Source organism: Oryzias latipes, chromosome 3 (assembly GCF_002234675.1).
Source record: "Oryzias latipes chromosome 3, ASM223467v1".
NCBI lineage: Eukaryota > Metazoa > Chordata > Actinopteri > Beloniformes > Adrianichthyidae > Oryzias > Oryzias latipes.
Window position 1 is genome coordinate 22,096,456 of NC_019861.2, and position 143,504 is coordinate 22,239,959.

Below are 143,504 nucleotides of genomic sequence, written 5' to 3' on the forward strand. Positions count from 1 at the left end.
TGTCATAATCAGCATGTGGGAAAAGATGAACAATTGGCAGAACAGCTCATTTTAAAAGGCCATGTGATCATGATTTTAATCCTCATAAATGTGATTTTTCCTCTTAAAGACTTGAAAACAATTTAGCCTGTATCTTTAAGTAACAACTGAAGATGTATTTTTTTTATATGAAATATCTTTTCAATTTGTTTTTGGAACCAAAGTTGAAGATAAGTTACCTGGCATGTGATGTTTTTGCTCTATTTATTCTTTCAAATGTAAACGCTAGAGGGCGGAAGATTGCTCAGATGTTTTTCGACATTTAATCAAAGAAGACGAGCAAACCAATAGTATAAAGCATTTAGGTAGGAAAATGAAGTTGAAATTATTGGACATGTATAATAGAATCTGGTGTGAAGGTAAATTGCCGACAAATTGGAAAGAGGCTGTTGTTATTCCTATATTAAAACCTGGGAAAGATCCGAGCAGCCCAGAAAATTACAGCCCCAGCCCTCACATCACATGTTGGTAAAATAATGGAAAAAATGATAAATGAGAGATTGTATTATTACCTGGAGAGAAAAAATTTGTTGTCCCAATATCAGAACGGTTTTAGGAAAGGTCGAGGGACAATGGACCCTGTCGTCTGCCTAGAAGCAGACATCAGGAAAGCCCAAGTAGATAAAGCATATTTGGTGGCAGTATTTTTTTTATATAAAAAGGCTTATGATATGGTCTGGAAAGAGGGTTCATTGATAAAATTAGGTAGGTTAGGACTTCATGGAAGAATTTATAATTGGATTAAGGGGTTTTTTATTTGATAAATATGTTCAAGTTAGAATAGGAAAGTCTTTTTCTAATAGATACGTCGTGGATAATGTAACCCCACAAGGAAGTGTGATTAGCCCTGTGTTGTTTTCAATTATGATTAATGATATCTTTAGTTCCATTGGATGCGAATTTGGGAAAGCATTGTGTGCAGATGATGGAGCCTTGTGGAAGAGGGGACGGAATATTCGTTATGTGGAGAGAAAGACACAAGACGCTATTACGGAGGTGGAAAACTGGTCATACAATTGGGGATTCAAATTTTCAGTGGCTAAAACAAAATGCATGGTTTTTACTAGAAAACGTGAAACTGTTTTGAACTTAAAACTATATGGAAAAGTAATGGAGCAAGTACATAGTTTTAGGCATCTGGGAGTTATATTTGATAAAAAGTTGAAATGGAAAGAGAATATTGATAGTAGGGAGATGTAACAAAGTCATAAATAAAATGAGATGCTTGAAAGGCACTGGGTGGGGAGCTAGTGCACAGGCTTTAAAACAAAAATATGTTACAATGATTAGGTCAGTCACAGCTTATGGAATTATTGTTTACAATACAGCTTGCAAAACGTAGTTACATAAGATAGAGGTCATCCAAAATCAGGCGTTGAGAATATGTACTGGGGCTATGAGGTCAACTCCTGCTGTGTCATTACAAGTTGAAATGGGGGACCTACCATTGAATCTCAGAATTAAACAACTGCTGCTTAATTATTGGGTGTAAATACAGGGTTGTGTAGATGTAGAACATATGGTTAAGAGAGGTATTGCTCCTTGTTGGGAAAGTGGTAGTGGGACAAACAAAAGTGTTGCTTGGAAATTAGCTAGATTAACCAGAGAAACAAACATTCATGGTAAAACCCTAGTTAAGACGTTTTTGTACCCAGCCACTCCTTTCTGGGTTTTTCCAACCGTACAAGTGGATTTGTATCTCCACAGGAAGATGGAGGGTAGCAAAGGGAAGAGAAACTGGGATGAAATAACAACAGACTGGTTAGACACAGTCCATGCTTTATTTATTCCCATATATACAGACGGATCTAAAGACCTAGGCACAATGAGAACTGGTTTTTGTTTCTGTATCCCTACATTGGGAAAATATGTTGGAATTAAGACGTCAAAGGAACTTTCAGTTTTTGCAGTTGAAATGTTGGCAATATCATATAGTTTAGACTGGTTTGAACACAATAAAATTGGAGATGGTATAATTTGTTCAGACTCTTCAGACTCTTTGTCACCTTTGATGTCTCTAAAGTCTTATTCTTCTGATAGCAGATCAGATAAATTGTATGAAATTGGAAAAGGTTGGGAAAATTGAAAATAAGCATCAGATTTATGTGGGTACCAGCACATGGGGGGTGGAGGGAAATGAAATGGCTGATTTTCTGGCAAAAAGGGCGTTGAAATGGGGTATAGAGATGAAATTTCCCCTTTCCCGCACTCACACAAACCAGTTGGGTGTCTCCCTATCAGATGCAATGTATTATTTAAACCAGTGTGTCCCATTCTCAACCGTGAAATTATGCCGAGATCTCTGGCGTTTACCCTGACATTCATACCTCTCCCTACTTTTTCTTGAATGCTAAATTTAGGGGTGTTTTTTTTGTTTTGTTTTTTGTCAGGTAGTCCCCACTCTGACCCACACTCCAACACAGTAGGTGGCGGTAATGCACCTTCACGTTGGTGCCTCCCGCCAACAAAACCACAAGAAGAAGAAGAAGAAACCAATAGTATTCATCAGGTTATGGGTGTGCTATATGTCAGAAGAAAACTCGATCAAACAGTGAAAAATTGTGTGACCCATTTACTGTGAACTATGTCCACCCGGGCTCTGCGGAGACTGAAAGGAAAACAGAGGGGTCAGGAGGCCTTGGACCTCGGAGAACTAACTTTGGGTGAAAGCCCAGAGGAGCAGGCTGATGAAGCCGAGGAAGAGCACTTTAACCCTGCTGACGCGTCTCCCTCTTCAGACAACACAGGCAGCACCCGAAAGGGAAAGAAAAACAAAGCTCAGAAAAACTTCACAAACATCTATGAACTGGTAAGGTTCCGAATATTTGACTAAACACGACCCTTTCTTTGACACGGTGACGCGCATTTCTTCCTGACAGCTGCTTGCACCGTCTACATTTAGCTAACATGCTAACACAAGCTAACCAAATAATGCTAGCTTCTTCTTCTTTACCATCTGATTGAACCAATGGAGGTTTAGTTAAAAACGTTAACCTTAATTAACCTCGTTCTAAAATCGCTTACATTTATAAATATATATGTTGTTGCCGAATAAAACGTAGATTTTTACTGTTGTCAGACTGAGGAAATTGTGTCAAATCTGGGTAACCTACTTACTACACACATTACATGGATAATAGGATTATTGTCTCATAATTATTACCTTAAATATTCTAATACATTTTTAAAATGAAGTAATATTTAAGTGTTCAAATTAATTCTAAAAGACACTTATTTTGCATTTCTAAGCCTAAGAAAGTGCTTAACCAAAACAAAACTGCAATGCTCCCTTTTTATTTGTGTCTTGTACACATACCTATTTTGAATACTATATAATAAATAATTTTCTATGATTACTGTCACATTTTGTTCGTTTAATATTAGGTAGTTGCTGATCTTTTAGCTCTTCTGGTGCTGTTTATGTGCTTAAATAATTATTTTTTTTCAAAAAATGTTTTACATTTATTCTATAAAAATTTTTTTTTTTATAGATTGGTGATCCAGACTATGAAGGGGAGAAAGTTTCTGCTGATGAAGAGGCTGACAAACCAGACAAAAATGTAACAGGTGGCACTGGAATAAATGATAAACAAACCGAGAACCAGGTTCAAATGTGTGACGGAGTGTCCTCTAAGGTAAAATAAAAAGACCCACAACGTCTTTCGGTAATGTTCGGAGCCCGTGACCTGACATGGGTAAAAAAAATAATTAATTAGCTCCCACGAAATAATAATTGTGATAAGTCATTCATAAACACTGATGTCAGCGATACTTGGAATTACAGCATATACCTTCATAATTCTGTCTGTGTTTATCTCATGACAATGCATGGAAGACACGGAGGATGTTTAGAGGTTGGATTTATTTATTTTAAAAAGCTCTACAAAAGCATCGGTAATCACGTCTCCATGTCTGGGTTCATTCACAGTCTCTACCGGTACGCACTCCACCCTGCCGCATAAGCCGTTTTTCTACACTACTTCTGTGTCTCTGTGACCCACATTAATTCAAGAGGGGAAAAGTAAAAACAAGAGTCAAACTAGGGGATCTATTTATTATTGTCTCGATGAATATAAGAAAACTATCCTACGATTTTAGGAGCCCCAAGCTTGCTGCTTCCCCATACCGCAGTACCTGTCTGTCTGTCTGCGCGAGGTGATCCCTATAGTCAATAGAAACATCAATGATGCAGTGGCAAAATATGTCTTATTATTGCTGTAAACCAGTCATCTTATTTACAATAATGATGTAACCTTAGGCATTTCAGTTTATTTACGGTTGAAAATACGGGGTGTTTAAAAAGTCACAATTATTTTGTGGGAACGAATTAGTATTTTTTTTACCCATGTCAGGTCATGCGCTCAGTAGTAACGTTTTTCTGTCTTCACAAACAGTTTTTTGGGAAGTTGGATTGTTTCATTAATTCTTTCTGTAATAGTCTGCAGACCGAGTTAAAAAGAAGAAGAAAAAGAAGAAGACAAAAGTTGCATCAAAAGATGGAGAAGTAAATGGGTTCCATTTATTTTTTTCTTCCCAAATGGCTGTAAAACTATTAACATTTTGTCACCAGACTCAGTTTTACTCAAAGTTTAATTATTTATTATCATTACACATAATAACTGCATTTAGGTCATATGCTGAGCCTCATAGCTTCTTTTTGCAAGCAAACAACTACGTTCTAAACTTTTAGGAAGCTTCCTCGGATAACATTGATTTACTTCTGGAGAACTTGGAGCAGTCCAATGGCGTGAGCTTACAAAATGAAGATTGCGGCGGTTTTGATCGAAGATCAATGCTACATGTGGAGCACAGGTAAGGTCACCGTTTCCACTGAGACGAAAATGAGACTTTTGCTGAATTGGGAAAATAGTCACATTCTCAGAAATATTGAATTGCACTAACGGAGAAATGTATTGCATAGAATTTAGGTTGTCTTGTTTTTAACCCCCATCTGCAAATTCAGCAGCATAATTATCATTTTAGTAATACCTAAAGCCTCCTACCACACGTTTTTCACAGGTTATGTTTATTGATAAACAAACATATTTAATGAGGACTTGGAACTAGAAGTAACCCAGTCAGTAAAGGTGGTTTGATGTCTTCTTAACCTCTTAAACTTAAACTTAAAACTCCTTATCCATTATCCCTCAGTCAATTAAGTCCTCATTTAAATTCTATTTAACTGTATCGTTTCATTATTTATGTATTATTTTTATCTGAATATTGTGTGAAAGACTCACAAAAGCCAAACCTCTACCCAAGAAAAAAGATAGAACTTTTATTCAATTATGGTTATTACAACAACAGTCTACTTACATTCTCTGTAAATAAATAACTTAAACATGAGGGAAATGGAATAAATGTAAGTCACCTTTAGGTTTGATGAAGCAGGAACAGGAATATCCTTCTAAATTTTAAATGCATTTGCCGAATACATTTCTGTTATCTTCTTTTCTACTTGTTGAAATATTTCCAACCACACGGAGAGCTAAAGTAGCTATTTTCTCCAGAAAACAGAGGAAAAGTGGTTCATTACATGTGTTTGATCAGTAGCCAGAATGGTACGCAATTAAAATCTAAATCTGAATGTGATATTTCTGTGTCCAGAAATCTGAACCCAGAGACTGAGCTGAAGAGATATTTTGGGGCTCGAGCCGTCTTAGGGGATCTAAGGTGAGTGGAGAAAAAAAATATGTATACATATAAAACATTTTGAATTTTGAAAACTAATATCAAATATTTTTGTCATTTTTCTCCAAAGACCTCGACAGAGAAACAGGCACTTTCACCGTAGTACGTGGATGACCAGTCCAAAGGACAGCTGGCCTCGTTTCGCTCGCCCAGGTCTGTTTTTTAGGATATAAATACTGTTAAAAAAGCTGATTTCTTGTCAGTTTTATTCAATCATTCTTGGACATTAAAATGCTACATAAACTAATAAATATATAAAATATAAAAATAATATGCGTCAACCTGAACCAACATTTTTAAAACTGCTGTTTTTTGACTAATGTTGCCGTAAAACACAACTTCAGCTAATAGTTGATAAGCGTCTCATAATAAACGATTTTGTGTACCGTATTTTCCGGACTATAAGTCGCCCTTTTTTTTCATAGTTTGGCAAGGGGTGCGACTTATACTCCGCAGCGACTTATATTAGAAATAAATCGAAACTACCTTGCCTTTGTCCCTTATGGGCAAGGTAGCCACGGTTAAAATGAAAATCTTACCCAAAGTTAATTATCTCTTCTCAATGATTCCCACACAACCGCCATTAAAATGGTTCAAAACATTAGACTCATCCATATCAAGCTTTCTATGGAACAATAAACCTGCAAGAGTTAGTCTAAAAACTTTAAAATCTGCAAAAAGCTGTGGAGGATTAGAATTACCTAACTTCCACAATTACTTTCTTGCAAATAGATTACAATACATCTTAAAATGGTTAAAAAATAATCCAGAAACCAACTCATGGTTAGACTTGGAACAGGCGTTATGTGGAAAGATCAACCTGTCAGATCTTCCATTTATTAGTCAAATAGTTAAAAGACAGGATTGTTTCAAAAGTATTAATATAAATGCCACTTTAACAGCCTGGTGGGAATTTCTCAAAATATCAAAATCATCAATTCAACCGTGCAAAATGACACCCATCTGGAACAACCCAGACATCCTCATAAACAAAAAAATTATCCACTTCCCAGCTTGGCAAGCAGGGGGCATAAAACAACTAGAGCACATAATTATTAATAGAAGATTCATAACTCCCCAGGAACTTCAAGACAAACACGGAATATATAACTTCTTGGAATATCAGCAACTTAAATCAATTATTACTAAAAAGTTTAAATACAGAGACAACGATTTAAAGCTACCAGATGTAGTTACCACTCTGATCAATTTCTCAATGAATAAAACTCTCTCCAAAATATACAAACTTTTATGTAATTTAGATAACAATATTTCACTTCCGACAACAAAATGGGATGCGGATTTGAGCATCAGCACAGATGAAAGTTTTTGGTCAGAACTTTGTCTAAACACCTTTAAAATGACAAAAAATCCAAATCTGCAGCTAATCCATTTCAAAACTCTTCACAGAATTTACTACACTGGACAGAGGATGTTCAAGATGGGTCTCAGTAACTCAGACATTTGTCAGCACTGTGACAGTAATCTACCCGACAATTACATGCATGCACTATGGTTCTGCACGCCTGTCCAGGCTCTCTGGCAGCAGGTATGTGCCGATCTATCAGTCTGGCTTAAGGTTTCAATCACAGCTTCACCGTCACTTTGTGTGCTTGGTGACATGAGTGCCATCGATGTAGAAGGAGGATTAGGCTCTATCATTTTCATAACTCTTTGCATTGCTAAAAAAACTATTTTAATAAATTGGAAAAGCAAAAAAAATATAAATATAAGTCAACACAGAAATCTGCTGCTTGATCATATCAGCTTGGAAAAAATGTCAGCCCAAAGTTCAAGTAACTTTGAAAGAATTCGGTCTCTCTGGTCTCCCATAGCTAACTCCGTGACTTAGGGGGTGGGGGGGGCATGGTCGTCGCTGCTCCTTGCCCTTCTGCCGTGGGCCGGGGTGGGGGTCGGGGCCTCCGGTGCCTGGCCGGGGGTGGTGGGGGCTCCGTTGGTCGGGGGGTCGGGTCCGGCGCCTGGGTGGGGCGGCCTGGGGCGCTGCGTGGTCCTCTGGGCTTGGGTGTGGGGGTGCGTGGTGGGGGGGGTGGTGGTCTGGCTTGGCTTGGGGGGGTGGTCCCTTTGCCTGTGCTGGGGGGGGTTGGCGGGGGGCGCTGCTCCGGGGGGGGGGGCCCAGCGGCGCCGGATGGGCTTCCCGTCTACGCCTGGGGCTGGGATCGGCCCTTCCCTGGCTCTGGGGCGGGACGGGACAACCCTCTTGGGGCCCCCGGTCGCTCTGGGTGTCATCCGCTTCGGCTGCGGGGTCTGGGGGTGGGGTGGGGTGGGGGTCTTGTCGGCCCTGTCCTGTGGGGGGGCATTCTGGGGGAGGGAGGGGGGGCACTATTGGTACGGGGCAGGGGGGGTTGACGGGTCGGGGTCTCCGCTGAGGCCATCGGCGGTTTCCCCGGCCGGTTGGCTGCCTCGGTCCCGTCGAGGCCTGACCAGAGCTCTTCTAGGGCCGGCGTTTGGGGGTGGGGGCCTGGGCTTGCTCCGGGGGGGGCCGGCGCTTTCTGGCTCCCCTCTCTCTGTGTGGGGGTGGTGGTGCTGGGCCTGGGGTGTCTGCGCCTCCGGGGGTGGGGCCCCGGGGCTGGGTGGGCCTGGCCCCCTTGCTGGGGGGGGGGCGGGGGACGGCTGTTTGACCACCGGGGGACAGTCTATCATCTGTCCCCAACTTACCCCCTTCCTCATATAACCTCATAATAGGGTGAGGGGGTGGGGGGCTTAGCCTGCGATGAGCCTTGGGGGGGGGGTTTACTAGGCAGTGACCCCCCTCCTGTGGTTGCCGTATGGAGTGGGCCCCCCCTCTTTCGGTTTTATTTGCACCTTAGACATGTAGGGCCCTTGGTAGGGGGGGTGCTTGGACATCACTGCCAGCAAGCAGCGGATGTCCTCCTAGCACCCTACCCGCCAATTTTAACCGCACCTTAGACATTTAGGGCCCCTTGGTGGGGAGGGTGAGGGGACGTCACTGTGAGTAATCAGGAGACGTCCCCTTAGTGCCCTACCCGCCAATTTTAACCGCACTCCCCTTAGTACACACACCCCTCCCCCCTCAATATATACATCCCAACATAAACACACACACATGCACACACACACTCTCTCAAACACACATACACGCACACACATTTTGCAAGGAAGGTGGGACCTAGGACCATCTGTCCCCTGCCTCTTCCCTGGTGGGGGGTACGGGCCCCTTTGCAACGGCGGCTGTGTCCCCGGGGTGCCGGCTTCCTGGGCCCGGCGGTGCTCTCTCCGCGCGGTGGGGGGGTTCACATTACATCTGAGCCGGGGGTGTTCGTGTCCCTGGGGGGTGGGTTCTGGTCCTTGCTCCTGAGTGCTGGGCCCCGCCAAATTTCCAACTGTGGCCGAGCCTGGTCGGGCCATATTTACAACACCCCTTGTGGGCCCTCTTTTTTCCCCGGGGTTCCCCCCTTCTGGGCGGGGGCGGCGGGCCCCTGCCTCGCTCCTCCCTGGACCAACCGTGGGCCGGGCGGATGGCTGAATGGAGTGCGGAGTGGGTCTCCCTTGGGGGGTCCTGGCTCGTACCTGGGGTTGGGGCGGGGGGATGCCCGGAACTCCTGGGTGGTGGTGGGGTGCTCGTCTGGGGCTGTGGGCGTCCTTCTCCGGTGGGGCCCTGCGTTGGGTTCTCCCGGCGCGGCGGGGGGGCTAATCTCCTGGTTGGGCTGGGGCGGCGCCCTCTTTCCCTCCGTGCCTCCCTGCTCTCTGGCTCTGGGGGCCTTGCGGCGGCCCTGCTGGCCCTGGCCTGGGTGGCGGGCTTGGTCGCCCGGGCGGCCGTTGTTCCCTGCCGGTTCCCGTGTGGCGTTGGGGGGATTCCGGCTGCCGCTGCTGGTGCGGTGGGGGTCTTGGGGTGGGGATGGCTGGGCACTCTCCATCCTTCTTTTCACGTTCCACCATCCATTTTAGAAGAACATAAACACTCACCTGAGCACAGGTGTTAGCTCAACAGACTGAATGACTGAAATATTTCACACTAGTTGGTTTTAAGGCATAAGTATGCGTGTGAACACTATCTGTTTTGTGTACATGTCGACAGGTGGACATTTTTGCAACTAACAGGTGTGTTTATAACATTTGAGTGTGTGTGTGGACAGGCTCCGCCCTTTTTTTTTGTTTTTTTTTTACATTTGAACCTTACCATAATGATTAACAACCAGTAAACTTGCTGCTTTATGCTGCTTCATGGTCTTATCCCCCTTCCCCTCCTATTATCACCCCCTACCCCCCCTCTAACGTCCCTCTCTCTTCTTCCCCTCTTTCCTTTTCCGTCCGGTCCAACACCAAAGATTTTCAGACATGTTTGAAATTAATAAAGTTTGGCCTCAATTACAAAAGGGGTTTATTCAGACATACCTTTGGTTTGTCTGAAGATTAATAACCCCTCTTGTTAAAGTAAAATATGTCCAACCCAAGAGGCCCTCAGCTCTCATCTGTCTGCCTAGCTGTTGGACAGGACAAGTTAAAAAAAAAAAAAAAAAAAAAAAAAAAGAAAGAAAGAAATAAATCGAAATAAATACATTGTTAACCCTCCTGTTATATGTTCATTTGTGAGGAACAGAGATGATGTTCCTGGGTCAATTTAATGTATGAGGTATGTTAAGTGTTAGGAGTATGTTAAGTGACTCAGAGAATCAACAAACTTTTTTTTTACAGTAAGATCTTGAAGGCTAACAACATAATATTCTATTTTCCAATGATTTCATAGATTCAGAAATGCAATAAAAGTGAAAACTGTTTCTACAAATACAGGATGAAAACAGAGTATTAGTTGGCCGATGATGCTTCATGAAAAGAATAAATAAATAAGTTTGAGAAAAAATTACTGTGAAATTATTAGATAAACAGTCTGCTTTGATTGTGTCATATAAGGTTGTGAAAGTTAAAATGCGACTTATAGTCCAGTGCGACTTATCTGTGTTTTTTTCTACTTTATAATGCCTTTTTGGGCTGGTGCGACTTATACTCCGGTGCGACTTATAGTCCGGAAAATACGGTAATTTCATGACATGTTAGATTGCTACATATCCAGTAAGAGTTTTTAATTCTACTTGTATTCAGGAAAATAATAATTACTAAATCAAGAAATAATTATATTCCTTGATTTAGACACCTGGAATAGTTTGAACTGGTATGCACAATATAGTTGTATTGATTTTTTTTTTCCAAAATTGTTCATTTATGTGTTAAACTTTAGCTTTTAAAAAGATTGACAAACTGTTACACAGCAGTCTCATGTCCATATCTGTGGACTTTTCATGCATTAGTAAATGAAATGGTGAGTGAACAGAAACAAAATGATGTTAAAAGTACCGGTACACAGAAACCAGTCTGACACATAATCACTGAATAGGATCAACAAACGAATTGGAGCAGACAACCACTCAACCTTTGAAAACATGCAGGCAGTGCTTCTGCTGACACAACCAGGATTTAGTTTGTTTTCAGAAACTGGTCAGAGACTTTAGATTGTTGAAGAGAAGATTCTCTTTCCCAGAAAGGGCAATTTGGGCAAAAGAGGTTTCTTGTTTCTCCTGTAAGAAACAAAACTTTATCAGAAGGAGATCTATGAGATAGAAATGCCATGGTTTGATAAAATTGGTCTGTAAATATTAGTTTATGATGGCGTAAAAGTTTGAAAGTCCTACTCCGATCATCTTTTGATCTATTTTAAAAGCAGTGGTCTTTTAATTATGATTATGTTGTTTTTGGCCAAATCAAACAAACGTGTCGTTTTCCAGGACATAGTTTCTACAGAGCAGCAGGAGTTCAGTAGAAATTCACCTCTGAGTTGTTTGCGTGGAGTAAGCTTGTCCCCTTCCCATCATCCATTTGTTTACGTGCTCTCCTGCTAGCTTACAGCCACTCACAACCCCAACCTAACATTATGGGTGCAACAAAAGTGGCAAGCAATATCAGGACTATCCAGCCGTACAGTTTTGAACCAGACGCCATCTCAGACGGGGAAAACAAAGTTGTTAATGGATCTATTCGTCTGCAAGTGGATGTATTGGAATGGAGCGGAGCAGAGAGCTTGTGGCTTGCGGTTGTCTATTCTGTAACGTCACACTCACAAGCTTTTTCCAACTGCATTTTTACGTCTGCTCCTGATTCACAACGATTTGTATAAAGAAATACTCAGAAATGGCATTTCAAGATAAATTTTCCAAATATATGTCCTACATCATGAGAAAAACGCCAAAATCACATTTTGATGATCTGTGCAGATAACGCACTGCTCCAGAAAGATGACGTGTTTCCATATTTAAAACTTGGTGTTCTTTATTGATCATCATCTTGAAACAAGGTATTACAGGCTGTATAGAATTTGCAACCTGCAAAAACAGACTTTTAATAGAAAACATTGTTGTTGGAAATTATGTTTTAGTTAAAATCAGGTACAGCAGGTTTGTATATTTGGTTATGAAAACATCTGTAAAACTACTATATGTTGTAAACTTTATTTGATCATTAGTTAACTTAACCCAATGATTCTTCAGGAATTTCAATGACCTTACTAGAGACCAAAGATGGCATTCAGTACTTCACCTTTGAGCACAGTCGGGACTACCAACATGTGCAGTTCAAGTTCCTGGATGCTGTTGAGTCAATGGATCCCAACAACATTGTGGTAAAGAAAATACCTTTCTATCTGTATAAATGAAAATCCAAGTTCTGTTTTAAATAATATTCAGATCTTTTCTGGATGCCAAATCAAGCTTATGAAATAAAAATGATGACCTGACCTGACCTTTTGTCCTGTAGCTTACGTGCATTGGGGATTTTTTTTCATGTTTTGTTTAAAGTTGTGATCCATACAGCAGGTTTTCAGCTCCATCTGCTGTCCACAGCTGGAGAGGCATTGCTGTTTTTCTTCAGATAATTCATTCTAATAATCCCTCTTCAGTGATAGAAAATTCATCTTTAAAGTCATGCTCAACCCATGCGCCAATATTATCATGATCAGAAGCATCAGTAAGCGGTGACGTTTCTGCTGACAAAGATCAGGTCACCAGCTTTACCCTAAAGGCCGGACTGAGTCTTTTATGTTTACATCACATCACATGTTCAAGCAGTAATGCAAAACAACAATGCAAATGTTCGTTGCTAATGCTCCTTCAAGTACTGCTATTTCTTTTTGTATTACATACAAATTATCAGCACACACTGCTGATTAATTTAAGTAGAAGCTGGAACTTTGATTTTTGCAAGTTTGCAGTTAGATCCCCACATTGTAGATTCTTCAAACAAAAGTTCAAATATTTGTCCTTTTTTACTCCAGGCTCTGCTTCAGCTAAACCCCTACCACATCGACTCCCTGCTGCAGCTCTCCGATGTTTGCCGAATACAGGAGGACCAGGAGATGGCAAGGGACCTAATTGGTGAGAATCTGGTGCTATTTGCACATTACAAAGCTGCAAAGCTGTGTTCAAAATCCAATAATGCAGCGTTAATGTCAGCTCTTTGAACAGTTTCGAAAAAAGATTTTCTAAGAATTCCCCACACTTATCTTCAGTCTTTTAAAAAGCAAATGACTCTTATAGCTGGAAGAAATAGTTTTTTTATTTTTAAGCTAGCTTTAGGCTTTTATTAAATAACCCCTAAAAAAAGATGACAGTTTCACCTTGATGTTGTCACGCTTTGCAAAGTTTGAACACAATCTCACTTGTTGTTGTGTGTACCCAGCCTTCCTAGTGTTTCCAGTCTCTGTAGCTTAACATTGGTCCTTCCGTTTAAAGTCTTTTTTTATAGAAAACCGATTTTGGCATGGTTTTGAAATGATGCAGTCCTGTCCTGTCAAAAGAAAGCCTGTTTTTTTCATTGCTAGAAGGACTGGTCAAGTACTCTACATTCAATGTTTTTGTCAGAGCATGTGTGTGTCTGTGTTGGCCTAATTTTTAGGACACATGTATTCAACTAAAATATTTTTTATTTATAGAGTGGTGGGGATGTCTGGGACATGCCACAAAGATTTACTGAACAGTAATGGGAAATCATTGTCACATTGAATCCTGACGGGTAACAGACATCTGGGCAAAAAGCAAGGATGAGCGCATTTGTTTTTCAAAGTAAAACTGTGGCTGTGTCCACATTTTCTCCGTGCGTCTTAACTACTAAGAAAATGACAAACTGTGGGACTATCTAGGATTTAAGAAAAAACTCGGACACCGTGCTTACTACTTTATTTTTTAACAGCAAATATCACGTCACCGATTTCCTGAAGTAAAAAGTATAAACATTTTATGAAAACTTGGACGTTTTTGACAAAATACATTAAAATACATTTTATTTTCAAACACAATGCATTGTCGTCTATATTCACAAATTTAGTGAGCATTGATGCACACTGGTTTTCCCGAAGACTTGTGGGTAATTTCTAGGGAACTCGATTTTTAGAATTGTAGATTCATGAAGCCCTACAAATTGGCAAACACACTATCTAGTGCACTATGTAGTGAGTAGTGAAGGAATTCAGACACAACCCATGAGTTTGTCCTTCTGAAGACTGTTGCTTTTGGATTTTTAGCGTTTGATGCATCTCAATGCAGCAGGTTTTGGTCAAATAAGTATGTAAATGAACAGAATGACCGGATTTTAGTTTTGTTTCCTCTTTGATTGCATAGAACCCATATAATAACTGAAGGAAATATTGATTAGTGAAACTAACTCTCCTGTCAGTGCTACATGTGGAAAATCCCATGTTTGACATGCTGTAGGGTAGAGCTGCACGATATGAGGAAAAATCGCGATATGCAATATTAATGATCAGTACTGAAATGACAATATAATTTGCGGTAGAAAAAACAAATAGCAAAACAACCATAAACATAATTTCCATTTCATTGCAAAGAATCAACATCCCTTAAATTACACTGTCTATGACCCTCGTCTTCATAGAAGGCCAACATCTAACATCAAAGAGCTCCATCCGATTGGTCAAATGCATGGAAGGATTTATTTGATTCGTAGAATACTTCAAGATTGTTTTAGCACATTTAAGGTTACCATTTAGTGCAATTTTCACCGTGCATATTGCACAGCTTGATATCGCGATAATGATAAATTTGCGATTTGTTGTGCTGTAGGGCTATCACAACAAAGCTAAATGTATCTGTGATCTTTTCTGACTGGATAGTCATATTAGCACCTTTGAGTGTTTGTCAACTGGATTTTATTGACTTCAATTTGCTTTTCACTCTATTTTAACTGAAAGGCTCGTGCTATTTTATTTTGCACGTTGTGATTAAACAAGCCAGCTGTTGTTTTAATGTCAGAGTTCATCTTTTTTTTTGTTTTTGCACAAAGCTACTTTTATCATCACAGGCTCTGTTCTTAACAGGATATCTAAAATAGTCCAGACCAGAGGGATCATAAAATAAAGAGCATCTGTCGTCTTCTACTGGGTAATTTAATGACCTGCCATAAGCAAAGCTTTACTGTTTTTCATGCACTTTAGAGTTTAAAGGGTTCGTTTTAAATAAAACTACAGCAGAAGAACTGTTCTATACCTGCTTACTTTACCTGATCATGTTAAATGAATTAATCACAAAATGGAGAGTTGAAGATAAAGAAATGATCTCTTAAGATGCTTTTAAATTAATTTGGAATAATAGGAAGTCAGGGGGTTTAGGCTGTATTTTCTGTGCCTTACATCATGGGGTCACAGGCATGCACATCGAGTCAGGAGGAAATTGCACATGCGTGCACCAGCAGATAGTTTCAGACCCAGAAGTGGTGGAAAACAGCCCAGAAAGTGGTAGCAGACATGCCACTCTACTCATTTGAGGAATAAAAGGTGGATTCTGTCATAATTGGTTGATATTAAGAGGATAACGAAACAAAAACAAGCCAACTCAGATCTAAAGTAGGCTAACTGGTAGCCAACTGTTTCTGCAGTAAGAAAAATCAAATCAAATAACAGTCAGTAGGATCAGAATACCCAACTTTCTTTCGTTTTCTGAATTTTTTTTCTTCTTCTCTTTTTAAATATCGCTACGGTTGTTTACCAGTTACCCTACTTTAGCTCTGATTTTATTTTTTGGCCATTTTCTTCACCCACTATCCCCCCCTTTCGGGGTCGTGCCTGTCCTGGCTACTGTTACACCTGGACAGGTCCAGGGGCTGGAGCGAGCTGCACCGGGAATAAGCGAAGAGAAGGTTTCCCGCCACGCTTCACTGTTGCCCGGTGGCAGCAGGAAAGCAGGGATCCCTCCGCTGCCTGCTCAGGATTTTCTGTTGTTTTGTTTCATCATCATGTTCTTATTATCATCTTTTTTTTTTTTGGACAAACATGGACTTATTTTTATCACACCTAATAAGAGGACGATGCTGAAATTGACTTCCTAATCACAGCTACCGATTCGCGAGGGCACTAAAGGAACATTTCACTGCTAGGACCGGGTCCTGTTCAAAACCTCAGGACCTGGACTGCTCAAACCCGGATTAAATTCTGACTTGGATAGTAAAGTGTTTAATGTATTCTTTACTATCCAAATCATAATTTAATCCTGGTTTGAGCAGTCCAGGTCCAGCGGTTTTTCAATAGGGATCAGAAGCTGTGAATAGGAAGCCAACTCCAGCGTCGTATAAGACGGATGTCTGCTGCTCTTTTTTCCCACCACATCCGGGTCCGGTGCATTGTTTGTTCAATCAGCTGTTCTCGCCTGGCAACAAAAAAAATAGACAGGACATCTTTGTTATACAGTGTAATCTGTTTACTTCTTTTTTTTGCTTTTTCAACAGAGCTACGGTATCAAGATAATTTCCCTTTCAGGGGATCAATAATTTCTGAAAAGTTTAATTCTGTTTTAGTTTAATAAATGAGACTCAAAGCGCATGCTCACTCAGTTGAAAGCTTCAGAACTCGATGTCTATGCCTGTGAGCCAGTTTGTTAACGGGGGAAATTACGTATTTAAGACAACCAAGAGTCTTATTCAAAACAAAGACAAATTGTTTTAAAAAACAATTTGTCAAATATAAAACTAAACCCTGTATTTATTCATATTTTCATTTTTTAAAAGTGCATAAAGTATTAATTTTTGCACAATTATTTATGTTTATAATGACTAATATCTCACCCCATATTATATCAGTTTACATTTTGATATGTGTGTGTTTTTATCATTTGGTCGGCATGCTAAAGTTGTCTTGTAATTCTCCTTGGTCGAAACACTTATGTAAAGAGATTTTATACTTCATTTAAAATGGTCCTAGTTAAAAAGAGCTACTAATAAAACTTTGTAAAAGCTCTTTTATGTAATATTTTGTGGAAATCAAATTAAAGACCTCTTTATTTATTCCTTCTTTTTCTAGAAAGGGCCTTGTTCAGCTTTGAGTGTGCTTTTCATCCGTTGTTCAGCCTGACGTCAGGCAGCAGTCGGCTGGATTATTTGAGACCAGAAAACAGGTCAGTGCCGTTTTTTTTACCCGCAGTTGCAATAATTTCACATCCCCAGTCGGACAGACGATGGTTTTCATCTGAAATTACATTTTATCATCACACAAAAATTTTGTTTTCTTTTTTTAATCCATAAAAAATGAATTCTTGTTTACAGAGCATTTTTTCTGGCTCTTTATAAGCACATGATGTTCCTGGAGAAAAGAGGATGTCCACGGACTGCTCTGGAGTACTGCAAATTCATTTTAAGGTACCAAGCCACAAGTCTCACAGTGACTCACTGTAGAGATGAATTCAAAAGCACGCAGTCAATTTGTAGGAATTTGAAAACATCCCAATCAGCTTTGATATCATTTGTGACTTTTTTGTGTTTCAAAGGCAGATATATTGACATTTGTTAGTCGATTTAAAGCATTCAGATCAAACTAAATTCACTCTGACGTTTTAAAGTTAAGTGAAGTTTTGTCAAGCCAATAAAAAGTAAACAGTGAGCTTCTTTGCTAGATTTGATTAGGAGCTTATGAAAAGGATCAAAGTTTTAAGAAAAAAAAAGCTTTGATGTAAAAGACTAGTTGGGTTGTAAGAAATAATTTCAGCAAGTTTCTAATTATTCTCTTCATTAATGAAGGTTGTAATGGCAAATGCTGAGATGATCGTTATCCACTCTGAAAGAGCTAGTGCCGATAAGGCTGAAAGAAATGAAATTTAAGGGAATAACTTGTTAATACAACCATGTTCTTGGCATTAATATGCACTGGGTAACTCTAAACATCAAGTTAGTGTAAAGTGTTCCCTCGCTATGTCACAGTTCACCTTTCGCAGTCTCACTGGCTATAAACAGCACTGTGTTCTGTGTCCTAATTGGCTATAGGTCACTGTCAATCAACGTCCTCCAAGCCACGTCTGCTGTACTGAATATGCTCAGCTCGCCAAATCTATATAAATCTTTTATTAATGTTTTTGTTCTATAATACTGGACTATAAAGGTTTAAACAAGTTCATGCCTGTCCGGGAAAAGTATAAAGTGTGTAATGAGGAGTTTTACAGCCTTAAAGTGTACATAATTCTACTTTGCAGATTTCACCACTTTGATCTTTATTTTTAGACAGTAACCCCCGCCATAAATGAGGGAACATTGTACACCAGAAACATATTCAAGATAGTTTTAGATGTGTTGACATTCAGATTTGAGGGTTTTTGTTTCAGCCGTCTTCATTTACAGATACTGACCCCACAGCTCTTCTCATTACAATGCGACAGGAATAGAAAACACATCATCTACTTTATCATTTCAAACCAGTTTTGCTATAAATATGCCTCCTTTGTTTTTACTTTTTTTAGTAAAGGTCAATAACTTTTTGGGAAGCAGTTTACCTTATTATTATTAATTTTTTTTAAAGTTTTTCCTCAAAAAGGAGCATGAGCATTTTAAATTAAATTGAATTTCAAGGAAGACATATTTCTGGCCTTGAGCTTACAATCCTCGTTTTTGTTTTTTTTCTGTCACAGCTTAGACCCAGACTCCGATCCACTCTGCATGCTCCTGGTCATTGATTTCCTGGCATTGCGTTCCAGAGAGTACAAGTATCTCCTTCAGATATATCAGGAATGGGAGGTAATGTGTGTGGGCATGGGCAACTTGTGCACACTTGTGTGCCTCTTCATAACTTTTGAATCTAAGTGGCTGTTTTTCTCACTGCATTTTTTTCCCCAGGAGCACAGAAATCTATCTCAGCTGCCAAACTTTGCATTCTCCACTGCACTTTGTCATTTCCATCTGAGTCAGCAGGAGGATGTGGATGCTGATGAACGAGCAAAACTAAGACAAGAAGCCAACCAGATTCTGCAGAATGCACTTATCATGTTTCCTGGAGGTTGGACCTTTACAATATAACCACTTCTGTCACTACAACAGGAATTGTTTTACTCTATGGTTATTCTCCATCTTCTATCATTCTGGACGTGTCTGTGCAGTGTTGATGCCTTTGCTGGATCTGTGTACGGTGCAGGCAGACACCGCAGTGACCTCTCATAGCTTTTTTGGCATAAAGAATCAGATAGGGTATGTATGCTGTCTTTGTTGTCTGAAGTCTTCCAAAATCCAGCATTCTTTCCATGAGTTTTAACCATCAATTTGACATGCATAGGCAGCCATGACAAATCGATTATAGAACTGCTACTGATGTTTCTCTAGCATTTTATTTTTAGCTTATATTTTGATTTTCTGTAATGTTTTTGTTCCCCTGGTTCTCGCTCATGCCCTTCCTTCTCCTTGCCTCCAGGCAGCTGCCTGCCCTGGCCGAGCTGACGGCTCTATACGTGGGAAGGACGTACAATCTGTGGAGGGAGGCACCAGTCATGCTTTGGTTGGAGGAGTCGGTGAAGGAGGTGCTGCGCAGAGTGGATGCCAAAGACCCTCTTGTGGAAGACTGCCAAAACAAGTAAAGCTAGCTAGCTGCCCTGCAGCCAAATTATTCGCAAGGAATTTAGAAAAACGGTATTTTTAGTGTTTGTCAGTGTTTGGAGCCATTCTTTACCTTCCTCCCTGTGTTGTAGGAGAAAGCAGAGGTACCAGAGTGCTCCCAGAAATATCCATCGCCATGTCCTCCTGTCTGAGATCAAAGAAGCAACGTCAAGTCTTCCCTTAGTAAGAAAATCATTTCAGTTTTGTGAAAACAATGTCATTATTCCTTATTTGGTCATGTACAGAAACTGCTGCTGGATTGTTTGGAGGGAGCCCCGTCTGCAAACTGAAAGCCAAATTCCAGATAATGGAGAACGTTGGAGAGGATGTCTCAAGAAGACAGTTCTCCAAGAAGACTGTTTCTTCAACCTGTTGCTTGTTTTTTTTAAATTTGCTGTTAATGTTTGCAGGATGAAAAGACGATCGTTCTGTCCTGACATCTCAGAACAAACTGCTTTCAGCCAGAAGGCTCAGCATACGTGCCCTTAACTGTCAGTAGGGATGCAACGGATCACAAAACCCAGGGTTTGGATCGTGTTACGGTTCTAGAGTCATGGTTCGGATCATTTTTTCGGATCAGTAAAAATGAAAAAAACAACACAAAAAAAAATAAACAATAAAAGCCTACAATTAATTTTTTGAAAAGCTTCAAAACATATAATTGATAAACCTATATAAAGTACTTCAACACTTATATATACACACAAACACAAATCACATCATTGAGGCCTATTTCAAAAAACAAAACCTTATTGACATATTTGAACACAAGAAATTCTATTTATAAAAAATAATCAGGATGCCCGTACCAACACAGTTGATTTAAATGATGCACATGCGAGGGGGGGGGGTGAACCCCTGTAGACGTGTGTGCCGAGCCGTAGCTAAGATCATCCGTCATCCGTTGCACCTCTAACTGTCGGGGCTGTTTGGACTAATGTCAACAAAATGCACTGGAACTTAGATATGTAGAAGCAAATGACGTTCAGCAATGAGTCCAAATTCTGCTAACGGTAACTACTTTGTAGGATCCATGTGTGCAGAAGATGCTGAGAATGATGTGCTGAATGTTTCACCAAAACCTTTGGTGGGTAGAGGCAGTGAGATGATGGGTTTGAGCATCCTCCTCACTGATAGAACAAGGCGTTTTATCATTGAAGGAAATCCCAAAGTAGGAAAGATCAAGCTGCAGCAATCCCAAAGATCTGCAGTCTAGTCTTCAAGATGACACTTCTAGAATTTGGGAATAAAGAGGATGGAATGAACTGCCAGCAGATTATGATTGATTGATTGTGTCTCATTTTTCCAAATTGACTCCTGTATTCCACCAAAGAGGAGTTTAGCAGAATAAGCTGTTTGGTACAGAAGACTTGGCACATTTGTTGTGGGCGCTAATCCCAAACTCAGCTCTGCTGCTCACCCCACTTATGGCTCGAAGGCCCAAAGCATTTTACAGTCAAAGTCATTCACACATTCACACACACATTCACACACTCCGCTGCCAAACACTGGTGCCAACCTTCCACCAGAGGCAGAGTGGGGTTCAGTGTCTTACCCAAAGACACTTTGACACCTGGGCGGGTCAGGCGGGAATCGAACCTGCAACCTTCCAATCAGAGGTCGACCGCCTCACTACTGCACCATGCCACAAATGCATGTCATGGAGTTACAAACAGGCTTTGATAAAACCAAGAAATGATCCACCGGCACTCATACATTTGTGTCCTTTTTGTTGCCATTTTTATTTTAAGAAACTAGTATCTGTAGTAAACAGAAGTGTAAATAACTGAGAACATCACAGCAAACATAAAGAAGCCAAACCTTCTTTAGACCGTCCCTGTTGTGACTCCTCCAAACCAAACCCTAATATGGTTTTCAGAGATTCTTGGAGGCAAATTGGGCTTTCATGATCGTAACAAACCCCTTTTTTTTTCTTTTACAGAGTTCTTTGTTTTGCTTTTTCTGACACTTTTATTGTTTCCTTTTTGGTTATGGAGGGATGCTCTCCCTGCTGTGCAGTTTCTTGCTCTTTTAAACGTGATAGAGTGCATGCCCCTAGAATCTAATTCTTTATAATTTAAAAATCTAATTTTACTCGACCAAAAAATTTCTGTATATCTAATTTGGGAAGAAAGTAATGCCAGAATAGAAAATAGATTTAATCTTCCATGATTTTAACTACATCTGACCTTTTTTCTGAGTCTGCAAACTCTGCACTCAAAACTCAACCTAGGATTGCCTTTGGCTTATTCTGTTTTCCTCCAACATTGCTTTCGCTTAAGATTTGTGTTACCTAGAAGCAGAAAACATCTGACTGCCATCCGATACATGTTGAAAGTGTGGTGTCTTAATCCTTGCTCTCTTGAACTGGTTATTAACCCTACAGTGTTTGTTGTCTGCAGGAGGTAACCACTCAGCCTGTGATGGGTTTTGATCCTCTGCCTCCACTGGACTCTGTAATGTCCTATGCTCGACCAGAGAGGTTCATAACATTTAGTTCTTCTTCTATGAATGGATAGCTTTTACAACCTCGACCGCTTTAAGCTAAAAGTGAATTCTGGTTGTTTTCCAACAGGCAGAATGCTGGAGCGTCCAATGAGAGCACGCTGTCGTTGTTTTTCCGATCTTTGCTTCCAAACTTCAACCTTCAGGTTTGTGTCTTTTGTGGATCTGTCGGGGATTGTCGCCGCTCACCTCATGGCATGAGCACTACAGGATTTCTCTGACCTTTAATTGTGATTGATTAGGATGAATCAGATCTGGAATTTTTAGTAGTATTTAACATTACATATAACATTCACATTTAGTTTTGTTAAAAAAATAAAAACAATATGACTCTGCTCCATGAATTCAGAAAAAGTTTATACACAGCAGCTCTGCAGCACATCTCAGGTTTTAGTTGCACATTTGTCCGTTTTTTAATGAGGAGTTGACTGGGTGGAGAAATTAATCTGAAGATGGTTAGGAACAACAGGAAGCTCTAATTAAGAGCTCATGCTGTGCATGTGGCATCGCCATGTGACGCGTACACAGTCACCTGAATGATGCTGCTGTGTGCGAAGAGCTCAGTCGCTGTATTTATCTAGAACTACTTTTGTTTTAAAGAGTGTGAAGTAATTGGGTTAAAAAAAAAATCTCCTCTTGCTTGTTTTTGACTCTCTTGTTGCATTTGAAAGGGACCATGTTTGATTTAGCTCCCAGCTTTATGCACAAATGGAGTCTTTGATAAGAAATGTTGCAACTGACACGAAGAGAGAAGATTTTAGTTATTTTGTTTAAGTGTCTGTGTGTCAGCACTTTGAGAACTTAATATTAAGTGAGTTGATCAGAAAATATGTCTGCATTCACAAAATGCAGACATATTTGTAGCCATTTGCTGTGAATGGCATCAGTAAGTTCATATCGTGGGTAGCCCAACCCCCCCTCCCCCTCTCCTCCTTTCTCGGGGCGGTGTGAGGCTTTGACACGTTTTCATTTAATGCTATTTTATAAGTCTGAAAAGGCATGTGGTGCGCCAAAAATGAGTTTTCGAGTGATTCCCAAAAGCCACACAGACGAGCCATTTATGTCACAGCGCCCTGTGGGCTTCGCTGAAGCATCTGAGCTGCCAAAAGCTTTGGGAAAACACTTTAACACGCATGGCTGACTGATGGAACATTTCCTCTAAAGAATTAGAAGTACCCCGGAGGGGGGGGACATCTGAAAATTATCTAAGAAGGCATATGACTTTTTGCAGTTAAATCTGTCCTCCGTTTCCTAGTGTGTCAGTGATGCACAGAACAATCAGAACATTCACGAGCTCCCAGGCTGTTTGGTTTTTCTGTCTCTCTGACAGTGTGAAAGCTTTCTCACTGAAAATCTGCAACCACTGTCAGCTGTGTGTACAGCAAAGAGAGTGTGTACGGCATTTTTCTGGCTTTCTTTGGATTTCCAGAAGGAAAATAAACCAATTTATTTATGTCAACTCAGTAGATTTAATAACATTTCAGAAATTCAACCCAAGAGCTCTGAGTTCTAAACCTCTCTGTGTCCACTTTTTAACATTAGAAGACCCACTCTAAAGAAAAATGTGTTTTGACATGTTCTTGCTGCATTTCTTTCAGAAGATTAAGCCCCAAATTGCATTTCTTAGTATTTCTTTATTCAAATTGTTGTGAATTAGGAGCAGATGAAAAAAATGTTTGGAAAGGAGCTTATGTGTGACGGGAAAAAAAATGCTGCTCGGGTGACAACCTCTGCTCTGCTCGCACCAGCAGTTCCGCCCACAATGCAGAGGTGAATTTCTAATGAACTCTTGCCGCTCTGCAGAAACTATGTCCTAGAAAATTACCGTACACAATTCTTTTAGATTTGGGGCAAAAGTGGCATAATTATAATTAAAATAGCACTGGGGGACACTTTTGAAATAGATCAAATGTATGTAAAGGAATACTCAAAGCATTGCTGTCTTTCAAAAGCATAATGATTGTGTGGGCTGTTGTTAAAACGGTGCTTAGGCTTTCGGAAACAGGATTCCGATGTAGGTGTGAGGTGAAGAAGTCGTCCCTGGTAGACTTTAGCTCTGGACAGGAATCAGCTCCGCCTCCCGGCTCTGGAGAGGATGACCGATAATCCAGAATAGATTTCCACAGATTCAGAGAGCTTCAATTGTTTTTGTTCCATAGCAGCAGGTCTGCGTTAAGCAACGTTTTGGACACTTTATTTAACCCTTCAGGTCACCGCACACAGTCACGTCTGAAATTATTCATAGCCCTGGCAAATTTTGGATGTAGGACTTTTTTTATCAGAAGTAAATATTTTTTTTTTGTTTTTTTTTAAATAAACCGTCTTGTACATTATTTCCTTTTGGAAGATGCCTCTCCTTTCCAGGATTTTGAAAGGACATCATTTCCAGGATTCTGAATAATTTTGGGCCTTGTTGTATGTCACATGACAAAAACCATAAGTTGAAATAGAACTGAGCTGCTACAGAAAGAACAGAGGAGTGTGTCTAGTTAAAGGTCATTGGGTGATGTTATGTGTTGTGCCAAAATATTAGTTTATTATGAAAGTTTACCACTGCGTTAGAGATTTAGGAGGAACACTTGGATTTAAGATGGTCAGATTTCCTGTTAAAAATAAAAAGGAAAAGGAAAATCCCGGATTAAATAAGTGCTGTTTTCTCTGGATGTTCACTATCAGAGATCTGAAGGTTAAAGCACTAAAAGAAAAAATGAGTGAGACTTTTCCCCAACAAACTAAGATGTATCAATAAAGGAAGAAAAGCTGATGGATGTACATGCGAGGTATATATTCAGAAGAGCTTAATGTGGATTTGTTAGACATGTCTAATGTACAGCATGTTTCCATCTGGATCATCTATCCTTCTGATCACATTATCCGCTGATGGAGAGGAAAAGATATGGATAAAAGCAATACAGTTAAGGCTAAGAAAGCTCTGCTGTCAAGCTGATCTTTTTCAAGCTGCACACGAGGAAGTACAAAGTTATAAGAGAGAATGTCAAATAAATGTGACAGTCAGTTTCTTCTTGTTAGATGACATTGATAAAATATGGGAACACAATCAGGAACTTAAAGAAATCATGTACAATGTAAGAAAACGAAGCCATGCTTACAGTCGTAGAACAGCTTTTATGAATTCCACTGAGAAACAAATGTGATTAAGTCTGAGAAATGAAGTTAGGGAGCCGTTTTAATCCTTTTACATCAGATCTTTATAAATAATCTTGTGTTTTTTTTATTTTCCAGGGGGGACCCAGGCTGGAGGATGAGATGGAGGTGGCTCGAGCTGGTCAGGAGCTCAACCAGGAGGTGAACCGTCTGATGGTGGCGATGAGAGACATGCTCGCCAACATAAGGTTTCAGGAGCCGCCGAGAGAGGACAATCCATACAGAGATGAAGAGGAATGGGACTAAAACGGGAGGGAGGCCGTCACTGTTGAGATGGATAGACTTGACATGAGAAGGGAAAACACTGAAAGCCAGATCATTTAAGGTCCGTTTAGGTGGTTCTGAATGTGGGGAGCTTCAAGAACATTCGGCTTCTTTTGACCTCTCTTATTTCCCATTCTAACAGTTTGTACCACAATGGAAGCATCTGTTGGGAAGCATTGTAACGAATTGTTTCCTCCTTGTGACTGATAAAGGCCCATCGCTCCTATCACTTAAAACCCATTTAGATTTGAGATTGGGACTCGGAAGCACAATAAATTCATGCTGAACACAGTTGTTGCTTTATCTAAATAAGAAAATAGATGCTGAATAGGCAATAAATTGTTCTATTTGAGTGTCTTTTGCTGCTGCTTCAACCATCTAGGTATAACAACAGAAACGATGGGAAATCATTTAAGACCAGTTATTTTCTATATAACCAAATAAATGTACACTTGGGTGGTTTTTCACAAAATATCAGAAAGTTTCAAGTCGGGAGAAAATGAATGATAAATTTCAACATATTTTAAATGAAGTGCATTATAGAAATGGAGAGATTTTGTTGTAAAGAAACTATCTTTGTTTTTTCTCTTTCTTTGGCTTTTCCAGAATTCCTTATAGTATTGGAGGAAATAAATGTTTTCCTTCTTTGTTGCCACAAACTTTAGGCATAGGTAAAGTCGGTCTAAAATACTCAGATTTGAGTGTTTACAAAGTCAAAAGGTGGAACTCTTAGAAGACTTGGTTCATCATCAAAAACACTAAATCCTGCTTTTTACAGATCAGTTTGGAGTTTTTTCCATCCTATTACTGCTTCTCTGTTTCTTCATATTTTTCTGCTTTCTGATATATATTTTTTTTCATTAAATTGATCAATACACAAAATGACCCGTTTTTCCCCATGACCCCTATAATTTATATTGAATTATATATTTTTAGCAGTATGTGCAATATGTTGCAGAATTAGATAATTTCATAGGCAGCGCTTTACTCTGACAAAGGTTTTCTTACAGTATATTTTTGTAGCTGATCATTTGCTGCCTTTTGAGATGTTTATCATTAGAGTCATATCCCATGTATCTGACAGCAAGCAGAGGAGCGTTACAAAACAGGATCTGATTTGCCTGCCAGAAGATTCTTATTTCATGCCTATTGTTCTGTTTATCCTGTCCTGTAAAGTTGCAGAATAGCCTTTAAAATCCAGGGATTTTCCTCCCTTTGCTAAGTCTCAACCTTTATAACATTCACCTCTAGTTGATTCAAAATCAGGAATCAAAGCAACGTTATATTACAGCCTTTCATTAGTTTAGAAGAAAACCAAGAAGTCCTGTGAGAAAAGACAAGTTCTCCTTTCAACACATGAAGCTAAAGTACTCGCTTTCCAAACAGAAAGTGTGGCCGCTTCCACAAAAGCAGATTCCACTGTAAACGTGATGCCAAACTGGAAAGATGATGATCTGAGAGAGGCAGCTGCTGTTTTATATGTCAGGGCTTACCATCCACTGCAAGTTTAAAGAAAAGGTTTCAGCTCTCAGAAATATTGCAATTAAAAACCAGTGTGGATGACCTAGTAAACGCTTCACAACTGCAGTGTGTGTCATTTTCAGGTTGACCTTCATATTGGAGAAGCATGTCAGGCCCCTTAATGCCTCTATTGGTGTTTTCCATCTTTGGGATCGTGACGGTAAAGTTCTGGAGGAATTTCATTTGCTAGGGCGATTTTTCTTTTTAGTCTCATTTTTCTCAGAGCCTCCGGAAATGGATATATTTTAGCGCCTGAGTTAGTCATGCAGTCTTTGAACCATCAGCCTGCACTTCAGCAATCATCATTCAGAAATATGACCAAAAAAATGAAAATGGCATCGGTTTTCATTCACATTACTAACCTCAGTCTGAGTAAAGGTCTGTGGTGGAGCTTAAGACAGATTCATAAACTGTCTGTAAATCTCAATGAACTAATGTAATAACACATTTAATCTCTACTAAATGATGAGACTGATGAGGCGGAGGACATAATAGCTGCAAACGGAGCAACCAAATGTCATTAGTTTATGTGCCACACTCATCTGCACACTGGCTTTGATTTGGTTAAATACTGATCAATAAAAGCCATTATTCATAAGAGGCTTAGTTAACCTGTTTTTTGGACCTGGCGTGGGCAGTCCATGCCCTTCAGTTTTTTATTTTATGTTAAAGCAAAAGAGAATGTTGTATTTGTTATGATTCATATTCCCCATAATTCAGTCCAAACCTCAATTTTTGGGATCACAGTTTTTTGTTTTTATTTATAATTTCTGAATTAAAAAAGAATATAAATTTAGAAAAATCATTTTATTATTTAACAATAAGCACATAGCTATGATAAAAAAAAATAGACCTTTCAGTTGACTCTGACTAACCGTAGTTTGCTATAATAAAACAATAAATATTAAATAGTTCTTAAATTTAGCACAACTGTTTGACAGTTTTAATGTAAACATACTGGTATGCAGGAAAAATGCCTCACAATTTAGTTCAATGGTGTAAATTCTGGTTTCAAAAAACCCAACAAAGTATTAGAAAAGCAATCAACACTGAAAGATTCTCAGTCAAATAGAGGACATAAACTCTGGAAATACCACACACCCTTAGTACATTCTGAAGCTGCCATACACTAACTTTGTTCCTCTGAACCACATGATGTGCGATGACTGCTTGGTGGCCAAATGAAGTCGTTGTTCCAGTTCACCTGGAGCTAAAGCTGAGGTTGAAGAGCTTTTCATGTGATCTGTCTGCTGTATGGAAGGTCTTTCACATTCAGACTGAGCCGTGTGTCGACTGAAACCATGCAGAAGTTTTACAACGCTGTGCTGACACTCATGACTTCTTAAGTAAACACATTTCTACCAGAACAGAAAATGGGTTTTTGAATTAAAGAACTTAGCACAAAAAAAAGGCCTGGAGGCAAAGATTTCCCCCCTTTTTTTTATGATTAATTATATGGTTGTTGGGATGCAGCTTTGCAAGATTAATTAAGGAAATAATAGATGCGTCCAAATGTTTTTTAATGATACCCAATGCAAGTTTTCTATACCCAATGTTAAGTTTTCATACCCCCACCCAAATTTGATCATATAAAAAAGGAACTCTTGACACTGAAAATGCAGACTGTAAATCTAAGTCAGTAAATGTGCTTGTTAAAGAAAAAATGAACAATTATTCCCTCTTTGTTCATACTAAACGTTAACACTGTGACTCATACTTTTAACAGGCTTCTTTTAAATCAAAGCTTTTGAGCAACATGTATAGAATAGAATCCCATTTGTGTTCTTGCTGGTAGAATGAGTTTGTTTTTAAAATTAAAACTAAACATTTCCGAAAATATTAAATTGATGCCGTTTAATATGTATTTTTGTTTCATATGGAACATGACAGGACAACATGTCATCTCATGGATCAGGGCTTAAATTAAAAGCAACCTGTAAGAAGCAACAATACAAACTACTTTAGCTGATGTGAGTCCAAAAATGCAGGAAAGGTTAAGAAGCCAAGCTGTTGACACAGACAGAAAGGTGAGTCCAATATTCTGAAATGATGCAAACCACTGGTTTGACTTTGGTGAATGCTTTTTTGTTGTTTATTTTTTATTCCTTTCATGAAGAATATCATATTACATTAAATTAACATATTCAGCACCCTACTTAAGTCCACACATTTGTAAACCCAATAGTACAACATTGAACACATTTTAGGTCAAATTTCAACAGAAGTCCATTTGAAATTCATGTACCCACAGTTCTGTATCACTTCAAGTGAAAACTGTTGAGACTTTGCAGACTTTTTGAACACGCTAAAATTTATATATCTGATAAGTGAAGACTTCTGAAGATTTCTGAATGATACATTTTTGCCCAATTGAAATCTTTTCTTTTTTTCTTTTAGGTTCTCAAACACCTTTTTACACTTTTGACTCTGGTGGGCCCTTCTAACAACAGTAACTATAATCGTTGTTATAGAATTTTTAATTTTTTAGAAACATAAAAACATTAGAGCGTCATGCTGCTGGGTGTTTAATGCAGCCATTCCAGGACTTGTGCTATGTTGCAGATGAGGTTTGTCAAGGACCAACATTGTGCCATGTGCAGTGCGAACAGAAAGTGGATAACTAATAATAATTTACCAAAGCTGTGTTAATTACTCTCTTGTGATACTGTGCCATAAACCGCTGCCCCACATTTCCAACTACAATTGAGCAAACCCATACACCACCATGACCATTAGGAAAGTAGATGAGATCCACGTGCTGCTAATCAGATCCTGCGTTTGACTAATTGATCATCACTGGCAGCGTGGCTCCAGTCTAAGTTTTGGAACAAATGACAAAATCTTCCCCTTTTGTATAGTAAAGGCCAAAGTTAAAATGTTTGGCTGCAATCCACATTGGAAAGTAAACATAACCTTAAATCAACTGTCTAAATCATTTAGCCAAATGCTTGAAGAGCAGTGCACATTCAAATCTTTGCAAACATCATGGAAGGGAAACAGAAGTTTAAGCCACTACTAATGTCTTAAGAGATGCCTGTTGTCCTCCCTTAGCAGAAAGTAGTCTATTTAAGTGTACTACCAGTATACTTGGTCTATGTTTACTTACTATCTATATGTTGTACACATAAAATGTTCCAATTTAGTCTGAAGAAGTGTTCAGTTAGTACTCTACCTCCACTACACAAACGTAGTCTAGTTAGTATTTGCTATATATCTACTCAAGTACACTTTATAAATTAATACTTCAAGTGTATAACTTTTTACTAAGGGATGATGCAAAAGACTTTTTATTATGAAGTACTTGTAATCTTTAGTATTGAGTCTTACAGCATCTACATTGTTTTTACCATTGATAAACTGGACTACTATGTGATAATCTTTTGCTTTGCTAAGTTTTTTGCTTTGACAAACAAAAGTATTATTTAGCTGTGAATTTATTTGCTATATCACTAAAACATCATATAGCCTGTTTTACTTTTTATGTCAGTTTTTCACGGTTCACTACACTTAAATGTAGGTGTTTCTCTCTAAAAACATAGCGCTTATTATGTTGAAACTGTAATTAAATTCTAGAGGGATTGTATTTTATGAAGACCACTGGGTTTATGAAGTCCACTAAGTTAAAAGCTCGAACATTATTTTCTGCTTGGTGTACCTAGCTTTAGGCTAGATGTTTATTTTTAACGTTTTTCATATTTGTATGACTAGAGTGTCAAAAACAATAACAACATTGACAGTGGAGCTTGACCCCAATGGCCTCTGTAATCTGTTGATGAGGTTCAGGCTGTAGGGTAGTGCAGATGTAAACAACAGAAGGCCTATCTTCTTTACAGGATGTCAAAGGAACAAAACTTTAACCTAAATTAGTGTTACACAAGTGTTTGTTGAAAATCGGTTATTGGCGTTCGCATTTTGTGTATGTATGTGTTTCTGTCTGAATGCAGGTCTGTGAATGGATACGTAACTTTGTTAAGATTTGTTCACATCACATAGACATGACTCATCTGTGATATTATGATGCATAAGAGAGGCAAAACTGGAGCCACATGGGGTTCTTTTATCCTTCCATTTTTATTCTTTGGCTTTGAAGAAAGAAATCTAGCTGATTGAATGGCTAATGGGTTTGTAGTTTTGGGTAATTTGTTTTGGTTTATTAAGTTTTGTGGTGGTTTATCATTACAGTAAGTTTAAAGTAGTCTTATTGCATTATATTTACATGATAGAAAATTAAATTATCCACCAATAGTGTCACGTTCATTTAGCCTAGTAAAAGGAGGAAAAGCATAAAGGTGCACCAAAATCATAATGATAAAAAAAAGCCATGTCTGACTTGGCTTTCTTGTAGTTTTAATTTAGGCATGATGTATTTTAATTTGAAAGAAGCTTGTAAATGTTACTATCAAAAGTAAAAATATAACACAACTGATAAATTACTGCAAATCTATCAAATCTACATTTTAAAAATGAATGGCTAAAGGGACCAGCAAACCTAAAGACTATTTTTCTAAATGGTGAAGTGGAATTTGTGGGTTTAACTGGGTTTTGGTCAATAAGAAACAGGAATTTTACCAGTTTTTAAAGTTTTAGTCTTTTGCCTTTTTTGTAGAAAACAAAGCATGGATGTGTTTTCTTTTTTTTTCTCCTGCAGTTCTCTCAAAGTCAGTCACTGTGTTTTCTGGTATTTTCTAAAGTAAAAAAACAATGAACCATGAAATAACGCAGTTGATCCTCTGAATATAAATTGTTCTCACAGTTTTTGACATCAGTTGTTTGAATTAAAACCATTAAAAATATTGTCTCAATGTTTTTTGAAGGAAAGTAAAAGGAAAGTACTAAACTATTCGGAACCTCACCATTTCATATTTTTGTGGCTAGAATAGAATAGAATGACATAATCCCAGTAGGTAAATCTATCAGGAAACAAAATTGTGACTATTGGATTAAGGTTTAACTTCTGGACATGAGAAAAAAGTGAAAACAGCAAAAAGATTTGAAATTGATTGTTGCCAGCTAGAATGACATTTCAGTGTTAACTTTAGATTCATTTTAATCTTTAAAAAAACGTTTTGGGTCTGATCAAATCTGTTGTTAAGTGGATTCCTGCTTATCTAAATGTCCCTTTATTTTTTGGATAGCGTTTAATGTGTATTTCCCAACCAAACCATATTGGAGATTGTGTGTTTGCTCTTTTCTGTTTGTTGACAGAATTGCTCAACAACCTGTAAAGTGAAATCTATCAACTTGGTGAATGAGAGAAAGCAAAGCATGTTGTTGAAGTCACGTTAGATCCCTGTGGAGAACAGCGTCCTCATCTGAGGTCGGAACCAGCTGACGTCAGCTTCAGAGGAGGGATTGACTGAAGTCCCTCAGCATCTGTGTTCACATCCTAACATGTCACAGAGTCTGCAGCTGCAGAGACAGCAGTCCCCTCCTCTCTGCCTGCTTCCAGGTGCTCACACAGCCGCAGTGATCTGACTGATGGGGAACCGCTCTGTTCCCACGGAGCTGCGCTGCTGAAACCAGAGCGCACAGACGCCATCTGGAAGCATGGAGCGACTTTCTTGCGTTTCTTCCACCAACTGACTGCATGGATGAAGTGAAGAGGATTTCTCCACGTGGCCACAGACTCTTTCTGGATCTTGGACGGTCTGTGCCTCTGAGAAGCTACTGATGCTGATCAACTTCTCCAAACTTTTCGAAACCTCGCAGCAGCTGAAGCTCCGGCGGTCAACCTGAAACTTATTTTACTGCCTTAAACGCTCGTGGAAATGGCCAACAGCTCGTTCCACTACCCCTCTATCCTCCATATGGAGTTTACTCCTGTTGTTGACATTGCAGAATACAACGAGACAAACTCAACGGCTGGGGAGCGCAATCTGCTGGGCTGCTTTCAGATCCGCATCCCACAGGAGCTGTTCCTGACTCTGGGACTCATCAGCCTGGTGGAAAACATCCTGGTCATTCTGGCAATAATCAGGAACCGCAACCTGCACTCACCAATGTACTACTTCATCTGCTGCCTCGCCGTGTCCGACATGCTGGTGAGCGTCAGCAACGTGGTGGAAACCATAGTCATGCTCCTGACTGACCACGGCCTGCTGGACGTGCACCCCGGCATGCTGCGGCACCTGGACAACGTCATCGACGTGATGATCTGCAGCTCCGTGGTGTCATCGCTGTCTTTCCTGTGCACCATCGCCGCGGATCGCTACATCACCATCTTTTACGCGCTGCGCTACCACAGCATCATGACCAGCCAGCGCGCCGTCATCATCATCGTCCTGGTGTGGCTGGCCAGCCTCATCTCCAGCATCCTCTTCATCGTGCACGACACCGACCACGCTGTCATCGTGTGCCTCATCACCTTCTTCTTCACCACGCTGGTGTTCAACGCCGTACTCTACCTGCACATGTTCATCCTGGCGCACGTCCACTCCCGGCGCATCACGGCTTTCCACAAGAGCAGGCGCCCGTCCACGAGCATGAAGGGAGCGATCACGCTCACCATCCTGCTCGGGGTTTTCATTATATGTTGGGGCCCTTTCTTCCTACACCTCATCCTCACCCTGGCCTGCCCCACTAGCCCCTTCTGCAACTGTTTCTTCCGAAACTTTAACCTTTTCCTCATTCTGATCATCTGTAACTCGCTCATCGACCCGCTCATTTACGCGTACCGCAGCCAGGAGCTGCGGAAAACCCTGCAGGAGATGCTCATGTGTTCCTTCTGCTTCAGCGTGTGACTGAAAGTAATGCTAGAACTTTTTGGGCCTAAACCGAACCGGGATTGGGTCACATCACTGTGCTTGAACTTGATACAACAGTTTTTCCTCATAAGAACTCCTTAAATGACATTCGGAGAAATGCGTCAGTTTCACTGTAACGTTTTGTGTATTTGTGTGTTATCTTTATCTGTATGCTGTTTTTTTAATAGTAAAAGACTTTTAAAAAGTTTCTGACCTGATTCTAATATTAGGCAAATTATATTTGCTTTAGCTCCAATTTCTTACATATTTTTCACTTTTTCTATAAAAATTGTAGATTACCTGCCTCAACTTTAAGAGCACACCTTCTAAAAACGAAACAAAAAGAAATGTACATCTGTTTATTTCTTTACGTTACGTCCGGCAGCAAAATAATTTAAAATTAACAAAATACATTTGATGTTTTAGTTCTAAGTAAGAGGTGGACGGGCGCACCATTAGTCATAAATAATAAGGGCGTATTTAAAAAGATTTTTAATTGTTGAAGAAAACTGTTGAAATTGTAAAAGAAAAATACAAATAAAGAACTAAATTTCTGTTTTTAAAACAAGAATCCAGAAATATTTTTGACCCATGTTTGTTACTTATCTAAACAGACGAAAAGAAAGAAGAAAAAAAGAAGAAGGGGGGGATAAATTTCCAGTTTTTACTGCATGCTTTTAGTAAGTTTTTTGCAAAATATTTTGCTCCACCTTAATTCAAAGCACCAAATGTGTGATATAAAAACTAAGACAGAAAAAGTGTGATCTTTGTTAGATCTTGAATCAGATTGTTTCTGTGGAGATTAAAAAAATAGATACAAAACCGATTTTAAAAAAGTGAGAAGATTCTCTTTGTTATCTCATATTTGTAAATATTGTCAATAAAATACAGTGCACTACACATGACATTTGCTGCTGAATTAGGAATCTGAACTTTTATTATCAGGTTAACCTATAAACATGTATTTTCTGTCTTACTATTTAAAACCTACAGTTTTCACTTTGTTTTATTTCCAGTAACCTCATGTTTATGTATTTTATCTTTATTGAATTCTTATTATACAAATTCTTCATTGTTTTCATAAGAATGACGATAAACAGCCTTTGATTTAGGCCTAATGAGATTATGGTTATTTGAACATGACATCTTTCCGGGGCTTATGGACAGAAAGAAATACATTTTAGTCTAAATGTACGTTTGGATTACTGGACTTTTCTGCAGCGTTTTTTTTTTTTTATCTGTTATGCCCAAATAAAAAAGGTCAGGGTCTTTTTTTTTTTGATGAGGCTTAAAAAGAGGATTGTTCCTTTCCCTTTGGAAAAAACAGCCAGAATAGTTTCAGCGCACTGCTTTTTAGACTGGTTATCTGATAGTGAAACACATGTGGAAAATTCATCATCACATTCCTGCTGAAAAGACTAAACAGGTTGATTTCAGCCGTTAAAGTTTGTTTGATCTTGTTACCTATCAATATTTATTTAGAACACATGAAAGACATCAAATCACAAATAGCTAAAATAAAATAAAATTAAAAAATGATGTTTCTTGATAGTGGATTGATAACAGCAGGAAGTTTTACCTTTACATCTTATTTCTAAGTTAAATTAGATCCATGTGAGGCTTTTTTTGGGTTATTTTTTTCTTGTATATTCTTCAGTGCATGTTATTACATTGATAATATAACTTCTTAATTTTTAAAGAAACTCTACGTACACATTTTTCTTAAACATACCTCAGAGTGTTGTAAATATTGAGATACTTTGATCTTTGGGTTTTAAATTTTTGTTTGATTACAATTGACTTGTTTTCAGGGTGTGTTTAGCCTTTTATGAAGTGAACCAACTTAATAAAGAACAAATATAGTTATATTTTTAAGTCTTCTATAAGTCAATCTTTGGTTGAGTTTGATAGTAGCCAATAGGTGTGTTCTTCAAGCTGAAGCTTTTACTCTTTCTGCAAAGGAGTTACAAAAACAAACAAAAAATGTTTGCAGTTCTCCTGATATGCCTGCTGCTATGAAAAAAAAAAGAATTTGTAATGTTTTCAGTCACAAAATTGCTATCTTAAAGAAGCATGCTATTTGTGTACATAGGATTTCAATGAAATGTGAAGGTCTGTAAATGATCCTTACAGCTGTGGTACGTTGTGTTTGTGTATTATACATTACTCAGTTGAAAACCGAAGACTTTTTATTTCACTAACAGCTTTGGCACCTTTCTTCCCCCCTATGAAACACACACACGCACACACACACCCGCACATATGTACACACAAAAGGCATCAACTTTTGTCAGCTTTGGTGATGTGTCAGCAATATATTGTAGGTCAATTGTGCAATGTAAGACCTTTTTTTATGCTATAGGCAACACTATTTGCAAGCGCCTGCATTGCTCATGACCTGAAACCCCTGCAGGAAAATCGCAGCAAAGCAGCATAATTATCAATGCATAAATCTCCAATGTCATTTTACTTTAAAAAAATGCAAGCATAAGCTGCATTTATAGAAAAGGTTTGTTTGTTTAATTTGTAAAAGCCTATTTTTGACTAAATTTCCACACCGAAGACTTTGTTAATGTGCACAAAGCAATAAATGTAGTTTAAGGTCACAGAGTTCTTGAGGAACACAAACCAGCCATCACAAGGTGGGACACACTCAGAACATTTATTCATGTTAGCTCAGGCAGGCGCAAATAACAGCACACTCAATTAGTTAGAAATTAGTTGAGCTGGTGTTAACTTTTTGGTCTGACGCAGACCCACACATTTACAGTAATAAAATAAAGTAAAATAAATTCAATTAAACAAAAATGCTTTCGCCTAGATTCAAACCAGGAACATTTGGTGACGTCCTCCCAAAACTGCCATCATACTGCGATTGCTGTTGAAAATAACTGACCACAAACAACTACAATAGATGTACTAATTTCTACTGTAGCATGGAGGCCCGAAGTCCTGGCTGGGTCTCTGGAGTTTGCACATTCTCCTAGTGCATGCTCAGGTTTTCTCTGGGCACTCCAGCTTTCTCCCACAGGAGATTCTAAATTGCTCCTTTGGTGTGAATTTGAGTGTGTGTGGGGTTGTCTGTCACTGTGTGGCTCTACTACGGACTGAAAATCTTTTCAGGGTGTACCCCACCTTTGCTCAACGGTAGCTGGGATAGGCTTCAGCGACCCTAAACCTCTAGATGGGATTGCGCTAGTTTAGAAAATGGATGGAAAATAAACACAGGATTAGGAGTGTGATATTTTTACAATTAGATCATTTAAAATAATTTAATACATTGTTTGGAGTGGATAGGTATGAACAAAAACAATGAAATATAAATATTATGGAACAATATTTCCCTTGATTTTAATCATTCTCATAACTGTAGACTGCTCAATGCAAGTATTTTTCATAATTTTTTCAATGGGTCATGTACATACACAACATATATATTTCAGTATTCCATTTTTTACAGTAATATGTGCCAATAACCCGAAAAACCTGAAGAAATTCAAAAAGGTCTGAGCTGGTAAAACCTCGTTAAATAGTCAGGGAATGTGATTTTACAGAACAACTTTCATTGCTGCCTTTTCATCTAGAAACAATGCAGATGCTACACTGCAATTTTAATGATGTTATGTATAAAGCCAGTCTCATGCTTCCTTAAACAAAAGATCTCTTTATGAAAGTCGTCATCTCTTTCAAAACATGTTTTTTTTCTCTGCATCACACCTAATTGTGTGTTTGCACCCTTTGCAGCTCTAACAGGCGCCCATTTTCTGCATAATGCTTCCTTTGAATCTGTATCTGCCAACACTCTTATCTTGTCTTAGTTACAATTTATTTAAGGCTATTTCAGGAGAGTTAAGTTGTAATGATTTTGTTAAAAGAGTTGTATTTCCATGGGCTGTTGCTCTTTTTTTATAGTGCTCCATGTAATGCTTTAAACTCCAGTGTGATTCCCGCATGATTGCAGTTTAGAAATCAAACAACCAATCTGTTGTAAGTGTTTGTGTTGAAACTACATTTTCTCTGCACAGCTGCGATCTCTGAATAATGTCAAAAAACAGCTATCTTCCTTTTTTGTTACTCAGTTACTGATTAAGATTTTCACACTAAAACGTCCGTCTGTTCATATCAGCTGGTGAAAAGAGAGTTCTCCATCTGCGTCCTGCTGACAGGACTGGCCAAACTATCTGCAAAAGCAAATTTGTGCAAACAAATGTTAATCTAAAAGATACACACACATGTTTATATACCTAGAGAAGAAACATATGCCACAGTCCAAAACAGCGGACAAATCAAGCAGAGCTTTAAGTGCAACACATTGTCCAGACAGAAAAATGCGCATTTATTTTAAAATCTCAAATTTTCTCTCATCTGCAGAGCAGACATAGTGATTCCTCTTGTTTTAGAAACGCTATTATTGTGATTGTTTTAAAGGAAAATCCCCCAAATTTCATTAGAGGAAGTTAAATGTATTTTCAAAATAAAACGATGAAAAGAAACCATTGGAACCTAAATAAATTACTATAATTTAAGATACCACAAGGAAAAAGAAGCAATACATAAAATGATACACCTTAGTTTTATTTTTTGTCGTGAGTTATATTTGTATATACTGTCATTAAATAAATAGATATGAAAGCATTTTTATTTTGAAACTCAACAGGATGCCATTTTTTTCAGTGGCGATTTGACGCTTTGTTATGATGACAGGGACTGAATTGTACTAGAGGACTGACTGTCCGAGTCAAGTGTGTTAGTGGACCATAAAATACATCTAACAACTGCTAGTTCCTATATGGTTAAATGGTGAAAATCGGGGTAAGCTTCAAACGAGACTGCCACGTTGAATTAGCCATAATAAAACAACACACTGGGTTATTGCTGGCTAACGCAAGCTAGCCCGCTAGCATTAGCTAGTTGTTGACATCTTTGTCAGATATGAATGTGTCCTTTCATACCGCTGGCAATGACAGCAAATGTTTGCTATGTTCCACATGATCATTACCTGTTCGCCAAGTGTCATCTGGGTAAATCGATGAGTCAACAGCAGCGCTGTGTTCCTTAATTGATGAGAAGACGTTTCCTATTAGCGCTTAGTTTTTCAAAATTAACATTTTTAACTCTTTAGGTTAAGGCTATGTCTCTTGTCCTAGTCTTCACGATAAGATAAACTATTGTTTAAAAAAACAACTTAGCATAATATTGTACATATTCTGTTATAACTTCTTCAGGACCAGGGCTTTTTCTGCTCCAGGTCAGGTGTTGGATTTGCAAATCGCATTTCTGTCACTAGTTCTTAACATGAATCATATCTAGATAGTGAACTAAAAGTCTCATTTCAGGTATTGGAAATGATCCAAAAGTCCCTTAGTTTATTTTTTCTGTTGCATGGACAGCTACATCTGCTTCTAAAAGTCCTAATAATAAAGGATTTAGGTCAATTGTTACTGAACATTCCTTCGATTCTGAAGAATATTGCATTCAAAGTTGCACTTTTCTTCTAAATTGCTTCTGTTTTAAAAAATATGTTTTTATGACTAATAAGAGATTCCTTTTTTTTTTTTGTAAAAATTAGTAGTCTTACTTGAATGGAAAAATAGCTCTTTTAAATCAAATAAATGTGTTACCCAGCCTTCACGAGAAAGGCAGAAGAAGTGAATTCTCCCACCTTGTCTTCCTCAGATGTAGCCAATGAAATGGAGTACGATGAGAAACTTGCTCTATTTCGCCAAGCTCGCCTCAATCCGTTTGATCGAGGAGAGGATGAAGATCGTCCCCAAGAAGGCAAGACGCCTCTACAACATGGTAAAATTCACTAAAGCATCAACACATTTGGAAATAAAAGCAACTTCTTGACTAAAGTATTTTTATTTTAAAGCATTTTATATATGAAATAATAAAATGTTTGAGAATCGTGGGATAGTTAAACACATACATGTCGTTTTAACATTTTGATGCTCACTGTAGTGTAAATGTTTAGTAAACCATAGTTATCTCTCTCTCTCTCTCTATATATATATATATATATATATATAGAGCATACATATAATTGCTTCTCAATAACATGAATTATTTATTTTTTTGCTGTAGCTTGTTTATGTTTAAGTTCCTTATTTTACTCAATTATTCTTGTATACAATTGAAGTGATTTAAACTTGCATGATATAGGAGAGAAACTATGATGTCATAAACCATCTCAGGGGACTGGCATTGACCGTCCTAAGGTTTACTGAACAGGAAAGGAGAAACGCTGTGGATGAAACAAAGTACACCAGCAGCACTGCATAAGCAGCACTTCCTTTGTTTTAGCACTTTGAGGATCTCTTGGGCGTCTAATGAAAATCAACATTTCACAGCAGGGCAAACACACTGTTAGCTGTGCCAACTCTGCTGTGTTATTCTGGCTTCTGCTCTTCATTTTTATCTTCCTGTTAAAATGTTTTCTCCAGAAGGGATCGCAGGTAAAAACTGTATCTATGTGTCCTTTAACGGTTAGGTTATTTGATATTTTTAGTTTTTCTCAGAACTTAAGTTTGAAGCATTTTTAAGCTGCGGTTTGACTATCAGATGTTAAACATTGTGTTGATTTTTTTATTTCCTACTCAGCTTTAAACTTTCTTACTTTTTATTATTTTTGTTTTATAACCTTTCTTTTTAATTTTCATAATCTCATTTAATAAGTGGATGTTTTAGAGAAGGAATCCAGTTCTAGAAGTGGAGCAACAGTATTTTTCTAGTTTACAGAAAGACATACGAGTGAGTGTGTTAAGAAATACTTTTTTCTATTGTTTGCCATGAAGTCAGCTGGTTACAAACATTATAGAGTGTGACTTGAAGTTTAAAGAATTTTGCACATCTATGTTTGGGCTTATTGAGGACGTGTAAACCTTTTATAGACATTTATATGACATAATCAAGGGTTAGAACAGAAACCTTTATAAACTTTATTCCTCTTATGTATAAATTTGAGATGCCTGATAGAATCTTAAATACAACACAAATGGAGTCTTGTTGTTTCAAACAACTACTTGGAAGGCGAAGCCTTAAGCTTTTCTAAAATTGCTGAACTGCTGATACAGAATCATTATCCACATTAAAGCCATAAGATGAGCTGGAGATTCTGAGCAGCAACAAACAATAATCTGCATCTGTTATAAAGAAAAGGAGGAAAACGAGCAAAATACTAAAACTGATGTCTGGGGGTGGGAGCATCATGCTATGGGGTCACTGTACCTTCGAATCCGGCTGCTGGTGACCTGAGATTATATAAACGTCTTGTTCTGAAAACAAGAATGCAGATTTTCTGTTCAAAATTTGCTCTTTAAAATTGTTACACTTTTCAAAACTAAAAGTAAACCTGCAAACGTCGGGTTGAAACTGTAACTCTTTAAACTGCAAACATTTAAAGAGTTACTAACTTTGAACATAGTCTTAACTATAAAAGCTTTATTGCCACTTCAAAGTTCATTCAGCCAGCTGACTGACAGTCCTTAGCTGGTCTTTGCAATATCAAGTGTCTTGGTGCTTTACTCTTCTTAGGATCTTACATTTCAAAGCTGTTTTGACTGTTTTCTGTCGTTTTACCTTTGTGGAAAAAGCTGTGACTTCATTGCTCATACCGTACCTTTTTATTTTCTTTTGATAGCAACGAGACCTGAGCTGTTTAATGTGACCAGGACTCCCAGCTCAGATCGAACGATGGATCTCGGTCTAGCTGAGGATCACTTCTCAAGGCCTGTGGTAGGTGAAGCATGTCTGTCTATTTGGTTATGTTGGCCCAAATACGTCTGTTTTTTTCTGAAGCAGAATTTCTGTGTTTCTGCTAAACGTTGTGTCGCAGGGTTCTTTCGTTGCATCAGACATCGAGCAGCTGAAACTGGCCATAGAGGAGTGTAAGAAGCTGATCCTGGAGCTGCCGGAGCATTCAGAGCGACAGAAGGACACTGTGGTCAAACTGATTCACCTGCGCCTCAAACTGCAGGAACTCAAGGTGAACATTTCAGGACAAGACGTTGGTCTTACATGTGTGGCAGACTAACTTTTACTTGATGAAATGAGAACCTAAAACTTTGTTTAAGATGTGTGATATTGTCTCTATATTGCTTTATCATACATTTAACGTTTTATTAGAGAACAGAGTAGAATTGACAGAGCCAAGAAAAGATGGCAGTTTAAGCTGAAATCTCCTTCCTATCCCAAAAGTCGTTCACCTGACTGTTACAGGTTTGAGTGTTTTAAAACTCACTGCATTGTATATTGTTGGACTAGAATGCTTTCCAATGTCCTCTTTATATATTTTTTAACGTATAAAGTAAAATAAAAAAACATGCAGGAAAGATGGAAAGTGGCGAAGCTCTTTTTCAAATCGTATTTTTTCATCTGCTCCTGGTTCACAGTGATTTTAATAAAGAAATACTCAGAAATGCAATTTTAAGCTTAATTTTCTTAATATATGTTCTCCATTAACAGAAAAATGCAACAAGGACATGTTAGAAACACTAAAAAGATAGATTTTCATTGAAATGGTTCTTTAAATTCTATTGAAAGGTCTTTAAGAGAGATGGAAGTACAAAATAAAGATTCATCTGTCATAATCTGGGGTTTTTTCATGGCAGGTGTGTGGATCAATAATCACAATGGTTTGATCACAAACAATACAGTAACCCCCTAGGAAAGAACTACTTGTTTATTTACTGAAAGTTAATGTGAACTTCGCTATATTATGTTATTAGAGCTGTGATGATGTGGGATTTTTGATCACCGCGATGATGAACCAGCGGTTAACCACAGCCCCCCCCAAACACAAAATCCCCCCGGCGGCCTGAATACAATTACAACGCAGTATTCTTTATTAACAAATAACAGTAACAACTAACTACTACCTATCCAACTAATGAATTAACTATATAGGTGTTTTAGTATGACTGTGTATGAGTGTCAGCGCGCTGCGTGTGTAGGAGGAAGGAGTGCGCACAAGTGTGTTGGGGTGCGTGTTGATTCTTCTGCAGCGGACCGCTCTGGAGCTGCACGCGAGTTTCACCTGTGCTCTCTGGTACAGACATCTTCTCAGAATATTATATATTGTCCAGTAATAAACGAGACTGCAGACACTTTGTCACCTTTCCGGTAGCCATGAAGCCTGACGCCCATGAAGAACGCGGGGCAGGAGGCTTCGCCTTAATTTATACAGACACGTAACATTGCGCTGCACAAAATAGTTCCCAAACAAAACATGTAGTGATATTCATCGAAATCTAACAGTGCGCGTTCGTGTTTGGTGTTACGGAGTGAAGGAGAACAGTGATAAAAGGTTGCCCCCAGAAACCCTTGAGGTCTGAACACAGGACTGGCAGAAGAATTTAATTATCAGCAAAGATGAATGTGTTTAATGTGTTTATTATAGTTCCAATCACGCACCATATGCAGAACTTAAAAAAAACCCAACAACTTTAAAATAAAAAAAGATGCAGTGATGCGGTTATCATCACACCCCTATGTAAAAACAGCAAAAGTAAATGCAGTTATGAAGCCTTTTTGATTTTCTTTAAAATGCAGACTGCACATTTTATTGAGTTGGTTCTATGTTATTACAGAACTTTTTCAAGATCTTCTTTAACATAAAGCTCTTTTCTTTTGCTTCCTTGACTTTCAAGGATCCTGAAGAAGATGAACCTAATCTGAGAATCCTGCTGGAGCACCGGTTCTCCAAAGAGAAGAGCAAAAGTGTGAAACAGACCTGTGACAAATGTAGCACCATCATCTGGGGTCTGATCCAGACATGGTATACGTGCACAGGTTGGTCAAATGCTCAGATATCAGTGCTGCATCTCACAGTTTGACTCTAAAGGTGCGTCAACACCGGACGCGATTTGCGGGGCAAATTTGCGCCATCCGCCTATCCTTCGGCCGCGCTGCAAATTCTCTGCTCGCCGCCTGTCAAGAAATGTATTCCTTAGCTTGACGCAGTGTGGGAGGAGCTTCCAGCCAATGTTTTTGGGCTGAACGATGGATGGACCAGTGTCTGTGTTTATCTCATTTACAATACATGGAAGACACGGAATGATGTTGAAAGATCAGACTTATTGACCTCTAATTGAACTCTACAAAAACATCGGTAATCAAATCTCCATGTCTGGGTTCATGAGATCATGATTCTCCCAATACCGGGAGCTTCACTCCCGCTCTGAGAGCTGTGTCTGTATGACAGCTGCTTCTGCTGTATTTCTGTGTCTCTGTGACCCACTTTGAAGGCTCACTGTGCGACAGACTGGCGACACGTCCAGGGTGTATCCCGCCTTCGCCCAACAGTGGCCGAGACGCTCTCCGGCAACCCTGCGGCCCCAGCGGGTTAACAAAGTAGATGGAAGTTAGGTTAGTTAGGTTGATCTGAAAACGTCGCGTGCCCAAAGCTGAGTCTCCCTGATTGATAGATGTGAAACGGCGATCTAGCCAAAATTCAAATATTTGAACTCTGGCCTCATCCCCCAAATCGCACCGCGCTGCTCAAATCCTGCTCTTGCCAGACCTTCACGCCGCGCCCGCCGCTCAGATCGCTCCACAGGACCTCAGATTGCATCTGTACCATTGACTTAACATTGAAACTGCCTCTGCTGCGAGAATGCAGCATAAGTGATCTTACAGTTTTTGCTCCTGAATGAAGTCATGGTCGGTGCACACATGGAAGCCGGGACCCTTTAAAAACGTCGTTAACATTAGGACATGTCATTTAACACGGTTCACTCATTTACACAAATTTAATTTTCTCTCACAGTTTGGAATGCGGCCAAAACTTTAACCCTTTTATCGCATTCAACCTTTCAGCTGCAGCCAGGTGCAAAGGAAATTCAGCTCCAAAGGGAGATCACCCATGAATGACAGGTTTTATATGAGGATCTCTCACTGAATCAAAGGACAAGTAAACGGCAAGTTGATGTTCAGATGAGAGAGGGCTCCCACCTCTACCGATGATCGTGTTTAAAAAACACTTTGGCTTATGTGACTCCTAAAAATCTTTCCTAAATAATAAAAAAGGGACTGAGGGGCAATACAGAATCAGCAGGAAGCAAGTAGTCAGAAGAAAGTTGTAACTATAGTAACGAAACGGCCAATACATGATTAGGTCAGAGCTAAAGATAAAATAGGTCAAAGTAAACGATATTAGGATTATTAATTTGAAGTCTGGCTTGCTTTTTAGATTGTCCTTTTTTTTTCAACTTTTCATGCAATTGTCTTTCAAATTTTAGGATGCTATTACCGTTGCCACAGCAAGTGTATGAACCTGATAACAAAACCCTGTGTCAGGTCAAAGGTCAGCCACCAGTCTGAATATGAACTCAGCATCTGTCCAGAAATAGGACTGGATCGCCAAGACTACCGCTGTGCAGAATGTCGCTCGCCTGTTTCACTGAGTGAGTATTTTAGGAAGTTCAGCCATTAAGGGGGGAGATTTTTCATTTTCAAAATGAGTCAGACTTAACAGTTCTCACTCAGAAGCAGAATTTTACACAATTTGTACCATTTTACATTTTATTTTAATAAAACAGACTTTCTGTGGAGAGTTAAGCGAAATCAGTGATTATAGATTTTAAAAGTGAATTTACATCATTTAGAGTCCAACACAGAGTTTAGACATTAAATATTATCCATTGAGGCCATTTTATGAACAAAATGAAAGTTTTGACTGACGTCTGATCCGCTATAATAATCTTCCATTTCAATATCAGGGGGTGTACCAAGCGAAGCCCGACAATGTGACTACACAGGGCAGTACTACTGCAGCACCTGCCACTGGAACGACACAGCTGTCATCCCAGCTCGTGTCATCCACAACTGGGAGTTTGAACCACGCAAGGTAAACATCACAGCAACAGCTTGTTTTGACTTTTGATTAAGATCAGTGCATATTTCCTGGGTTCCTGCATGGTCTTAAAGAGTCTACAATTAACAAATATACAAACCATTCCTTGAATAAGTCCAACAAAGACATTACATTTGGTTCTGTGGGTCTTAGATCATGTTGTTCTAAACCCGTTTGATGTATTGTCTGAGTGTTTTTGTTAAATGTCAAGCCAGATAGAAACCTATGTTGGCTTATTCAGTTCCACATATTCCAACGCTATGATTTGTCTAGAAAGAAGGAACCAACTATGACATGAAATATGTGACCAGAACTTCCTGCTGTTGATCAGCTCAGAAAAGTTCAATTTCTGTTTGTTTTGCACCAGTGGAAGTGTTTACATTTGGTTATTTAAAGACCCAGTCAGATGAAAATAGCGTTTTTTAAATGTTCTTGTAGCATTTTTCTCATGATGGAGGACATATATAAACAGAAACTGTTATCTAGAGAGCAACACAGGTTTTTGGATTTTGCCTAAAAACGGCATAATCCTGATAAAAAGATCACTTTTAAATAAGTGTGTAACAAAAACCTTTAGAAACCCTGATCTTTGGTAGCTTATGCTGTAGAGGAAAGCCCCTTTTTTGTGTTCATGTACTCAAACTAGTGCTGACTTTTGAACTAGAAGTTTCTCATCGTAAAACGTTTTGCAGTAAAATTGCCCAAATCAAAGCTAATTTTTTTAGTTCTACTTTTTAAAATGTATTTTTTAAAACCTCCAGCAATATAGAAATCTGTTTTTTATTGGAATAACCTTGGATATATTAACCATTGTGATTTTCTGGCACATCTTGTTTTCAGGTTTGTCGCTCCTCGATGCGATACCTGACACTGATGATATCGCGGCCTGTGCTCAAGCTGAAGGAAATCAACCCGCTGCTATTTAACTTTGTGGAGGAGCTGGTTGAGATTAGAGTGAGAATCGTTCATATTTTGCAAGTTTCCAAAAACTTGTTAACATTTTATGTAAATAAGAAAAAATCCTAATAGAGACGTGTGACAGAGTTTCTGTGATGTTCTTTACAGAAACTTCGTCAAGATATTCTTTTGATGAAACCCTATTTTATAACTTGCAAAGAGGCGATGGAGGCTCGGCTGCTGCTGCAGGTCAGGAAACCTTTGGATTGTCTACTTATGTTCATGGTCACTGACACAAGAAAACGTTCCAAGAGTCAAAAGCTCCACCTTGTGGTGGCCTTAGGAAGTGATGTAGTTCCTGATGCTATAACCCAGCTTGGTGGGCTGGATTCATCTGACTCAGAGGCCCCTTGGGGGTTGGTTTCCTAAATCAAGTCAGTTTGCAGCTGATTCCTGACAGCCTTTCTGTTCTTAAAATGACATCTCACAGGGGATTTGGCTGTTCAGCAGTAAAATCTTCTTCCAGTTACTTGACCGGCCTTCTGTTTACCCCCATAATATTTTCAACAGTACATTAGATATGTAGGGCTCTTTGCTAGAAGGTTTAAGTAACAGCACACCCGTGTCACCAAGTAGGAGGTGTTTATTTAACTCTTCACACACCAAAATGTAACTTCACCTATTATAAAACAGATAGATAACTTTTCATGTCTGTTGTGCACTGCGGTACCACACAATTACAGTGAAGCACCTGTGTTTTCAGCCATGTTCTACCTGTTTAACACTATGGAGAAATCCATTTACAAATCTGTATTGTCATGCAAACATACTTACAACTACTGACATTATAATCATAACACACAGTTGTGCCTCATGATTATGGTCGAGGTTGTTTAAAAAAAAAGAAATTACCCCAGAGATTGGAAACTCAATCCACACAACTCCCAGCTGTGTTGGAGCTAAAGCAAAACATTAAAAACATCTCTTTAGGATTATCCCTCTTAAAGTCAATCAGAATAACTAGCCAAAATATATAGAATAGAATAGAACAGAATAGAATAGAATAGAATAGAACAGAACAGAACAAAATAGAATAGAATAGAATAGAATAGAATAGAATAGAATAGAATAGAATAGAATAGAATAGAATAGAATAGAATAGAATAGAATAGAATAGAATAAATGAATTTTGAATAGTTGTGTTTTTCGGCTCAATATCTGTAGAATTGATTATAAAAAGAAACAGTTAAAAGTTAAATAAAAAGGAAAAAAATTATCAGGATCGAATTTATGATCTTCAACAGTACAGTGGATTTAGTGTGATATTCAGTTTAAACTACTGACTGTAAGCAAGAGCCAAAAACACAATATTATGTTGTTTCCTAGTTTTGTTGACCCTTTGGAATCCACAATAGAGGTTCTACTATGACAAATCCACTACTAAATATTTTACATTATGTAAATCTATTATAGAATGCAATTTTCTGTACTTATGAAATATTAAATAAAATCCTTTTTTGTTTTTTGTCATCAGAAAACTGTTACTTTTTTATTAAAATCTGTTCTTTTGGTGTGTTAAAAGAATGCTGAAGTGTTTATATTTTGCATTTGTTCTTTCTAGCTTCAGGATCGTCAGCACTTTGTTGAGAACGACGACATGTACTCACTGCAGGATCTAATTGACATCTCTACTGGCAGACTAAGCTGTTCCCTCACTGAGATCCACACCACGTTCGCTAAACACATCAAACTGGACTGTGAGGTGAGATATCTTTAGACAATTGCCCAAAGCAAAGAAAATATGATTTTTGCCCTAAAACGTTTCCTCTGTTTCCTCGTTTTCCTCTACTACAAATGTGTGTGCAGCGCTGTCAGGCCAAAGGATTTGTTTGTGAGCTCTGTAAAGAGGGAGACATCCTGTTCCCTTTTGACAGTCACACCTCAGTTTGTCATGACTGCTCTGCAGTCTTCCACAGGTTTGTTGACCATAAATAATCTCGTTGTTCAATTACATCTAAACATGTTTAGTTTAATCGATTACTATTTAATTTTTGCTCTTCTAACAAATGTTTTTCTAAGCTTTTCCTTTGCAAGATGCTGTTAATAGAGAATTGATAACATTGCCTAAACCTTAATCGTTTTTGTATCATTACAGAGATTGCTACTATGACAATTCCACTACTTGTCCAAAATGCACCCGATTCACTGAACGCAAACAAGATGACATCCCAGAGGAGAAAAAGGCATAATTTTATGTTGCACTTTGCCTCATGAAATAATCAGATTATCCAAACCAGATTCTCATGTTCACTTTTACATTTTACTTTTTTTTTTACTTGTCTGTAGTATGAAGGTACGCGTGGATGTTTGCATTTTGACAATAATGTTTTAATTTCATATTGATTGGATAAAAAACTGAATGTCTCTGCACTTTCTGTGTGAGTGTGTGTGTCCAGTTGTGGAGAGTGACAAACTCAAGAGAAATTCCACACCATAGGTTTTGATCTTGCATGCACAAGTTGCATATTAACTCTTATGATCATATGTATTAATCCGGAAAGCCAACTGTATTAAACCTTGAATTGTAATAACGTAGCAGTTTTTCATATCCAGTCATCCGTTTATAGGTATGTTATGAATGATATGTTGTTGTTTTTTCTGTTGTTCATTTATTTACTGCCTGTTACCCAGTAGGTGCTGAGATAATCTCCCCTGACATTAAACTAGAAATATGAGACAATTAAGTTCTGATTAGATTGACAAGAAATTAATTTGTTCAAGTATGCCATAAGCTTCCAAATTATGGTTAAACTTCAGCAAGTAATGCCAACAAACAGTAAGATTGTGTGTTTTCTTTAAGGTAAAGTTGATTCAGGTTTGTTTACTTTTTAAAAAGTTCCTGTTTTCAAAACTGTGAATTTATTTTTGCCTGATAGCTCGATCTTTTCATTCAGCTTTGTTAAATGCAGTGCTGCAAATAGCTGTTGGTCTTGCATGATGCAAGGTGTTGTATTTAGAGCTGCCATCTGACCGGCTTGAAATGTTGTATATGCTTTATAAACTAGCTATAACACATTTTGTGTGCCTTGTCTTGGAATCTCTATAAATGTATATATAAGAAAAAATTTATAAATGTGGCCCATTATGGCTTTTTTGTTTTTCTGCAGCTTTATTGTAATCTTTACTAATCAATGTGCAAAATTGTTATCAAGTTATTGCATGAATAAAGCAAATAAATCAACAGAGCATCAGTGAAATGTTAAAAATGAAGCACCTTTAAAGCTTTTATCTTGATTTTTTTTTAACTTTATTACAAACTATGTACAAGACAGTAGATAAAGAAAACACTACAAATGCTGCACAACTGGAACGTCAACAATCAACATGTTTAGTCCAGAGGCTTACATTATCTAATGAAACACTATAGAAGAAATTTTTTTAGAATTATCCAGTTACTTTTAGCCTTCATATTTTGTTGTGTACTATTGTTTGATAATAGAATTTTAAGTCCAGATGGAACAAATTAAAACAAGGTTGTGAATTTGACCATTTACAGATGTGAATGTGAAATTTCTCCCAAATAATAAACAATTGAATAGCAAAAAATACATGTTTGGAAAACCAAGTAATTGAAATTACAACATGGCATAAAAAATATTGATTCAGATGTTTCCATTCTATTGGGGGTGATAAATTCTTCCAAATCTGACCTTTGGTCTCCCTACTTATTTGGCAAAAACACAAGACATCTTTAACTGGACAAATTTGATGTAATTTTTTTTTTGTAACTGCATGTATTTTTTTTTAAAAGCAGCTAAAAACCTATCGTTTTAAAATGGCTTTTTTTTTAATTCTTTTTTATATTCTGTGATTTTTATTGTTTTTTACTGTGAAGCACTTTCTAATTTTTATCTTGAAAGGTGCTTTACAAATAAAGTTTATTATTATTATTATTTTATTATTAACTGTATTTAAAAATTGTAGAATTAGCCTTTACCTAAACTGTTATTTTAATGAGGAGCATATTTCAAGCAAATATGACGTCACTCTTTTAGTTGTCTTCACGGAGCCTTGCCGTTTAACCAATCACTGCAGGCTTCAGCTCGTCCTATCAGAGACGGTTATAAACTTGATTCTAGATAAACTGATCCCAAGTCAGTGTCCATCAGCACCGGTACAGAAGTCCTCATTAAAGTCGCAGGGATGGTTCTGTTCTTATGTAACACTATTTGTTCTCTTCGGAACCGACTGTCAACAGGTTGGACTTCAATGCAAGACTTTTCTTCAATTTCGTCCCTGTTTCCCCGTTGCTGTGCGCTACATCTGGTAAAACTGTTTGTCTGTTGTATTTTTTTTAAATAAATGAATTTTTATGAAATAAAAAAATGTAAAGTATTCGGCTTGGTCACAAGTGTTGGATCTTTGTGTAAATGGGATGTGTAGAAGGTCAGGGCTGCATGTGGATGTGTCGTGGGAACCGTGCGGCGGTGCAGAGAGCATCCCCGCACATCACGCAAACAAACAGCAGCTCTGTCTGTTTGTGTTTCATTCCTCAGTTGTTTGTTCTCTCCTGGGACGCAAAGATGATAATATCGTTTATGAGCGGATTTCCTGAGTTGCAAAATGCCGATTTTGACTGGGATATATTTTTTAATTTATTCCCTGGATTCCTGGAGGGGGAACAATCTTAAAACGTATTTATTTATACTTTTTTTAATCTTAGGAACTTTATTTTTTATTTATTTAAGCAAAGCCAATCATCATAGGGGTTATTCTTTGGAACAGGTAACCATGAGATCTCCATGATACTTCAAATTTCTGCTTAATAACTGAAATAATTTTAGGCGTTTACATATATATGCCTGCTGGCTTCTTCATCATCTTCATCATCTTCGTCTGTTTCAGAGTATATCCCTTATCCAAAGGAGAAGCGGACGACTGCATCCACAGAGTTTCTCATTTTTACGAGGGTATAGCTCAAATAAGCCACCCAAAGGTACATTGACATTGCATCTCTGCATGTTTGCAGTTTGAAGCATTAATTTCCAAGTAATGAAACTTTTAAAGAAGCGTTATTTAGCTTTCGTTTGTGTTGTAGTTAAACTTTTAATCTCATGCTTTTTGATTTCTTGTTACTGTTCAGATCAAAGCGACAGAAATGATCCACATAGAGACAGGCATGACAATGAAAAGGACCAAAGACGACAAAGAAGAACAAAGGAAGGATCACAGTGGTGGAAACAGTTTCAGGTGGGAATTTAGATTCAGGATTTTAGAATTATTAAACTTTTTTTTTTGTTTTTTTGCAAAAAACAAGGAAAACATTTTTTTTTTCATCCCTTAAATACACCAGTATACCAGCATTTATAGATAATTTTAACCCTGAACCTTCATCTGCCTTCATAAAACCAAGGCCAGGACTAAAAATTTACCCAAAAAATCCATCAAAAAATGTCAATCTATTCTACTTCAACTCCCAAAAACATAAAGGTTTTTGGCTAATTAGCTAAGCAATTTATTATTGTTCACTATGTTATGAAAAAAATTAGCTTGAAGAGCTGATATCTTTAAAGGCTGAAATTTAATCTCAACGTGTTCTTTTTTTTAAATAAATGAATATTTGCACTGGTACACTCTTTAAAGACCCACACCAATGAAAATTATGTTTTTTGTGTTTTCAAAATGTTCATGTGGCATTTTTTTCACATGATGGAGGATATTTATTGAGAAAATTTAAATTAAAATTGCATTTCTAAATATTTTTTATTTAAAAAAATACCGCTTCATCCTAAAAATAATTTTGGTTAAAAAACTTGTCACAGGGAAATAGAACGGCATGCCACAGCGCTGCATTGGTAATGTTTGGTTGAAATTGTGAGAGGCTGTAAGCTAGCGGTAGAGGGTGCAAACACAAAAATTATGTGAATTGGGGACAGGCTTTCTCTGCGCAAAACTCAGAGCCAAAATTCTATGCAGAAACTATGTCCTTTAAAACAACACAGGTTTTTGCTTTCAAAAAAGATCAAAAGATGATTGGAATGGGGCATTAAAAAAATTATATCATCATTAGTTTCTCTTTATTGTTCAAAAATGTGAATATTTCCTATGCAATAACATTCAATTGTTACTAGTTAGTAAGACACTGGTGTAGAAGCTGTTTCAAAGAGCTGCAGTCATGTTTAAAACATCAATACTTCTTCATTCAGTCCATCATTTCCTGACACCTGTAGTAACTGAGTCTGAAGCTCTTTTTTATGAGCGAAATTCTTTTTCTCTTGCATTGTTAGTTTTGTCATTACTTTCTTCTACTATGATTTATTTGACCCACCAGGAAGATTTTCCATTGGACAGAAGAGCGTTTCAGAACCTTGCAGTTGGTGCAGCAGGCATGGCCACAGCTTTTGTCTACTTCCACTTCAGAGAAACTGGAGTCCAGGTCTCCTGGAAAGATTTTGTTGACCGATACCTGAGCAGGGGCTTGGTGAGAGACATGGAACATTTCATTTTCACATTTGTCAGTGTCTCCACACAATATGTTCTTGTAATCTCTGCTCAGGTGGGACGCATGGAAGTTGTCAATAAGGAGTATGTGAAAGCATTTCCAGCCGACGGAGTGAACTCATCAGAGGTGGTAAGTAATGAAGTTTTGTTGTTTAAAATGTTATATAAATGATGCTGTATGTTAAACACTACATGATGTGTTCCAGAATTACTTGTGGTTCAACATAGGCAGTGTGACTTCATTTGAGCATAACCTGGAGTTAGCTCAGCAGGAAATGGGTCAGAGCTCCATGGACAAAATTCCTGTCCTCTACACCAATGAAAGTGACGGGTAAGAGTAGTACTGGACTGTTACAAATTTGACATCTGTTCCACTCCACACTAATTCCCACCCTCTTTGCTTCTTCCAGGACAATCTTTTTCAGTATTCTCCCCGTCTTACTCCTGGTTGGCCTTTTCCTTGTTTCCATGCGGCAGGGCCCTGTGGTTGGAGCGTGTAGCAGCAGAGTTAAAGGAAACTCTCTCACTGTGAGTGAATCCAAAGCCAGAACAGTTAAAGATAACATCTGTGTCCGTTTTGAGGATGTTGCAGGCTGTGAAGATGCCAAACTAGAGATCATGGAGTTGGTCAACTTTCTAAAGCACCCACATCAGTACAGAGACCTGGGAGCCAAGACCCCTAAGGTACAACACAAAACAGCTCTTTTTGTGAATGTGTGATGACTGCACAATAGCCTTGTCAGTTTGTCAAACACTGTTTTCACATTTTTTGGATAGACGTGATTGTGATCTTGTGATTTCAGGGCGCACTGTTAACAGGTCCACCTGGAACTGGAAAGACTCTGCTGGCAAAGGCCACTGCCGGAGAGGTTGACGTTCCCTTCATCTCAGTCAACGGCTCTGAGTTCCAGGAAGTGTTTGTGGGCGTGGGCCCAGCGAGGGTTGGTACTGGGGTGAACAATACTGAATCTGACGTGATGACGGCAATAGCTGCTAATGACGCTCATAACTTTGGTTGTATCAGATAAGGGATTTATTCGTCAAAGCTCACAGCATGGCCCCCTGCATCCTTTTCATTGATGAGATTGATGCAGTCGGCAGAAAGAGGGGCTCTGGGAACTACATGAACCAGAGTGAACAGGAAAACACTCTGAATCAGTTGCTTGTAGAAATGGATGGTGGGTAGAACTTTATCACGTCTTTTGGGCTGTTTCTGTTCTCCTGATGCAAAAGTCTTTGTGATGCATCTGTCATAACAGGGTTCAATAGTAGCACCAATGTCGTGGTGTTAGCCAGCACAAATCGAGCCGACATTCTGGATCCAGCTTTGATGAGACCTGGACGCTTTGACCGACACATATATTTGGGTAAAGCAGGAACTTTTCTTTTCTTTTTTAAATCTTGTTTAATCCATTTGAAATGGTGGACCTTTCCTTTTAAATGATGCATTTTTGAGCTTTTTTGTTTTGCTTCTAAACCTTCTGTAATTTACACTCACTGGCCACTTTATGAGGTAGACCTTGCTACTTGGACTCCCCTTTGCCATCAGAACTCCCTTATCCTTTGTGTCACATATTCAACAAGGTAATGGAAACACTCCTCAGAGAGTGTGGATCATATTGACATGATAGCAACACACCGTTGATGCAGATTTGTCGACTGCACATCCATGATGCCAATCTCCCGTATCACCACATCCCAAAGGTGATCTATTGGGTTGAGATCTGGTGACTGTGGAGGCCGATGCCAAATTCTTACCCTACCAACCGAATGTTGCTGCAGAAATGCTGACTCACCAGACCATCCAGGCAACGTTTTTCCAGTCTTGTATTGTCCAATGCTGGTGAACCTGTGTGAATTGCAGTCCCAGTTTCCTGTTCTCAGCCAACAGGAACGGACCTGGTGGGGTCATCTGCTGCTGTAGCCCATCTGCATAAAGGTTGGACGTGTTGTGCGTTCAGAGATGCTTTTCTCCAGACCTCGACTTTAACCAGTGGTTAATTGAGTTACTGTAACCTTTTTTATTAGCTGTAACCAGTCTGGCCATTCTCCTCTGACCTCTGGCACCAACAACACATTTGTGCCCACAGAACTGCAGCTCACTGGATATTTTTTCTTTTTTGGACCATTCTCTATAAATCCCAGAGATGGTTGTGGGTGAAAATCCCAGTAGATCAGCAGATTCTGAAATATTCAGATCAGCCCATCTGAAATTTGTGTTAATCAGCAGTTGGACTGATTGATTGATTAATGGTAGTACTGGAGTACAAACCATGCTACCCATGCCTTTAATTGCTTTCCTTTTTATTGTTATATTTTTTGCCTGCTCTGCTTGCCTTTCATCTCATTAAAAACATGCTTTGTCTTCTGTGTTCTTTGATCTTTGAAACGACTGATCTTTTTACTGTCTGCTACATCCTAATTTGCTTGATGCAACAGTGCAGACTTGGCTGGGCTGCCAGTGTTGCTCTGACAAAGAAAACTGAATCATAATGAGCCAAGAGTTTTGTTTTTTTTTGTTTAAAAAAATAAATAAAACTAGGTTAGATAACTGGAGGCTGGGGATGACAGACATCGATTTTTTGTGTTCCCTTTCATTTACACTGTCTGATTTCTCTGCATTGTTTTAACATGTTTCATTGCTAACAATGGAAATTAATATAAACTCTTATTGCTCAAAAAACAAAGATCACTACTTTAATGAGTACTTATTGGTACTGGTATATTATTAAAACAGTTTTGCAAAACTCTTGCAGACGATTTTTTTGCAGAACAGTTGCATGCCAGTTGGAGTGCATGCTTACTAAAACCCACAATTGTTTGTTTTTGTTTCTCCACAGGCCCACCGGATCTAAAAGGGAGAGCTTCCATCTTCAAAGTGCACTTGAGACCTTTGAAACTGTGTACTGGTATAGATGTAGAAACTTTGTGCAGACATTTAGCTGCTCTTACTCCAAGTTTTACTGGTATGAAGACATACTTTTTTTTCCTCTTTTGAATCATGCAATTTCTAATACATCTAACAGGAAATACAACATTTTTGAATTTTGCCTCTTTTCCTGATGCATTACAAGCAGCTTTGCTGCAAAAATAGATTTTTATTTATAGTTACATGCATCATCCCACCTTTTTTCTAGAAGATTAATAGCTGAAGTCGGATCTCGTTGTGTGTCTCAGGGGCTGAAATTGCTGGTGTGTGTAATGAGGCTGCTCTTATTGCGGCACGTCATCTCAACCAGTGCATCAACACGGAGCACTTTGAGCTTGCAGTTGAGAGGATCATTGGAGGTGAGTCCAACTCAGTTATTCTTTTTACTTTGTAGTTTTGTGACCCCCTTCCCCCACTTACTTGTCTCAAACGGATCGTAGACACCACACAGGTTTGCAGAATCTATATGCATATGGAGAGAATTTACAATCAATTTTCAGAGCCAGTTGTGATTTTATTTTGAAAATTCCCAATCATTGGGTCAAGGGTATTAGCCTGCGTTGTGGCGCAGTTTTTTCTGGGCACTGCAGACTCCTCCCACAGATCAAAAATATGTTTTATAGGTTAATTGATTATTCTAAATCATCCCTCAGGTGTGATGTCAGTGTGGGGGACCCTGTGACAGACTGACAGACCTGTCCAGGGTGTACCCCACCTTTATCCAACATTTGTCTGGACAGACTTATGCTGACCCTTTACCCCAAAAGGGGTTCAATTGGCATGCTGACCTTCATTGTGTTAGTTTGCCACTTCAGTTGCATGGAGGCTGACAGGAAAATACTGCAGAAGGTGACCAACATCACACAGAAAATCACCGGCTGCCCCATCCCGCTGCCTCAACAGAACCAGAAAGTTCCTGAAGAAAATACTCACCTTGGTTCTTACATTTTCAATCTGCTGCCTTCTGGCAGACGCTACAGGACCGTACCAACCAGAACAACAGCTGTCACTGTACTGAACACAAGTTTTGCACTACAAGCCACCTGATTATTGTACCTTTTTTTTAATCCTTGCACATTTTTTATCTGCTTTTGATTCTATTTATTTGTATGTACTGTCTGCCTACTTTAAAGAGAACAGTCGTGAATTTCATAGATGGATGGATGGATGGTAAGATGGATGGATTGGTGAGGAGTGCCTTTAGTTATAGAAGAACTGCTCTATTTCGGTTCTCTCTTTGCCCGACCTAATGAATGTCAGAACAAGTTTAATTAAATTATGAAGTAAACTCTATGTGTGTGTGAAATAAAATCTAAAAAAAAAAAAATCTTGTCAGTTTGTTGGTGAAGGTTCTCATTCATCCAGAGGGGATGTTGTCTTGAAACTCAGTCAGTTGACATGACTCAACTTCAAGATTATCTAAAAGGTTGCTTTTGTGCTGTTGGGCTTGGAAAAACCAAATTTACCACAGATGTGAGGTACTCAGAAGGGGATTATGAACTAGAGTCTTTTCAAAATGAATCTTTTGTCAATGCAAACCCCTTTAAATGACTTCTGTGTATGAACCACTGCATCGCCTTGTCTATGGATGCTATCAGAAAAAATCCGACTGATATCTGAAGAGATTGGAGACAAGCTCAATGCACATCTTTGTCTTACAGTACTCTTTAGAAAAGTTTGAAAAACAAAAAAAGCTACTTCAGGACTGGCTCTTAGTTCAAATGTTTGGATGAGCCTATGTGAAATGATGCTACTGTTTTTAGAACTCAGAGTTCAATCAGCCTTTAGAATGTTATATACAGTAAGGATAATATACTCCCATGCTTTGATGCTTCTGGTGTACAATGACTAGTACTCTGGTTTCAGGTGTGGAGAAAAAGATGCAGATACTTCAGCTTGAAGAAAAGACCACTGTTGCATATCATCAAGCTGGCCATGCTGTTACAGGCTGGTTCCTCAAGCACGCTGACCCCATTTTTAAGGTCACACTCTAAATGTAATTTCTGTTTTACTTCAGGTGTTAATTATTTTCTACTAACAGTTTATCTTTGCTGGTTTCACCTCATCAGTTGTCCATCGTTCCTCGTGGGAGAAGCTTGAGCTCCTCACAGTATCTTTGTAAAGAGCAGCACCTGTTCAGCCAGGACCAGCTGTTTGACAGGATGTGCATGATGTTGGGCGGTCGAGTTTCTGAACACATTTTCTTTCATCGAATCACAAGTGGAGCACATGATGACCTCAGGAGGGCCACAGAGTTGGCCTACGCTCAGGTTAACACTGCTTCTTAAAACAAACTGATTTATAGTTTATTGTTAATTCATAGTTTATTGCTGATTATTTTTTCCCTTTTTGACATTTTTGGAACAGAAACTTATCTGTTTTGTTCATTTAGATTACAACTGAATATCAACAAAATATTAAAAGAAAAATAGGAATTTTCTTTCTTTGATAAAAGATTTTTGGTAATCATCGCTGTTCTTTTCAGATTGTGCAGTTTGGAATGAACAAAGCAGTGGGTCCAGTTTCCTTTGACCGCCCTCAGCAGGGAAACACACTATGTGAGCGGCCCTTTGGTGAATCTACAGCCCAGCTCATAGATCTGGAGGTCCGCTCGCTCATAGACGCTGCCTTCCACCGAACACATCAGCTTCTAGTCGACAAGAAGGAAATGGTGGAAAAGGTGCAAAACCTCAGGGAATAATATAATAATAATAATTGATCTCATTTATTATATGTTATTAAATAAAATTGATTTCATTTCTCAGGTGGCAAAATGCCTTCTAGAAAAGGAGATTCTGGACAGAACTGACCTGGTGAAGCTTCTAGGACCACGCCCCTTTAGAGAAGTTCCTCAACTCCTCCTCAATTTAAACTCTTCATTTGAGAATGACTCTTCCATGTCCAAAGAAACATCTTCCGTATCAACAAAATGAACCAGGCACAGAACCTTTTTAGTAAGTGCTCCGATCTGAAGGACATTCTGCTTCCAAAGAAAACATTGTCATTCAGACTATGATGACAAATGCAGGAACTGAAAAGTATTTTTAAAGGAAAGTTCTTTATATTATCCTGATGGTGACATGTGAGCGTAATCTGCCTTAAAGTTCAGTTAGTCACAAGGAAAGAAGTTAAAGCTTCAGTTCAACCAGCTCAGTGGCCGGGTATCTGCCCTGTTGTGGGTTCGAATCCATGCTGGGTCATACAAAAGCCACTAAAGGTGGCATCCAAAGCCTTTTTGCTTGACACTCACCATTTCAGAGGCCGGATTGAGGGGTTAAACCACCAAATGGTTTCCTGGTGTGGCTGTGGCTGAAGCGCAACGCTTCCCCAGTGGATGGGTCAAATAAAAATATATTATATAGTCTTTATTTATCTATATAAATTTAAACTTGCACAACAACTTCATAGTAAATGTTACTGTTTATTTTTTTTGATTAACCATGTGTTTGAGAAACTGCCTGGTAGAGTATATGAACAAATATTAATTATTTTTATTAGCCACATCCATAAATTTTTACACCAATGATTTGATGCCAAATGTAGGAATGTACATTTATGAGTTTGATCATGTTTGAGCTGCAGCTTTGATTCAGTTTTCAATTGACAGAAAATACTAATTTTTTTCTTGTGATCCCTTTTCTGTTAGAGGTTTACTTCAAATGTGACTGCACCCTAAAAGCTTGTTTCATAAAACAGCTAGCTGTTGAGTGTCATTTTGTAAATCTCCAGCACATGAACCTACGTGTCATTCATCGGGAAAGATTATATTTAGATCATGTTTTAGCCTATCAAAACATAAAGAAAACTTTTAAAATCATTCTGAAATTATCTGATAAATCATTACTCTTGTAACATTTTATTGTTGTTTTATCAGTCATTTTATATTTGTTTTACAAGATTTTGTGTTATGCTACATGCGAAAAGTGCTATACAAATAAAGATTGATTTGATTTGATACAAGGCATTACTTGCAAGTTTGTACTTTTAGTAGAACTTGTGGTAGGAACATATGTGAACTTTAAATACTTAAAATATTGCCATCAAATTTTCGGTAATAGGTCATAATAAAAGGTCAAAAGGTTATATTTATAATGATGCAACTAAAGTGACTTGAGGATTTGACCGTTTTTTATATATAGGTGCCATCTCTACATTCGGTTTTAGATGTAAACATTTTTTTTTTAACTTTTCAAGTCCTGTGAACACTGAAACACTTATTTTCTTTTCAGGACAATGAAACATCTAAAGTGCAGGATAAATAAAGCTGGCTAATTTAAATTTAATATTTTCATGTACTATTTTTTAAGGTTTTTGAAGTAAATCATAGTTTGCACAAAGGATTTTAATTTTCATGAACGTTTAAAGATGAAAGCCATTTTGCGACATATATGCTGTTGCATACATGTCAGACCTGTCCAGGGTGTACCCCACCTTTATCCAACATTCGTCTGGACAGACTTATGCTGACCCTTTACCCCAAAAGGGGTTCAATTGGCATGCTGACCTTCATTGTGTTAGTTTGCCACTTCAGTTGCATGGAGGCTGACAGGAAAATACTGCAGCAGGTGACCAACATCGCACAGAAAATCACCGGCTGCCCCATCCCCAAAATGCTGTTATCCCATGAGAAATTTGTAAATTCTTGTAAATGTCTTAGGAAGCTACTATTGGTTATAGTTAGGCCATAATTTACTATATGACTGTTAAGATTTGTGCTCCAGGGTCTGCTGCTAAAGCACCAACAGCAACATCTTCCAACACAACACATTTTTTATTTCTTATTTTTCCATTTTATGGTCACTTTTGATCCACTACATCACAGCATTCAGAACCGTTGGCGCTCCTGGTAAAGCCTGGTTTAACTCGTGACAATCTTTTATTTTCATGCTGACATGGAAATATTGCATCAAAACAAAACTGAATAGTTTCAAAATTGTTGGCACTTGTTTTCGTTTTGGCATGATCCAACTGAAGTAATGATTTATTTTGTAGTTTGTACTTTTCCAGAACTACGCATCTGCTTGACGTTTCACATCTACACTTAGTGTGGCAGTCATCATTCTCTAAACAAGTTTTTTTCTAAGCAAGATTGAAATTGAGCAATAAAAAGTTGTACACAACTGCCAATAATTCTGGAGAACCCTGGAAATACAGTTTAGTGAAAGAAAAGAAGTGTTTTAAAATGAAGTATTTGGACTTGAACTCACGCTCCACAGCCTGATAAAGCAGGGATCTCACACATCCTCTGCTCAGGTCACCCTGACTCCAGGCATCAGAAGACAGTCACATTTACAAGCAACACATTCAGTCTCCAGAAGCATCACTAGGTAGGTGGTGATTCCTGCTCTCTGAATGTCACTTTGAAAGCTGTGGATGCTGTACCCCCCTGACAGGTTTGAAGGTGCTGTCATTTTGTTGACCCTGTACTTGATACTCTGTCATCCACAATAATTAAGGAAAATTGGCTTGGTGTCTGGAGTGCATTAGAACCCTTTGCATAAAAAACACACTTTGATTGCAAGGTGTATGTGTGTTAAAAAGGAAGAAACAGACAAGAGTCAGATTGCATCTCAGCATCTTCAGAGCAGAGTCAGTGCCCAGACTTCAGGGTGAACCGTCCAGCACCATGGAGTGTTGAATGTATGCAGGGTGGCAGACGGGGGCCCCTTGGTCCGCTGTGTAATGGCTCCGTCTGTGTGTTTGGCTCTGGGTTTTCTCACTCTGTGGTCTGGTTGTTTGATGTGAGACATCACTGTTGCTTTGGCCGTTCCAGTTTCATTAAGGGCTCTGTGGTGTCTGAGTCACTGTGGTGCTTTCTCTCCCGCGAAGGCTCGACTTTGCTGCAGCGAGTCCAGGACGGGGAGCGCAGGTAGCCCCCCCTAGGGTGTGCATGCTGGTGGGAACCTATGGGAACCAGACACACAACTTTTGACCTTTGGCAAACAGGAATCCAGGAAGGTTTACCAGAATCAAATATACATTAGGAAAACCTTTCTAAGAATCACTACACCATGTGCTTGAAAATAAAAATGTTTTACTTAATGGATCCCAATTTCTTTAGTTAGTAACAAACAATCTTTAAGAAATGTTAATAACAAAATGATGTTAAGAATCCATTTTGGAAAGCAATGCATTAAAATGAAGGAAGCAACAGTACTCACATATATTTTTAATGTTTGGCATAAAACTTCTTTTGCAGACACTTGTCTGACACTCCTTTTTTGTGTCTTTAAGATGGATACAATAAAGGCATTTCAGTCGGCCAACTCATGGAGTAGAAAATGCTTTATTTTCCATATTTTCTCTTAGTTTGGCATAAGGCTCCGTTCAGATACAATAAAACAAGATCTCCATAAAAAACTTTGGGTATAAAACTAAAACTTTTACCCGATTGGCAGATTTTTTTCTGCCTATATGGTAAGTGTTTTTGAATTATTTCCAAGGGGCCTGTTTTGCAGTGTAACTTTGTAGAATAAATTACCTTGATCACACAAAGTCCTTTTCATCGTCTATGTGTAGACTTTTTTTTTTTTACATGCGTGATAAAATACATTACATGGATCTCTGAGGTTTTTGAAATTTAAATGCAAAGTTTCCAAAATTAACCACTTGGTGGCAATGTTGATCCCACTTTGATGAGAACAAAGCAACTCAGAAGGTCTGAAAAAGCAGCTGACAGCTGCTGTCACTGCACATATCAGCTTAATGCTTGATTTTTACAGAAAGCACCATGCTGTGCTCCACACAGTTCCAGTGTTCGCCCATGCATAATAAACACCAAAGGAAAAGGTTAAGAGAGAGGACAAACATTGATCTCAGGTGATTAATAACATATCAGCTGGATTTTAATGAGAGGAATCTCCTCAACAACAGGAAGGAATCTGCAGCAGCATGTGCTGTGAGCACCTGCTGATGTGTTTATTGTTGTGTTGCATTCTGGCTGCGCATGCTGTACATTAGAGTAATGTCAAATGATCTGGTTTACATTTGTTACACAACATATTTTTATTCTTTTTTCAATAATGACGTCAGAAAATAACTTGAAACACACTGACAAGACTATATTAGTGCCTAATTATGTTTCTTTAACATGTTTCACACCATTACAGACATTTTTATCTACAGTTAAAGTGTTGCTGCACACTACAGCTCCATCATCAGTTCGCTGATTGGTTGTCCAAAATTAGCTTTTGATGTTTTTACATGCATTTATAATAGTATTTATTGTGATATGCTAGCAGGGTAAATGAGGGCATCATGTGTGAGCAGAATAACGTGTATTTTCTGTACAATTTATATAAAGCTGTTTCTTTCATGTGTGAACAATTTCACATTTTTCTCTTACATCCACACAGTGTTTTATAAATCGGGGCTCCTGGACAGTTTAAACCCTTTCTGATTGTAATCTTTGTGGTAAATTCAGAAATAAATTCCATCCATCTTCCTCCGCTTATCCGGGTCGCGGGGGCAGCAGTCTAAGCAGAGATGCGCCCAGACTTCCCTCGCCCCAGCCACTTCCTCCAGCTCCTCTGGGGGGACCCCGAGGCGTTCCCAGGCCAGCCGAGAGACATAGTCTCTCCAGCATGTCCTGGGTCTTCCCAGGGGCCTCCGCCCAGCGGGACATGCCCGGAACACCTCTCCAGGGAGGCGTCCAGGAGGCATCTGGACTAGATGCTCGAGCCACCTCAACTGGCTCCTTTCGATGTGGAGGAGAAGTGGTTCTACTCGGAGCTCTCGGCAGGTGACCGAGCTTCTCTAAGTCTAAGGGAGCGCCCAGCCACCCTATGGAGGAAGCTCATTTTCAGCCGCTTGACCTCCTTCTTTTGGTCATGACCCAGAGCTTATGACCATAGGTGAGTGTTGGAACGAAGATCGACCGGTAAATTGAGAGCTTTGCTTATTGGCTCAGCTCTCTCTTCACCACAACGGACCGATACAGCGACCGCATAACTACGGACGACGCTCCTGTCCATCTCACGCTCCGGTATTCCCTCATTCGTGAACAAGACCCCAAGGTATTTAAACTCCTCCACCTGGGGCAGGGACACTCCACCCACAGAGAGATGGCAAACTACCTTTCTCCGGTTAAACTACATTATTTATTTAAAAGATGAGGAAAAAGTAACATTTTAATGGGTCATATTTTAAGATCATTTTTAAGTTGCTAGGAAATGAAATTGCACAAAGATCAGAATAAATGAGATCCATGGCTTTTCCTGTTCATGTTTTCGTCAATCTGTTTAACAATACAAGCCATCTGTTTGTCTCAAGCAGGAAAAAAGCTGGCTGAATTATTAAATGTAAACCTAATTCAAAAAAAAAAGAGGCAGAAGTAGACTTAAAACAGACTTCAGCTGTAATTTGACCTTCTAAAGTCAGTGAAGCATTTACAGTCGGCCCTGTGCCCTCAGTGAAGAAATGCCATCAGATGGCAGGAGACGGAAAGCAGCTGTTGCTGGACTCTTTAAAGGATAAAACCCAAAGGTCCGTTCAACAATACTTACATCTCAAGCAGTGGCATCAGTGAAAATACTGGGGCAGTGACAGCAGAAAGGAAACACCTGCTTTGACGTGAGGCTGCAGTTGTGTTGTGTAGTGAGATCAGTAGTGTCTTTAACACCAGAGGGCCACAGGCAGGAGCCTTTAGAAGCAGCAGAATGAAGCTGAATGTTGTGGAGCAGATGGTAGGAGAAAATATCTGATTGTACCCATGAAGTTTTGCTGTTTTACAATGGGAACTGTGAGTATTTTCCTCATCACTTTATTTACTGAAAGCAAAATTAACCAAATCAAAAGAGCAGAAGCACATGGTGACGGCAGAGTCACCACTTACAATGACAATACTGTTCGTGACAACAAAGCTGTAATTGTGGCAGGGGGGGTGTATGTGAGCTTTATGGTTCATCAAGGTCATTTGGGAGGGAAACAAAGAGCAAGCCAATTGAACCTCATCAGCCTTTTATCAGACTCCAGAGCTGATCTAGAAAGAAAAAAATCACTTCCTGAAGGATTTTAGTCCCCTTATTTCTAGTTCTACATTAGACTCTCTGATTTGCCAAACGTTATGATAAAAATGAATAATAAAACAAATTACGTAGTGAACTAAACAGCTGAGGGACATTGGATTGTTGTAAGGGTTTAAGCAACGCTGGAGGGAAAGTAACTTGTTTCCAGAAAAGGAAAATTAATTATTTAAAAGTCTGTATTTAGCTTGAACTCTGTCACCCGACTTCTGTTCCTTAGGGCTCTTTAATTGTTGTCAACCCGTACATGCAGATTCCCTTAGTCTATGACAATCCAATGTCACCTTATCAGCATTTGCAATGCAAACTAAAGCCTAAAAATAATCAATTACAATAAAGACCTAAGTCACCCAAGGCTTCATGGTTAAATCTTCACTTTATTTCAGCAAGGCTTGCAGCTTTTTTGTCATCGTGTTTGCCATCATATAAAATGCTAATTTTGATTTATTTAAGAAATAAAAAAAAATATGCAAAATGCAAATTCACAATAACATGCAAACAATAGTGGGGAATTAATGCACTGGCTAATGTATCTTTGTCTTTTTTCACACAAGATAATAAAATGTTTGATAACTTGTGGGATTATAGCACCTCACATTTGGTAAATGGTAAATAGCATGAACTTCTGTAGTATTTTTCTAACATCCTTGAAGGCCCAAAGCTCTTTACCGTCACAGTCCCATTCACCCATGCACACACACACATTCACACGCTGATGGCGGCTCCACTGCTGAACACTGGCGCCAACACCACCAGAGGCAAAGTGGGGTTCAGTGTCTTGCCCAAGGAACTGAACCTGTGATACTTAGATCAAAGGGTGACCGCTCTGCCTCCGTACGAAGGTCACTTGGTACAAAGCATCTGTAACCCTTGTGCTATCCTAGGCACTTTAACATTGGAAGTTGGGTCATCTTGACCCCCTAGACAGTGCGTTAAACCTTTTTTCTTCAATGATTTGTGATCTTCACTGGTGTCCACGGATTACATGAAATCTTTCCATCTTTATCCACCTTTGTCTTGGTAGGAAGAACACGTCAATGTAAGGGTGGGGTCATCTAAGATAGCACAAGGGTTAAGCTTAACTCTTGCTCAATTCCTCATTATCTTTGAAACTTTTTTTCATACATTAAGTTTAAAGGTCTTATCTTGCACGCACATTTGTTTATAATGGTTTATAATGATTTTATTTCATATAAAAAAAAAGAAAAAGTTAAGTCTTATTGCATAATCTAAAACAATGTTATGTCAAATAATTTTAAGATGTCCAAAAGCTACGAAATATTTTTTTTCTTCTCTGTGGTCTAAATTTTTTTATTTCAGCAAATGTTGCATTTGCAAATGAATTATAATTAAAATAATCTGAATGTGTTGTTTTTCTTCAGAATGATGCGTTGCAGCTTTAATGCTCTGGAGAAGCTTCCAGAGAGCAGCAGCAGATGGGAGGCTGAAGCTAAAATGTGATTTATTGTTACATACACACTTTTGGTGTGGCAGAGTTGTCGGCTGAAATTGTGGACAATACCTTCACAATAACCATACTGTGAAATGTCCTTTATCACTTGAATAATCTGACACAAGAAATGAAATACTATAATGATAACCCTTTCATTTCCTTTGAAAACCTGCTAATCTTTCCAGATCGCTTAAAAACAAAATGCAGAGTTTACCATGGACCATCACAGAAGCTTGATTATAATATGCCTTATGAAAGATTAAGAAACTGAATATGTGTTTGAGTTGACAGTGAGTTCAGGATATAACAGTGTAAAAGACAACAGTCCTGCCAAGTCCCAGCAATTGATTTTTTTGTTCATGCAGTTTAAACAATGACAGCTTTGTCACTGCAACAAATCCGATAGCAATGTGACAGCAAGTTCACAACACAGAGGCTGCTAAATGTTCAACCAGACCATTTAATGTACATTTTGTATTTAAAGCAAAGATAACTTCTCTGGTTTGACATGAAGCTTTCCTTTAGCTTACGAGTTTCACTGTGAAGTTCAGCTAAATGTTTGTCTCTGTCGTCCTTTCTGACCATGACAGTGTTTCTGGCAGCAGCCAAAAAGAATGGGATGCTTGCTGGTGTTGCTGCTCAGCATCACACAGCAAACAGAAACAAAGTGTGTGCTTCATAGAGTGCAGCTGCAAAGCAACACGTCTGTTTTTCTGTCCTTCCTTGGAGCTAATTGTCCGACTGTTGCTCTTCAGATACCAAGGCTGATAAATTCTACTGTTTAACAGCAGCATGTGCAAATTAGGTGCTAATACTGTATGTTGTGTTCACGGGTTTCCTCTGCTTAGACCTAAGGCTGCTAAAATCTGCAAATTAAAGTAAAATGTTCCGTTTCTATAAGTCAAAAAGAGCAAATTTAGCAAAAATGTGATGCATCCATCCTTAAATTGTAGTTGTCATGTTGATGAACGTGTTGGCTTTAAAACAGACACAAAACACTGAGTAAAATGTAATTCTACTGAGTGTCTTTACAGCTGCCAGTAGCAGCAGTCCTTCACAGGAACCTCGACTCAGATCCAATAAACTACTTTATGACACAGAGTGTTCACTGGAAACAGAGAGAAGATAAAAAAGAGATCCACATGGAAATGTGCATGTAAAAATCATTGGCTGAAATATGAGAATGTACTTTGTCTCCTTTAAGAAATCTATCTTTTTGCATTTTAAAAGACTATTTCAGTTTTTTTCTTTATTTTTATTTTTTGCAGATCCAAAAAAAGGCAATAAAGGATAAGAGGAGATTGGGGCAGGGGAGTTCACATTTTGCGGTCGGGGCAGGAGAACAGATATCGTCTGTGCCTCGTTGCTTTGTTTGGTCTCTTTTGCTTTGTGGACTGCTTTGCTCCTATTGCTTCAGCTTTTTGTTAGCAATTAACTACATAGGTTCTACTGCGTCGTTCTTCCTCATATACCTGAGGTATTAAGCAATGTTTTTAGGTTCAAAGCGGAAATCTTCAACAGTGCCTAGAAATATGAGATTTATGTGGGGGTTTTCACTCTAAATATAGCCTGTTTTTATCACGTTTAACATCAAAATGGATTGCGCATAGCATTTACCTGATGGGGGCTCATTGTGGTTCTCCTCATCAGAGTCAGCAAAGACTTCCGCCAGTTCCTGGTCAGACATGTCTGTCAGCTCAGTTAGATCCAGGAGGTCAAAGTGCACCTCTAAAGACGACACGCTGCTCAGCGGTTCTGCAGGCACAGATGGGAAACGACGTTGGTCTGAGAGAGACTTTCAAAGAGGAGGCAGGCATGCTGCCATAAAGCTGCTCCATAGGTGTGGGGGGATAAGATGCACGTCTTCTCAACAGCTGCTGTGATCTGTTCTGTTCAGGCGACTGTAACCAGATTAGAAGCCGATTCGTGATATCATTAAATCAATAAACGCTTTGATATCTGCTTCTTCTCCAGGGAGGTTTCACATCTACTCTGTTTAATCTTTTGTGAGCTCAGTCATTGTCGGTCAGTTTAAGTGTTAGTGTGAGTCCTTGCACATGGTGTCTGAAAGACCTTCAGCAAAAGCAAAGAGGAGGTGAAAATAGACACATATTTATGTACTGCGGTCTTATTTCTGCCCCCAAGTGTGCTGCACCTGTTAGCACAGAAGTTTCTGAATCTTCAGCGGCAAAAACTCTCCTGCTCACGACAGCGTCATGTTCTCCTGATGTGTGTATGATTTTAAAAAGCAACCTTGAACATTTAAAGTGTGAAGTAACTGAACACGTAATGACATCTACCTACTCGTCTCAGCAGCAACGTGAAAAGACACAAGAAAATAACTTATCTGTGTGTGTACAAATTCAAGTGTGACGGAAATGCATCACTGGGTCTTGAGAGGCTTTCTGTGGACAGAATGGGTTTTATGATGGGTAATAAACTATTATTATCCAGTTTCCAACTGAAGAGGCAGAGCCTGCCCTTCTGCTGCTCTCTATATCCAGCACTTAATTCATTCTTCATCCCCCTCCAACACACTGCATATTGATTTAAAGGCCGCTGTTCATTGTGCTGAGGTGGCGGTTCATCAGTGTCAAATATACGAGAAACACTCAACACTTAGTGCGCCTGAAAACAAGGCAGACTCAATGGTCAAATAATATCATTTTCATTTTTCAGAGGCTGAGAATACATTTTTTAGCGTAACTAGCAATAAAACCTGGAAGAAATGATGGAGGAGGACATTAGGATGAAAGGATAATGGGAGAGGAGATAACTTTATCAAACGGCAGCCAAATGTAAAACTAAAGATTAGAAAATATAACCGCCTTCTTCATTCTGAGATTTTTTTTCCAATTTTTTTCCCATTCTAGATGATTCTTTTTTTTTTTTTAAATACCTCTCCTCAGACTCATGTTTGCCTCCCCCACACTCTTTAAATTATTGATCAGGACACTTTCATTCCCCGGCAGACGCTCTGAAACAACTGCTTCCATATCAAAAGCAATTTGGGAGAGCTCATGGGCTTTACTGGAGGCCTGATCAAAGCGTTTAATGAAGACGCTACCTTCTCTTGCAGTGGACATACGGGTGGCTGATGCCCTCCCTTGTCTAAATTTGCAGCATATCAGTCCATAGAGCTGAGGCAATAAAGGATAAGAGGAGATTAGAGCAGGGGAGTTCACATTTTTTGGTCGGGGCAGGAGAACAAAGCATGATGGTGCTGCATGTGGGGCTTGTACATTCAGTTTCATGACCGCCTTCAACCTCGATGAATAAAAAGAATTAATGGCCTCTGTAAATACTGTTCATGTTAACCTCTTAATTAGTAAAATACGTTTATAGACTGTTAAATCAAAGTGAATTTGTTGGATGCATGTTCAAAATTAAATGTGCCTTAGGTGGTCTCTTTAAAAATGTATAGAATTATTACATTAAAAATACATATTTTTATATTAATTTTCAACTATTCATGTTTAAAATGAAAACAGAAATAAATTTCTAAAGATTGGGTTCAAAATATGATGATTTTTTTTGGGAAATAAGCTTTTCTTAGAATTCCAAATCTGCCTTTGTATCTTGGAACTGCCCTCTTCTGCCTGTGATGATGCTCTTCTCCTCTTGGGCTCGCCATACATTTTTAATGAGAAGCTCCAAGATATGGAACTTGTTTGTTCTGCATTTTTACATCATCTTTTTGCCCACTTTTTTCAGTTCACCAATGAAGTCATTTCTGAAATTAATTGAAGTTATTTTCTTTCCGTGTGTTCGTTTTTAATTCAAATCGAGTGCTTCAGATTGCTGTGAAACATCTGCCTTTTAAAGCAAAGATATAGTAAAACATTTCACAGCAACAGTCCCACATAATTAAAATATTCAAACTTAGCAGTATGGGATGAACTCCCATATTATCAAAACGCTCAGTTATTAAAGTCTATGAAGGTAGCTGTTGTGCAGCCTCTACATTTGACTGTGCTTCAGAGGTCCGGGAGTCTGGCACTAGCTGCTCATGGTATCTGCAAAGGACTGATGCACAATGAGGCCTTTCAGTTAAAGCTGTGGAGCAGCAGAGTGACCAGAATGCCAAAAACAGGCAGTGGTTATTTGCGTAAAGACCTGAAAACAAATCTAGATAGCATCAGAAAAGTGAACAATGTTCTTTAATAACATAATGAAGACAGTGAAAGCACAATAAATGAAAAAAAATCGCTGAATCAGAAATACAAAATATCATGACACTTAGCATTTAACCATATGTGTCCCTCATCCATCATGTTTACTATTGCTAAGAAACCTTTAATAGGAAATTGATGCATTGATTGCATTTTCACAGTTTGAATACATTCTCTGTTTCGTACTTACGTCTCTTTTCTGTGATGTGCAGCATGTTAGCTGTGTGTCCTGACAGACTTCCCTCATCCTCCCCCAGCTGGTGTTGGAACAGTTCCCTAGATAGGTCACCTGAGCTGGATGGCTTCAGCAGCTTCTGGATGTCTTTGTTGGGCTCTGTCGTCACACACAGAAACAGAACTAAAAGGCTATAGGAGATCGTACCGATTGTTAACGATTAGCAACTTTAGAGATGATGGTTCTAAAACTGCAGAAAAACAGAATCAATGTTTCAGATCTTCCATTTTACTTTTAACAATAAAGACAATAAAAAAACTTGTTTTCCTAATTTTTTTGTTTGATTAAAAGTCCTGAAAAAGATGGTGTGCATATGTGTGAAGTTCTGTAATCATGTTACAGGGCTTCACATACATGGAACAGCAGTTTGGATAATCTCAATGAACGCATCACCTTTGAATACTTTTGTTAATAAAACTGACTTTTCAAATGAATTTTTAGTCAGAAGTCTGAGCAGCCATGTTGAGATTTGGTGGATCATAGTACACTTCACTGTGATCAGATTAATTAATATCAGAGGATTTCTCAGGAATAATTGAAGTTCTTTGTGCTAAAGTTGAACAACAAGTCTGAAGAGTATTGATTAAACTAAACCTGTGGATTTGACAAAGATAAAAAAACGAATCTGTGTAGCCAGTATGAGCACATTAGAATGAGAAAAAAACATTTTAAGTCTGGTCTGGTCAGAATATTCACCCCACAGATGTTTTAACTTTGTTTTAGGACACATATGTTTTGGATCTAAGTGAACATTTGACTACAGTGACATTTTGACTCAGTCGCCGGATAATCAGCTAAATGAAAAGAATAACTCTATTCAGGTGAAGAGAAACATCAGATCCCAAAGACGTTCAAGAGAATTTAGCTTGTTTTAAAAAAAAAAAAAAAAAAAAAAGTTATTTTGGAGGTGCATCATCTCTGAAATCTATATAAAGACATGAAAAAAAAACTGCTTAGGTGAGGAAACATTTTTTGTCCCCATGGAAGTGGCCCCTTTCAAGATTTCCATGTCTCAGTAAATGAATAAAAGGTAAACCACTGCAGGTTTTTTCTAAGGGCCACAAAGATTTTCAAGGTGCTGGAAGCGGACATCATCCTTAAAAAGGTTATTAGCCTTATAATATGCTGCAACCATTTAGACGGCCTAGAAACTCATTTTTTCCTGATATTTTTATTTGTCTTTAGAATGTGAAAAATGTTTTTGCATACGTGAGGTAACAAACTTCTGTTTGTAATGCGAGCAAAAATATATTACTAACACCTTTTTCAAATATTTCACACAGGCTAAAAATAGAAGGAGCTTTAAATAGCAGGTGTTGTCTTCCGGCAGTGTGCACACAATCTGAACTGGTTAAACTTGATCAAGGCTAAGTGACAACTGCCTGACACAGCTGAAAAAAAAGTGGGATGCCGTCAGAGATTGAATTAAGCAAAAACATGTACAAAAACAGCTTTCAGCAAAAGAAAAAAGGCTTTGGCTCCATTAACGTTTGAGAAAATGGAGATCAATACAAAAAAAGAAGAGAAAAGTACTGTAGTACCAGTAGGAATGAGTGTTTAGTTAAACAGCAAAAGTGTGGGAGGAAGCAGCACCTTTATGGTGGGCATCACCAGATGGCTGGTGCCAATTTAACATGCAGTATTTTTGAGGGTGGATGACAAGAACGCCGCTGACATGAAAACAGAGCAGTTTAGATTCTAATTTCTCCCCATCAAGTACTCAGTCACTGCATGCCGGCCATTGATTTTCATCCCCAGCAAAAAGACAAAAACATTTTAAATTATATGTTGACCTCTGCTGCTATTGTAAAATATTTAATATTATGACCAGCAGAGTTGGTTTCCATTCTTAGTCTTCAGCAAGCATTTAGTCCATCAATCAATGCATCCATCTAGGAATCTTGTGTAGTTTCAGTACATACATGAAAACCAAAAGACTGTGTATTTCCTCAGTCGTTTTCCCTTACACTTGCTGGTGAGATTTAAAGGAAGACATCCCATGCTTTCAGGGTGAAATTCAAGACCAAATGACTCAGAAAAAAAAATCCCAGTGTCATCTGCATGAAACAGAGGACTTATTTACACAGATGCCTGGGTTGTTCACCACCTGCTGAACTGCCGGTGAAGGAGCCAGAGCAAATACTGAGATGGTACGTTTCTGACATGCCTACATAACATATGTGTTCTTTCCACTTGTACTTTTAGGATGTGTCCATTAGCAAGGAAATGATGACGTACAATCTGAGACGAACAGACATAGTGAGAAGGCGGGAAGAGACACTGATGGACAGTTAGGTTATTGCAAAGAGATAAGTTGTCATTTTGATTGATGATGACGTTATTCTAAAATCAAGTAGAGAAAAACTAACATGTAAACTATCACATCATACAGAATCCCTGTAATACTGCTTATGCTACATGCTGCACTAAATACAGTTGAGGCATGTCAAGGAAAAGACTAGCTGAACATGCTTGGTTATTGGATAGTAAATGGCTAAAACTTCATCTGCTAAAAGAAAATCAATGATCCAACCTCTGGAGTCAGTTCACTATTGATTAGGTTCAAGTGTATTCATAATAATTGTCTTGTCAATTTTTTAAAATGTTGTTACTGGAGTCATAGGATGTGTGACATCCCTTAATAGTTTACACTCTTTGCTCGTAAACCCTTAGCTTGTTGTTATAGGCTGTTGCTGCATTTTATTGTTTTCTTTACAGAAGTGCCAGAGCTAGCTCATTTTATACAGGGGGGGCAAAAGACTTTAGAAGGGTGGCAATTTAGAACAGCAGAATGGAGAGCCATTGTAAATGAAAGGATCAAGAATACATATTTCCTACAGTTGTAATAGTTATTTTTAATGGTACAGTAAAACAGCAGTTCTTTTAGCAGAGATACTTTTACTAATGCTTAACCCTTGTGCTATCTTAGATGACCCCACCCTTACGTGTTATTCCTACAATGACCAAGGTGGATAAAGGTGGAAAGATTTCTTGTAATCCATGGACACCAGTGAAGATCACAAATCATTGAAGAAAAAAGGTTCAGAGCACTGTCTAGTGGGTCTAGATGACCCAACTCCCAATGGTAAAGTGCCTAGGATAGCACAAGGGTTAAAGGTGCTTGTACTGATGATTTCTCAATCTTTGTCAATAATAATGCTGATGTTGACTCAAAATTGGGGTGACAAAAGGAGGGCAGCCCCCCTGCAGCTCTGCCCCTGTCACTGTGATGACTTCTAACCCATTTGTTAACATTAGGACATGATCAGTTTCTGCATGTGTCCAAATTCCTTCACCAGTCATTATATAGTGCACTATAGGGCGTTTGCCATTATGTAGAGATGTCTAAAACCACAATTCCAAAATCCAGCTCAAAAAATGTTTGCCCAGAATTCTCTGCACAAAGTCAGTGTACATCAATGCTCCTAAATTTCCCATGTGTGATTGATAAAGTATCATTCAGTTCAGTACAATTCATATAGGGAATATAGACCACACTGCATTGCGTTTGAACGAATTTTCATGTGAACATTTTTTTGTTTTAATGTATTTTTATAAAGCATCCAAGTTTTCACTATCAGAGCATGGTAGTGTATTGGTAGTTAGGGAGTAGGGAGAGAATTCGGACACAGACTTTCTAAAGTTTATGACAGCACATGTGACTGCCAAAATGTTGTGACCCATAACATACACATCACAGAAACAATTCTCACCCATTTCTTTGTTTTTCCCCAGTTTGTCTTAAGTTTGTCTTACTGTGAGTATAAGGACATTTTGCCAAGAAGGAGCAATGACAGAAGGTATTAGAAGGTAAATGACAGTTGGTGAAATAGGTTTTCTTAGTGTTGGCAGAGACACAGATTAACATTAAAAGGTCAAACGTGACCTGATGAACGTTTATGTTTCATATTCTCTGCTTTCCTTAATGTGTCGAAATGCCAGACTTTATTATTTCTTATAGATGATGTGGGAGTGTTCTGACAGGGGAGCTCAGGTGTCTAATACTTAATGACATCTAACCAAATAAATTAAACCAAACTTCATTAAAAAATAATATATTTTAACTGTTGTGTTTGAATACTTTGACACCACATGTAAGTTTTACACAAAACAACACATAATTTTGAGCTGTTGTACCACTGGGAGCTCCTAAAAGGTGAGTAGTGAATATAAACTTGATGACCAAAGAAAACTGCTCAGACTTTGTAATTACACTTACATGTATTATTGATTTTCTATGGGAGTTTTTTGCTGTTTCGAAAAATACAAAAACAAGCCATTATGTCCACTCTCTATGTTTGCTAAATGAAGTTAGAGGCAGATTAGTGAGAGCACAAATCCATCAGGTCAAAACAAGACTTTATTTTATTTTTTTGCCAAAGGTCTTCTGAGAGTACAGCTGAGGGTGAGAAAGGACAGACAATGGCTCTTACCTGGGCTCCCTGCCCCTCCCTGTGCCTCCATGCAGCTGAGAGAGAGAGGGCTGCTGTTCACCACACCAGCAAGGACACAAGTGGGGAAGAAAAAAGGAAGGAGAAGGACTCCGCTCTGATTTTGGCCGCTGCAGCTCCAAGAGTCCGGTCCAGGTGATGTGGGGTTTGTCCTGTCTGACAGTCCACCTGTCCTGCTTTGCCGGTGGAGGAGCTGTCCGACCCCCGCCTCACAGGCAGAGGCCACCACAGGCTGGAAGCAACGGGAGCAGTGACATTGCAGTGAATTTGTGATCCACTTGGTTCAGTCAAGCCAGCATTGTGGGGCTTGAAACGAGCACACAGAGAGATCCAGAGCAAAGAGAAAGGCAGAGGGAGGGGAGGCTGAGCTGGCCGTCTGCCCAAACTGAGGCAGAAAGAGAGGGCGGGGGGGGGTGTCAGGGAGGGATGCTGGAAGGGGAAGCTGGGTGTGCATGCATGTTCATGGTGAATGTGAGCTTGGGCGTGTACTGTCGGCAGACAGTCAATTTTATGGTGTGAAATAATAACACAAATAAAAAACTGTTCTTTGGTTGATTGAAAAAGTATGGTTCATGAGAATAAAACGTGATTTCTCCATGACTACAAAAAAAAAACATTCTCTAGTGCCTCAGACGTGAGGAGCAGACTCATCTGTACTCTCAATGGCTAGGAGATGTCGCCCTCTGCTGGTAAATTTAGAGAGTCGCACAGCTTTTATTTTAAAGATCATCTGTGATTTTCACACGTAGTAAAGTTTCCACTGCACTTAAAGGCAACTTATAGATGATTTCTCCCCTTTTAATGATCTCTCAGTGTATTAAACCCACCTGTAAGCAGTTCAGAGTGATTTGTGTGATGTGCATTTGCATGTGGGTCCCTGGTTTTGGTGAAGTGTGTCTGGGGTTCAGACAGTTGAAAATGTGATATTACTCTTCTTGGCAGATGCCTTTATGGTCCCAGCAATTTTTTTTTAAATCTATTCTGTATTCCCCCCATGTATCTATAAACATTTTAACTTTAAGTAGTAAAATGTAGAAATAATGTAGCATATTTAGAGATTAATCAGAAATAATCAGATTATCATCAATCAAATAATCAATTGGTGCGTCCTACTTCACCACTTTGTCACAACAAGGTCATCACATGCAACAAGCTGGTAAACCCAAAGAGTTGAATAAAAAATGACACATTTTTTCTTTTGTCCAGAACAATAAACTTTAAATGGAACTGTTAACATGTGCAATAATTAATTAAAAACTGTACAAAACCCGAATAATCAGAGAAATTATGTAAAGGTATTAGGATTGAAATTTAGGGTCAGTCAAGGAAAACCCAGAACATAGTTTAGGGTAAATGACGGGCTTTAACTGTTTTTTTTTATTCATGCACATTCTTTACTAACATCATGAAAATTTTGAATGCAACAATTGAGTTTAAAAAGATGTGTAGTTTTTCTCTGAGTATTTATGATTCAGTATTTTAATTGTTTTAGGTTTTTAAGATTAATTATACAAAAATAGCAACATAAAGTCTTTAATTTAAAACCAAAGTCAGTTGCATTCTGTGTTTATGGTCAAACACTTTTTAATCTTTCTTTTCTCCACGTTCTTGCATAATCTTCCAGATGTAGCCTTCTGTAACACTTAATTCCTATCACACATACATAAAGAGGTTGCCTGTTTGGTAAGTCATAAGGTTTTATTTTATTTTTTTTTAATTTTTTTTAATCAAACTAATCAAAAATTAGAAAAAAAAGAAGCTGCCTATAGAAATGCACCCAGAAACATGGGTAAGAAATCCTAAAAGTATAGCTTTAAATGTAATAATTCAATGTGATTGGTGCTTTTGCAATAGGTATCCATAAGTTTCTACTTTGGTTTCTATTTCTATTAATGCTTTGTATTTTATTTACGTGTGCTTTCATGTTTCTTTGTATGTGGGAGGTCACATTTTAGTGTGTGTTTTGTAATTTAGTTTTCATTTTTTGAAGCCACTAAAGCAGGTAACAATAGTATGAAAAGTTCACTATAAATAAAGTTTGATTTGACTTAATTATTCATAGATTCCATACTAAATCGGTTCAACCATGGCACTAATAAACGATTCAATTAGCATTAAGGATTCAAGTGTTATCACTTGATAAGCACTTATCAAACTATTCAGGTTTTGTTTTTAAAATTTGTTAAAGATAAATAGTTCACGAGCTCCACAAACACTAAGCTGTGAAATAAACGAAATCATTAGAAGCAGGCATGTAAACATGTGCGTTGTGTAAAAGTTAGAATCGATTTCGCCTCTCGCTCCAAATGTCCTTCTGAGCCACCGTAGCAGCAATAAACAAACGACAAGCAGCTGTTTGTTCGTGTTAGTGCTCACGTGGAGGGATTTGCAGCGTGAAGCGCACTGGAAGTGTCGCAGAAGCAACCAGATCGGATCTCAATGGAGCCTGTCATAAAAATAAATCCAGGTGCGGTGAGGTTTGCCAAATAAAAGTCCGATTCTGAATGGGAATGTTGTTAGCTTTGCATAAAGCTGACTCCTCCACCCTCCAGGGGCGTCGAAATGGGACATACGTCAGAAAGTGTGGGACTACATAGAAGAGAAGAACTTGGCCAACTTTCCAAGGCCTGTCCACAACAGAATCCCAAACTTCAAGGCAGGTTAACGCACCACATTTAGCAATGACCTACTTACACCTTGCTGTTTTTAATTTTAAAAGTAACATGATAAAAGCCTCTGCTACGTTTGGGCTTGTATTGCTACATATTCTGCTTCTAGATTAAGTTATTTCTATCTTTAGGAAAATCTCAAACCTTAAATATAATTGAGTTTTACATTTTAATTATATGCATATTTTAATAGTGCAACTTAATATAACCACCTTTGAGAAGGCAATAAACAGGCAAAAAATAAATCTTGGTTTGACTTCAGGTGTAAAATGTTAAATTTTACGTTTTCACTATGAAATAAAACAAGTAAAAATAAAAAGTAATTACAAAAAAGTCATTGTAGTTCATTGTAGTTTAGAATTTAAATCCAAGTATTTGTTAAAAATTTACATTTACATTGGAAAGGAATTGTCATTTTTAAATATTTACTTTTGCATTTTTCTTTGTATAGTGATAAACAAAGCTATTGAATTGAATTTAAATCTTTATTCCTGTATTAGTCAACTTGTTAATAAATAAGTGGTGAAAATGATGACAGATTTTTTTTTAATTTGCATTTTGCCTTTTACTATTTTATTTTTTATTGTTGACTTATTGGCCAGGGCTCAATTCAAGCATGCAATCGACTGACAGAGCTGCAGCAATTCAAGTCCAGCCAAACAGTCAAAGTAAACCCAGACAGACCCCAGCAGCAGGCACGCTTTGTTACTCTGGAAGTAAGTTGATCTAGAACACGTTTTTATGCAAAAATGTTTTTTTCCCTCTTTAGGGTGCTTTTGCTAGCTGTGCCAAAGTCACAGCGCTGGCAGTGTTCTCCCAGTCAGCTGAGGTGAAGGTGGATCCTGACAAAACTCTAGAGGGCGCAAGGCTGGCAGTGCTGCAGGTAGCACTGCTTTCTGGGGAAAGTTGATGCCGAAGAGGGTTTTGGAGAAAATTATATATGTGATAACCATTTTAGGATATACACGTTTTCCACAACACTGAAAACTGCTTCCTCATTGAGTGTAGCTACAAAGTAAATTAGCATCTTCTGAGATTTTTTAGATTCAACTGGGTAGATCTCTAACCTCCAGTCATGTCTAACAGTTCTGATTATTTGCAGCTAATTGTTGGTATTAATTTCTCAGGCACATAAAACATTATTGGTTCCGACCCCTCGTCTGCGTACCGGTCTTTTCAACAGGATCACCCCTCCACAGGGTGCCAGCAAAGAGCAGCTGCGCATATGCTCCTCATCCCAGGTGTAAATGTCTATATTTTCCTCCACAATTTTACTTATTAATCTATTTCAGATTTAGTGATAGCTAATTTCCTTCTCCTTTTGTTAATTTTTCATTAGGGAGTAAGAGACTTCAGTGTGCCTGTTGGTCTGGATGCTAAGGTGAAGGTAGATTTGGTGGTGGTTGGTTCGGTTGCTGTCTCTGAGAAAGGTTTGTTGGCACCACAACATTTACCACCACACTATATTTCTGTTTAGTAAATGCAGCAAAGACTCCTTGTTCATTTCATATACTAGCATGTCAATAATGCATTTATCATTTTAATACATGCATTGGATTTTGGCTAAAAACTTCATTATTATTATAAAATGGCCACTGGGAACGCTTTTACAATAAATGGCATAAACTTGTACATGCCCATTCACACACTTATGTCCATCAGAGGCAAGGTGGGGTTTAGTGTCTTGCCCAAAGACATTTCGAAATATTGGCAGGAATCGAATCTGTAATCTTCTGATCACAGGACGACCGCCCTACACCATGGCCACTGCACAATAGAAGGACGGTCGGAATGGGACTTATATTGCCATATCACTGATATCACTGTATGAAAGGTTTAAAATAGTAACTTATGGGGTCTTTTACTGCATTGTGGTACTAAAGTGAATAGGCAGAACTTCAACACCCATAGCTAACTCTGCATTTGAAATCATTTTGGAATCCGCAGGCTGTCGGATTGGGAAAGGAGAGGGTTTTGCAGACATGGAGTATGCCATGATGGTTTCAATGGGAGCCGTGAATGAGAACACCGTGGTTGTTACTGTTGTCCACGATTGCCAGGTTAGTTGTCTTACTTGGAACTTGCTGCACTAGAAAAAAAGGACCTTATTTTGAGTTGCATTTGCTGAATATATTTGCAAATGATGCCTAAATTTCTGTGTCAGATCTATTTTGAGGTATTGGCATTTCTGCTGTAGGTGGTTGATATTCCAGAGGAGCTCATGGCCAGTCATGACTTGACTGTTGACTTCATACTCACACCCACCAGAGTTATTGAAACTCACTGCAAGCTACCAAAACCACAGGGCATCATCTGGACCAAGGTAAATGCAAACGATTTTTACTTTTCTTTTTGTTATGATGCTAAAAAATAAAAATAATTTCACTGAGAAGTTGAACTTAGAGTTCCAACATCAGTTGAAAAGTGAATCTGCAGAGTTTGGACTCCAGTATCTTTGTTTGCTACCAATACAGGACTGTAGTTGAATCTTGTTCCCCCTGTACCATATCACCTCCTTTATGAAGTTATTTGAGAAACACATTTAAACATTTTTGAAGATCTGATCACAATTGGGAATGAGGTGGAAGATGGACAAATTCTGTCTTACTATTTTTTTATTAGATCACTTCCCTTTCACATTTCTCTCATCTGCACCCCAATTGAGCTAATTGGTAATTTACTTATAAAGTGTACTAGGGTTGTAACAATTCATTTAAAAAATCATTTGATTCTTATTATAATTTGTGGTTGCTGACACAATTCATAGTCCATATTAGTTCATTTGAACAATTCAATTCACTGGATCGTAGGAATATAAACCGATTCATCAATAAAGTCAATAAATTGTTACAGCCCTAAAGTTTACATTTGGTATTCTTTTAGAAACATTTTCACTTCAGAGGCTTTCTGGCTGTTAACATTCAGTCAGTTGACAAAATGGAGAGCTCTGTGGTATCCATGACAACCAAAAAGACTCTGACGGGTCTGCTATCATAATTGAATTGAAGTACTATTGCTGCCTCCCACAGTGTACATTTCATGTAATGCATGCATTTAATCAAAATTCCCTTACAAAATATTACCGTATTTGTTTGACTTTTTTTTTTTTTTTTTACTCTTAACCAAATATTTACAAGTGCTTAGTTTAATAGAATGGTGCACACAGTGCTGGCTCTGCAAGTAAGATCTCTGTTTAGTTGCTAAAATCTCACTTTGTAAAGGTTTCGATGAGAGTCTGGACTTCATGTAGTCTCTTGTTGAAACTGGCAGAAAGAAAGTGCATGAACTTCCTCCCAATGATGTCTTTAATTAGACATGATGGGGGTATTATTCTTATCACGCAGACAGATTGTTTGTAACCTCTGGGTTCCTTAAGACACGCATGTAAGTAAACAGGACCCACTGACCTCACAGACAGGAAGGACTTGTCTGATCATCAAAGGCCGCTCTGCCCAGCCACCTTGGCTACGCAGGGGCAAGGGAAAGACGGGTCACACAGGCCAGTGTAAAAACAATAGGCCCATATATCCTTTACAGAACCGGTCAGCATCAAAGGCTCTCAGGACACTTGAGGACCCAACAAATCAAGAAAGGAGTCTTTATTTTTAACCGCATGGGAAGTGACATATCCTGCTTCTGTAAAGATAATTATTATGCATGCGGCTGTGAAAACCATGAACCTAAATGAAGTAATCCTTCTTCAGCTGGATGATGAAAAGCTGGAGAAGATCCCCATCCTGAAGAAGCTGCGTGCTCTGGAGGAACAGGCTGGAAAGGATGTCACCATGGGGCCGACTTCACCTGGTGTGGAGACTGATCGACCAAAACAGCAACCCAAGCGGAGGCCGAGGCAAAACCCCCAGCAGGATGCTGAGGGGGAAGACAGACCGGAGAGAAGAGTAGAGCCAGAACAGAAGGCTAGACAACAAACGGCCAGAGTGAGGAAAGAAAGCAGAGGGGAAGGAAGAGGGGAGAAGGAGAAAGAAGCTGGTAATGTACCAAAGGGGAAAACCACTATGATTGTTAAAGAGCATGGCCCCCAAGAGGGTGAGGCTGCAAATGAGAGTAAATTCCCTCCCAGCGTAACTACAGTTTACCTGGGAGGAATCCCTGCTGGGCTGCGTGTTAGTGAGCTGAAAACTGCGCTCAGAGAGAAGAAAGCGGCTCCGCTGAGACTCACCTGGCAGGGAGCTCAGCACAGGGCTTTCCTGGATTACATTGACCCCCAGGCTGCCGATCAGGCTTTAGAAGCTCTGCAGGGTCTCAGTCTGAATGGCCACAATCTGCAGGCTGAGATGGCCAAGAGCCAGCGTGGAGGCAGGAGGTCTGGACAGCCCAGTAAGAGACAAAGACCACCCATTGTTTCAAAGTCTAAAATACCTCCAGAAACTAAGAGTGGCACTGAGGTTCCTGAGTAAATAAAGGAAATACATTCAAATTGAACACTGATGCATTAACAAAACTGGTTATTTTTTGAGCAGTTGCATGAATCCAGACAAAATAGTTCTGAAGTTATAGAGGAAGTTTGACTAAATGCCAGCATTTAGTTTTTTCTACTTTCCATTTTGCATTTTTAGTGCCTTAGTCATTTTACTCACATTTCTCATTGAAGACTTTCCTTCTCAGCCTGTGAGATCTTAATTTATGCAAACCACAAAGGGTTATTTTAATTTGATCCAAAAATATACATTTGTTGTAACTAAGATCAGCATAATTTTAATCCACTAAATCTGCTTCTTTTATTAAAAATTTAATTTATATGTAACCGTAAGAGCTGATCTTGAGCTGCAAACGGCACCATCATGTGGTCAGCATCACAATCCATGTTATCCAGCTGTTTGGAAGCATGATCACAAATGTTACTAGAAAGGTTTCTCTTTGTTGAGAGAAATAGGCTTTTTTTATTTATGTCATTGTTTGAAAAAGTTGATACTGTATCTCCAAATGTATCGAATCCTTCATAAAATATACATTTTGAAAAAGACAGATTGATTTGTTATGGGGGAAAAAAATCATTTTTGTGTGACCATGGCAACCAAATCTAAGACTATGAAAGATCTTTTTTTTTTGCCGCAATGTACCAACATAAAAAAAAGGTCACATGTATTTTATTTGTACTGGATCCGTTTAATCGTTTGATTTTGGTATATTGTTGTTGAACGTTATTAGTGTGTGAAAACAGTTAAGATAAACAGAATTCTGTTGCTTTCGGAAATGTTATTGCTTATTTTCTGCCAACTTTCATTTCATTTCTCTTATTCATGCTGTTATAACATCCTGCCCTGTCTGTTGCTTCCAGCAAATCCTTTTCTTTTTCCCGTACATGTTCACCTGAAACATTAACAAAGAATAAACATCTTTCTTTAAATTTCTTCTAATATTTTTTTAAAGCAGATGGCAGGAAACCTCGTGTTCTGTTTTGCATGATGCTCTGGTTAAGGGATGAAACAATAGTAAATTTTACATAAGCAATTTGGAACAATATATAGTTATTTTAGTTTAATTTGTTATTGTAGTAGGAAAAAGTTAATGAAGGTAAACTATTTTTTGTGGAACTGTTACAAAACAAAAAGCCTTTTTTAGTTTCTGCTAAAATAAGCTTTAATGAACTACATTAATAAATTGAACCAAACAATTTAAGAAGTTATTTGACTGAAAATACAATATACAATTTCTCAAAAAATTGTCTCTTTGGTGCAATTGTTTGTTGGGGTGGCTCTTTTTTCTAAACCAAAAGGTTTCAGAATTGTTTTTTTTATTCAGATCATTTCTAGGCTTATTTTGACACATTGCTTTGAATCGGGCTTGTTTTTCCCTCTTCTAAAACTGCTTTACTAGTTACCTATGCGTTTGGTTTCTATGGAAACAACTCACTTTCTCACATATTTCTGCATTTTAGATTACATGTTGGATGAATGATGACATACAGTATGTCAAAATATCCAGTTTTGTATTTGTGTGGTTTTGAGAAACATCTGCTTGATTCTTTATTTTTGCTCAAAATCTTACAGAAAAATAAGAAACTCCACTTGATTTTTGAACTGCGTTGACAGCACTGACAGATAAGTGTTTAGACATTTTTTATTTTTAAAGACTCACTCCTTTCTTTCACAGGAACGACTGGCTTACCTCTGACATACTAAAAGTGGACCAGTTTGCACTCATTTTGATTTCAAACTGCAAGATGTTAATATTTAGTTCTTTGAGAATCTATTTTTTTAAAGCACACAATTCAAATAAACATTTGCTTTGAGTTTTTACACAAATGACCTGACAACTAACTCTCCTCCCTCCCATTTCACCCTGAGTCACCCGGTTGTCAGAGTAGGGCTTAGGTCTTGGTTTTGCTAAAACACAAGCCTACAGTGTGTCTGTCTGCACAGTGCAGGCCTCAGGCTTTTTATGGAGCTGTCATCCAGGCCTGGCCTGGGAACAGCTGTGGAGCTCCATCTCTCTCTGAGCCCTGCCAGAGCGCTGGACCTCGCAAATGTCACCAGTTTGTTAATGAAGGTTTCCACTGCTGTTAAGGCTGCACACCCTGTGCTCACTGGTATTTTACTGGGGTTCACTCAGTGGTCATGTCGGAAGATTTGAAAAATAGCCCAAGAGTCAAAATCTAGAATGCTGTTTTCTCATGTAAACAGCGGGACAGAAGGTTTAACCGTCTTTCAAACCAAAATTAGCTTAAGATCTTTGAAAAAAATGTATATTACCCATCAAGATTTCAAAGAATATCAGTTGATACTTCGTGCAACTGCTGGTGCTCCATGGCTGTGTAATGGGCACACCCAATTGAATTCTAAAAATATAATAAGGCCATGCAATTTACATTTTTAATTCATTGCAAATCATAAAAATATAAAATGAAAGAATCCCACAAATAAATGTATGTTTTTAGTGATTATTTGTGGCAAAACAACAATCTGATCTGAGGGTGTGATAAAACATTCAGGACTTGACACATTCAGTCGTTTTTACTTTAATTGCATCTTTTTTGTGATTGCTGTACAAGATGAGGTGTCTGAAAGGACATAAGGCGTCCCTGCAGGATGCATGTAAAACACATTTCCCTTTTGTTCTTCTATGTACAACTTTCTGCTCGTTTGAAATCCTAATTTGTGTAAAAATGACAAATGGTTTTGGAAATGTCACTCTGGAAAAGTCTTCAGGACGCCAAGTGTGAGTTCATTCTGATCAGCACCATTAATCACAGCTCAACAAGAGTTTTTTAGCTGGAAGCAAACTTGACAAATAGTCTTTGAGGAGAGCAGCTGCACCGTCCCGAACGATGCAATAAACCCTTTCTCTGGTTCCTTAAAAACTCCTTCAATCACATATGAATTTAGTTGTTACATAAAAATTGTTGAGCTTGTTTGCAGATTGACCAAAATTCTTCAATTGATTAAACTGATTAGCATTAAGGCTGGATCATTATTTAAAATGCCCTGAATATATTTTTAAAAATGTGTTTATTTGGATGAAAATTTACTTTTTTCTTTTAACAAAAAACTATTTTGAAAGCATGTGCAGGTCTGATCATATCAGCTGATGCATTTTATTTAAAAAAGTGGACCCCTCATGGATTTTCCTGCCTGTACTGAAGTATGGAGTGCTGAAGTTAAGGGCTTACATCCATCTGACACAAACGCCACAGTGCTTGCATTATATCCTGACATTCACTTGAAAGAGAAATCAGGGATTTGACAAATATTGCCAATAAAGCATGGAAGTCCTTGGTCGATTCCCCTGAAATAAAAAAAATATATGCTTACAGAATAAATAAAAAAGGTTGCGCTTACAGGCTATTCAAAAAGTGCCATTTTTGTACACAGTATACAGTATATGGACGCTCAGTATATATGTTTATAAAGTTCATGAGAAATAATCTTTAAATTCCAACATTGTGACTTTTCAACACCTCCCCCCCAAAAAACAAAAATCAACTTCAATTCTTGTATAAAAGAAGTTAAAACTTAAATTTGGATGCGCAGTTTTCCCTTTTTCTTTTTTTTTAACAAACATGAAGAGGAGTGGGAAGTGATAGTCTTCCGCTCTGCAGGACTTAGTACCAAACAGCGGCGTGTTCCTTCTGCCACTTTTTACCCCGCTGGTCGATGGTGATGGCAAAAAAAAGTCTTCATTATTATTACAATTACTATATATTATTATTATGTTTGTTTTGTCTATTTGTTCGTGTCTTTGATGCGTAAAGGAACAGAGGGGAAGCAGTCGGGCTCAGCTTGAAGCAGTGAGCGCCCTGCACCTTCATCCTTCATCTCACTTCATTCTGCGTCATGGCTCAAGTCTGCGCGCGGCTGCCGCTGCCGCCGCCGCCGCGCTCTCTGCAGATCTTTTCGCGGCCGCCGGCGCTCACATTACGCACGGCTTGATGTCCTGGTAGGAGACCTGTTGGTGGTGGTAGTACGAGCTGCTGCTCGGCGAGTGCATGGCCGAGGACGTCATGGCGTTGAACGAGAACACGAACTCCTTTCGGTCGCACATGCTGGGAGACTGGGAATGGTACCGAGGAATGCCTGCGAAGAGGAGGATGACGCGCAGATAAGCGGAAGCATCTTTATTGCAGATAGTCAAATATATAACATTTTACCAGAAATTAACCAAAATTAGTAGTAAAACTTAACACTAAAATGTTTTCAAGTTTTATTTTTAAATACAAGTTTGATAGAATTAAATTAGTAAGTTTTTTTGTATTTGTTTTCATGCGCAGATGAAGAGGAGCGGCGGATTTTCCTTCCACAGGCCCGAAGCCCATTATCCAAGCACGATTAAGAATGTCAAAAAAACAGAGGCGGGCTTGCAGGGCTAATTGACAGTGGACCTCTTGCACGCCAGTCCCGAAGGAGGGGAGCCTCAGGGCAAGGCAGGCTGGACAACTGGGCCTTTTTTTAATCCAAAAAGAGAGACTCCAAACTGTCCCGGCAAACGAGCCCTTCCTAAATTTTAACCACTTCCAGAAATACTCTGATTTTAAGGTTTAATTTGATGTATTTTACATTAGACGCAAAGTTGTGAGAAAAGTTAAATTTTATAGAATAAAGAAGCTTCCTTTTAAAACTTGTATGATGTCTCTTCATGACTTTCATTTAACATTAACAGAGGTTTTTGTATTCTGTCTCGCACAAGAGATCCAGGGTTTTACTGTCTTGCTCAATATTTCCATTAGGCCCACATTTGGCACAACACCAAATATTTACAGACGTGTTCAGAAGAAAATAGTCACAGCGGAGGGCCACAATTGAAATAGTATCCTACAGAGAGATATTTTTTCACATTATTAGCTACATTAATGTGATTTTCTTTTAGTTTTTTCTATTTTTTTTTATTTCTACTTTAAGCAGATAAGAGGAGTCTATCTGGGGTCTTACCTTGTAGATCTGTGGTGCTGTGGCAGTTCTGGTGTAGGTAGGGCTGTTCCAGTGAGTGTGTGGGCAGACTGGGCTGCAGCGTGTTCGTGCCCGGATTGCAGGGGGACAGCGGCTGCTGTTTAATGTAGGAAGCCCCGTTGTTCAGTGAGCTCGTGGGGGCCGGAGCCCACGCAGACGCCGAGCTGGAGTAGACCGGGTGAGGCTCCATGACTCCCCCGCTGGTGAGCAGAGGGGAGGCGGAATTGTCGTGGTGAGGATAGTCACTGCCGGTGGATCCGGTACAGTTCCCCATGTAGGAATGTCCGCTGTTGGTTGACAAGTGCGACATGGAGTGACCGGACAGACCCATTCCGTCCATGTTACCTGCCAGGTGTCCATTCATCATCCCGATCCCGCTGTCCAGAGACAAACTGTTGGGTGGACAGGACAGGCCCCCACCGCTCCCCTGGAAGTTGTAAGACTCGGGGATGTGGTTGAATCCCAGCCCGTTCATCATGCTGTACATGGGCTTCAGCGCCTGGCACTTACGCCTAAACCCCCTCGGCCTCCTTCTGAAGGAGCCCTCCTCAAACATGAACTCGCTGGCGGGGTCGATAGTCCAGTAGTGGCCCTTCCCAGGTCGGCCGAGGCCCTTGGGCAGCTTGATAAAGCACTCGTTTAGGGACAAGTTATGACGCACAGAGTTCTTCCATCCCTGATACGAGCCTCTGAAAAACGGGAAGCGGCTCTGCAGGAACTGGTATATTTCACTGAGTGTGAGCCGCTTGGTTGGAGAGCTCTGGATCGCCATGACTATTAAGGCGATGTATGAATACGGGGGCTTCTCTGGCCGCCGGATCCCCGCGTTCGTCTTCTTGGTTTTGGTCGTGGAAGAGGCGGTTTCCATCACCACCGTCTGTCCGTGCGTCTTCTCCGGAGCAGACATCGGGCTGCTCTGGGCAGGAGTCTGCGCGGGAGGCTGCTGGACTTCTGCCGTCATTTAGTTTGTTAGGATTAAAATCTTCAAGATGATAAATTATCTCTCCACCAAAATAAAAACAGCGTCAAAGTTCGAAACAAATCGCAGGCATAAGAAGAATCTGAAAAAAAGAGCTACAAACAAAACTGAGAAGCGACTCTTCTGATCCTTTTGGTTCTGTCCCGTTACAGTCTGAAGCCAAAGTTTGGAGAACGGAGCAGAACAGGAGCCGCTTTCCCCCTCCAGTTGCTGTGTTGTCGTGCGTCCGAGGAGCTCACTTTTTACTTATCTGCTGCCATTTGCTTATTGGAAGCCCCATGTCTTGGTTATCCTAATGTCGGGGCCCGCCCAGTTCCCTCCTACTCCACAGTGGTGGGCTAAACTGCACATCTGTGAGCTGGCTTTTCTGCAAGATATTCACAGTTTTACGCAGAGAAAAAGCCGAAACATCCCCAGTAGTTAGTTCTATATTTTATCAGGTAATAAAATCGCACATTTAAATAATTTCATGCATTTTAGCACAATCTCATTATTTTTTTCTTCTTTTTAGTTTAGATTAATACTTTATTTTTAATTTTTTGGTTGGATATTTTATTCATAAAATGATCGTTAGTTACGTTCCTGCTGTGGAGTCTCCATTTTTGGGGTCCGTAGATGCGACATTGTCGCTCATGTTCTCTCCTTAACTCACAATGTTTTTCAAAATTTGTGCAGAGAAAGAATCCATCCCAACATGCTCCCTATATTCAAGCTTTCTGATTTCTGCAAAAGATAGACACATAGACAGGGCCATGGGCAGGATGTTTATACAGTAAAATGTAAACATGTTCCCTGGCCTTCTTTAAATAAAAATCACGCAAAAGCCCCGTTAGATCAGCTAATACTCAAATGGATGTTCTTCTGTTTGCATGCCGCCTCTGATCACGTTGGATTTTTCTTCCTCTTGGTCCTTTTTTTTTAACAAATGAATATTGTTTGTGTAATGCAGTCATAATATTTACGCAGGGACGGTGCAGGAGTGAGGTGGAGGCTCAGCCGAGCTCGGAGCGCAGAAACTCGGATGAGGACTTGAGCTCCACTCCTGCACATCCACTTAGAGGTAAGGATTTAACGCATCCATACGTATCATTCAAGACTTATTTCCTTTTTAAAATGTTAAATTTATGGGGCCAAATGCAGTCTGCGTGGATAATATCTCTGAGCTTTAAACAGCTTCTTTCTGCATCAACAAGCTTCATTTAATTCCTATCCTTCCAGTTTTACAAAGCGAACGAGAGGCGCTGGACAGCGATCGGTCCACAATCTCAAGCTGTTGACATTTGGTTTCTTATTGTTCCCTTATGCAGCTTTCAGTCACGGGTTCAGGTGGATCTTGGTCTGAAAACCCTTTTATGGTTTCTAAGGTATATTCTGACATTGTATTTGTTTGTATTTTGCGTAAAAGTCGGTAATTTAAATTTTTAAAAATGATGGAAAAGCATCACTTTATAAAAACGTCTTAATCTTGAAGTTTTGCTGCGTGACTGAGCAGTAAGACATTAGATCGATTGGTGTACCACGTGATTTATTGATGCCTCAGCATGAATCCAGCCCTAAAGCGGCCTTATTCGCTTCAGGTGCAGTGAAACCCAGAAGACACGAGAAAACAAAAACTTCACAGTAAAGTTCAAAGTTTAGATTTCCAAAGGATTTCACTGTTTCGACTGTGACTCAATGGCTTTGATAGATGAAGGTTTGCATTGTTTTAACCACCGCCTGCTCGGCCACTTGCTCGCATCGAGCCACATATTTATCAGTAAAGAGGACCACCCAGCGCGCACCAGAGGCAGGCGCGCTCCCGTCCTCTCCCTGCCCACTGCGTTTAATTACCTCTGATGACTTCATTCCGTTAGGACTCTTTCCCTCTCACGCTCCATCGTATCAGGCCCCCTCACTTGTCCACAGACCTTTTACACTTTGAAAAAAATAAATTATTCATTTTTACTTATGCTGCTATTTCGAACCAAAGCCAAGTAAAAGTTAAAAAAAAAATCTAGTTTTCTGTGCTGGAAGCTCCCTGCGTCCTGTGAAGCAGGACAATCCATCATATTTCTTACCATTCTGGGGCCTTTTGAGTAGGAAATGGTCATAAAATAATCGAAAAATGAACAAAAATGTTAAAATTGAGAACAAAAAATACCATAAAATGCTTTTCCATGAGAAGAATTAATGCCATTTTCATCATTTTAACCTCGTGATCGGGGCTTCCTGCTCTCAAAGAAGAACTCATGCACTTTTCCATGACGTCCCATCATGAAATGTTTGACAGCACTGCATCCAGGAATGCTCCTCCACCTAGGAGAGCGCGCGCTCCTCACAGGGTTGGGCCCTACCTCAGATCCATTGAATGTTCTTTTTATTTGATCAGTTTTTTTACACTGCTTAAACAAATTATTGAAGAAAAAAGTAAGATAAATGTGTGGACAAGTTTACCTTAGTTTACAAATGAGTCAACACTTGTTTTGGAAACAGATGAGATATTTGATCATTAAAATGAGAGGAAGCTCACCTGCAGCTTCCCACTGAATCCCAGATCCGAACACTTCCGTTTATATTTGGACTCACGTACAGTCCCAAACACGCCGAGTTTTGAGTGTTAAACTTAGGTGAAATGCTTCTTTCAGCGAGCGTCGTGTCTGAGTAATAGTTTCAACAGTTTCCCTTCTGGGTGGTGAAAGAGGGCGGCAGAGGGTCAGCGAGAGGCCGCAGAGACTTTATTTGGAGGACGGTGCTGCAGAAACATCCATCAAGTGGCCCTAAGTTCATCCCAGCAAAAGTCCAGCTCTGAGGCTGACTCTCTTAAACATATTTTATGAGATATACATGTTCTGATATGTGATATATCACGGAAAAATGATTGACAGCTTTTCCCACTTGAATTGATGTCCAGCTGCGTGGAGGATGAGTTTATCTTGAAGGCATGCGGGCCACCAAATAATAAAGCATTTAAAATGCTATTGCTTGTATTTTGTTTGAATTTAGACAGAAAGGATACAAATATTCAACTTTTTAATTTACTTTAATTTTATAAAATATTCTAAAATAATCACAGTCAGACATGCATCAGAAAAAAGGACACTTCTACCGACAATGTGTTTCTGTCTTAAAATTCAATTCATTTCTGTATTCATTTAAAGCCAAAAATTATTCAATATCCTCACAGCAAATTTTAAAAGTAGTAACATTTGGATGGTATATGAACAATTTGAGTTTTGGCAGTTTGCCTCCTCTGTGTCGCATGCAGATCTTTCAGTATTGTCACTTTAATTGAAAACAGCGTGAAGTCGAGGTGGGTACCCCCTCATCACTTTCCCCGCGCGGTAGGTGGTCATGTATATTTTCTTTTAAGTGGTGTTTATGTGATCGTGAACAGGACAGGATTGCTCGCAAACGGCTGATTGCGCACACTCAGGTCCCGCGCGCGGATTAGATCCACACCGATACCTGCCGACTGGAGCGCACTCTGCTCCATTACATTTTGCGCGCACATCAGGTCGCATTTCCTGGCTATGGCGCAAACCGAAAAAAATATTATTTGATGTAAAATTTTTCAATTTTAAAGTGCATTTATAATAATTCTACTTCCACCTGATGCGGGGCCCGCGTCTACAAACATCTGCATCACTGACACATCCCTGCACGCCGCTGAGCCCGATCACACCATTCCAAAATGAGGAATTACCAGAGAAATGTGCAGATTTAGCAGCTTGTGCGTCGTTTTCCAGGTTTCCAAGTAGCTTTCTCACCTTAAAACTCGCTTCAAAGTATTGGTACTTTTAAATTTCAATGTTTGTCCGAAGCTCTAAATTCTATAAAATGTATTCCTATATAAAAGACAAGAATTAAAATGCAACAATAATTTAAAAATAATTTGATTTATTCTGTTATTGGCACTCTATGGTATTGTTAATTGTACTAGTTTGATGCAACTTTTTCACTATTGGTAAAGTATTTTTGTGTGACACTTCCTGTTAATAATTGTTATTTTTTTCGTCCTGACGCATGCGTCCTTTGCTCTTCGCTGCACACCTGTAACTTACTGATATTATTTCCAATGGTAATTTACAGTCGGCAAATGATCCGGTTTTATACAGCAAATCATTGATAAAATAAAAAGAATGTTTACAACCTAATTTAATGTGTCACCCCCAACTCATAACAGAGCTCAGTAATTTCCATATTAATCTAAAATCATGTGTGTATTTTTTAGTCAATTATTCATTAAAATGTTCGTTTCATTAAATAATAGCCATATTGGTAATTTTTTTTTATTTAGTTTTTTTTTCATAAAGAATCCTGTCATATCAATATCTGTGGGTCACTTGCACAAACTGAGAACCTCCTGCTTCTCCTCCTCCTCACAGGCCTTACCGCAACAGGTCCCTGCTCCTTTTGCCAAAACAAAGATAGGCCCACTCCGAACACAATATTCTTCTTTTTTATTTTAGGATTTGCTCATTTGTCACTCTGAAACATTCCATTTTGACAATAAAACAAAAGAACAGCAACTATAAAATTCCTTCTGGTTTATATTTTGTTATCATGGGCAGTAGGTTACCACATAATTTGAGATGAAGGGCAGCAGTGTTGAGGGTTAGGCAGCTTTGGAGTTTTTACAAAATTCCTGAGTGTTCATGTGGTCGGAACTCAAAACGTTTTCATTATCATAAATACCTGTTTGGGGGAGGGGGGGGGGGGGGTTAGGTGTGAGTGAAACACTGGACAACAAGAAAGCATCAAAGAAATAAAAAAGGTTATCTTCCATCCTAAAAAAGAAGGGCAAAAAATGTTGGGATTGCAGTATATTTTTGAATGCTGGGCTGCTTATATTTGTGCTGCTGTAAACATAAAGATAAAATCCATATCTCCATTAAATTTAACCTCTTTTTAAATAGGCACAGTGTAGCAAAAGGTCATTGTTGTAAAGTTAAACTGTTTTTTTAGATAAATTGAAACATCTTTGCTTTTTTTGGTAAAACATTTTTTTTGGGTTGGTATTTTACCAACATTATTAAACAAGTTATTAAAATATATGATAAATTGATAAATCATTGAGTTTCTTTTGGTTCAGTGTTTGTTAGCAGCCTTTAGATAAGCTCTGTAAATTAAAAAAATGAGATTTTTCACTTTAAATGGAAGCAAAAATCAAGGTTGAAGCTTGATTTAACCTACAGCGAGTAACTTATTCAGACCAAATTTAAGTGTTTTTGAGTTCTCAGATTTCTTTTCCAGTGTTACCTCTCAAGTAAAAAAGCATCATTCTTCTGCAAAGAAACATGGCATGTTGTGTAAGAGAAACATGGTTTCTCTTTCACAAAATGCCATGTTCTTTTGCTCTTGACCTTTATTCGCTACATTTTTGCCTCTTCAGGAAGGTCCAGTTTCTGGGGGGCCAACTTGGACCCCACCCTGCAGTTCTGCACACTTCCTGGTCCATCGTGGTCTGACCAACTTAGGGACAGACATCAGTAATGAGATCTGAAGCTGAAACCGCAGTGGAGAACAGAAAAGACTCAGTTGGTTAGCTCTGCTGCAGGTTAGCTCCTTTCATCCTGCCTTGATGTCAGTTTGGTGGGTGCAGACGGGGCAACACAGATTTAAATGAACATGTTTACATGTCTTTGTGTTTACACCCAGCTCACGACTCTTTTTTCTGGGGATTTTCCTACGGCACTCTGCTTCGAAAAAAGCAATTAAGAATTCCCAAACAGTACACCGCAATGGGAGATATCATGTGTTTTCCATGTCCCTCACAGATTTTGACTGAAAAGGATTGACTATTTTTAAGCTACACACAACTGAACCCACCTACGGATAAACCACAAATTGAATGGAGAGGAGTGGGGGGTGAGTGGGCATGGTAATTGGCTATTGTGGAGCTCATGCGTCTCTGTTCTGCCATAAACAGCCTTGGTAGTTCACATCTTGATGCTTCAGTCCATTTGAAAGTGGGGCATGTCCATGTTGCTTGTGGGAACTCATAGTCAGGCAGCGGTTGGAATCAGTCAGGAATGTTTAGGGATGGTTTCTGGATTCAGTTGCAACTTCTGATTCTCCACAGCGAAGCACCAGGGTGGGAAAAAGGCTGAGAGCATTTCCTGAGTGGAGGGGGTCCCAGTGAAGCATCACACGCCTGGCATCATGAGACAGGGACTCTGCCAGTTTCAGGCCACGATCCCAAATGAGGAGAAGACTTGAGAAGAATACAGCTGTGGGGAGACATGCTGGATGCTGTAGTCAGTGTCAACCAAACAGTTGAGAGGACAGAGACCAGGCACAAGGCTGTGATGTACAATTAAAGCTCAAAGTTACAAAACAGAAAATGGTCAAAAACGCCAAGAAAAGGACAGGAAATAAAAAAGAAATGTGACAAAGAAAATCAATAACCAATTTTTTATTCCTTTTCTTTGTCCTCAACCTTTTTATATCAGAATTTATTTCCAATTATATAAAAAATATTCTTCAGTGGTTTTTTTTGCAAGGAGATGCTAAATTAAATGGAGTCCTGAAAAGAGGGTATGTTACCAATTAGTAACATATGGTGTAAAGGGGTTAAGCAACATCATAATCTCTCACATGCATGAATTAATATTCTGATTTTTACTTTCCCACATTTTGTTTTCTTCACATTTTTTAAAGTTTGTTCCCAAGAATCTGAGCAGCTATTCCTCATCTTGAAAGGAAAAACAATTACAAAATCCTTTTTTTTCTTGTTTAATGCAAATAAAGGTTTTATTTAGTGATGTTAAGAATCATACCTCAGCTTTGACATCGAACTGTATGATCACTTTGTTTGTGTGTTTGGATTTCTGCACACATTCTGTAAACATTTTTGTGTTCTAAGTGCAAAATCAGCCTTTTTTTAAACTTAAACATTTAACTTGCTGCTCAACCGAATGGTAGAGCACATTTAGAAAACAAATGATCAAAAACACTGATTGTTCGGATCACTCCCCCAATGCAATAAGCAGCAGATTTTTTTTCATTGGTTTTGTCTTTGTTAGTTAAAAGACTAAGGTAAAGCCAATCAGACCACGGACGAAGTAAAAAAAATGTCTATTTGTTATGAATATAAGGTAAAGCCCAGCATTAAAAATCAATAGCTGTTTCATAATTTGATTTCTACATTTCTTTATTTTTGTTTGACCTCACTGAATCCTGTTGTAAGAAGAATTGCTCATTGACAATGGCTTTGTCAAAGACGTCTGTGTTTTGACTTCATGACATTTCAGCTTTGACATAAGGACAGTGTGATTTTTAAGGTAATTCATTTCAGTTCAGTGTCAGAAAATCTGTTTGTGTACATTTGGGAGACAAAGCGTATCTGTTCATTTTTGTATGTTTTCCAGACTCAAATGCAAAAAGTCTCATTTTGATGTGTGAACACTAAAAATACAGTGGTGGACAAAATTGTTGGTACCCCTCAGTTAAAGAAAGAAAGTCTACAATGCTCACTGAAATGACTTGAAACGTTCAAAAGTAATAATAAATTAAAATTTATTGAAAATGAAATAATCAAAATCAGCCATTACTTTTGAGTTGTTGATTAACAGAAGTATTTAAAAAACAAACTTGTGAAATAGGGCTGGACAAAATGGACTGGACCCATAACTTAATATTTTGTTGCACAACCTTTTGAGGCAATTCCTGCAATTACACGGTTTCTGTATTTGTCAATGAGCCTTCTGCACCTGTCGACAGGTATTTTGGCCCACTCCTCATGAGCAAACTGCTCCAGTTGTCTCAGGTTTGATGGGTGTCTTCTCCAAATGGCATTTTTCATCTCCTTCCACAGATGTTTAATGGGATTCAGATCTGGGCTCATAGAAGGCCACTTCAGAATCGTCCAACGCTTTTCTCTTAGCCATTCTTAGGTGTTTTTGGCTGTGTGTTTTGGATCGTTGTCCTGTTGGAAGACCCATGACCTGCGACTGAGACCAAGCTTTCTGACACTAGGCAGCACATTTCTATCCAGAATGCCTTGATCTTCTTCTTTCTCTCTCGGCTTTTCCCATCAGGGATTGCCACAGCGAAACAACCTCCCTTTCGAGGATGAGTCGCATGGTTAACTTGGCAATGTTTTATGCCGGATGCCCTTCCTGACGCAACCCTCTCAATTTATCCGGGCTTGGGACCGGCACAGAAGCAGAGAAGGGAATAGGGAGCAGCCCGGATTCAAACCCTGGTTTCACGGACAGAAGGCGCCGCAAACCAGCACGAGCTAAACTGGCTCCCATCCAGAATGCCTCGATAATCTTGAGATTTCATTTTACCTTGTACAACTTCAAGACACCCAGTGCCAGATGCAGCAAAGCAGCCCAAAACAGAACTGAGCCTCCTCCATGTTTCACCGTAGGGACAGTGTTCTTTTGGTTGTATGCTTCATTTTTGAGTCTACGAACTTAAAGCTGATGTTTCTTACCAAAAAGCTCCAGTTTTGTCTCATCTGTCCAAAGGACATCATTTCAGAAGCTTTGTGGCCTGTCAACATGCATTTTTGCAAATTCCAGTCTGGCTTTTTTATGATTTCCTTTCAACAGTGGTGTCCTCCTTGATCGTCTCCCATGAAGTCCACTCTGGCTCAAACAACTGACTGGTGTTTGACACTGTGATCTGACACTGATGTACCTTGATCTAGGAGTTCACCTTTAATGTCTTTGGAGGTTGTTCTGGGCTCTTTGGATACAGTTCCAACTATCCGTCTCCTCAATTTGTCATCAATTTTCCTCTTCCGTCACGTCCAGGGAGGTTGGCTACTGTCCTGTGGGTCTTAAACTTCTGAATAATATGTGCCACTGTCGTCACAGGAACTTCAAGCTGCTTAGAGATGGTTTTATAGCCTTTACCTTTACGATGTTTGTCTATAATTTTGTTTCTAATGTCCTGGGACAATTCTCTCCTTCCCTTTCTGTTGTCCATGTTCAGTGTGGTTCACACCTTTTCACCAAACAGCAACGTGACTATTTGTCTCCCTTTAAATGGGCAGACTGACTGATTATCGGTTTGAAAACAGCTGTGATGTCAATTAAAGGACATACCTGAGTTCATCATGACCCCCTGGACAATTAGTTCTCAGTCTTTTATGGAGGTACCATCATTTTTGTCAAGTCCTATTTCATTAGTTTGTATTTTTAAATAATTCTGTTAATCAACAACTCAAAAGTAATGGCTGATTTTGATTATTTCATTTTTAATTAATTTTAATTTATTGTTAATTTTGAACATTTCAAGTCATTTCAGTGAGCATTGTAGACTTTCTTTCTTTAACTGAGGGGTACCAACAATTATGTCCACCACTGTTTCTGGCTAAAACCTTTAGAAGGTTACTCTCTCATCAGTGGTGAATTGAATGGGTCAGTAAGAGTAGGAGAACATCTTGGACTGAATATATGTGAGTGCACGTGTGTAGACATGCACAGCTCCCTCTGGCTTGTATAAATGATGGTGGCAGAACTGTAGCTTGTAGTGGGACAAGGGCTTTTTATTTCCACCTGCTACTGGCCTCTTTCCGTTGGTCTGCTCTATAACAATGGCACTGAGAAAGCTGCAGACTGCAAAGTGATTGATGTTGGACTCTGCTTGGCCCGCCTTCAGATGGGGGACTGAGAGGAAGAGACGACCCCTCCCTTCTACAACAACTGCCCTCCGCAGCAGGGTTTACGAAGGCAAACTTCTGATCGAGATGTTGTCATTTGTGGTGTCTCATTTTACAGGAGTGCTAAAGACAAGTTGGTAATCACATGGAAACAAGGTTTCCATGCCTTTTGCACCATTTTGCTTCCAAATTGCATAAAAAAGAGAATTTATGTCCTTCAAGTGATCTGAACTTTATCTTCTCCATCTTGTGTCCACCATCTCTTGCCCTGTCACTGGGGGAAGAGACGCAGACTCATCTCCAGTGCATTCTTTCCATTTTACTGAAGAGCAGTGTTGCAGGGAGAGCAATATATCACATGAATTGTCTGTGCTTCCCTTCTGCCTGTTTCTAACTGTGTTTCTCTTTCTCCTTCCTCCAGGCTCGAAGGGGCAGGCGGCTTCAGTTTGGCCACAGGAAGCAGTGAGTTCTTTGGAGAAGGGAAGACTTCTCATGGGGGAGCATGCTCTCTCTCCCCCCTTCTCCTCCTCCTTCACCCACTCACTACCCCAAAATGACCCCTGACCCTTTCATCTGTTTATATCAGAGCATGGAAGTGAGAAATAGTGATGAGTCACTCTAGCCGTGTGTTTACACTCTGGAGTCACGCAAGGAAGGAAATAAGCCACGGTCTGCTAAAAGTGGAGAGGTGAGAGGGCTGCTGTGATTTACCTCTCAGACTAGAATTGATTTTGCGTCATCTCTGCTGAGAAAAAGCTTCACCCGCAGACAACAGCAGCTTCAGCGGCACAGAGGACTGTGGTCGAAGGGAAAGGCCGACGGAGAAGGTCGAAACGCAGAGTCAGGGCAGCGTGTCGGTGGGCCGCTCACTACACCCTGCACATTGTTTAAGGAGATTAAACCACAAGAAAACTCACAGTGGATCTAAATATTAGACAATTCTTATGAATTATTGACAGATACGTGGCTCCATGATTGCTGCCTGGAATCGGGCCCATCTTGGAAACATCACTGTCCACACATTCTGGGTTTAGTTTTGAGAAAGTGGTTTCATTTTGATTATTGTACATTTTACTCAACAAATTTTTCATTGGGAGTTAAAAAAAACTTTTTCTTGAGTTACAGAAAGAGCCCAACTCAATCTGACATTGCAATGTTTACAGGCAGCAATGACGCGCATGCCTTTGTTATGCTCAAATGATTAATAGGGTTTAGCTTATTTAACTATTAAACATATTTTTTCTGTTCTTTCATTTCTAATGACGGAGTTTCAAAATATTTCGGAACTTATAGATTGTAGAAAATGTAGATTCTTTAGGAAATTCCAAGTTTTGCACCTCATAACTTTATCAAACTTTATATGTTTTGGCCATGGTTTTAAAAAAAAAAAAGTGAAACTGCAATTATTTATAATGAAGTGATGACTTGATTGTATGACAGATGGGTTTCAATGATCTATGGTTATCGTGTTAGCGGCTTAGATAAACCAGGCAATTGAGATTTTGATGGTTGACATTTTCTTGTAGCTCCTAAACAGATTTGACACAAAGATTTTGCGCATCAGTGTGTCTTGGTGATTGTATCCTTCAGGGAAATTAAAATGAAATGATGCATATGGGTTTGAGGGATTATAGCAGGTTTTTATGAATAAACAGCCTTTGAACACGTGCTTCTTCGTTCCGTGTCATGTGAGGCGTGTTTACTGCGGCCTCCTCTGCTCTCAAACAGTGTCATCCACGACAAGGGATTTTACATTTTGGCCAGGAATAGCTATTGTTTTTCACGGCATGGCGGAAGTTACTGCCACTGAGTTTAGTAAATAAAAGTGACACCGTACTTCTTTATGTCGCCGCGCTGGTGCGAGCAGCTTCCCTGCTGACTCCAGCAAGTATCCTTTTACACACCCCCATACGCACCGCCACAATGATAGAGTCGGCAGCTCTTATTTTTGCCGATCTTTCCTGAATTGTAAGCACTGTCAGGGGCTTTGATTGATAGCTGTGTTTATCACCATATTATTAAGTAATCAGGCTCACCACAGCTGGGCCTGCAGCTCCTTAATTCCAGCTGAAGCACACAGTTTCAAGCTAATTAAAGGTTGGCTAAATGGCTTTTGTGAATTTTTTAAAATATAGTTCTCTCTTTTTTCAACTGTGCAGTGCTGATTGTTGGATTTGCATTCTGTCTGGAGAAATTTAGCAACAACCTTACATACAGTACAATCACCAGAGGAGATTGCCGGGAATGAATGTTGGATATGACTCTAGATTTTCGAAAAATATAAACTGTTGGTCTGTATTGGCATTAAACTCCTAAAAATTAATCTAATTTAGTCAATCAATATAAATCTGTAGAGATTTGTTTTCTTTGTAAATCCAAAGATAAACAATGCAGTGTTCAAGGTAAATGCAGCCATGGTGGAGAAAAGATGCTAAAAGAGATCTTTGAAAATTGTCAGCTCTTCATAAGCATGGCAAATTTGCTAAATGGCCACTTACTAATAGATTACAAAGCCCCTTTTTTTTAAAAACAAAATCTAAATCTAAGTTTGGTTGTGGGCAGTTTGACTGAGGGAACAATCAGGCAGCAGATGTTTCATGTTGGAAAATCCAGCTCTGTCCCTCTCTTTTTTAACCAAATGGGGGAAGGAGTGCTCAAATGACTGCGTGCAGGAGTTACATAAAATGAATTTGAACTGGCCTTGAATCATAATGATGTCACACCCTGAACAAAAAATGTTTTCTCTTTTATTGTGTTTTTGAACTGGATACCAGACTAACCTTTGCCGTCAGCGGTTTTTCTTTGTTGTTCTCTTCTGTAATCCCTAACTTTGCAGCATCAAATTAAATTAACTTAAAATAGTTTTATGAAATTCAGCAAAGATGCTGCAAATGAACAACTTTAATTTCTATTTAAGAAAAGTAACACAATTACAAGCAAAAAGTTTTTCGTAAAATTGTCAATAAATGGGGTTTTTAGAAAGGTTAATTCAGAAAATGACCAAGTCATAAGTGAATTGTGTTGTTGTTTCATAAAAATGTGCTGCTAAAAATATTAATTAAATGTCATACTAAGATATGTTGCCTCTGATTGTGATGCAATTATCAACCTTTGCTTTATGTTGCACGCATTAATTATGTAATTGAATGTTTATAATGTATTTTCTGTGAGTGATGCATTTAAACTGAGTGATTCTTCGGTTACTGATTGTTTTATGCTTTTGTTAATAAAATGGAATTCAATGCGATGGGAAGTTTGAGGAGAAATCTAGTCTAATTCCATTCATGATATTGAGCAACAAACAAAACAACACATTCTGATGGAAAAAACGTTGGAGAAAACAGCTAATCTTTTTTCTTCTCACAATCTTTTATGCACAAAAAGACTCATTAGATTTAAATTTAGCTTCAGAAACTCGCCAGTTGCCAAATTCAAAAACCACTTAAGGACCTTATGATGACTTCTCAGTTTTTCCATGATGGGAAGCAGAGTACATGTAAACACTGCCAGAAACATATTCAGCAAAGCTGGAGTTGCTGGTGGTCCTCTGATTTACTTTGTGCTATTAGTTTATTTCAAACAGGATATGCATCGGTATCCATACTCTCTAAATACATAAGAACTGCAGCTGAATGATGCTCAATGCTTGATGTCCACCATGTGTGAGAATAGACATATTACATGCTGCTTTCACCTCTTCTTTTTTTTTTTAATTCACATTAATCCAGCAAAATAAATGCAGTATCACACATGCTAAGACAAGTACGATTTAATTTGTTCATTTTACCATGCTCACTTCTCTGATGTTTTGCAGAGTGCGACAGACTAAAGATATAAATCCTCGTGGATTTATGATATAATGTGGGGATGATCTGTGGGGGTCTTGTGGCGTTTCCTTGTGTCCACACAGCCTTATCGCAAGTATTGGGACATGCAGGCAGAAAGAAACACAGACAGACGACCACATGGTTCTACTTTGACGTCTGCTAATTCCAGGGAATCAGTCCTAAATGACACCTACGGGATACACAGAGTGGATTTCCCTCTGATGCAGATTGGTGGTGGTTTGCAGATGAAAGACAGTAAAATAAATAAAGCTGCGGTGAGGTAGAGCTCTTCTGTCCTCACACTACAACCATAATGGGATACATACCAACACGAGGGTAGAAGTGGAGGCCTTGTGCTGTTTACGTCACGGTTCCCATAGAAACCGTGATGGGCAACCGCTGCTAGTTCTAAATATCTACGTCGATGGTTACTGAGAAAAACGTTGTGCTTCTTAGTCTTAAAGGTTAAAATGTTAGTAGCAGAAAGCAGCTCTGTACCTTGTCATCCTATCTGTTTGCCAGCCTCCTCCCGCTGATTCTCTTTTAATCCTGCAGCGGGTCATTAAATCAAACTCAGCAGTATCAAATGGCTTTTTAACCTCCTCTAATCAATCTTTTCATCAGCTGCTGTGTCGGCGGTTGGCCTGCAGTGAGAATAGTAATGGTAAGACGATCCTTGCTTGACGCATCATGACTGGGATCACGCTGATACTCCTACAAGTTACACTGACCTGAAATTCACTGCCTTGCCAATGCAAAAAAAAAAAAGATAAAGTTTGTGGAATTTATTAAAAAAATGCTGCAGTGGTCTTCGTTTTTTGTGTTGAGTATAAAGAGTTGATTGAATTTATCATCTGGAAACATGTAAAATTCGATCTAAAAATCAATACTTTATATACGGTAGTTGTCTCTAAACATCTGTTTTTAAGGAAAGGTTTACCATGACCTTAGTGGCAGGAAGTAAGAATGCTTTTGCAACACAATTTAGCAAAATCTTTATGTGCAGAAAGATAGCAATTTCTTCGGAAAACTTTTAGAAATGAACAAAAGTATCTGTTTTATATGTAAAACATGGAACAATGGTGCTAACAGGGACTAACCCAGGCAATCCTGCAGATTTACAGGCTGTGTTTAAAGAGGATTTTGGGGGATTTAAGTGTACTTTTCCTTGTTAAAGTGTTAAGAGTAGTTAAACAATGAGCTGCCTCATAAGAATGACAGCCACACAAATGTGCCTGCCGATAATTCAGTGGCATTATCAAGGTTTTGTCACTGGTGCCACTGCAGTGATTTATAAAGATTCTGGTCAACTCCCGTCTGATGCACAAATCACAGCCTGTCTAGAGACCCCTCTCCAGCACACTCATCTTGGTTTGTCTCCCTGACCCCCCCTAAACACAGCTTGCAGTGACAGGGGGTAGCACCCAACACTGATATCAGCCAAAGCCTCAACTGACCACGGGTCAAGCCTCCCATACCCACCACAAGTAGTACACGAAAAAGGGGAATCTTTCTTTGTCTGTAGCAGATTTTAGCTTTGAGATTGAAGCTTGCACCATTTTTGTTAGATGCTGATACTGACTGATTGTGATAAAGATTTTTTATTTATTTATTAAATTGTCTCCGACCACCAGCAGTTCTGTGACCCAGGGGGTCCTGGCGACAAGACCTCTGTAACTCTACTTTATCCCTTTGCTCATTATCAGCTTCAGCCTCAGATCGGCCCTGAGCCCTCAGGCGGCAACAGGACAGGCTGTAATCCACCATCCACCACCTGGAGATTATTGGGGAGACACACAGGAGGAATTACATATAATCCAAACTAATCCAATATTTCATCCACTCCTCTTCCTAGGGAAGGTGGGGTGACATATTTAGCAGTAACTCACTGCAAATGCAAGTTGTAAAAAAAACAGGAATATAAATTTGGGAAGAACATATTTATGCTTGCAATTTTTTTGTTTCAATTTATTATAGTAACTGTTTGAAGCATCAATCAGCATGCTTGTATTTCTAGTGTTCACATGAAAAGCACCCCCTTTTATTGTATCAGGCTTTTCAGAACTCACTTTTGAAATCAATTATTGATCAGCATGTTTTTAGCATGCTTTTAGAGCTAAATTAAATATTGTTGAGGCTTCTAAAATTTGACACTTGGAAGAGGCTTTGCAACAACTATTTGCTGAGCTAGTCACACACTAATTTATGACTGATAGTGTATTTGCTGCACTTTAAATTATACTTGTTTATATTTGGGTTTAATCCAATAATGGTTTTAAACTTATAAAAAGATTGTATGTCAACTATTATCTCAGAGTTCTTTGAACTTCTCCCTGCAGTTTGTTCTTATCACCATGTGACATTCGAGTGCTGGGAGTCTATTTTAGTAGTATTTTCCTTTTGTTTGTTTTTTTCTTGATGTGTGATTATATCTGTTTCTGAAGGTGAATTCTGATGATGACAATCTTTCCAAACATAATGAAAATGCGAACAACTTGTTTACAAGGATGCTTTATTTTGTTTTAATTTGTCATTTTTCTCCACATAAAATTTTTCTAATTGAGAACTGCTCTAAACCTTTTTTTTAACCTGTGTACAAATCATGTGGTAATTATCTAAAGACCAAAGATTTTCAACCACAAGTACATGTAACAATTTTATGACAAAATCCTTAATTTTTGCAATGCATTTAAAAAGCCATTATTGAGTATCATTTTACCTCTTGTCTTTAAACCCCCAGTTTGCAAATCACCTTGAATGTTTACAATGATGTAATAATGATACCGACCCCTCAATTAGCATTGTTTTCTTTCAATTTTTAACATGAAGTGTTAAAAAAGTGTTTAGCTTTAACATTTTTAGTTTAAAACAAAAACAACAAGAGTTATTTCATAATTGGGATGTCCCTAGAATAAATATTTGGAGTGGAGAAGTAGAATTTCGCCTTTTAGACATTTTTCACACTGTTTTGATCTTGTCTTTGTTTTTGTTTGTATTCATACATTTTTAATTTGTCTCTACATGTTTGATCTTCTTTATTAAATATAAAAACTGTATACACTCTGGCTGGGGGACCTGAACCAGAACATCAATGGGGGACCTTTCTGTGTGGAGTTTGCATGTTCTCCCCGTGCATGTGCCGGTTTTCTCCGGGGACTCCGGCTTCCTCCCACCATCCAAAAATATGCTTCATAGGTTAATTGGTTAATCTAAAATTGTCCATAGGTGTGAATGTGAGAGTGAATGGGTGTGTGATTGAGGACATTCTACCAGTCACCAGTCTAGGTCACCAGTCTACCCGACAGACTGGTGACCTGTCCAGGATGTCCCCTGCCTTCGCCCACAAGTGGCCGGGATAGGCTCTGGCAGCCCCGTGACCCAGAAAGGGAATAAACTGAGGAAGATGAATAAATGTTTAAACAAAATTTTTGTGATTTTTGCAGTGAATAAACGAAAAGAAATTACCATTTGGATTGAGTTGTTTTGGATAGTTTTAGATTGATTGTGGAAATATTGTTTAATATAATAAAAAATACATCGTAGAAACAAAAGCTGGGGTTGTTCTAAAAAGATGGCCATCAAGCATTGTCAAAAAAACATTTTAAAAACATTTTAGAGCAAACTGTAAAAAATGCTCAAAAAGGCCCCAGTCTGCTAAGGGTTAAATTTCCTTTTTTTTTCTAGAATAATCCCTTGTATTTGAAAGGATGTGCAATACAGCAAGGCATGTTTATTTCGACTCATTTGAGATGATCGTTTAGGAATGTAAAACGTGATCAGAGGTTTAACCCTTGTGCTATCCTAGGCACTTTAACGTTGGGAGTTGGGTCATCTAGACCCACTAGACAGTGCTATGAACCTTTTTCTTCAATAATTTGTGATCTTCACTGGTGTCCATGGATTACATGAAATCTTTCCACCTTTATCCACTTTTGTCATGGTAGGGAGAACACGTCAATGTAAGGGTGGGGTCATCTAAGATAGCACAAGGGTTAAAGGCATTTAAAAATGATTCAAAATGTTGTTGTCTTTCTTTATTTTCAAAGCACCTGGAAATCTGGGATGCGTTTTGCAGTGCTTTAGCTTGATGTAAGGCGTTGTACCAGCTGAGGAAAAAAGATCTCACTGATTGTAAGAAGTCAAAAGGATAGATTATCTGGCATTTGTTTGTACTCCTATTTTCTAAGAAGAATTTTGAGGTTTTTGAAATCCCAGTGACTTTTCAAAGGACAAATTACAAGATTGGAAAAAGGAGGCTGCATGGTGGCAAGTGCTACAGCTTCACAGCAAGAAAGCCCTGGTTCAAATCCCAGTTGGGACCTTTCTGTGTGTAGTTTGTGTGTTCTCCTTCTATGTTAAGTTTGCATGCGTGTGTTTTCTACAGGTTCTTTTGTTTTCTCCCACAGTCCAAAAACAAGATTTATAGGTTGATTGGTCTCGATACTGTCAATAGGTGTGCATGTGTGTGTGGGAGTGATTGTGTGTGTGTGGGAATGAATGCGTGCACTGCAACAGACTCCCATCCGGGGTGTACCCTGCCCTCACTCAACAGTAGCTCGGACAGGCCCCAGCAACCCCCTGACCCCGAAAGGGATAAACCAGCTTAAGAAAATGGATGGATGGAATTGTAGAAAAATGTCTATTTCTTTAATAGAAGAAAAAAAAATATGAAAGTAAATATACATCGAGTATATTAGTATTAAATGTAAAGCTGTTAAAACAACAAAATGTTTCATTTCTTTACTTTAATTTACTCAAATTTTAAAAGATCTTAACATTTAGAGATGATAAAATGTTTAAGTAAATACTAAAGAATATATTTAGAGTCAATTATTTTCCATCTCAGAATTGTGAAAAACTGTGCCTGACAGGCAGTTCAGACCAAAACTCAGCCGTATTCCTGTTTCACATATGAAAATCAAAATCAAGACCCTGTCAGTGAGTGGATGTGAGACCGACCCCACACAGCGGTTAGCTTTTATTCCTTCACTCCCACTCCCACTCAGCCTCCCCTTCCTCCACTCTGTGGAAACTCCAAGAAGTGACCTGCTTTTGTGCCTACTTCTCAGCTTCTTAGTTTCTATGTTTTTATTTCTCCCCCGCTGGAAAAATTGTAAGAAATAAAACATCAGTAAAACATAGGTCAGTAGCTTTAAAATGACTCATAACAGAGCTCCAACAAAGTCACATTTTCTCTGCGTATGTCAGAGACGAGCTATGCATGGGTGAGCAGCAGGGGGAGGCGTGCAAAATTTTGTTTTAATTTCTCAATTGGCTCTTAACCAGAGGTCAGAGGTTGACTTAGCACAACAGCTTTGACAAGATAAGCACCTGTTTCTCTGCTGCAAGAGGCCGGAGTTATCCCATTACCCTCAATATGTAAACCTTTTAAAAGACTAGTACACACATGCGTGTGTACTGACGTAAATATGGGAAAGTCCTGGTGCTGCTCTGTCAAGGAAAAAGCAGCCACTGTCAACACCTTCCACCCCCGGAGCTTTGGAGACATCCAGTATTACCTGACTACAACCTCCGCATCAAGAGCTTTGTTTTGAGCTGCGTTTGAAGCTTTGTTTACCTCGTTAGTAAAAAATCTGTAATTGAATGTTTGAGGATGCCCATTACACTTCACAGTTCAGAAAAGGACCTTTGTATAAAAGGTGTTGGCGTGGATACCTCTGTAGGCTCTCAGTCTTTGAGTTGGCAGTGATGTATTTTTAGACGGTAAATGCGCGCCGAAAAACCACCTTTCTCTGCCACATTTAAGCACCCATAATTTTGCCCTCCCCTTGTTTATCCTGTCTGAGGCCTGCCAGATCTTTTTGTTTTCCAGATAGTGAATGATGAGGGTCACCGGGATTGGACAGACTGACAGAGACTGAAAAACAAAGATAGCCTCCTACATCTGTACAATCTTTTCATCATTACTTCCATGATGATCCTTCACTGGCTGGCGGGAATGGAGTCATTACGTTAACGACGGAGCTAATCAGACAGTACCAACTGCAGCATGTGTCATACGGTTGACTCAGGAAACCTGAAATGCTTCCTTTAAGAAACTAACAATGCACAATTCTGGTAGACTTAAGTTGTATTCCAAGTTGTCCTGGAGGATTTCTAAACATTCCAAAGCTCAAAGAGTCACAAACAGTGTTGCGTCTTAAGGCAGGTAGGTGGTCCTAAAGTGTCCAAAGTCTTCGTCTGTTGACTTGTACATCATAATTTTGTTAGTTTTATGTAGAAAATTCACAATGGCAAAACATACACGTTCTAAAATCAAATTAAAACTTGAACAGTCTCACTGTTTTGTGGTTACATACTGACGTAGGCTCAGGACCCAGCCTTTTGTCTTCACCTCATGCAAAATGCATGCTGCCAGTTACCACTTTTGGAAATTGTGAAACTTGGAGCCACCTTTTGAGTCAAAAGATGCATGAATACTGGACACAAGTCAGTCTCATCCCAAAAATGTGTATTTATTAGACATGATGAGGTGAGCATTTTGGAGGCCTATAGTTGTGTGTCAAACCACACAGTTATTTGTGACAAAAGCTTTTTTGATTGTTAGTTTTCTGTTTGTGAATTGTGAATACAACAACGTTTGGATGTTGCAGCCCAAACCCAAAGCTCTGTACTGCAGTATCAACTTAATGCATTGTTTTGGCCTCATGATGAAACCAAGTCTTGGCATTTGAAGCAGCACCATTTCTGAACTCTCAAGTCAATCTTTTGTGTACATGTGAACAACCACGGCAGAGGGAAGCTGAGGAGCAGGAACAAGGAGTTTGCAAGAGCCAGAACTGGCAGACTTGATAAGAAGGGTCGGTCCAAATGAATAGGGGTCAACAGTGGATCGGTGCAGTAGGGATCCAGTCAGGGTAGGAGAGGTACTCCGGTGCCCAGGGGTCCCAAAGGTCATCGAGTCACATAGACAGGGTGTGTAGCCTTACATTGTTCTGTGCTGCTGCTGCAGTGTGTCATGATGAAAGCACTCTCTCACAATTGTCTTAAGGAATGTGTGTGCTATGCCATTTCATGCTCATGTAGTTGTCAAATGGCGAGTTTTATATTTAGGTACAAAGTCAAGAGTTTTATCGTTTCTTCTGTGTAGCTCACAAAGATAAATGGAGCAGTAGAATGTGTAATAATTGTATGTAAAATATGACAAAAACAGCCCCAAATCAGCAAAAGAGCTTGAAAATGTACTTATCCCTTTTTTCCAAAGACAATCAACATCTAACCAATACATTTCCTAATTCCTTTGTAGACGCTATTCTAAAGAGACAGCAGGCGTTAGCCCTGACTGAGACCAAGTTAAATTTATCTACACTTATGTCCAACAAAACCAATGTAGACAAAACCAGCAACCGCAGGGCCATTCAATCCCAGAACTCACCACCCTTCAACTGAAGACAAAAGCCAGATACTAGCTGGTTTAAGTCCGTTTTTTCTCTATTGTAAAAGTGGTTTCATTGAATTTGCTGTTTTCTGTCAGAAAATCTGTGAAGCCAACAGAAGCTGGTCTTCCAGCTGGTTACTTTTAGTGAAGCACTGGACAGGCTGACACCGCAACGTTTTTTTTTTCTTTGACTAAATACCACAGGTCTTATGTGCTCTTTAGATTTTAAAGTTACCTTTCTGTCAAAATGACTATGATGTTTTTCAACAGTCAAGTAGCACATTGGAAATGTATTTTAAGTAGATAAAACATAGAAGTACAGAACCCTGTCTATTTGTTCTCCTCAAACTAAACTTCAAAATGCTCAAATGAGGTGTATGGTACATATTTGTTTTATTCACAACTAATGCTGTCATGCCATTTATTCTTTGCTGCAATTAATCAATCATGATTTGTTATTAATGATTCTAATTAATCTGATTTTAATCTAACCTGATAATTGATGTGAAAAGAATCATATTGATGTATTGTCATTGAAATTTTTGATATTGTGGCTCAGTAAAAAAAAAAACAAAATAATAATTTAAAAAGTGGCTTTATTAAGATTTCTATTATGACAGTTTATTATAATTTACAATTATCTTATATTATAATATTATAATTTACTTTTACACCACCAACAGGCATTAGTTTCTTTCTTTCATAAAGAATTAGTGTTTTAATTTAACACATCAAAAAAAACGCCGGAACACTTCTCTGAGCAATCCAAAAAATACTAACATAAATTTAATAATAAAACCATAAAATATATGTTGACATATCTTTAAAAAATATTATGCGCTGTCAAGATCAAGGTCGATGCAATAATTTGATAGACTTATTTACAACTTGATGTACTAATGATCAGCATTGACAATTTATTTTTAAATCAGAAGTGTTTTTATGAAACTTTCTACTGTTCTAAAGATGTGCTGTTTGGAGTCCCATCATCTGATCAGGACTGGCACAGCCTTTTTAAAGTCTAACTCCAGTCATCTTTTTTAAAGTGTTCCCAGTGGTCTTTTAATTATGACTAGGACAGTTTCTGCAGAGTGGCAGTAGTTCATTAGAAATTTGCCTTTGAGTTGTATTGGGCTGTTAGCCCTTCCTCTTCACATTGCCGAGAGCACTTTGTTTACACACCCTCCTGTTAGCTCACACCCTCAACCTAACATTAGTGGGGCAACAAAAATGATGAGCAAATTGGAACTATTCAGCCGTACAGTTTTGAGCCAGATGACAGCTCAGACACACATGGATAGAGTAGTCAATAGGTGAATGCATCTGAATGGATGGTTTGTCACAGATAAGCTCTTTCTCAAACATTTTTCATCTGCTCCTGATTCACAATTATATGAATAAAGAAATAATCAGAAATTCAATGTTCTACTGTTATTTTCTTTGTATATTTCCATTATCACTGGAAAAGACCACAAAAACATGTTAAAAACATCAACAGTATGATTTTCTTTGGAGTGGCTATTTGATGACACACATTTTTTTATTTTGGACTTTTCTGTCCAAAAATTTCCTGTCCTGTTCATGAGGAGTCTTTGTTGGAGCACTCTTGTTACTGTGGGAAATCTGTCAGTGTGACACTGCTCTGGTTTGTCTTGGCATCCACTCCACTACTACGGGATACAGATGTTAACGCTCTGTGTTTCCCAATTAAAGCATTAATCCAAATCAACTCAAATGATCGCACACATCGTCACGACAACCAGGGAGGCCCATGCGTATTACTTTCTTCCTTTTTTTCACGGCAATAACCTTCTATCTTCCCTTTCCTTCTGTTTAAATGTCCATCTTTTCTCACCCTGTGGCCTCTTTAATTGTCTCCATCACCTCTTCAGTTGATCAGCGTAATCCGCCTCCCCTCCCTGCGCCCCCGCCTCCCGCCCTGATTTCGCAGGCTGCATTCTTTCTGCATGCATCAAAAAATCCAGTGCTAAATGTGGAAAAAGTGAGGAAGACAAAAGAAGCGCCACCAACCTAATATCTAAATATATTTACAAGCCCCCACCTCCGCCGCATCTGAAAAAGAAATAATGACACGCCGTGACAAATTTCTTTCGCATCAACGAAAGCCTTTTTACTGTAAGTCAGAGCTGTCAGTGAACTTCTGTGGGCACTGAAGATTCTCAAAGTTTCTGCCCGAGTTCAAATGTGTACACATATCAATCCTTCATGGCCCACCCACTCATATGCCTTCTCACACGTGCTCAGGTCCCAAACATCCTGCTGCAGCCAGCACTAACTCATCGTGTGTACAAACAAACGTCGCAAGAAGGCAGGATGCACTTTGCGGAATGACACCCACCTGTGCAGGTCAAACAGTTCGCAGGTTAGTGCTCTCAAGTGTAAGTTAGTTCACTGAAAATGGCGGACAAACACACACACACACTGCAGTAATATTTCACTTACACATGCAGTGCACTCTGTACTCCCACTTGAGATCTGTCTCTAAATATATTCATGGAGCCAAGCAGGATTAACAATGGCTAGATCTGCAGGAATTCTGGGTAAACAGTCAAAATATGGCTGCAGGCATGAGTGGATGAGCTTCATCTGGACAAATGGATGCCAGATATTTGTGTGTGAATCATGCTAGTGTGCAATGCCAGTTGGGAAGATGAAGATGTCAATGTCCTTTTGCCTGTGCATGTTTGCAGAATGTCAGCATGTGTGTGTTCCTCTGTACTCCCAAAGAAAACACACTTAACAGTAGCGTGCTGTCATAACACCCTGCCATTTTCCAATAGAAACTGTCCTTCATTTAGAACGGACAGAGAGGGGAGGAGAGTAAATGGAGGGAGGAGACTAAATGTTAAAGAAAGAAAGAAAAGACTGACAGGACTCAATGACAGCGGACACAGAGAATTTTGTGCTATAAAAGCATAACATAGCTGGGTTTGCCAATAATCCGATTCTAAAAGTGTTACTTTTAAATGATGGAAAGGCAAAACCTGTTTGTACTTCAAGTGGAAGACAAACGTTCTTTGAAATTACAAGTCTTACTGTTTCATACAATGAACCACAGATCAAGTCTGGTAGGAGGGGGGCTTCATCCCCATCAAATTGCCCTTAAACTGCAATGGTTAGACGTAGGGCTGAAAATATTAGAATCAAAACTCTAATAAGAACTCTCTTCCCTCTGAAAAAAGAAAAGAAAAAGAAAATATAAATTTAAAACATAAAATGTAATAAATAAATGATCAATAATAAAAAAAATAAAAAAAGGGGCTTAAACAAATATACACCCTGGCTATCCGAAGATATGTAACCCCTCATTGTAATAGTAAAACCTGTCCTATACAAAAGGCCTTTGGCTTTCATCTGTTTGCTTAATTGTTGGACAGGACAAGTTAAATAAGAAAATATAAGAATCAAAAGATCTAAGTGCAAGATGCATTTCTCCTCTTTACTCATTATTCTTTAGGTTACCACTGGAATTCGAAGTAGATAAAGTAACAGAAAAGTAGATGTAATACTAAACAAATGAGTATGAAAGCAGCATTTTTTAAATGGTTAGAAGGATCGACTGATGTTTGATGATGGAATGCATCTCCATTTTCATAGAGCTTTGCAGACCAGCAGTGATTTTGATAGTGTGTTCAGATAAAACAACAAACAAAAAAACAATACACATGGTGTTACAAAATCAAAGGACCATTCATGTTACAATTCAAAATTAAAATTTCCAAAATCCAGTGCCCCAGAAATTTACCATACGTCAAAAATAAAGTGTGCATGGATGCTCACTAGATTGGCAAATATAGACCACAATGCATTGCATTTGAATGATTTCTTTTATAAAAAAGAAGTTATTTTAATTAACTTTTCTAAACCATCAGAACACACTTGATTTATAAATAGTCTTTTTAAATTGTTCATAGGCCATTTATTTGGTTTTTCTTTCGATGAATGTGTGCCGTCATATTTGCCTAAAAAAAAAAGTAGTAGGCATGTTTGCTTTATTAAACACATTTGATGTTAGCAACCGCTCTTTCTCTAAAGATTTTGTGAAACATGTTCTTTCAACTGATCTTTACGATCCAAATGAATCAAGTATCAAACACGTGCCAAAGTGATCAAATTATATTTAAGTCTAATTTTCAGTCACAAAGAAAAAAACAATTTAAATAGACTTTTGATAATAGCTATGAAAGCAAACTGTTTGAAATAAAACAAAGGATTTTACTGCTTGTTGTTGTGATTCACATTTGTTATTGAGTCAAGTCTCTGCGGCCTTTATATGAAAAGTGTGTGCAGCTAGAAACTGTCTATATCAAAGCTTTTATTTTCTACAAAGTCTTTAATTGTCTGTGTCCAAGTAAACCTTAAATTAAATCTTAAGATCACAGAACATCTATGGAAAAGAATTTTCTTGATTACTACTAAGTTTAAAAGCCTGAAATTACAGCAGTTTTTGAGACGTTTTTGTTTATTCTTCAGGTAAATAAAAGTACAACATTTCAATGAAAGTTCATTTGAGAAAAGAAAAAAAAATCTTATTTTATTTTTATATTTGAGAAAATATACTATGTATTATAAAAATCAGAAGGTCAGTTTAGGATGTTCTTCTGCATGAGGGACTCTCATTCTGTTTGACCTTTTCCCTGCTGTCTCCTGCTGAATTACAGACTCAGGAGTGCCACCTAATAACAGGTTGCACCGTGGTTTGTACTCCAGACTACTTTGTGGGCAGTTACCTGACACCTGAACTCATCCTGTCATTGTTTTTTTGAAAATTATGTTTCTAATTAGCTGAAAATAAAATGCTTTTCTTCTCTAAACTTTACGCATTTTTGTCTGTCATTTTAAACTGAGTTAGAATGTGGATCTAAAACTGAATGTTGCATTAAGATATTGATTAAAGCACAATATGCAGAGTAAAGATAATTATGGACCTTAAAAGCCTTTTTTTCTATTGGTTGGGCTGAACTTGGCAGCAGTGCTGGAGGACATTTTTTGCTGTCAGGCTGCAGGAGTCAGTACAGGAGAGCCAGCTGCTGGGGCTCACAGCCTGGCCTCTAATTAAAACATTGGAAAATGAGATAACTCCACAGATCCATCATGGCGGCTGTTGGCTGTCAGAGCGCTCGGGGGCTACCACCCACTGTATGTTTACATGAGGGCCACTCGGCCTCTCTGCTCTCAGGGTGTTTTTAGAGTCCTGGCCTGATTTCTCTAATGGGCTAAGAGGTCTTTTTTTTATAGAAACCTTCTACTTTTTGCATTTTGGGAGCCTCCCCTTCAAGTGTTCCTGTCGGGGTTGACAACAACTTAGGGTGGCAAGCACTTCACCCCATTTTCCCTCCTCCCATATTTCCCACCCGCCTTGTTAGCCCTTCATTTACGAGGGCCTAATGGAAGTTGGAACTGCTGTGATGTCATGCTCCGGTGCACAGAGAGGACAGCTTTTCTCTGCTTTGCTTTTCTTCTCTCATCTCTCAGCGCAGCTTTATACTCCAAAAGTTTTCCCTCATGTGCTAAAGCTCTCACTCCAGAGTTTCTTTTGTTTTTTACTTAACCTATCTGCTCAATGCAAACCTGCCCAGAAAGTGGCAAAGCCATCCTGGCGGATCTGTTACAAGGTCGTGTGTGGGGGTGTAGAGGGAACGCGCAGAGTCCTGGAGCGCACAATACCAAGCAATTTATTTACCGACATGCGTGTGCTGCCTGACAATTTCTGTTAAATGACCTATTTTGACAGCTGCCATTTAAAAGAGAGGGAAACTGCCTGCTGCTTTGATTACAGTTAAGCAAAGCTGTCTTCATTCTCGCTGAATAACAACAGAGTGTTAACAGATACCCCTCAAGCTCTCATACCAGCCTCACTAATGATCCTAAGGCCTGTTCTGCAGATTTGCCAAGGCAGAGGATTCCAGCCGCCGGCTAAGTTTCCTTTCCATGTGCCGAGAGCAGCAGTCTTTACACTGAAGAGGGAATGTGAATGCGAAGTTGAAGGACTCCTCCTCACAGCAGGAGACTTGTTAACACCTTGTCAGCAACTTAAAAATGTTAATCATTAAATATATCTACCAGTAGGTCCTAAGGAGTGTTGAAAGAGGAAAAGTCTTCATCATGACTAAGATCTTATTGATTTGAATTGTTGCTTATCTATAATAACACATTTTATGAATGAGATAATAGAGTATTTAGCTTATATATATATATAAAAAAACACATATATTAACAGAAATAGAGATTATAAAGAATAATCTGTATTGTAATCTGTATGCTGTGATTTGAGATACTAAATGATCTTGCATACACTTGCAAAAATAAACCCTCAAAAACTGGGTATGAAAATTAATCAAAAAATGAAATGTTTTTCATTCCAAGAATCTTAATAAGGAAGAACGTGGTTTCTGATGTCCTGGTTGGATGATGAATTATGAAGTTATAAAGTTATAATTTGGCATGAACACTAATTGCTAATTAAGGCAGGACCAAACGAACTGAGATCAGATAAATGTCCTGATGGAGATAGCTTTGTTGAACTACATGGAGGTAGATGGTGGGCAGGCCCAATTGGCCACCCAGTGCCAAGGCTCATCCATTTTAGCAACACATGACTCAATAATCTAAGTTGAATGTCACTGCACAAACCCCATTGATCATGCAGCTTTGTGTTCCGCTGAGCCGATGACAAAGGCCTCAAGTGCATAGTGGGCCCTGTAACTGGATCTGGATGTTTTTATTCTCATCTCAGAGGCGTGTGTGCACAGCTTGGTCAGCGGCATGCTCTTCATCTAGACATCAAGCAAGGATCATTACAACACCACCCACCCTTTCTGTCTCTGTCTTCTCAGTTGTAGCTAACACATTTTCAGACGTCAGCAGATGTCAAATTACTCCACAATTAGCCCAATGGGCCTCCTTGCATGACTGCACTGTGTGCTTTTGCTAAAACGGGGCTCGGTAGATTAGGCTTTTGATTTCTGCAAGATGACAAGTCATCCATCACACTGAACACCCACTTCTCTCTCATCCACACGGGCTTTCTTCTAGCACTTTTTCCTCTTCTTCTGACCTCACTCCATGCTCACTTGCTCTCCTTCTGCCCCCTGGCTCTTTTATTCCCTCCCTCCTGCCACTCCAAATTGTGATGAAAAAGGGTCAGTGTGAGAGTCAGAGAAGAGAAAGAACAGGAGAGTAAACAGGGGAGTGAGATCAAGAGTGTTTTACACGCGGTATAAATATTTGGGGAAATGTGGCTACAACACGTGGAACACACATGAAGAAAAAGACAGTGGGGAGAGTATTGCCTCAGTCGAATTTCTGCACAAATTCACATGTGACCCACATGCAGACATGCATGTATACACAAACCTAGAAAATCTTTCTTAAATCTTGTTCCGTTGAGGGCATTCAAACTGGCAGAGTGGTTTGGTGACTGTAAAGACCACCCTTTGGCTCAAGGGCTTGTAGTGCGTGCTTGCATGCAACAACCCTGCATCCTTGAGACGATCCGTGCAGCTGCAGTAGACAGTTTGAATTGCACAAAAAAAAAACATGTTAATAAATAATTAATAATGAAATTGATGGACTACATTTTCAGGAGTGAGAATCTGATGGTGACTGAGGAGCTTTAACTCCCTCCCTGTCGTCAGGTTTTTATCAGATCCATCTCATCTACTGACCACTCAGCCTGGCTAACATGCAGCTGGTTTCACTCTCAACACCTTCCTTCTAATTACTGACAAACATGCAAACAGCCAGAGGTGCCACTGAAAGTCCTGGCTGTGATGGATGAACAGGTGAGGAGACCCCTTCACAGTGGGTGTGATGGCTCACATGAAGCAGCGAGGTGCAGACAGACAGATAAGTCTGCTAGAGGATGGCAGATACCATGACAGAGCGGCAAAATGAGTCCTGATTGCCAATGTTGAAGGCGCTGACAGATGGCAGGAAAACGCCAAACAGCATGACTCTGTGCAGGAAGAAAGTTTGGGCAGGAAAAGAGAAAATAACAGATTATTTGATATTTTTGTGTTTGTTGATATTTTCATCTCAGCAAATACAAACAGCAGTGATCTTTTCACAAGGCTTCTGTTTTGGTTGTCTTTACACAGGGATGTTTGAAGATAATAACAATTTTGTTAAAACATTTTTGATTTGAAATGTAACAATTTTCAAAATCACCATTGCTTGTAATCAATGCTAGGAATTAAATTTAAAACAAACACATCTGATGTGTAAATGTAATTTTAGTGTCACCCCAAAAGCACGAAAAATAAAATTACACAAGATACAAGCTTAACTTAGAGGATATATCATGTTGGTCCCAAGGAAAAGTTGTAAAAACTCCAAACTTTACATCTGACGATATTCACTAAAACATGCCAGTGAAACCGTTCATCTTTATCTCTGTGCTCTGGGGGTTAAAAGGCCATCAGTGGCCTCTGCCTCCTCCCAGTTCAGCACTGTGTAACCTCCCGGCTGCCCATCTGAGGCCTCTAATGCCCTCTGCAGCGCAGGGTTATTGAGTGGTGAGCAGATAAGGAAACTGGCTGGAATTATTTTCTGGTATGACGGGGTGGAGGATGGGGAGAGTGGGTGATGTGGTGATTGGGGGAGGGGGGGGGATTCAGTAAAAAACCATGAGGGTCATTTGTCTGCTTTGCTTGGATGGGCAAAGGAATGTCAGAACCAACAAAAAACAGGTTATTGGCCTTTCAGATTCTCAGCAGTAAAAGTCAACAGCTATTAAACAGAGAACGGACTTACTTACTAACAGTACACTATTTATGAAATAGGGATTCAATTAAAAAAAAAAATCTCAGCATTAATGAAACATTAACATGAAACATGAAACATTTACATTTACCTATAACTTGAGGTATGAATTGTTTTTTAATGTTAAAAATGTCAAATTCTCCATATCTGAAATGTAAATAATACTGGATATAAAAAGCAAATAATCAAAATTATATTGATTTTAAATCATAGATGATTAAGCATAAAATGACTTGTTTTTTGTAAGAATCTCTGTAAAAGTATTTAGATTTGACGTAAATACAGGCACAGAGAGAAATGCAAAATCAAAGCATTTAGGAATACTTCCATAAACAAAAAAAAACAATACATGGGCCTTAAATCTTTTGTTATAGATGAAATATGACATTAAAAGAATGTAAGATTAGTGCTACAATAGGCCTTCAATAAATTAAAAAATGTTAGATTGAACTGAAATCCTTTAAGTCACCTTTCGTGTCTTGTCTGCCCTTAACGCTCTCTTTTTGTTTCAGAGAGGCTTTCTTTGCTGCCGTCTGTGGTCATCTTGGAGTTGAGCTCTTGTGCTTCGGTTGTCTCCAGCTGATCTTTTTATCAGTTGTCATCATCTTTTTTTTGGCAACATCAATGCCAATGAATTCCTAGCATCACAGAACAACCACCCAAGAGCAGCAGCAGCAGCAGCAGCACCTTATAATGAAACAATTCCAATGGTGTCCACCTTGGATGGACATGTTATAGAGTTTGTTCATGAGTACAAGTACCTTGCTGTTTGGATTGATGACTCCCTCACCTTTAAACCTCATTTAGAAAAACTTGTAAAAAAAAAACCTCAAACTTAAACTTGGCTTTTTCTTCCTTAATAAGTTGTGTTTCTGTTTTTAAGTAAAAAAGCGTCTTGTCGCTGCAACTTTTTTTTAATCTGTGCTGGATTATGGTGATATTTTGTATGCAAATGCATCATTGACACCGTGTATCCTGCTTCCCTGAGGTTCATTACCAACTGTAGATCTATGACGTATCATTGTGACCTGTATACATGAGTACAATGGCCTTCTCTGGCCACTAGAAGGCAGGGACATTGGTATACTTTTATTTACAAGACCTTGCTTGGATCACTGCCTCCCTACATTTGTTCTTTAATCACAAGGAGAAGTGTGGAATCTTACTCTTTAAGATCTAAAGACCAGTTGTTGCTTTCTGGTCAGAAAAGAGCTGGGGAAAAAAGCCTTTGTCCACTCTCCTCCTTTTGCTTGGAATATGCTGCAGAAAGACTGGAAACTAATTGAACTGGTATCTGTAACCCTTGTGCTATCCTAGACACTTTAACAGTGGGAGTTGGGTCATCTAGACCCACTAGACAGTGAGCTGAACCTTTTTTCTTCAATGATTTGTGAACCTCACTGGTGTCCATGGATTACATGAAATCTGTCCACCTTTTTCATGGTAGGGAGAACACGTCAATGTAAGGGTGGGGTCATCTAAGATAGAACAAGAGTTAAATGTTTTTAAGAACAAGCTCAAAGCATCAGAGACTGAAACAATAAAGTGCAACTGCTTTTTAGGATGTATGTGGTTTTAATGATGTTTGTTTTTATGTATTTTTTGTACTGAAATGTGCTGCCTCTTGGCCAGGACTTCCTTGGAAAAGAAGTTTTTAATCTCAATGGGACTTTCCTGGTTAAATAAAGGTTAAATTAAAAAAAATAATCCAGAGTACCATATGCATGGATTATTCTGGCTGAAGCGATTTTGAGAGGTAGGCTACATAGCCGTTTGTCAAAATGTCAGTCCGTTTTTTTTTAAAGTTTCAAACACAGTTTGGGTTTAATTGTGAATATGCCAACAAATCTAACGTGTAGCCGTGTCGGATTACGCTTTTTCACATTTAGCTAACAATGTTGTGAGTTAGCATAGTCACAGCAACATTTGCTTCACTCAAACAGTGTTGTAAACAGGGTCTGTTTGAGTTACTGATATTGTGAATACACTAGCGCGGCCAAAGCTTCTAACGTAGCTCATTTGTAGCCTGTTACAAACAAGTTCTAGTTACTGTGAACGCAGCTGTTAACGTCTGGCTGTCTGACGGACTTCTCTCTGACTCTTTTGATTTGCTCAATGCGTCTTATCCTTCCATGCGCCTTTTGTATGACATTTCCAATTCCAAAACAGACGGTGCGCTTTTAACCTGGAGTTAACTATAGTGCAGAAAATACAGTAGTTGTTTTTTTATCTTTATAGAAAAGTTATATGAAACTTTTTTTAATATTCTAAACTTGTGTCAGTTTAAATTGTCTTCAAAGGGACTTGAGTATCTTTGTCGAACATTTGAGCTGTTTTGATTTTTATCTCTTGGTCGAAGCATCCTGGATATAATTTTTGGGTTTGGAACGTCCAAATGAGCGCTCTTTTAATGTAGAAAATACTGGAGGTGTGTTTGGTGTTCAGACATGCTGTGCTCACAGAGTAAGAGAAGGAGGAGGGGGGTAATGAACCCTGGGGTCCTGTGCTGGCCTAGTAATGGCCCAGTTTTATCATCCTACGACTTCCTGTTGCCTCCTCTCCTGGGAAGGCCTGCTGGATCTCCGTTGGAAGTCCTCTGATAAAAACCCAGGCTAATGTTCACATGCTGCTGGGAACCCGAGTGAAAAAGTAGAAACAGAGAGGGGGAGAACGGCAGAGAAGAGCTGACTGTAATAAAACAAAATGCCACTGCCTACGCCTCTTTTACATACTCAGAATGACACAGTGATAGAAAACAGTGTGGGGTCATGGTGGCAAAAAAAACCATGAGAAACAATTTATCACAGATTTTTGCTGTGTGCCTGCTCAGATCAGACAAAAGGAAAAAGGAACATTTTTATTTTTGGTGTTTTTGGCCCCACATGAGAGCAGGTCCAGTCAGAGGAGAGAGGCATGTTAAATACAAAGATTGAAGAGCTATGAGACCAGGAAGACAAGCGTGAGGATGACAGAATTTCAGACAGTCCCATGGTACAATGCTGGCTTCCTGCACTGGGAGACAAAAAGGAAAAAAACAGGAGATTTTTTTGACACAAAGAGTAAAATAACAATAATTAGTGGCATATAGTAGGCTGAGAATCTTGGTCTTAGCACAATAACAGGACTTAACATTTAAAATTGAAGTAAAAGAGTTGAGGCATTTATGAGATTAACTATTAAGAAACGTAAGACACACATGCATAGAAGTGACCTAACTCTGTCCAACATCAAGCCCATATTTCACTCACAGTTTGTGAATACCTACAGGTCAGTTTCTCACAAAAAGTGCTTTTTCCTTTAGAAAGGACTAAACAGAATATAATTTGACATTTATTTGTTTTCTAGGCTGCACGGTGGCGCAGTGGTTAGCGCTCTTGCCTCACAGCAAAAAGGCCCCTGGTTCAAGTCCCGGCTGGGGGACATGAAAAATACATCAATTGGGGACCTTTCTGTGTGGAGTTTGCATGTTCTCCCCGTGCATGCGTGGGTTTTCTCCGGGATCTCCGGCTTCCTCCCACTGTCCAAAAACATGCTTCATAGGTGAATTGGCAACTCTAAATTGTCCATAGGTGTGAGTGTGAGAGTGCATGGGTGTGTGATTGTGGACATTCTACCCTGCGACAGACTGGCGACCTGTCAAGGGCATCCCCTGCCTACGCCCAAGTAGCCGGGATAGGCTCCGGCAGCCCCGTGACCCCGAAAGGGACAAAGCGGTACAGAAAATGGGATGGATTTTTTCTAGTAAATTACTTGTTTTCCTGTTTTCCAAACAGTTTTTTTACATTTTGGTTTCTAGAATATTCAGTTCTAAAATGTGATGCTGTTTTTTTCAATATTTGTTTAGCTTCTTTAATTGTCGCTGTCATCTTTAAAATGTTTTTGCATCGAGACATTTGTTGATGTGATTTGAACTTCAGGGCCACAGTAGTTTTTGCAATATAAAATGGGACATAAAGCTGCAGGAGGTTCTTTGTGACTCTATTACATAATTTCAAGAAAATCATGCCAGAATAAAATGCACTATTTATTCAAATAATTTCATGATGGTGTTAGGAAGTCTTACTTCATTACCTTTTCCTCAATTACAAGCATTACTGGATGGGTCTCCTAACGTGGTAGAGCAGTCATTAATGCAATTTTGGTTCTTCAATCTTTTTTACTTTACCTGATTTAAATAACTTTCCATCCATCCATCCATCCATCCATCCATCCATCCATCCATCCATCCATCCATCCATCCATCCATCCATCCATCCATCCATCCATCCATTCATCTATCCATGTCATGCAAGAGGAGATTATACTGAACTAAAGCTAAGGTTATTTTGATTACAAATCAGAACTCATTTTTAATAACACAAGGCATTCATTGCCCAACAACGACCCATACATTCATGAAAAGGAAAGAGAAGAGAAAAAGCAGAAAATGAAATAAAGCAGATTACGTGTCTTATGGAGTGGATGGACTGGTACAGTGATGGTTTGGGTTTCTTTGTTTTAGTTTTTCCTTTTTGTTTCTGTCATGTTTGAGTTCTGTTTCATGTTTTATTTTGAAAGGTTTCCTGTTGTGTCATGGTTTTGAGTTTTACTTCCCTGGTCCCAATCTCTCCTGATCATGTTCACCTGTGTCTTGTCAGTCCTGTTTGTAAGTCTTGTCTCTGCCTTCCTCTTGTGCTGGTCCATTACCGTCTGATTCCCTGTGTTCCTGGTGTCCCTGACAGTTGGTTTGGTTCGGTATGTTAACCCTGCTCAGCAGCGCTTTTTGTTGGTTTGAGTATTTGTGACGGGGTCCCGCCGAGAAAAGATGCAGAGGAGCCAAGGTGAGGAGGATTGGTCTTTATTGCCGACACAGTTGCTGCACGCAGGGCCATGCAGCACACAGCACAGATGCAGCACAGATAAAAACCCTTTGTGACTTGGAACCACCTGCCTCCTCATCTCTGCGTTTGGGTCATTCAATCCCCTCCATTGTGACAGTACAGACAAGACACAGGTGAGAACAACCAGGACAGATTGGGACCAGGAAGCAAAACTAGAACTAACACAATACGGGAACCCTTCAAAATAAAACAGGAAACAGAACTCAATACATGACAGTACAAAAATAGAAACAAAGGCAAAGAAACCCAAACCGTGACAGGTACGTCTCAACAGTTAAAAATAACCAGACCGGACGCAGAGAAAATGTTATGTTTTGCTTGACAATGGTGTGGCAATGAAGTGCAAACAGAAGTGTTCTTTTTGATAGCAAAAATAGTTTTTATTTCTTGTTTTTATTTCTTTTTATTAAATAAAAATATTTGCATTTGAATTATGAGTTTTGTTTTTGTGTTATTTACTTACTGTCCCTGTGAGAAGATGCACCATAACACTGACAATTACAGGCTGAATGTAGTGCAAGCATTTCAGCTTTTAATTCCTCTCTGCTATTTATAACAGACCCATAGCACCAGTTGGGATATTTTGGAGCATGTTTGGCCCTAAACTAATTTCTAAACCTGTTAGTTTTTTTAAACAACAGTCAATAACAATCTTTATGTACAGATTTTTCTTTCTTCTAATCCTGCAGTCAAATATTTGTTTTCAGTATCATCTGCATGTTGCTGTCTAAGTTCATGGCAGAACCTCCTCCTCATTTTATATGTACATGTTGATACTTCCACAGACGGTCCAAACAGGATGTCTATTATGGTAGAAATGAATGCTTTTTGTTGGTTTGTGATTATGATGGGCTATGACGTATATATTCAAATGAATTTCGCTTTCACAGTGACGGCTGAGGGAAAGCTCTGACCCCCAACCCACCACCCACATCACCCTGACTTGGCTGTACCAGGTAAGAAATTAACAAATACATATTGAGAAGCTGGCCGGATTTGTAATATTCACTTTGAAAAAATCTTTTTTTTTATGATTATTTGTGAAATTAGGAAAGACCACTTATTTTTTTAATCAGAGAAAGAAGATAATTAATTTAAAAGACAATTTTTAACATTATTGGATTTGTGATTTATTTTATATATATATATATATATATATATATATATTAGAATATATTGAAAGTAAATAAATTTTTTCAATTAAGTCAAAAGTTTCTTTTGAACGAAGTCTTTAAGAAAATGCACTTTGAGTCTGTCAAATATTTAAACAGTTCAGAGTTGTAAAAATGCCACACATGAGAAGCTGAGGGATGTGGATCATTAAGAGAAGATCAACAGAGCTTTTCCTAAACGACACAAATACGTTTGTGTCAATAAAACCAGGTTGGCTTTCGTCAAATCTAAATTCTAATTCACTTTAACAAAATTAAAAGAAAATGTAGCTATAGCAGTTATCCTAGTTAATTCATAATAGAAGTAAATCATTTTTGGAATGGGTTGCTACCACTGCAGGTTGCTCCTTATCATGCAGCAGACCTCCAGGAGCCCCTAACTAAACACACTCAGTTGTTGTGCAACTTTTTCCTTTGAAAAATAGAATATTTTGTCATAAACTATTTTTGGTTTGCGATGTGAGAAACGGTCTCATTGTTTTCTGATTTTGGGGTGTGGCCTTTTCTTTTTCCTTTATTCACTTATTGTTCAAATATAGGATCTTTATTGCTTAGAATTTATAACTATTGCATTCACAATTTTGATGCAATACACTGGCTGTCGCTCATTTGTAGCCTGTTACAGCCAGATTAGCCTGATGCTAATCTGGCTGTTTCTATATATTTTTTTCCATTTATATTTCTGTAGCAATCAATAACTGATTAGTGATTAGTTTTAAACAACACTAACATCATTACAGATATCCTTAACCTGTTTAAATTGTAAAATTGCTACAATTTTTTGTTGTTGTTGTTCAGTCAAATAAACAGAGATCACACAAACCAGTAAGATTTGTCAATTTTATCCTGTAATTTTTTTAATCTATTTTTATTCTGTCATTTATTTTTTCTTTCATTTATTTATTTTTTTTTTTTTACTGTCATGTTTTTATCTGTTCTTGCTGGAGAGCTGTTTGAACTGAATTGCCCTTGGGGATTAATAAAGTTATCTACCTATACCTTAGTAGGATAGGGGGAGAAAATGATGGAAGGTAAATTAGCAGTGGTATATGTCATGCTGTGTCATACTTTCTTAAGCTCCAACACAGAAAGGAAGCTGCTCAGCTGTGCTGTCTAGGTGGGGCAAATGCACAAAGCTGAATGAATTCCATTAGGGCCTAAATTACCTGTAATATTAAAACAACAGGCAATTACTAAGGCACCATTAGAATGGTACAGAGGTGTTTGCTCGTGCGTGTGGCGTAGGGTAACCATATGGTTTGGCTCATGGCGAGCCCACCGTTGTAAAGCTAACATTGTCATGACTGATGTATGGTGGCATGGTAGTGGGCTCTGAAAGATCCATTTGTCTTCGCAATTAAAGCTGAGAGGGGGAAGAGAGGAACTGGATATGGGGCCAGAGGGGTTAGGGGGCTACCCCCTGTGCGGTCCACATTTAAAAACATGTGGTGGGGGCAAAGCTGTGTGTATTTGTATGTTTTCTGAGAGAAAAAGACGGAGAGATTGAACAAGTGTGTGTCGGACAGTTGGACGCAGGCCAGATGAAGCTTGGGAGTTGTTTTGGCAGCTCCGTTTCACCTAAATGCTCCAACCCTCCCACTTTACTCCCTTCTACCGTATCTTTTCCTTACCATTTTCCCCACCCCTCTGCGTTTTGCCATGTAGTCAGGAATCTCTTCCCTGAGGCAGAGGCCACTTTAATGTGGGAAGCCTGGCAAAAGCAATCAGAGACCCAGACTCTTATATGCCTAACACACACATATAAACATGCACTTAAACTCAGACGTACACTCTGAGTAGTCTCTTATCTGACTTGACGACATAGCATGCATGTTCTCCATTTCCCTCCATGATCTAACACTGTCTCACCATCAAGCACTACAAGCTAGATAAGACCACATGAGGGAAAAGGGGAAAGAGGAGCTGTTATTACTGGGCTTAAAGCTCTACAAATCATTTTTATCCATTAGGCTAGAGTTTTCAACAGTTAGTCCAATAATTATGTGAACTACAAAGACATTCTTTGATTCTTGTCAGCGCATCCGGTTCATTCATAATGGTTATTATCTCATTTTATCAGAGAATTTTACTCAAGTACAACCCCACTTTAGATAGCCTCTATTTCTCCTTTTTTGTATTAATTGGGCCGACTGATAAATCAGTGGCTGCGCGAAAGGCTAGTCAGTACCAAAAAAAAACTTCCTTAATGTGTCTGCTGCATGTCTTTCTTAATTCTTGCTTTGTCTGGGACTCTGTGGTCTGTTGAGAGAAAGTTATCAACTTTGCATATAATTTTTTATTTTTTCTTATTGCTACAAGGTTTGAGAAGATGCTCATCATGACCAAACGTCTTTCACAGAGAAGCTGGAGTGGTCTACCACTAAGACTAAACAACACTTTGTGATGTCTGATTTGAAACACCAAGACATTTTACATCATCCAAATGTTTGCTCTGGTCGTTTGGTAACAAAACCTGCCTAGATGTTATTTTATTTATAACATTTCTATACTATATGTATAGGTTGTAAAAACATTTAAGCCCAGGTTTATACCATAAAAGGTCAGTTTTTTTGTTTTGTTTTTTACAGATTATGAGATCATTGTTTTGTTTCTAACAAGATTTGTAAGAATTTGTTATTCACCATTACAGAGCCTATATGTGGTGGTTGTACAACTTTAAGACCCACTCTGATGAAAATTGTGTTTTTGGTGTTTATAACATGTTCATGTGGAATTTTTCTGATGATGGAGAACATCTAAAAAAAAGAAGTTTAAACTGTGGTTCTGAGTATTTCTTTAATAAAATTGTTGTGAATCAGGAGCAAACCAGAAAAATGGTGTTGAAGCTACAATGACAAGCAACAAGGTAAATACTACTCCGCTTCAGTGTAATGCATCCACTTGAAAGCAAGAGATCCATTTCCGTCTTTTTTTTCATCGTCCAAGCTGGCATCTGGCTCAAAAAATGTACAGCTGGATAGCTCCAATATTGCTTGTCATTTTTGTTGCACCCATAATGGTAGCTTGGGGTAGTGAGAGGTTGTAAGCTGGAGAGAGTGTAAACAGATGGATGATGGTAAGTAAGGCGGGCTTACACCGCACCAACAGTCCCACCCTCAACTCGGAGACAAATTTCGAATGAACTACTGCTGCTCTGCACAGACAGTGTTCTGGAAAACAACACAGGATTTTGGATTAAAAACAGCATATGTACAATTAAAAGACCGCTGGGAACAGTTTTACAAGAGATCAAAAGGGGATCAGTGTGGGACTTCAATAAAAAAAAAAGAAACATTCAGGGGGGAGATTGCACATTTCCAAAGTAAAGTATAAAAGAAGTTTACAATGTAAATGACAAAAATTTAAATTTCTTGACATTTCCATTTTACCTGAAATTTTTACCTATTTTAAACTCTCTCCTAATGCTATCGAAAGAAATAGTCAAATTTTGGGAAACAAAAAAAGAAACATCCTACTTTCTATCTTCATTTATGAAACCAAAAGGATTTTATTATTGACCTTTTACCGAGAACAGGCACTGACTGTACTCCAGGTTGAGAGAAATCCCAGTAAAGATGGTATTTTTCAAAAACTTCCTGTGCTGTCCAACATTTATAAATTGGCCCTTCTCCCCCTGCCTCACTGCTGGTGCTCTAAAATGTAAATGAAATGTAATATTACTTCTAAGGGTCACACAGGAAGAAAACTGTGTGTTCAGCCTGTGATACTTTTTAAATCAAGGTCTCATCCAATCCCCCTGTTCCGTGTGTGCTGGAACATCTGGAGCAGGAATTAGCCCTTCGTCAGCGTATTTAATAATTGCTGGAGCGTTCACAGACTTAAAGGGATGCTGACAGGCCTTCCTGGATCTTCAATCTTGGTGACCCTTCACCGATTCAAAGACTTGTGACAACAGAAGTTACAGAGTGCCTTCAATCAAGTAATGCATATTGTGGTATTGTTAATAAAATGTGTGTTAATTCAGAAAGGGGAACCAACGGTTGTACACTGAGGGTTAACATCACTCAAGCACTGATCACCTCTACTGAAAACCAGCCACATTTCCCTTCGCTTTTCTTGTAAATAAATGTGAAAACAACTGGAGCGAACAGTTTTCAGAGGAAATGTTTAAAGCGTTGTGTGAAACTGAATCCTCTGCTGCATTGTGGAAATATGAAGCACAGTTTGAGTGCTAAGCAAACTGAGGGGCTTTAATAGTGTGGTACACTTTAATGAAATCAGCAATCCCAGGCTTCGGGAATGAAACCCATGAACCACTTTTCATTCCCCACTTCCTCACCCACACCATCTCTTCAACAGAGGTTTCCTGCCATGATATTAAGAAGAAGTCTCGATTCTGTAAAAAAAAAAAAAGCTAAGCGGATGGCTGACTACTTCAGAATGAGCAGCACTCAAACATTTCAAAGACTCTACATTTCCTGCAGATCAGTGAGGCATGAAATATGTGATGCAGTGTATCACAGTACTGAATATTTGTCAGCTAAACATGTAGCTTGTGATGAAGACGATCCCAAGAGCAGAAAGGCATCTGTTTGTTGGTGTGGTTTCCTGCCTTTCCATTTGGTTTCACAGTGACAACACTCTTTAAAGTTCCACAATCATTTTTCAATCTATTTTAAAAGCGTTCTCAATGGTCTTTTATTCGTAATTATGTGTTTTTTAGCCAAAATCAGAAAACCCGAGTTGTTTTTCAGGACAAAGATTGTGCAGAGTGGCAGAAGTTCCTCAGAAATTCACCTCTGAAGATAAGATTGTTGGTGCAGACGTAAGCCCTCCCTCCTTTCCCATCATTCCTTTATTTACACTCCTTCCACTAGCTTAGAGCCCCTCACAACCCCAAGCTAATGGATACATCATAATGGAGTGGAGCAGTGAGACCTTGGCCTGCCCAGGTCACTTGCTGTGTTACAAAAACTAGAACGTTTTTCCCTTGGCATTTTTTTCATCTGCTCCTGATTTAAAGAAAAACTCAGAAATGAAGTTTTATATCTATTATATGTGTCCTCCATGATGAGAAGAGGGTTACAAGAACATGTTAAAATCACCAAAAAAACATCATTTTCATTGGAGTGGGTCTTTAAATACAATTAGAAGGCAACTTAATCTCAAACATGTTTTCTCTTTAAAATCTGGTTTCTAAGTTAACACCAATTGTAAAAAAAAAAAAAAAACCTTCCTGAATTGTTGCTCCTTTTCTTAGTTCCACACCAGAACATCTATTTATCCAAAGTACCTCATGAATCAAGGTTTAAATGATCAAAGGGGACCTGTCCCTTATTTGAAAGTATGAAAAGACACTCATGCAGCCCCTCAGATGGAGGACCCCTTAGGAAGTCCTGGGTTAATTAGATTTGTCCTACAACGGAGCTCAGCCCTCTCCACTGAAAATATTTATGGATCACACATCAGGAAAAAGGGACATTTGAAACCTCTCTGTGAGAGCTGACTGGCATGAGCTCCTCTCAGACTCTGCTGCCCACCCCTTATCCCCCCCCCCCCCCCCAGCCGCTTACACACTCACAACACACAACAAAAGACAGAATGTGAAGCAGTCACACACATACGTGTGGCCATAATGAGCACAAGAGAATGTGCGTAAGTTGAAATTCAATAGCGAGTGAATCAGAACTTATTGCACCATCAAGAGCTCTTGCATGTGAAGGAAGATTCATGCTGGAAACTCTGAAACTGCATCTGTTTGCCTTGACACTTAGGGTCATATTAGCTAACTTTCTGCATTACATTTTTGATTCTTTCTCAAATCTGCACGTCTGATTGTGTGCAGTAAATTTCTTCACATTGGCATCCAAGCCAACCTTTTTTTTCCTAGAGAGACATAAGATAAACAATTAATGAACTGTTTGGCTGTGATATTTTCATTCTAGCACCACGCACTAGTTTCCAGCAGCTGTCTCTGTGGAAGTCCAGGAGGTATTTCTATTGAAGTTGTTGCGTTGCGTCCACACAAATGTAGGCGTGTGTAAGCCTGTGAATGACAGAGTGGCGTGATGAGGATTCCCTGACGACTGCTCTACTCTGTGATGTGTCACAAAAGAGCCTCGATTTGCTGTAACCCCATTTGACACTTCAGGGACACTGTCTGCTTACTGTTTCAGCAGAGTTCTGCTCCAACCCCCGCCAACATACACAGACACACGCTGATACCCTTAAATAGCCGTGACAGAGCAACGTGTGATGCTCTTTACAGCGAGAGAAAGTGATCCACTGAGGAGCAACATTGAACGTAATTAAATTAGGAAAAGAAAAAGAAATAAAGAAGGGGAAAAAGACAGGTTTTTCTTGGAAGGAGCCAGATACCTTTTTGCAGCACCTTTAAAGCTAAATAAGAGATGGTTTATAGTGGCATTCACTTGGGTCTTCTCTTTAAAAAAATTAAAGCAAAAATCAAGAAATTCTGAACACAAAGTTTCATAGAGAATTTGAGATTTGTCTCGAAACGACATGCATGGACGTTCCTGCACATTCTGGTGACAGTGACTTCGTAAGTCGTCCCAGTGCTTTATCATGCTGTTCAATTTTGAGTGACATAACAGTTCTTTTGTTTCTAATGTCAACTGGAGTGTTTTGTTGGCATTTGATCCAGAGAATGAATGTGGTTTCTGTCCTGGAGGTGGGTGAGGGGGGGCAGCTTTTCACTGAGCCTACTGTGTCTGCTGAAGACCACACAGCCATGCAGCACGGGACCCGGGGACCCCAAATCATTAGATATAAGAGGTCTGTGAGATGCCTTGTGCTCCCGGCCCACCCCACTTCTTCACAGCCCAATTATGTGCTACCAGCTGACAGACTGATGAAACAGTTATGAGTATTTAGCACAGCAGACGTGTAGATGCAGCAGACACATGTCTGGGTGTGACTCCAAGAGATTTTCTGTCGCACCAAAAAAGAATTATTTTTTCTTTTCTGGGTGATGATAAATAGTTTTTAATTATTTATTTTCGAGTCACGTCACAGCAAGTGTTTGCTTTCAAATATGTTTTATGAAAGCAGCATCCCAACCTGTTTAATGTGCTAAATTAAACAATACCAAGAATATGTTATTGACTCAAAACGTTTGGAGCGTCAGTTGACAGATTTTTTTTGGTGTCTGTTTTCACACGTTCGCCACAATACACACCTAAAAGCATGTTAACGCCATCTAGAGGGTTTTGTTAGAAGATTTTAAATATGCTCTCCCTGTGTCACATAGACATACAAAACAAAACCTGTATGAAATGAAGCAAAAAGGAAATTGTGTGCTATGTGCAGTAAATTGAAAATACGGATAACACCTCATTTATCTATGGGGAGTGTTTCAAAAACTGCTCTTGACTAATGCAAACTTATCATGGGGGATTTGACCAAAATCCATGATTTACCATGTCAAATATTTTAGACTTGAATAAAATATTAGGTATACATTTTTTTCATGAGTATGAAATCACATTTTATAGATCTCTTCTCCAGATGATGAACTTGTGGAGTCAGACAGGCACTTGCAGCTCTTGTTGTTTCCCAGAGAACAGGACAAAGCTCAGAAGCTGCTATTTTAAGGACATGCTTACAGGTTTCCAGCGTATAATGTGCTGGTCATGACCTGTCTGAGTTCAATAGTTAGACAACAACAAAAACAGAAAAAAAGGCCAACCAACATCTGAATACTAGAGAAAGATAGACCAGCCGTTGGAACCACACAGAAAGAGCAGTAATTGCCGCTCATTCTACTGCTACTATTAATAATAAAAAAGAAAATAGTACAAGTACAAGAAGGATGTTGCTGAATGTTTCTAACTGTTATGGGAGCGTCCCGTGAGGCAAAAGCATTTTAGAAGCCCTTATTGGAAATGAAACGTGAGTGTTATTAAGGAAAATTTAGACAAGCAGAGAACTTCCCCCCCCCCCTGTTCTGAGAAACAATTAAAGGAGAAACAAAGTCTCAGCTTCTAATCAGAATTTGCACTAAATGTTCAAATGTGCTACACTGAATCCTTAAATGACAGTTTTATTTAACTATATAAATACAGCATTTAATTAACAATGTGGTGACATTTAAAAGCAATCCTAACCAAAACGAAGTTTAAAAAAACAATAAACAGATATTCACAGATCCTCTTGGGTCATTCAGTCACTGTGTCCAACCTGTCATAATAATTATAATTATTTCTCCCCAGTTTTTATAACTTTAATTTATTTAATTTATAACTTTAATTTATAACTTTAATCATTATAATTATTGTCAAATTGCAGATCAATTTACTCTCATTTTTTCCTTGCAGAATAAGTCTCTTGTAGATGTACTGTACTTGTGTGTGTGAGAGCCTTGTCTCCTCCCATGTGAAGGGCAGGACTTTAGCACGTCTCTTCAGTGCAGACCCAGACACTGTTGTGGCAGGAAGGACAGAGTCTGTGTTATTCTTCCCCTCTGTACCTGACAGCCATATTTCAATGCTTCATGACCTTAACCAGCTCATGCCTTGCAGACAAGTGTCCAGCTCGCCTTCTGCCTCCACCTCGCTTCCTTATTTCTGGCTTTGACTCCTCATCTGACTTAACCTTGCAAAGGTAAATCATCTGTCCACCCCAAAACACTGTTTTACACCTCTGCAGGCTGCTCCTAGTTCTTTTTCCTCAAACAAACCTGACCTCGGTTCACACCCCCTGACCTTTTTTCTGTACAGACATAAAACCACACTCCTGTCCTGGATCAGCTTGAACCCAGACACAAATGACAAACCTTTGCTCGGCTCAAAAACATTTTTTTTAATAGAAAAATCCTGACCTGAGCATTCCTTGTCATGGCAGCGCAGTGTCATGAGACCATTTCTTCTGGCTGGGCCTTCCTCAAATAAAAAAATAAAAAACAATTTCACTCACAAAAATGTAGAAATATTTTTTCAAGATTTGCCTTTTACTTGGAACAAACTTTTTGACCACCCAGTGTTTGGGATCTATTAATACTTGCTTGCACATTGCAAGAGCGAAGAATGCAGCTTGTTCCACCGCAAGATAAAGGCCAGATGAAGAAGGATCCCAGCCCAAGCTACCTGTCATTTGTTATCATAAATGTGGAATTAAATGTGGAGATAAGCGTTGAAAGGAGAGGAGGCAGGGTGCCTAGGATTACTGATGAACCGGAGGGTGTGTTGTAAGCAGGCAGATGGTACAGTCCAGCCCTGCTTTGCCTGATCCCTCCGACAGCTGCAGTGGATCCTCAGCGGAGGTGAGCTTGGCGAGCTGAGAGTACATCATGTCTTTTCAGTGGAAACGCTGACCTTGTGTGCACGATATGATGGGATGTGTGTGCATCTATGTGTGTGTGCCCTCAAATGGTAAGATGATGCGGGGCAGGCAGCATGTGCTGGTGGCAGTGGGGAGTAATTGTGATTGAGAGCATTACTCCTTGCTCCACCCAATGTCAGGGCAACACACCAACACACACACACACACACACACAAGCTCTCCCATGGGTCATTCTGACACTGTCCAGATAAAGAAAGAGATTGATGGTTATGTGAACTTGAGGAAAGTGGGAGAAAAAGTGTGTGTGGTGTTTGTGAGCAATATATTTATTTTTGTTTAGCTTTCACGTGTTAATGTGTTTGCCAAACTTTGAACTTAAATGTGAGGGAGAGATTTGTGAAGCACAAGCTCAATGTTTTTATGCTTTTGACAGTGTGAACATGTAAGGAACACTTGGTCCATGAATTACTTTAACATCTGTCCATAATTCTGTGTTTTGTGTTTATTTATAATCATCCAAAAGATCTTTGATTCATCATAAAATTCCTGTCAAAAGATCAAGATTTTGGGACATTTTTATTACCGTGTATGTGACTATCTCTAGATAGCTGGAGGTAAGATTCACTTATATCTTAAAGATCAATTTCATAATGTAATAATTCAGGAATGCAATAAGTGTCCCCATTTGGAAAACAGTGAATTTTCCAGATGTACTTCTGCTGCATATCTACATTAAATGGCTGCGAAATTGGGCCAAATCCCAGATTTTCTTATTTCTTACATTAATTTTCCAGCAAACACTTGCGTCCTTTTCCACTGGAATTAAAAACAAAGAGCAAAAACTGAATCTTGAGAAAGAAAAAAGCCACTTTTTTTTATTTCTTTCTCACAAGAAGTTTTTCAAAAACAAAACAATCTTAGTTTAAGAAAAGATGTCTTGATGACTAGAATGTTTTCTTATACTAAGAATTCTTGGTAAATAGCAAATGGTAAATTCTTGGTAATTTGAAGAAGTAATTTTGCTCATTTAAAAACGTTTTGAATTATTTCTAAGGGGCCTGTTTTTTCAGTGCGTTTCCTTCAGGCGAGTAAACTTCATAGAACTACACTTTAGGATTTGGCAAAGGAAGAACAGAATATATACGCATCACTTCCTGTTTGTATTTACTTCATCTCGTAGATCTACTGCACCAAAAAGTTGCCTCAGCGACTGGGTCTGACCTGCTGGTTTTTCTCCCACACTGAGGCCATGTCATAGTTCATTCAAGCTCACTGAGGCCAGTTCTGTGCCAGTCTGTTGTTCCTCTGTGCTCCGTGCTTCTCCGCCTTGACCTGGGGTATGCTTTTGCCCACAGGGGAACCCTGGCGATGGGGCGTGTTCTTTAGTGCGTAGGCCCCTGAGCTCCGGCCCCTGTGTGGTCTGGCTGTGTAAGCATGTGTGTGGTCTTGTCGGCCCCCTGCTCATCTGTCCGAGGCCTGCTTAAGGCCTGCCCAGTGACCACGGCTGTTTACTTTACTTCTGTCTGCACCAACTGAACTCTGATCGCCCGCTTCCTCCAGCTGGGCCAAATCAGGCTTCAGCTCTGGCTCTCAGCAGTGCGTGGAGAGGCTTGAATCCAAGACAAGATAGGACATTTGGCCCTGCCGGGCTGAGTCATCTTTATACCCACTTCTGTGTCACAAGTCTGCTTTCTTTTTGACTTTTGCTCCCGACTTCTAAGCGACTGGTAGCCGTATCAGGGCATATGTTTGCTGCGAGGCAAAGCTGCCTGTAATTATGCTGTCAGAGCCCTGTCCTCATTGGTCAGGATAATTGGTCTCTCTGTAACAGTCAGTATCAGTTCAGTCTTTCTCATCAGTGGAAACAGACAGACTGGCAGCTTGCTCAGATGTAGCCAATCACACACCGGGGGCTGCCTTTTTCCACAACAAGATCCAGCAAAAACTGGCAGCACTGAAGGACGCCGTACTGACAAAACGAGGAAATAAACAAGGCTTACATGTGGAAAATTTTTCTTAACTTGTCTGAAAGATTAGACAGGGTTTATATGAGGTTCTAATGACCTCTGCAGTTTGTGATGTATAATCCTTGATTCTCTGATCCTTTGGAACTCAGAGAACGGATTGCTTTGTATTCATTAACTTATTTACAGTGCAGGTCAAGGAGTTAAGCACCCACGTGTGCCACCGTGCACAGGGCATCTATTCCTACATAAATCGACAGAGTAATGAGGCGGGGAAGGCTGGGTACCTGCTTCATTTTCTTGCTCCTGCCATGAGTAATTCTTCTTTTTGAAATTGGGTTGGTGCTAAGTGTGTTCTAGACTATAAGTCCTGGACTTGGGACCAGGGAGTCAAGGGGACAAAGCCAAATCATCAGGAGGCTGGTTGTGTTTAAGACCTTTGTTTGGCTAGGGAAGCCTGGAGAGCCCCTTTGGGGTCACCCTCCTCTGCCTTACAAATTGAGGGGTATGCCGGCAGGCGCCAGCACAGAGCTGAATGCGCAAGACAGCTGACCTGTGACCCTGGCCCAGCCCTTGTGCGAGAGCCCCCGTAACCTGGGAGAAGGGACCACTGACCTCTGTGGGTCACATTCCTCTTCCTCCTTCCTCCTGGGGGGATTTCTGGGTCGACCAACACTCATCCTGCACAAATTAGATTTAATACAGACCATTCCAAAAATAAACAACTGGTTAAGGTTTGTATTCATTCTAAACCTACTGAAGTGAATAAAATTATGAACTTAAGGAAGATAATTTATTTACAGAGTAGAAAAAGAAGAAAATTGGGATGTTTTTAAATTTTCTTTTAAAAAAAAGACATTGAACTTAGAATAAAGGGCAAGTTTCAGTTTGTCATAAATGTTCTCCTGAAGATTTTTAAATTATAGTTGCTTCATCATTGAGGTGAAAAGCATGATTGTGGTGGACCAAACTTTAAAAAGAAGCACAAGAAATGACAGACCAAAAAATGTTAAATGGCGTACCCTTATGTAGCGCTTTTCTGTCTTCTTCAAGGCCCAAAGCACTTTACAGTCACAGACCCATTCACCCAGTCACACACACATTCACACACTGGTGGCAGCTCCTCTGCCAAACACTGGTGCCAACTTTCCACCAGAGGCAAAGTGGGGTTCGGTGTCTTGCCCAAGGACACTTCGACACATGGCGACAAGGCGGGAATTGAAACCGCAATATTCGGATTGGAGGTTGACCACCCTTCCACTGCACCCCAAAAAATGTGATTAAGTAAAAGAGCTGACAGTCATTTTTTGGCAAAAATGAACTCATAACAATGAAATTGTGAGTTTTAACAGGATACACGTTTTACACAACCGAATAGGAAAAACACAAAACATCCCAATGCTAAACATTTAGCACTTTAAAAAAATGTATAATTTCTGAAACTTTGTCTTTTTGATTTGTTTTTGTGGATCTCCAAATACTTAAATGCTTAGATCTAGGACAGATTCATACGGAGCCCGTGTCCTGACATTAAGATATAAAAATACATCTTGATCCCACAGATTAATATCTTGTTCCCACAGGTTATTATGTCGTTCGCACGAAATACTATTCCGTTCCCACAAGATACTATTCCGTTCCCACAAAATACTATTGCGTTCCCTCAAAATACTATTCCGTTCCCTCGAAATGATTAACTCGTACGAACGCAATAATTATGTCGTTCGAACGCAATAATTAATCCGTTCGAACGCAGTAATTATTCACGTCATAAGTCATTCACGCGGATATGCTCTCTGTACGCCGGCAAAACTAAGCCGCTTTCAGCGGTAACTTCCGTGTCTCTGTGACCCATATTCGTTCAAAAAAGGAACATGAAAAACAAAAATGATCACTTTAATACTGTCTCAATGAATATAAGAAAAATATCAAAAGATTTATGATAACTAGGCTGCTTTGTCATACGATAGCTCCTGCTAGGCTACCACTGGCTCCGCCGCAGAGCTCTTTGATGTATGCCGGCATTTGGGCAACTGGCTGGTCTGTTGACAGACAGCTGATATTGTAGTTTAGGGTCGAATAGGAATAATAATATTCAGGACTTGTCTTTTATTAACTTTAGCAGTCAGTCGCTTTACATTCGAAGGCTATTATTAGGCTACATGCTAACTGACTAGCCGATCATTTCCTGTTATTAATTTACGTCATAGATTTACAGCAGATACCTTCACATTTCTGTCTGTGTGTGTCTGATTACATTGCATTGAAGACACGGAGGATGTTTAGAGAACAGATTTATTTATTTCAAAAAGCACAAAGCATCCATCGTATTCACGTTCATTCACATGATGATGATCTGGTACGCCCTCAGTCATCTTGCTGCAAAAGCCGCTTCCTGCCTCTACTTCCGTGTCTCTGTGAGCATTCAATAGGGGTAAAAATAAAAGCAAGAATGGTCGATCTGTTATTGTCTCAATGAAAATCTGAAAAATATCATATTAAGCTGGCTGCTTCGCCTACAGCACTTACCTTTAGCTCGTAGCATAACAACAATAGCAGTACGTCACGTTTCCCAGAATGCTTTGCTGCCAATCACTGGCCAATTATTGGTCTTGTTGTTAGACCTTGGTCACAGGGACACGGTGATTGGCCATGCTTTGTGGTTTTTGAAATAAATAAATCTGTTCTCTAAACATCCTCCGTGTCTTCAATGCAATGTAATGAGACACACACAGACAGAAATGTGAAGGTATCTGCTGTAAATCTATGACGTAAATTAATAACAGGAAATGATCGGCTAGTCAGTTAGCATGTAGCCTAATAGCCTTCGAATGTAAAGCGACTGACTGCTAAAGTTGATAAAAGACAAGTCCTGAATATTATTATTCCTATTCGACCCTAAACTACAATATCAGCTGTCTGTCAACAGACCAGCCAGTCGCCCAAATGCCGGCATACATCAAAGAGCTCTGCGGCAGAGCTAGTGGTAGCCTAGCAGGAGCTATCGTATGACAAAGCAGCCTAGTTATCATAAATCTTTTGATATTTTTCTTATATTCATTGAGACAGTATTAAAGTGATCATTTTTGTTTTTCATGTTCCTTTTTTGAACGAATATGGGTCACAGAGACACGGAAGTTACCGCTGAAAGCGGCTTAGTTTTGCCGGCGTACAGAGAGCATATCCGCGTGAATGACTTATGACGTGAATAATTACTGCGTTCGAACGGATTAATTATTGCGTTCGAAAGACATAATTATTGCGTTCGCACGAGTTAATCATTTCGAGGGAACGGAATAGTATTTTGAGGGAACGCAATAGTATCTTGTGGGAACGGAATAGTATCTTGTGGGAACGGAATAGTATTTCGTGCGAACGACATAATAACCTGTGGGAACAAGATATTAATCTGTGGGAACAAGATATATTTTTATATCTTAATGTCAGGACACGGGCTCCGTAGATTCACCCATATCTCTGTCAATATTAAAATTATTTTTCTGTGAATTACAAGATTTAAAAATCCATTTTTTATTAATATGATCTGTCAAGTTTATTTTGCTTTACTCTCCTATTTCCCGACTTGTGCTAAGGGTTCAGAGCATCTGGATGGACCTTTGTTCCCTCGGCCTCCTCCGGTGCATCTTGCACCCTCTCATTCCAGGCTGACAGCATCCTCGCTGCTTCAGGTGTCAGTGTCACGGCCTCCTATCTGGACCCCATGCAGGCAGCTTCCCACCTTCCTGTTATGCTCATGGCTATGCTCTCTGGAGGCCTCTCTCTAAAAGTAATTACCTTCGGAAGTGTGATCATCACGGTTCAATGACTTCCTAATTCTATCAGGGCGCAGAAAAAAGAATTTCAACACGGGGACTCGAGTGGGGATAGCTTAAAGAGACAAAGAGAGAAATAAACACAGAGAGAAAAACAGATAAAAGGGAAAGTGAATATATTTGGAGACTACAAATGTGTGCCTCTGTGGATCATGAAAGATCATCACAGACCATTAAGCACAGAAGTCATTCATATGCTTGTCAGAGGAAGTCTGTGTGTGGTGAAAAAGAAACAATTCCAATCCAGATTGCAATTACTTTATAATGACTTTTGCTTTTACAGCAAGTTTAAATTTAAAAAGCTTCATGTGTAAGTTAAAACTATCACAAAAACATGGATGAATCATTCCAGCTGGGATTATTAAACTGCACAGAGGTGTTTTTTAATGCCCCACATACTTGTCAAAAAGTGTCTGCAGCCTGATATATAATAGAGTCAAAACAAGGCTTCAAGATTAATAATTTTCATTATCTAAGGGTTACATAATAATAATAATAAATGTTATTTGTTAGGCGCCTTTCAAGGAACCCAAGGTTGCCGTACAATGACCATGATAGGCTGCTTTTGTGGCAATCTTGTATTTTTGGTGAATATGTGCATGTGTGGTCAACTCTCCTGACACCCACATGATGGGACCGAGAGGTGCTGAGAATTTTCTCCACAGGTCTGTGAGCATGTCCACATGCATGGTTAAACCTCTCCACTGGAAACACATCCTGCCTCACCCCATCACTTTCTGGCCAAGCCACGTTTCCCATGATGGCGGTGTCAGACAGATCACACCAGCACCAGATGCTTCAATTCATTCTTCACATCAAATTCCCCTATAGCTAGATGTGTCTGTGGGATTATATTTTCTGGAGTATAAAAAATGCAAAAAAAAAGTATTAAAACGTAGAAAAAAAACATATTAGCCTCTCCAGAGTGTAAGTCGCACATTTGCAAGAAAAGCATAATGCTTCTAAAAGACTCCACCAAGCCAAGCGTAATGCAGTGTTCACGCTCAAACCGCTCTAAATTTGCACCCGCTGCCACTTTTTGTCGTGGGTCAAATTCGATGCTCAATGTTTGTCCAAAAATGCGTTCATAAACTAGATGCTCCCGGACCTCTTGGGAAAAAGCTACTGTCAAGTTTTTAGCCTCATAACTACATGAAGCATTGACTGTATATCTCATTTACATATACATTTACACAGAAGGCAACAATGACTCTGAGAGATCAGGACACTTTGAAGAGTTCTACAAAAGCGTTGGTAAGGATGCCACCATGTATGGGTTCATGAGATCATTCAGGGTAATTTGTTCTTTACTTTTCCTGCAGGGTCTAAGTCTGAATGGCGCTTTCAGCGGTAGTTCCATGTCTCTGTAACCCAGTTTGATGACTTGCTGTGCCACAATGGTCCGAGGAAGGAAAAAATACAACAAGAATAATAATGTCTTGATGCAACTGAGAAAAATATCATACATTACAATCAGTTTCTCCTCCGTGTTTGTTTTGGATTGCACTTCTTCTTCTCTGTTGCTCTCAGTATCACATACTGATTGACACACCTACGGTGTCCTCTAGTGCAGTGTTTTTCAACTGGTGTGCCGCAGCACACTAGTGTGTGCCATGCCATATGGTCAGGTGTGCCGTAGGAAATTACCCATTTTCACTGATCTAAAAACATTTACCATCTCCAGGATATCAGCTCTTTGTTTATCCAAACAGGCCCTGATAAAACACTGAGTAGTTAGGAATATGAAATATCATAAAATACTTTTTTTCTTTCTGTTTATTTGATTTTATTAAAGACATTTGATAAGAATGACGGGGCCGCAATTTAGCCGCAGCTTCAGCTCTGTTTTTGGAAAAGTCCAAAAATAGTAGGAGTAAAAGTAGAAGTAATAACATTTAAGAAACAGGATTAAGGTGAAGTGGCCAACAGACACTTTTAAACTAAATTGAAACAATTTAATCATCTAATAAAGAAATAAAACTTTTTTGTTAAAGTTTTTAATTCATTTTTGATTGAGACAAAACAAAAACTAATAAAACCTCAACATGTTTACTTTTGTGTAGCTACAGAAAACATACATATAATGGTAGTTTTTGTGTGTAAAATTTATCAAACACATTGTGATCATATTGTTAGAAAATTACAGTTTCCTTTGCACCTACATAAAAAAATATTTAAAAAAATAAATCACTATTTAGAAAGATTTTTTTTGTGAGGTTACACAAAATTGCATATTAATAAACTGGAGGAAAAAATAACTACCAGGGTGAATTTTCAAATTATTTAGTTGAGAATTATTACTGAAAACTAACTTAACCTTTATTACAACTTTTAAAAAAACAGCTTTTTCTGCCACAATTATCACAAAAATGCATGTTAGATTGCAGAGGGACTGTACATCATCACAGACTTTAGAGTTTCTCCTTTTTTTATAATTTGGATACTGGTGTGCCGCGAGATTTTTGTCAAGGATAAACTGTGCCTTGGCTCAAAAAAGGTTGAAAAACTAGGCTCTAGTGGTTGTTAGCGAGAGACAACTGCTAAAGAGCAACAAGTTGTTCGTGGAAAAAAAATACAAATGTTTGAGCATATCTATGCTTTTAATGTTTTAAAATCACACATAAGTCACTCCAAAGTATAAGTCGTAACCCAGCAAAAAACTCGACTCATACTCTGAAAAATACGGTACTTAAAAATATGCATGTGTATGTTATCATTACTTATGTGGAAGTCCAAAGACAAGTTTGTCACGAACAAGGCTCCCATAAGAACTCACTCAGAGGTGCCTGCTCCCACATTGTGTACAGAACAGCAGGAAGAGAGGACATCCGAGTGAAGCTGCAGGAATTTGGACTCCACTTGGGACTTTGGTTGCTCTCAGACTCTCACATTTGTCAATGACAGTGAAGTAATGATAGAGAGGTAATAAAAAATTATAGCTGATTCATAAGTGTCTCAAATAGGAGATACATTTTTAGTGTAAAATAATTTCAAGTCAAAATTTATGACTGAACTGACTTGATACTGCTCCCCAAACACAGATGGATGGAAGATGAACGGCAAGCGTAAGATTGACAGGGAAACAGAAAGTCGTAAAGGCGAATGGCACTCTAGTGAGCTATGTGAAGTGAACTGTGAGAGGCCTCTGAGTAGGTAGACCATAAGAGTCTGCTTTTCTCGGTGTCGGCTTACTACAACCTCACATCTTGACAGGACTTGTAGCCACAACCACATATGAAGGCATACTTAGAGAAATATAGCGCCTTGAGGAAACCTGAATTGGCCCCTTATAAATAAAAAGACTTGAAACAGTCTAAAGCAAATAGTGTTCAGCAGTTTGATTTTAGAATTAAGGTTAAAAATGTTGTCATTGAACAAAAATCCATAAATGTTTACAAATTTGTCTACAGAAATGTTTGACAGATTGAAAACTGAGAAAAGTCCTGACATATCCTAAGTGATACATTATATTTAAGATGATATAGCATTGAAATTCTGAATTTTAAAGTACTTCAAGGTGTTTCATTGAAGTGTTTAGAAAAATAAACTGAAAAATAGTTGCAGTTATTTCACAAAGATGTACTAGGATGGTTTTTAGTGTGAAATTTTTCAAATTGTATCACATTGAAAAGGTACAGGAATTTACAGCAAACACAACAAAACTAGGGAATGTTTGGAAACCAAATTCATAAGACATAAAACTAACAAATCAAAAATTGAAACAAATTATTCTCATTTAGTTTCATAGATTTTTCATTTTAAAACAATAGTTAAACTGTCCAACACCAAAGCTACGTGTTAAATCTTGAACAATTTTTTTAGTCTGATGAATGTGTGACCATCATTTGTTTTCTCATAAAACTAGTTACTGTGTTTTTTTTAGTGTGTGTTTTGTCTTTAATGCCTCACTTCTCTGATTACATAAAATACCGGGCGAACTATTCATTCTAAAATGTTCTGTTAGCAAGAGCTGAAATAACTTCACTGTAAAACAATACACAACGTTTTAACATAAAAACATGAGCTAAAGAGCTGCCATAACATTTTAATTAAAGATAACAACTTTGATTTGTTGTGTTAACTCAACCTTTGGGTGTATTAAACTAACATATTTTGTTTAACCAAAGTACTCATATAGATTTGTAAGTCATGTAAACCTATTTTGGTTTTGTTATAACTTAAATAATTTTTCTCAACTCATTTAAAAACTTAAATTGTGTTAAGCATTGGATTTCAATCAAATAGGTTTCAAATATTATTCATAGGAACTCGCATAACTAGGCCTAAAGAAGAATATAAAAGAAGTAAAAATTAGAACTGCAATAGTTGAAAACTGAGATTCCTCCATTTTCTTAACCTGCCGCATCTCTTTTGGGGCGGCCGGAGCCTAACCTGGCCACTATTGGGTGAAGGCAG

The 143,504-nt window shown here is 38.9% G+C and overlaps 7 protein-coding genes and 2 long non-coding RNA genes across 13 annotated transcripts; 7 read left to right on the top strand and 2 right to left on the bottom strand.

Annotated features, from left to right (window-relative positions):
* Window positions 1-2,514: 2,514 nt before the first annotated feature.
* On the top strand, window positions 2,515-25,898 carry tcf25 (transcription factor 25). The gene is made up of 18 exons (XM_011491753.3): window positions 2,515-2,848; window positions 3,531-3,674; window positions 4,478-4,543; window positions 4,730-4,851; window positions 5,647-5,712; window positions 5,801-5,883; window positions 12,249-12,379; window positions 13,031-13,130; window positions 17,063-17,156; window positions 17,305-17,397; window positions 18,657-18,762; window positions 18,862-19,021; window positions 19,122-19,209; window positions 19,430-19,588; window positions 19,704-19,794; window positions 22,014-22,093; window positions 22,187-22,262; window positions 25,360-25,898. The coding sequence occupies exons 1-18, from the start codon at window positions 2,624-2,626 to the stop codon at window positions 25,525-25,527; spliced, it is 2,052 nt and encodes a 683-aa protein (XP_011490055.1). The 5' UTR covers window positions 2,515-2,623; the 3' UTR covers window positions 25,528-25,898.
* A 2,048-nt stretch (window positions 25,899-27,946) lies between these two features.
* def8 (differentially expressed in FDCP 8 homolog) lies at window positions 27,947-49,803 on the top strand. Of its 2 annotated transcripts, none has more exons than XM_020714585.2 (12): window positions 27,947-29,093; window positions 39,486-39,608; window positions 41,449-41,543; window positions 41,644-41,793; window positions 43,457-43,598; window positions 45,047-45,211; window positions 45,527-45,654; window positions 46,501-46,614; window positions 46,726-46,806; window positions 48,179-48,319; window positions 48,424-48,533; window positions 48,713-49,803. In XM_020714585.2, the coding sequence occupies exons 2-12, from the start codon at window positions 39,500-39,502 to the stop codon at window positions 48,804-48,806; spliced, it is 1,329 nt and encodes a 442-aa protein (XP_020570244.1). In that variant the 5' UTR covers window positions 27,947-29,093; window positions 39,486-39,499; the 3' UTR covers window positions 48,807-49,803. The 2 variants fall into 2 exon arrangements, with proteins under 2 accessions (XP_020570244.1, XP_004067389.1); XM_004067341.4 differs by lacking the exon at window positions 27,947-29,093 and adding an exon at window positions 38,484-38,621.
* mc1r (melanocortin 1 receptor) lies at window positions 29,101-35,757 on the top strand. Its single transcript, XM_011491764.3, has one exon. The coding sequence runs from the start codon at window positions 32,835-32,837 to the stop codon at window positions 33,804-33,806; it is 972 nt and encodes a 323-aa protein (XP_011490066.1). The 5' UTR covers window positions 29,101-32,834; the 3' UTR covers window positions 33,807-35,757.
* Window positions 49,804-50,456: 653 nt separating the features above from the next.
* On the top strand, window positions 50,457-59,936 carry LOC101159734 (AFG3-like protein 1). Of its 3 annotated transcripts, none has more exons than XM_020714602.2 (16): window positions 50,457-50,883; window positions 51,463-51,553; window positions 51,701-51,807; window positions 52,889-53,188; window positions 53,265-53,389; window positions 53,469-53,742; window positions 53,862-53,999; window positions 54,083-54,236; window positions 54,318-54,425; window positions 55,899-56,024; window positions 56,236-56,346; window positions 57,854-57,969; window positions 58,057-58,097; window positions 58,209-58,257; window positions 58,473-58,667; window positions 58,753-59,936. In XM_020714602.2, exons 1-16 carry the CDS (start codon window positions 50,761-50,763, stop codon window positions 58,918-58,920), a joined length of 2,226 nt encoding a protein of 741 aa, XP_020570261.1. In that variant the 5' UTR covers window positions 50,457-50,760; the 3' UTR covers window positions 58,921-59,936. The 3 variants fall into 3 exon arrangements, with proteins under 3 accessions (XP_020570261.1, XP_011490085.2, XP_020570256.1); XM_011491783.3 differs by having other exon boundaries at window positions 52,889-53,038; window positions 53,114-53,188; window positions 58,057-58,257; XM_020714597.2 differs by having other exon boundaries at window positions 58,057-58,257.
* An 801-nt stretch (window positions 59,937-60,737) lies between these two features.
* Window positions 60,738-75,742, bottom strand: dbndd1 (dysbindin domain containing 1). The gene is made up of 4 exons (XM_004067215.3): window positions 75,304-75,742; window positions 70,826-70,969; window positions 68,081-68,218; window positions 60,738-61,891 (listed from the first exon to the last, which is right to left on the bottom strand). Exons 1-4 carry the CDS (start codon window positions 75,332-75,334, stop codon window positions 61,737-61,739), a joined length of 468 nt encoding a protein of 155 aa, XP_004067263.1. The 5' UTR covers window positions 75,335-75,742; the 3' UTR covers window positions 60,738-61,736.
* A 1,887-nt stretch (window positions 75,743-77,629) lies between these two features.
* mthfsd (methenyltetrahydrofolate synthetase domain containing) lies at window positions 77,630-83,666 on the top strand. 2 transcript variants are annotated; one of them, XM_011491796.3, is made up of 8 exons: window positions 77,630-77,788; window positions 77,874-77,977; window positions 78,593-78,706; window positions 79,118-79,231; window positions 79,330-79,420; window positions 79,938-80,050; window positions 80,188-80,313; window positions 81,695-83,666. In XM_011491796.3, exons 1-8 carry the CDS (start codon window positions 77,761-77,763, stop codon window positions 82,406-82,408), a joined length of 1,404 nt encoding a protein of 467 aa, XP_011490098.1. In that variant the 5' UTR covers window positions 77,630-77,760; the 3' UTR covers window positions 82,409-83,666. The 2 variants fall into 2 exon arrangements, with proteins under 2 accessions (XP_011490098.1, XP_004067391.1); XM_004067343.4 differs by lacking the exon at window positions 78,593-78,706 and adding an exon at window positions 78,760-78,873 and having other exon boundaries at window positions 77,631-77,788.
* A 1,287-nt stretch (window positions 83,667-84,953) lies between these two features.
* Window positions 84,954-88,854, bottom strand: foxf1 (forkhead box F1). The gene is made up of 2 exons (XM_004067216.4): window positions 87,377-88,854; window positions 84,954-86,524 (listed from the first exon to the last, which is right to left on the bottom strand). The coding sequence occupies exons 1-2, from the start codon at window positions 88,353-88,355 to the stop codon at window positions 86,361-86,363; spliced, it is 1,143 nt and encodes a 380-aa protein (XP_004067264.1). The 5' UTR covers window positions 88,356-88,854; the 3' UTR covers window positions 84,954-86,360.
* A 316-nt stretch (window positions 88,855-89,170) lies between these two features.
* On the top strand, window positions 89,171-101,221 carry LOC110017703. Its single transcript, XR_002293195.1, has 2 exons — window positions 89,171-89,433; window positions 98,390-101,221. It is a non-coding gene; the product is annotated as an uncharacterized LOC110017703 (long non-coding RNA).
* A 21,421-nt stretch (window positions 101,222-122,642) lies between these two features.
* Window positions 122,643-126,766, top strand: LOC110014551. Its single transcript, XR_002872493.1, has 3 exons — window positions 122,643-122,971; window positions 123,749-123,814; window positions 126,350-126,766. It is a non-coding gene; the product is annotated as an uncharacterized LOC110014551 (long non-coding RNA).
* Window positions 126,767-143,504: the final 16,738 nt, after the last annotated feature.

Excerpts from the sequence above, each read along its gene's own strand:
- tcf25 (XM_011491753.3), top strand. The coding sequence starts at position 2,624 with ATGTCCACCCGGGCTCTGCGGAGACTGAAAGGAAAACAGAGGGGTCAG. Across the intron at positions 4,852-5,646 it reads ATGCTACATGTGGAGCACAG|AAATCTGAACCCAGAGACTG; the intron begins GTAAGGTCACCG and ends TTCTGTGTCCAG. Across the intron at positions 17,398-18,656 it reads TACTGCAAATTCATTTTAAG|CTTAGACCCAGACTCCGATC; the intron begins GTACCAAGCCAC and ends TTTCTGTCACAG.
- mc1r (XM_011491764.3), top strand. The coding sequence starts at position 32,835 with ATGGCCAACAGCTCGTTCCACTACCCCTCTATCCTCCATATGGAGTTT.
- def8 (XM_020714585.2), top strand. The coding sequence starts at position 39,500 with ATGGAGTACGATGAGAAACTTGCTCTATTTCGCCAAGCTCGCCTCAAT. Across the intron at positions 39,609-41,448 it reads CAAGACGCCTCTACAACATG|CAACGAGACCTGAGCTGTTT; the intron begins GTAAAATTCACT and ends TTCTTTTGATAG. Across the intron at positions 45,212-45,526 it reads TCGCTCGCCTGTTTCACTGA|GGGGTGTACCAAGCGAAGCC; the intron begins GTGAGTATTTTA and ends TTTCAATATCAG.
- LOC101159734 (XM_020714597.2), top strand. The coding sequence starts at position 50,761 with ATGGTTCTGTTCTTATGTAACACTATTTGTTCTCTTCGGAACCGACTG. Across the intron at positions 53,743-53,861 it reads TGGGAGCCAAGACCCCTAAG|GGCGCACTGTTAACAGGTCC; the intron begins GTACAACACAAA and ends TTGTGATTTCAG. Across the intron at positions 58,668-58,752 it reads AGAAGGAAATGGTGGAAAAG|GTGGCAAAATGCCTTCTAGA; the intron begins GTGCAAAACCTC and ends TTCATTTCTCAG.
- dbndd1 (XM_004067215.3), bottom strand. The coding sequence starts at position 75,334 with ATGGAGGCACAGGGAGGGGCAGGGAGCCCAG. Across the intron at positions 68,219-70,825 it reads GCACATCACAGAAAAGAGAC|AACCGCTGAGCAGCGTGTCG; the intron begins GTAAGTACGAAA and ends CTGTGCCTGCAG. Across the intron at positions 61,892-68,080 it reads CCACAATGAGCCCCCATCAG|GTTCCCACCAGCATGCACAC; the intron begins GTAAATGCTATG and ends TGGTTCCCATAG.
- mthfsd (XM_011491796.3), top strand. The coding sequence starts at position 77,761 with ATGGAGCCTGTCATAAAAATAAATCCAG. Across the intron at positions 77,978-78,592 it reads ACAGAATCCCAAACTTCAAG|GGCTCAATTCAAGCATGCAA; the intron begins GCAGGTTAACGC and ends CTTATTGGCCAG. Across the intron at positions 79,421-79,937 it reads GGTTGCTGTCTCTGAGAAAG|GCTGTCGGATTGGGAAAGGA; the intron begins GTTTGTTGGCAC and ends TGGAATCCGCAG.
- foxf1 (XM_004067216.4), bottom strand. The coding sequence starts at position 88,355 with ATGACGGCAGAAGTCCAGCAGCCTCCCGCGCAGACTCCTGCCCAGAGC. Across the intron at positions 86,525-87,376 it reads CAGCACCACAGATCTACAAG|GCATTCCTCGGTACCATTCC; the intron begins GTAAGACCCCAG and ends TCCTCTTCGCAG.